At 29.1% G+C, this 144,179-nt stretch overlaps 12 protein-coding genes across 18 annotated transcripts in view; 3 read left to right on the top strand and 9 right to left on the bottom strand.

Moving 5' to 3' along the window:
- The window catches only part of LOC123305357, a 7,768-nt gene extending 7,615 nt beyond the window's left edge, over positions 1-153 (bottom strand). Inside the window, exon 1 of the mRNA XM_044887049.1 lies at positions 109-153. Coding sequence (XP_044742984.1) covers positions 109-136 — 28 coding nt within the window. The 5' untranslated portion in view covers positions 137-153. The remainder of the gene's footprint in view (positions 1-108) is intronic.
- Positions 154-39,451: 39,298 nt separating this feature from the next.
- On the top strand, positions 39,452-41,535 carry LOC123305354 (lethal(2)neighbour of tid protein). Its single transcript, XM_044887045.1, has 2 exons — positions 39,452-39,866; positions 39,938-41,535. The coding sequence occupies exons 1-2, from the start codon at positions 39,593-39,595 to the stop codon at positions 41,089-41,091; spliced, it is 1,428 nt and encodes a 475-aa protein (XP_044742980.1). The 5' UTR covers positions 39,452-39,592; the 3' UTR covers positions 41,092-41,535.
- A 490-nt stretch (positions 41,536-42,025) lies between these two features.
- LOC123301685 (zinc finger protein 711-like) lies at positions 42,026-52,371 on the bottom strand. The gene is made up of 9 exons (XM_044884582.1): positions 52,204-52,371; positions 49,493-49,754; positions 48,218-48,460; positions 47,402-47,631; positions 45,999-46,407; positions 44,628-44,993; positions 43,894-44,241; positions 43,388-43,574; positions 42,026-42,135 (listed from the first exon to the last, which is right to left on the bottom strand). The coding sequence occupies exons 1-9, from the start codon at positions 52,369-52,371 to the stop codon at positions 42,048-42,050; spliced, it is 2,301 nt and encodes a 766-aa protein (XP_044740517.1). The 3' UTR covers positions 42,026-42,047.
- A 2,952-nt stretch (positions 52,372-55,323) lies between these two features.
- LOC123305360 (phosphate carrier protein, mitochondrial-like) lies at positions 55,324-59,498 on the bottom strand. 2 transcript variants are annotated; one of them, XM_044887055.1, is made up of 4 exons: positions 59,343-59,498; positions 57,692-57,920; positions 56,934-57,169; positions 55,324-56,444 (listed from the first exon to the last, which is right to left on the bottom strand). In XM_044887055.1, exons 2-4 carry the CDS (start codon positions 57,897-57,899, stop codon positions 55,749-55,751), a joined length of 1,140 nt encoding a protein of 379 aa, XP_044742990.1. In that variant the 5' UTR covers positions 57,900-57,920; positions 59,343-59,498; the 3' UTR covers positions 55,324-55,748. The 2 variants fall into 2 exon arrangements, with proteins under 2 accessions (XP_044742990.1, XP_044742991.1); XM_044887056.1 differs by lacking the exon at positions 59,343-59,498 and having other exon boundaries at positions 57,692-57,720; positions 57,805-57,920.
- Positions 59,499-59,619: 121 nt separating this feature from the next.
- On the bottom strand, positions 59,620-63,884 carry LOC123301596 (mitochondrial phosphate carrier protein 2-like). Its single transcript, XM_044884462.1, has 5 exons — positions 63,785-63,884; positions 62,855-63,029; positions 62,303-62,562; positions 61,513-62,062; positions 59,620-59,735 (listed from the first exon to the last, which is right to left on the bottom strand). The coding sequence occupies exons 2-5, from the start codon at positions 62,991-62,993 to the stop codon at positions 59,620-59,622; spliced, it is 1,065 nt and encodes a 354-aa protein (XP_044740397.1). The 5' UTR covers positions 62,994-63,029; positions 63,785-63,884.
- Positions 63,885-65,883: 1,999 nt separating this feature from the next.
- LOC123305355 (protein cereblon) lies at positions 65,884-69,921 on the bottom strand. Of its 2 annotated transcripts, none has more exons than XM_044887046.1 (7): positions 69,784-69,921; positions 69,432-69,718; positions 69,171-69,364; positions 68,968-69,108; positions 67,473-67,711; positions 66,722-67,058; positions 65,884-66,472 (listed from the first exon to the last, which is right to left on the bottom strand). In XM_044887046.1, the coding sequence occupies exons 1-7, from the start codon at positions 69,824-69,826 to the stop codon at positions 66,316-66,318; spliced, it is 1,398 nt and encodes a 465-aa protein (XP_044742981.1). In that variant the 5' UTR covers positions 69,827-69,921; the 3' UTR covers positions 65,884-66,315. The 2 variants fall into 2 exon arrangements, with proteins under 2 accessions (XP_044742981.1, XP_044742982.1); XM_044887047.1 differs by having other exon boundaries at positions 69,432-69,715; positions 69,784-69,901.
- Positions 69,922-71,707: 1,786 nt separating this feature from the next.
- Positions 71,708-72,215, top strand: LOC123305380 (dolichol-phosphate mannosyltransferase subunit 3). The gene is made up of 3 exons (XM_044887083.1): positions 71,708-71,892; positions 71,964-72,041; positions 72,120-72,215. The coding sequence occupies exons 1-3, from the start codon at positions 71,743-71,745 to the stop codon at positions 72,174-72,176; spliced, it is 285 nt and encodes a 94-aa protein (XP_044743018.1). The 5' UTR covers positions 71,708-71,742; the 3' UTR covers positions 72,177-72,215.
- Positions 72,216-74,116: 1,901 nt separating this feature from the next.
- On the bottom strand, positions 74,117-76,936 carry LOC123305371 (mesencephalic astrocyte-derived neurotrophic factor homolog). Of its 3 annotated transcripts, none has more exons than XM_044887069.1 (3): positions 76,505-76,523; positions 76,016-76,405; positions 74,117-74,520 (listed from the first exon to the last, which is right to left on the bottom strand). In XM_044887069.1, exons 1-3 carry the CDS (start codon positions 76,506-76,508, stop codon positions 74,351-74,353), a joined length of 564 nt encoding a protein of 187 aa, XP_044743004.1. In that variant the 5' UTR covers positions 76,509-76,523; the 3' UTR covers positions 74,117-74,350. The 3 variants fall into 3 exon arrangements, with proteins under 3 accessions (XP_044743004.1, XP_044743006.1, XP_044743005.1); XM_044887071.1 differs by lacking the exon at positions 76,505-76,523 and adding an exon at positions 76,652-76,666 and having other exon boundaries at positions 74,118-74,520; XM_044887070.1 differs by lacking the exon at positions 76,505-76,523 and adding an exon at positions 76,806-76,936 and having other exon boundaries at positions 74,119-74,520.
- Positions 76,937-78,291: 1,355 nt separating this feature from the next.
- On the bottom strand, positions 78,292-81,215 carry LOC123301526 (gastrula zinc finger protein XlCGF52.1-like). Its single transcript, XM_044884336.1, has 4 exons — positions 80,986-81,215; positions 79,579-80,214; positions 78,628-78,851; positions 78,292-78,538 (listed from the first exon to the last, which is right to left on the bottom strand). The coding sequence occupies exons 1-4, from the start codon at positions 81,079-81,081 to the stop codon at positions 78,292-78,294; spliced, it is 1,203 nt and encodes a 400-aa protein (XP_044740271.1). The 5' UTR covers positions 81,082-81,215.
- A 3,306-nt stretch (positions 81,216-84,521) lies between these two features.
- LOC123305344 (kinesin-like protein KIF17) lies at positions 84,522-125,868 on the bottom strand. Its single transcript, XM_044887035.1, has 14 exons — positions 125,824-125,868; positions 98,108-98,347; positions 95,545-95,635; positions 95,242-95,451; positions 93,461-93,867; positions 91,393-91,530; positions 90,949-91,322; positions 89,618-89,722; positions 89,273-89,560; positions 89,041-89,141; positions 87,104-87,261; positions 85,463-85,583; positions 84,735-84,893; positions 84,522-84,679 (listed from the first exon to the last, which is right to left on the bottom strand). Exons 2-14 carry the CDS (start codon positions 98,330-98,332, stop codon positions 84,573-84,575), a joined length of 2,484 nt encoding a protein of 827 aa, XP_044742970.1. The 5' UTR covers positions 98,333-98,347; positions 125,824-125,868; the 3' UTR covers positions 84,522-84,572.
- Positions 125,869-130,246: 4,378 nt separating this feature from the next.
- Positions 130,247-130,735, bottom strand: LOC123301441 (zinc finger protein Aiolos-like). Its single transcript, XM_044884212.1, has one exon. The coding sequence runs from the start codon at positions 130,733-130,735 to the stop codon at positions 130,247-130,249; it is 489 nt and encodes a 162-aa protein (XP_044740147.1).
- A 1,156-nt stretch (positions 130,736-131,891) lies between these two features.
- LOC123305368 (dnaJ homolog subfamily C member 5) lies at positions 131,892-141,758 on the top strand. Of its 3 annotated transcripts, none has more exons than XM_044887065.1 (7): positions 131,892-132,121; positions 132,392-132,530; positions 133,711-133,863; positions 134,176-134,307; positions 139,320-139,397; positions 140,313-140,496; positions 141,611-141,758. In XM_044887065.1, the coding sequence occupies exons 1-7, from the start codon at positions 132,099-132,101 to the stop codon at positions 141,661-141,663; spliced, it is 762 nt and encodes a 253-aa protein (XP_044743000.1). In that variant the 5' UTR covers positions 131,892-132,098; the 3' UTR covers positions 141,664-141,758. The 3 variants fall into 3 exon arrangements, with proteins under 3 accessions (XP_044743000.1, XP_044742998.1, XP_044743001.1); XM_044887063.1 differs by having other exon boundaries at positions 140,313-140,529; XM_044887066.1 differs by lacking the exon at positions 139,320-139,397 and having other exon boundaries at positions 140,313-140,529.
- Positions 141,759-144,179: the final 2,421 nt, after the last annotated feature.

Genomic DNA, 144,179 nt, shown 5'->3' with positions numbered 1-144,179 from the left:
TAAAAGAATAATAAAAATTACAATTTTTAGACTATAACTGCAGCTAATTAGAAATTTTTACTATAATTTTTAAACTAGAAAATTATTAGAAAGTGAAATTTAACTTACCAATTAGTAAATAAACATGTAATGCCATAATAATTTTGGTCGCAGTGTGATCACCCATTTTTTTTTTTTTCTGTAACAAATTGAGAAAGCAAATCTAATTATAATGAGTAATTAATGTTTATTTAATTAGATTTAAAAAACAAATATTGCATATTATTAAACAAAGGTTTTTTTTGGAAAATTGAAGCTTTAACATATCTTACTTATTATTATCATAAAACTTATAGCAATATCTTGATAAATTATTAAACATTTTATTCAAGATATACCGAGAGACGCAAAACTGCGATTCTTCTTCTTTTTCTCAGGGTTTCTTATGATTTTCACATAAGTTCACATTTGTATGGCCTTGTTTTCATTGTAAATGTTTCTTTTTAACAGGATTCTTTTACTTAAAAATATTCATTCTTTCTTTCAAATGTCTTCAAACGAAATATCGAACGCAATTAATGTAATCGCCATAGATAAAAATAATATAATAAAAATACTTAAAATAGTCATCTCTGTATATTTTCTGTATATATGAAATATATATATCAAGGTATACTAAGTTTAGACCCAAGTTTGTATCGCTTTGAAATATTGATGCTACGAATAAAATTTTGGTATAGGTGCATAAAATCACCAAAGTAATATATTTCCTATCCGTCTGTCAACACGATAACTCAAAAATGAAAAGAGATATCAAGCTGATATTTTTATAGCTTGCTCAAGACGTAAAAAGTGAGGTTGACTTCGTAAATGCGGCAGCATTGGTCAAGGTCTTGGGTCCATAAGACTCATCTTGTAGAGATAGAACAAAAGTTTTAATGTATAAGAGTAAGTAAGTTTAAATGGAAAATGACTACATAGTAATCGAAATGCGTATTTAAATAATGGAAAAATTGATCTAGGAAATTGGGGCAAGTCAAAATTGGTCAAAAATTCCAATTGGCAACAGGTAAGTAATAAATGTTTTCACAACAATTTTCGAATAAGCGTATTCATTCCTATCGTGCGTTCAACTCTACTCTTTTGGACAATGCCAAATCGCATGAATTGTTCGTAATTTTTTTTCATACATATGCAAATTGTTTAGCACATTCAATGGTTGCGTGATAACAGTAAAATCGTCGATTAAGTTTTTATCGCGCCCACTATATATAGTATAATTTTATACTTAGCCTTTCTAACTAACCGACTTGCAATTAATATGATGGTATTCATAAACAAATTGTAATTCTGTGATTTATTGTCGAAAAGATATATGGATGGAATAGAGAACCTGGTAGCGGTTTTTCTATTATATAAATCGTTTAACGTTTAGTGAAAAAATCACTATAAAGTATTATTAATTATCGAAAAAAAAAACCAAATTTCGTAGAGATCTAATGAAAAAATGAGCGCAAAACACAAATGCAATATCTGAAAACATACAACACAGCATTTAGTTTGTCAATTTTGTTGAGATATAAAAATAATTCGCAAAAAAAGATTAATTTTCCAAAGATAGTGATAATAAATAATAATAAAACAAAAGAGGAAGCTAGTGCTAGGTGTTAGTGACCGCAAGTGGGTCACTAGCACCTAGACGAAGAGTTCTCTGTGCCCTCCAAGAGAACGACTTGCCACCCGAAGGCAAGGAGTCTTCGGGTAGGAGATGCCATTAAAATCAGATGAAGCTAAAGGATTCTGTCGAGGCCAGACGCCTCACAGAAAACCCACAGCTTCTCATACGGGATCTCTCCCAGGAAAGATGGTGATTATGAAAGTATTTTTTCATTTGATTTGTTCGTATAGGTTTTTAATGTTTTTTGGCCTTGTCTAAAGTATTAAAGGATATGGAAAAGTCACAAAAATCGTTTTTTAGTTAGGCTCACTCCAATCTTTTAGTTTTTTTTTTGTGAAAATTTTTACTAAATATGTTGTTTTAATCAAGTTTTTCCCGTTCCCTCCACCATTTTTATACCAAATATGTATGAAATATATCAAGCTATACTAAGTTTAGACCCAAGTTTGTAATGCTTAAAAATATTGATGGTATGGACAAAATTTTGGTTTTGGTGTTTATAAAATCACCTAATTTGTCCATTTTCCAGTTGTCTGTGATCACGAAAAGAGATATCTAGCTGAAATTTTTATAGCGTATTCAGGATGTAAATAGTGAGGTTGAATAAATGAGCAACATATGTCAATTGGATCTTGGGTCCGTAGGACGTATCTTGTAAACCGTTAGAGATATATCAAAAGTGTAAATGTTCCTTATAACATAATATCTAACTTTTTTTTGAAACATTTTTTTCGTAAACATCACTGTTTACACCCGAGGGCGCTAATTAGGTTAGAATATTTTATAGTATATATTATATGGGAATATCAGTTATATGTGTGTGACACTACAGTCGTGTTATATATATATGACTGTGGTCATCTAAGAGTGATTATCTTTCTTTACTTACATAACATTCGAGGTATTTCAACAATTAACTCAGTTAATTCTTTGTTTTCACTTGTTACATTTAAAATCCTATGTGAATAATAAATACTACGATAAAAATGGCATATTCCGCGAAAAAACTTGACGAATTTAATAGTACTTCTCGAGGGAAAAATAAAATTTCTTCGGTGAGAGTTTCATATTCAATTTTTTTTAAATCTGCGTTTGCAACTACTCGGTTATTCAATTTTAAACTGAGAAAACGGCAATAAAAGAAAAGTTATAGACAGAAGTCAAACGTACGACTTTTCAGTACTAAGCTATGGTATTTCGGAATGTTTCAATTACTCCAATAATAATTATTACACAAAAACTTTGAAATTCATAACCCAAAAATATTTGCAATAAATCAAACTATAAAATATTATTAATGAAAGGTCATTCGACTTTTATTAACAAATCAAAAAAATGTTATTATTTATAAAACGTAAATCATTATTTTGTAAAATATTTAATAATTATTTTATGAATTCATAACAATAATATGAATAGTTTTAAAAAAAAAATTGTAATATAATCCAATTTTTATTTAGGTATTGTTCATCATTATAGGTTTTGTATTATACAAAGAGGAAGTATTACATCCTGGGTTTATATTATTCACAAAAATAATAAATAATGAAAAAAATAAATAAATACCAGCTAAAGCTAACTAATATATAAGTACTGATGATGGTGGATAATAATGATTGTGATTGATTCAAATAATATAAAAATGTGTTGTAAGGTCACAACGCAAAAACCATACTACCGTAACATTAAATTGTATTTTTTAACAGGTCATTTGCATATTGACCATTTTAACACTGTATATTATAGATGTATAGTTTTAGAATAATGCAGGTGGTAAAATTATACCCTTAAATATTTTAGGGATCGATATGGTTCAACGATACAGTATTCTTGCATGCTTCGATAACTTAACAACAAGATTGAATGTGATTTATATATAGAATCAATAATTTGATAATCTTTACCCATTCATGCAATATGTCACATTAAAGTGTGAATACATACTGTTTGTAGCATTTAAGATGAAGACACCCTCACATTTTCGTATTTAAAAGAATATCGATTTGAAATTTTGCATAGTCATCAGATGGGTGACATTTTTTTAGATACTTAACCGAAATTTGAACTTTAAACTTAGTCTACTACAAATTGACAAATAGGACCGATTCTTATTATTTTGCCAAGCGTCAGAGATGGTTAGAGATATCGAAAAAAAATTATTAGAAAAAGTTGCTTAGAATATTTTTTTATTCCCATTTATTGCTTTTCAAGATAAAATTCAATAATAATTTAAATTAAATAAATTTTCAATTTTATATTATTTTGGTCTAAATTATTACAAATTTTTTTTTCTTCAATTTTATAACCAATATGTTATGGAATGTAAGAACTAAACAATTTGATAATTTAAAAGTGCTATGTATTCAAATATTTCGATAAACTTGTAATAATTTTGAGTAATCCAAAATAATAGAAAAATTAAAAATACGAATTTTGTCATGAAAATCGGTACATGGGTATAAAAAACTATTCTAAGCAACTTTTTCTAATAATTTATTTACGATATCTGTAACCATCTCTAACGCTTGGCAAAATATTAAACGATATTCGTTTAAATAACGAAAATATGAGGGTGGCTTCATCTTAAATGCGACACACTTTATATAATACTGAAAATAATCACTCGTGAGGATTATAGTTCCTAGTCAAAATTAAAGACGGTACTTATCGAAGCCCATTGTATTGATACCCAAAATATGTTGATAGCTCTTCTCCGAGTGCCAAGACTTGCAAAAATAGGCAATAGAAATATATGGACTGGACAGTAGATGAACTGGTTCGGAAAAAATTATTGTTACGTACCCACAAAAAGCCCCTCTGTGAACTTGACAATAAGTACAATAATTCTCAAAAATAAAAAGGAAATCAAAAGTCTTTCGCCCTAAAACGAATCCCCTAGGTTCTTCTAGAACTGAAACAAACCAAAAATTGTTAGAAAAAATGAAAGCTGAGAACTCAGTATACAGAGTATATATACTGGCAAGATTTTTCAATGACATATCCGAACACAAAACTTTGGAATAGATATTTGTTGATAGGCTATCCATTCTAGTATCATTAAAAGTATAACAGACTCATCAGAAGCAAAATCTGGTGGCATCTTCGTTATCCACACAGTTTATTCTTTGTTGTCTACACATTGAACACTTTGTTGTCCACACACTTTACTCGTAACAATTAATTCTTTTACAAATAGCTATTACCAATTATTGACCTTGATAAAACTAATTGTAACGCTAACAATCACGTGGTTTTAATTGTTCTGTTCCTCGTTTAAAAAAATTTGCATTTATTAATTATCTTATTTTTGTTTATTGCAATGTTTTTAAGCAATTTTTAGATAAATCGCTACAATTTTGTGCAGTTCTATACAGAAAATTTTTAAATTGAGATAAAATTAATTTGAAAGAATAGAAAATTTGTAAAGTCGAATAAAATTATCATTATTAAAAAACAATTTTTTATTATATTTTCTAATTTACACAAGTAGAAGACTAGAATCGAATTTTTAATAAACTAAAAACTAATACTATAAGTGATATGAAGACGTTTTTACCCGACTGAGTAACGCAAAAGAGTGGTAATGTGTTTGTCAGTCTATATATGTGTGTTTCTATATGGCACACTAGAGACCAAACGCATGGACCGATTTTGATGATTCAGACGTCAATCGATTTGTCTTAACCTTGCTAGTGCTACTGAAGATATGGCAATAAAGAAAATTCAATATGGTGACCACCAGACGCCATATTGAACTATGCAACTATGCCAAGTGGGTTATCATTGACTAGATATTAAATAGACAAATCGATTAACATAATCATCCAAAATAATGAACAAATTAAAAAAGCGAATTTTGTGATGAAAAACGGTATATGGGTATAAAAAAATTCTCCAAGAAACTTTTTCTCAAATTTTTTTAATATGTGTAACCATCTATGACGCTAGGCAAAATACTAAGAATTGGCCCTATTTGTCAGTTTGTAGTAGACTGAGCTTACAATTCTGATTCCGGTTAAGTATCAAAAAAATGTGACCCATTACCCTGTATGACTGTACAAATTTTGAAATCGATATTATTATAAATAACGAAAATGTGAGAGTGTCTACATCTTAAATGGGACACACTGTATGTAAATCAAATATGGTGGAAGCGAAGGGAAAATCAGGTAATGCTTACCATAAAAATGCATTGTCATTTGATTTACATTCTCATCCAAAATTTCAGTTCAATAGGTTGAAGAAATCTGCTGTAAAATAACTACAGTTAAATTGTACACAATTGCATTATTCTTAATTTTATTTAAAGCAATTTTAGAACTGCATATTAAAAAAAAAAGTTTGGTTTACCGCAATATAAGAGTCAAAGAAAAAAATTTGATTGGTTTTTTACGTTACTACGAGCTTTTTGTGTTTTTTGTGTTTAGTACTGCGGCAAATGGGTATTATTATAATGGATAACAGTAATTTTGGTCATTAAGAAATTTTTATGTCAAGGGCATATAACAATAAAATTATAAAATGTTGGACACACGAATTTTTTTAAATAAATATTTTTTAAATAAATAATATATATTCGTTTGAATATTGGAGCTTTAACAGATAATAACAAGTGGAAACAAACAATTGACTGAGTTAATAGTTGAAATACCATGCATAAATAGTGTTGATTACCTACTCTATCACATTGCACATACATATACACTATACTGTTTATATAATACATACTATACAATTTACGCCTAATTTGCGCCCTAATCTCTAACGGTTTACAAGATGGTCCATAGGTCCAGACCCAATTGACCTATGTTGCTCATTTACGAACACGAACTCACTTTTTACGTCCTGAGTACGCTGTAAAAATTTCACCTTGAATTCTTTTTTCGTTTTTGAGTTATCGTGCCCACAGACGGACGAACGGACAGCCGGAAATGGACTAATTAGGTGATTTTAAGAACACTTATTCCAAAATTTTGTTCATAGCATCAATATTTTTAAGCGTTACAAACTTGGGACTAAACTTAGTATACCTTGCATATTACATATATGCATGGTATAATAAAAATGAGTATTTAATTTTCTAATTAAATGTTACGTTTCATGGATGATATGATGATAGTGTAATTATTAAATTTTTATTAAAAGTTTGTGATTAAAATAAAAGTTTTATATTTATACAGTGGTAATTATCTATTTTTTCAATTTGCATACGTTTATTGGTTGAATTGATCATCTATTATTCAATATGCATACGAAATTGTATAAAAAGCGAAAAAGTAATTCTCGCACGAAATTAAAGTTGAGCATTTAGTAAAGATGTTTCCTTCTTAAAGTTGACTAGTCTTATTTCTACGCGCTGTGACATTAAAGCGACAGTTTTCATGATGAATAAGATTCTGTGTTTGAGGGCTTTAAGCTTTACCATCCATCACTTTTGGTCCGTTGTGCTATTCTAACTTTCATATATTCAAAAAGACTTTGCTATTCCTTTGAATTGAATTTTTAACTTTTTTATCCAAGCTGAGTATCCTTTTATATCTTTACTTTTGTTACTTCCATATTATTCAGAAATCACAGTATCCTATCATAACTTCTTTAACCATGCAAATTAGTCTTTCTGGTGTTTCAGTTTCAAAATTTAGATTTTAACTATTTTAAACATATTATATTCGTGTTATTCGACAGTCCTTTCAGTTATGTTATGTCTTTTTTGATTCAATCAAGATAATTCTCATAAAACAGCCTACGCGTTTGCAAAATACACAGTCGAGCTTGCAGTTTTAAAAATTTTATCAGATAATTAGTACCTACACATATTTGATTTTTTTTATTCGCCATATAATATTTTATATAAATTTTGGTGGAAGTGCTGTGAAATAAATAATAAATAATAACATTTACAAAAAAAGTATTGATGTTACCCCTAAGTAGTTTTCTAGGTATTCAAAATAAGGGTTCATATACTTTCAAATTTGGTGAAATTTACTGAAGGTTTGGAGGCAACAATGCCAAGTATGACAAGTTTTTAGCCTTTTACCTGCAGAATAAAGAATAAATTTTAATATGAGCAGAAAAAAGGGTGATTTCAGAAAACTCAACGATTTTCCTTTTTTTACTAAAATGTTTTACAATTACAATTACAATCGAAATCTATGTCTTTTAGAGTAAAAATAGATCAATCGATAGTTATCGTGCGTAAAATTTTCGATCGATTTGTATATATATATATAAACTTTTTCTTATGATTCATATTTTATGAAAAATTTACCTCAATATACAATTTTCCGTGTTTTTTTGAATTTTTCTTGAACTGTGCATTTTAGGGGAAACATACTTTCGATAAAAGTTGTTGGGCATATTTCCCATCGATGTGTAATTTTGATTGTTCGTAATCTTTCAGAAAAAATCGATATTTAAATATAATTTTCCGCGTAGTTCTGCGGCTTTTTAGAATTTACTCAAAAACTATGCATATATAGTTTTTTCCGGCTTATAAATTTCATCACTAGAAGACGGAAAACAAATATAAGTAGATATGTATGCCTATATTTTTTAATGTAGCAAACTGTTCTGTCAGAGTTGTTTCCTTAGCTGACACCGACTCCAAAAATAATTTTAACTACATTATATTTAGTTTTTTTAATTTTTAGTGCATATTCATTTGTTTTTGGAAAAGTTTTTCTTTTGAAGTCGGTTTTGTTTTTGTTAAAAGTTTTTTTTATTTTGTGATTTTTATAAGATTTTCTAACTGATTATTATTAAAAGAAAATTCTAAAATGCGTATGGAAGTGTACTGCACTATGATATAATCTTTTTGCATGGTTTTAATATGGATATATATATCTCTGTGTAATACCAGTAATAGATAAAGAGTTTTCCTAGATTTATTATAATAAGCTGACATCCGTTGCTATTGAATTATTCATGTATGTTTGATTCGAAAATGTATAATGTCTTTAACCTTTTCCTGATAAATACTATACCGATATGATTGCTATACCATTATACTGTTAACTTATATAGTACTATCAGCAGTATAGGTCGTTGCCTGTAAACCGTTGTCCTACACGATATGGTTATAGTGTTCGACGGTCAAGTATATTAATACCCACGTAACGTAAATATATATACCTATTATAATAAAAATTTTCTTACAATAAAAAATTACCCTTATTATCATAAAATTAAGAATTTATTTTTGTTGAAAATTAAATAACAAAAATTTTATTACTATAGTGTTATTTTGGTGATTACGAGTAGGTATATTGTTATATGGGTAGTTCTACAAGCCAAAGAATTTTCGGCGTCTAATCTAAAATATCATGAAAAATGTGTTAGAACCTAATTTATTTGTATAAAATACTGTTATTTTCACCTATTTCTAGTTGGTCCCTTAAAATAGTTAAATTATTTTCTTGACGTAATTACCCTTCAAAGTGTTAAAATCTCGAAAGCTACATTTCCACTCGAACAAATTCTAATAAAAAATGTAATGCAATTTATTGACTACGACATTAAGGTAGTACGAGCACCAAGGCAATTTTAAATTTAGGGTTGAAATTATTTGTACCTTATTTTTAACTTTGATGATGAATTTTGTTATAACTTGATTATAGACGAAGAATACGAATACAATTTTTTGAAATTTGCCTTTGACTTACGAAATATCGAAAGCTAAATAATTAAACATTTTCATTTTTCGATATTTTTCAAATTATTCCATGTATCGAAAAATTGAATTCTTACTTTTCGTCTTATATTCGAATTATTCGAATTATGTTATATCAAGTTATAACATAATTCACCATCAAAATTATAAAAATATATTTATTTTTAATTTGTGTCTCCTCCCTAATTATTCGGGCAAAACGATTTGTTTTTTGTTATCAATAATTTATTAAGGTTTTAACTTTAAATAGTTTCTTTTTTAATTTCCACCGACTAGTTTTGGAAAAATCCCATATGACCAATACTTGCCTACTAAGTCATTTATTTATTTAAATAATCCAGGAACCTCCATTAAAACTTTCAGAGTTGATTTAGGCCAACTTCACATAAAAAAATTAAGCCTTTTATCCAAAATTGCCCTGGCGCTTCTACATCCTTAAGTCTATAATATAAACCAAAATAATGATTTTTATTATTTTCTCTTGCCGAGGAGACATATTATTATCAATTCTTTTTCTAAAAATATATTAAAAATTTCTTCCCAGAATTTGTCCCTAAGGTTTTATATCCTGAGAAGTTTGTATTAAAATACTGTTTTGTCTGTCCTCAATTATTCGCAACGATTGAATGGATTGGGATTACACTAATTATAATCCCAGATTTATAAGCTAGATTAACACATATAATTTTTATTTTATGTGTTATTATTGATTAATTATTGATATAATTGATTAAATAGTTATTCTTGGACCCGATTCTTGAGTTCATGCAGACAGACACTCAGTTTCTTGCCGCTTGATTTGTTTTAACTGGCCAAAAATGTATTAACTACTTTAAAATATTTTGACTGATCCATTTAACATAGGCTAAAAGACGTTTTATTCTTAATTAGTCTGAAGAGAATGTACTGCTTGTCTGCCGAAATAACTTTGGATCGATTTTTAACCCTTTTCCCGTGATCCAATCAAGCCATAACTTTGCAAGTAGACTCGTGGCGACGATAAAATTAAAAAAAAAATATTCTCATAAAAAATTTAAACAAAGAAACACATTATAATAAAAACTTAATTTTTATGGGTTAGTTTGTAGAATAAACCATATAAATTAATTATGGTTTTTATAACTTATAGGTATATAGTTAATATTATGTGTAAAACAGTAGATCTTCGATAACTTGAATTTCAAGGAGAAATACAAAAACAATCAATTTCGAAGCATAGAAGTATCAAGTAATTAATTAATCTGCATCGTACCGTACATTGCCAGTAGTAGGAGAACTCTTCGGGAAATTCTTTTCATGTAGAAAAATTTCGAGTTATAAAGGTACGATAATATCAAAACATAAACTTAAAAGTATAAAAAGTTATAGGCTAAAATATTATAGGTATTTTTGTTATTAACATTATTATAGTATTTAAAGTTCTACTCTAGCTTTAACAGATTGTAAGAGATAAAATTGTAAAAGAAGTGTTGAAGAAATTGAAAAACTGGTTCCAAATGTAAAAAACCGTTAGATAATAAAGCAGCAACTTTAAATAGTAAAAATGTTTCTTATAAAAATACCATCAACTTTTAGTCGAAATATCTTTCCGAAATCCCAACGAATTCAACAAAAATTATACATGGTATGCAAAATTTCTAACATATCTGCAACTCTGAAGGGGAATGTTTCTGGAGGATCCAGTACCAAAATGCTTGTTTTGATGTATCTTATCATTCCTAGATTATTTACCAATTATTCTGGATGTACCCGATAGATATATCGGGTATAAGACATAGGTCACTGATTTTGTCTCATTTTTTTATTTCCTAAATTAAATGATATCGATTTTAACGACATAGGCTGTATCAAGACGGTGTTACTTGTCACACATCGTATGCAGCATACGATTTTTCTCAAGACGGCGTTGTTTGCAAGTTTGATTTATGTGTTTGAGTATTAGAAAATTGAACACTGTTAGATTTTATTTCCTGTAAAATGAAATCGAATCGTCTCTATGAAAAAAAAAAAATTATATTCACATTCACATACAATTTTATGTATATTTAAAGATCAAACGCTTGTAATGGAAAACGATATAGTTTGAGATAACGGTAGAATTTTAAACTATCCTAGATATGGAGTTTTGGACAAAAATAATATAATGAAAAAAATCGATTTCCTATCATTTTCATCTAAAATAATCAAATCCAAATATTTCATGATTCAAATATACTTTATAAAATCTAATTTTCCAAAATTTAACAAAGACACATTGTAATATGTGCTGCAGAAAACGGAATGAGAGTAAATTGGGGAATGGCCTTTTGTCAAATAAGTGATATGGGATATAATAACTACGTTTAAGGCCTGCCTTGATTTATTAAACCTGACAAACACTGGTAGAAGAATTCATATACCTACAAAGTCAAATACAATAAAAAAGAAGGAAAGTTTTGTTATAATTAATTTTGAATATCGTAATTTTTTTTTACACAATATCAGTTTGTTACAAAATACTTGAAGCAATTGAAATCAAAATTAGGTAGATGTTTTATATTAAATTACCCAAATTCATAATTTTATACAATAATAGATAGGTAAATATGTATTTAATTATTGTTTATAATAATATTTTTTGTATATAAGTAGCTGTATCTATTGTCTTGGTTTGTTAAGAACCGATGCGTATGACTGAATATTTATTCTTCTTTTTCTTCGCTGCGACGATTCTATGATGTATACATTAATGCGAGAATAAGTAATAGATTTAGTTATATAAACAATATTGTGATTGGTGGGAAAATTTTATTATTTTTTGTAAAATCTTATTCAAATAGATAAATCCACGGAAACTGTAAATGGCCAAAACAAACGTATTGGCTCGCTTTAGACTTTGAAAAAATAATTTCTTCAAGAGTATCTCCGAGTATCCCAGAACTTTTTAAGATTGTTTTGTTCACAATGGCTCCGAGCTACTGGAAATCAAAAAATCCTAGCTTTTGACGGAAAAACGCTAAATACAACTTTTTAAGTAAATAAGAAAAAACTGGCGTTTTTAATCATTTTATATCTTTTAGGGTACATATTGGCAGATTGCCTTAAATACAACTCAAACTTTTTTTTGGTTCTAAATTCGTAAAAAATCGAATCCTCGCCTTAAAATGTAGCTCTTTTTTTTTTAAAAATTATAGTACCAATTTTTACTAATATTGAAATAATAAAATTATATTCGTTTTGGTACTCTTTCCCGATGAGATAGCTGAAAATAGTAAATCGTTTACTACTTATGTTAATCTATCAAATAAAAATTTGCAAAAAGGCAAGGTAAATATATCTATATATCAAAAATAGGGGAGAGTGCTACATAATGATCCCTCAGGGCAAAATGATCTCTCGTTGTTTTAAGTGAACTATTAAAGCCATCTACTATATTTATGAATAAATGGCTTCCAGGTGATTAAATTAATCGTCGAACAAAGACTTATGGCGATGTATGAACTATTTGGTGTTTCGTAGCAAAAATATTAATTTTACTGCTTTTGATCTACGGTAAGACAAATTTCAACGTAAAATTTCCTTTTTTGTGTTAGTTTTCGTCAACTGTTTATTTTGCTCTTGACTTCGGTTGACTTTTGATAATATTATTATAACACATTTTAATAGGCGTATGACAAATTTTATGGTCAGTTGACGATATTCAAAGGAGTAATGGGTAAAATGATCCCCTTTATATAGGTTAAAATGGTTCTTATTTTGTGTGTTAAATTATAATAGGTAAAATGTGGCGAATCTTGAATGTGTATGGATTAAGATGATTTCACCAATGATTTTTGTGTTCATACTAATCTTTGATGCAATTGTAATAGAACAATTTACCTAAGTTATTATGTGAACTGTTTAGTAAAAAACCCCAATGGGATAATTTTATCCACTATTCTTACAAGGTCGGTAAAACGATGCCTTTTGAGAAATATTAAACAGTTCTAACAATTGGAACAAATCAAAAGAAATGGAATGTCAATATTGTAACATTTGAATAAAGAAACCAAAAATATTTCGACGTTGTAGATATCTTGAATAGTTTGAATTGCTTTTTTTCTTAGGATGTGGATCATTATGGGACACCTGCCTCTACATGATAGGGTTTTATAGATTTCTTCAAAATTAGTCGGTGAAAATCGATGAAAAAAAAATTTTTTTTTATAAAAGTTAAAACCTTAATAAATTATTGAAAAAAAAATCGTTGCGCCCGAATGATTAAGGATATATGAACAGGGTAGTGTTAACACAATTTAAAAAAAAATATTTTTTCAATTTTGACGGTGAATTATGCTATAAATTGACAATATAAGACGAAAAGTAATAATAAAATTTTTCGATATCTGAAGTAATTTTCAAAATATCGAAAATTGAAATTATTTAGCTGTCGATATTTCGAAAACCAAGACAGATATCGAAAAATTTTATTCTTATTTTATGTTTACATTCATGAATTTATAACAAAATTTATCATCAAAGTTGAAAATAAGGAACAAATAATTTCAACCCTAAATTTAAAATTGCCTTGGTGCTCGTACTACCTTAAATATATTTAATAATGTTTGAATATTTTCTATGCCATTTTAGGGACTTTTAAAATGTTGTCCAATTTTTTTTTGTTGCGTACTAGGAATGGCCGGATGATAGGAAATTATGTGAACCGAGAGAGACAAGGCTTTTTTGACGGGGAATATGAAGGTATCGATTAAAAAGGTTATCTAGTCAAAAGCTAGCTTGTATGAAAAATCCCTATAAAATTTTGAGAAATTTAATTCATCATTTTAGAAATTTTACATAAATATGATGACAGCTTTTAAACCATTATATTTAATCGATTTTTTCGGGGGTTATTTGACCTTTAAAATAAAATATATTAAAAATCTTCAAAGTTCATTACATACACGAAAATGTTATAACAAATTAATGTCTATTAAAAAATTCTCAAATAGCTATAATTTCCGACATTTTACATATAACGTATATATATTTAAATGAAATGAAAGTGTTATTCGTTCATTTTCAAGGTGATTGAATTAAAATATATGTAAATTAGAGTAGAGTCAAAAAATTATTTATTTTAACAATTCGAAGAAAGAGTTCGAAGAAATTAACCTTGGAGTACATGGTCATTTTTCATCATAGATAAGAATTAAATAAACTATATAACATGTTAAAAGTGGCGTTACAGGGGTGTTTCACCCTTTTCTATATAATATAATCGTGATAAAACATTTAAACAAAATTTTTATTTCATATATCAGCGATTTAATCGGTTATTCGTTTTAGTGTGAAGGTTTTCTCATGCAAATATATTAATAATTTTATATTTAAATATTCCGTACCTTAAATATTATTTATTATACAAGTTCACTTACCTTCGATTTTTGATTATAAAAATTCGACCATAGCAACAATAAGAAATTCAAAGTCAAAAGTAAGAAATTCAAAATGAGTTTTTTAATTTTTTTGTACGTGTGACAATTGTATGGTTATTGAGATATTAGCTTCTTCGTAGAAAAGAATTTAGGTATACAGAGTGTTCCTTCAGTGGTGGCCCAAACACAAACCCTAGATTCAAGTGATCATTGTCTATCAAAATATCACCCTTCTTGATAATTTCCAGAAAAACCACACTTATTTTGAGTAAAAGTAAGTTCTGGACAAGTTTTTCCAGGTTGTAAACACCTCCTGAGTATAACTTCATTGAGCAGAAATACGATGAAAATATTTGATGAAAAAAATTTATAGACATGTCTCCCCGAATGAACGCTATCATACTGTTTTATCTCAACTCTAAAACACACAAAGCGATATCAGTTGGTACGTAAATTTTGTGCTCTGTTTTTCCGGAAATTAACAAGAAGGGTGATATCTTACAAACGAAGCACAATCGGATAAGGCTATATGGGTTTATTTGACAATGCTCTCTTGAATCTAAGATTTGCATTTAGGCTATTATTTTAGGGCACTCTGTATAAAAATTTATCACTTAAAATCCTAATGTTACCCTCCCTAATCCCAGTTTTATTCATATCAAAAAGCAAAATAATAATTTATAAAAATGCATCCTCTGTTCTATATGCCCTAAGGAATTTTTGTGCTAAACGCTACGTTTTTTATTCAACAGTTTAAGCTATGCAATCTCTCAATTAGCCATTATCTCCAACTATAAGCTAACATAAAATAGCTGTATTGCCTAATAATATTTGTAGATATTACCTTAGATAAATTCCAGCCTTACAAACCTAAATTTTTAGAAGTAATATAAGTACTCCAAGAATTACTTGCAAAGCCTTGCTATTGAGATATGAATTAGGAACAGTAAAATAAGTTTTGTTGAATAATTCCAAAACTATTAGAAGCTATTAGAACTATTGAATAATTCCAAAACTATTACTTATCACAAATTTTTAATATTAACAATAATAAAGAAGGTTATGATTTGATGTATTTGTTCATCTGTGCGTGTCTCAAGGGGATGACTCAGTCAGTAAAATTAGCTCTTATTTACTTGATGAGTAGAGATTTGATGAATATTAGAAATAAATGGAAGAATATATTAAATGGAAGAAGATATACAATTTAAAATAAAATAAAATTTTAACACCGGAAGTAAAAATATGACACTTCGCAAAGTTTCGCTGTTTTACGTTGAATTTGTATTGACACACGAAATCTTATGACATTTAAAATGAAGAAAAGAATGATAAATTCAGGTGCAGATCGTGAATTTGTGGGGTGCTATATAAATTATAAAGCAACCTTTCTGGTTGCTTTAAATTCTGTGCTGCAAATTCCTTTATTTGCTCATCACATTGTCTAACTCTTTTGTTAAATTTCAATTTATGCGGAAAGAACTGGGAAATGAAGAAATTCCGGAAGAAAGAGAGCTTCGCTTTTCAGCTAGAAACATCAACAAGTTTCTCTTCATTACGACAAGACGATTGATCGAACATTGATCTCAGGTTTACTAACCTTACGATCGGTTTTTTTTTTTTAAATTTTAACTTGTTTTCACAATGCCGTCTATTCTTTTCAATGGAAGTCGGGAGCCTTTTGTATCTATGGGGCCCTACAAAATGCTCATATGTAGATCTGCCACTAAATAAGTCTCTATGTCTTTTTTGTGACTTACTATCCTTTCATGGTTTTTGAAATAAAATACTTGGATCCTTGGATTCCATTCATTAAGGAGGTTTTTTAGAACTGAATTTGGATAAACAAATCGGTAAGTGCAGGTACAAAAAACATTTTACGTTTTTATATAATTTTACTAATTTTTTATTAAAATAACTGTATTTATACAGAAACAGACCAAATAATTTCTTTTAAAATGTTATGTTTAAAATACCTAGTGGTTAATTTAATTATTGAAATATATAATTAATTGTAGAGTATATTCACGCCATAGTTTTACTTTCTCAAGTAATTTGTAACGAAAATTTATATTAAGAGAAACGACATACAGAAAATTAAAAAAAACAGTAAAAATTCCACTTTCCAATTCTAAAATGATTTTCTCTAAACACATTTGAAAATCACAATAAACGAAATTAAAAAAGACAAGTGAAATCAAACAATTGACTGAGTTAATTGTTGAAATACCCTGTATAGACAGTGTTGACTATCAGTGTTTGCATTATTTTTTTATAAATTAGAAGAGTTTTTCACGAGAATATTTCACAAGACTACTACTTGAAGCCACCTGCAAATTTTCAATTCCCTATTTTTTATAGTTTTGGAAAAAATGGACACCAAAATTTTGTCCAAATTTGCACCCTCAAAGATAAACAGTAACGTTTATGAAATAAAGTTTCAAACCAGTTCTTTATTTTTTAATAAGAAAATATTTTACGTTTAAATTTTTGTTCTATCTCTAACGGTTTAGATTATAGGTCCTATGGACCCCAGATCCAATTGGCCTATGCTGCTTACTTACAAACTTAGCCTCACTTTTTAAGTTCTGAGCACGCTTTAAAAATTTCAGCTTGATAGACAGGCAGACAGACAACCGGAAATGGAATCTGTAAGGGTTTTTTGGAACACCAATACCAAAATTTTATTCGTAACATTAATATTTTTAAGCGTAACAAACTTAGGACTAAACTTACTATACCTTAATATATATTACATATATGCAGGGTATAAAAAGGCTTAAGTAAGGAAGACTAAATTTTAAAATTATTTTTAAGAGAGAGAGTCTCCCATATATCTTTTTTGTATTTTTCAACATTAAAATTAAAAAACTCAAAAAGTTTAAATCAAAAAATTTTATAATCAATACCGTAACAAATCGAAAAATCTTAACATTAAAAACTGGTAATTTTTCGATATTTTATATGTAGGCTCAAAAATAAGTGAAGCCTAATTGCGAAAATTCTTTTTTATACAAATTTCGAAACTTTTGCTTTGCGAAAGTTTTGATTATACAAAGAAATATCACAATTTGTGTATGAACCCTAAGTGTTCATGTTTTATCTCATACTTAATCATCAAATTTTTTATTAGACTAAACTCATTAAAAATAAAAAATCTTATCATTTAATAATAAAAATTTTCTATTCTTTTAAAAAATATAAAATATTAAAAATCATTTATTATTGTTATTTCTTTTTAAAATTTTTTATTTGATTTTAGTCTTAATTGTTTTAATAATTAATGAGAATTGTGTTTATTATTCATTTATAATAATTTTTTTAAATAAAAATATATGTATTTTTTTATTAAAAGTAATGTGCACAATGACATACATGTACTTATACAATCGATAATTCAAAAGAAAACTTATACAATAATTATATTTACTGTTATTTGTGAAGGGTTGATTTGTAGAATTATTAATTGATTAGAACATTATAAAATAAGGGTTGGAAAATAATATAATATTTATTGTTACATTACTAATGTAAAGAAATAGATAATAATCTAAATTTTTAATATCTGTTAGAATATAATTTAATTTTTAACATGATTTGACATATAATTTTTTAATCAATTTTTAATATTCAAGATACTCATCGAATTTTAAATATGACGTAGATGAGTATAAATAATTCATTATCTCAGTTAAGCTACGAAACAAATATATTAAAGACATAATAACAGGTTTTCTATTATAAAATTGAACTTTAAACTTAAACAAGTGAAAACAATTGACTGAGCTAATTGTTAAAATACCCTGTATAGAAAGTGTTGAATGTCTGTGCTTGCATTATTTATAATAAATTAGAAGGGTTTTATTAACGAGAACTTTTCTTCGTTTTTCCAGAATCTTTCACAATACCACTAATTGAATGAAGCTATAACTGCAAATTTTCAACTCTCTATCATTTATAGTTTTGGAGAAAATGGTCACTAAAGTTTTGTCCTAATTTGCGCTCTCACTAGTAAACCATTGTTTACGAAAAAATGTTTCTAACAAAATTTTTTTTACATTTAAACTTTTGTTCTATCTCTAATGACTTACAAGATGGGCTCTAGGGATCCAAAAGAGTCAATTAACCTATGTAGCTCGTCATTTAAGAATCAAACTCAGTTTGTACATCTTGAGCACGCAGCAAACATCTTGAGCACTTCAGCTTGATATCTCTTTTCGTTTTTGAATTATCGTGATCACGGACGGACGGGCAAACGAAAATGAACTTATTAGGTGATTTTACGAACACCTATAATAAAATTTCGCGTAGCATTAATATTTCTAAGCAATACAAACTTAGGACTAAAATAGTAGTAGGTATAAAAAACTTGATATATATTTCATATACGCAGGGTATAACAATAATCGCGGTTTTCAACATTCGATTCGTTAGAGCGTCAGGAAATTTTGTGACCTAAATTGATTTATAAGAAATTAAAAAAATGCATTTTGCATAGATAATATGCATTTTATAATTGCATTTTAAATTAACCGTAAATATACTACTTATTCACAATTCGGTTAGTAGTGATGAAAATGATTACAAATTTGTTACTCGGGGGGTCTTTGATCGTTTTTAGTTTTCGTTTCTGCAACTACAACTTGTGTACGAGATATAATTAAAACTATTTTGGGATTTTTTATGATTACTTTTAAAGGCACTCAATCAAACCTCACGTTTTGATGATTTTCGCATATTTTTTTGAATTTTTGAGTAGGCATAATGATTTGTCCAATATTTAATATATCGCATCGTCCTGCGAAATTGTGGGTAATATTTGGATGGTATTATATATATCACATCACATTACCATGAAAAAGTCTTTTAATTAAAATGATATTACATACAAGGTAGAATGTACATAAAACCCCATTTTTACAGAATGAAAGAAAATTTTGAGTAGACGTTAGGAATAACCCTCCCCTTAATAATTTAATAATTCGTACCTTAATTTATAACGAGTTTTTTTGTACTAAGAAAGCGATTCTTTTCTGTTTTGCTAAAACGATAAGCAAAAAATAATTTAAAAATATGCAGCTGTGTGCGTATAATCTGTATATGTATACATACAATGTATAAGTATTTTGTACAGTTAAACGCATTGCGCGTTTAACGAGTTTGTTTTTTCCTTAACCCTCTTACAACCTCTAAGCCCAACGAATTGAATCTACTATCCTCCTTGCCTCAAAAGAAGCTCTTCTTATTTTTACGTAAATTTTAGCGTGTTATTGTTATTTTAGCGTTAATTTTATAAATGAAGTTTAATTCCTTATAAATGTAGATATCGTCCGATTAGGTGTATATTTTTTGCAGGTGAGTCTTGAAGTTATTCACCATATGCCACAGTATTACCAGATAATTTTAACTATTTCTTGTTGGATCGGGTCCTTCAGTTCTTCAAAATTTTTGATTGATAAAACGCGTTCGAATTGTAAGCAATGCTAATGATATAGTATCTTGTGCTTCATTGGATCTGAATTAATGGTAGGACAAACGCAAACGACGTCGTACTTAATTTGCCTTAATGATTTTTTATATAGTCTAAAGTGAAAAAAAGATAATGTGTCAAAATTGGTGAGATTTATTTTTACAGCGTTTTCAAAATCACACAATTCACGGCCCTCCTTTTATTTTAAATTTTATCATTTTGTCAAACATTATCCAAGTTTTAAATTAATGCGAGATATAAAACATGGTAAAATCCACTCAATCAGATTTATTTGGATGCAATCGACTCAATGAGATATATTTGAAAAATTCACTTGTTAGAGAGGAAAATCTATTCAAAGTGTTTATAAAATATTTTTAAGAAACATTTTAACAGAAAATTTCAATATTGGATTCTACGAGAGCAAAATATTTCACGACATTTTTTTATTCTTCAAATATTCACAGTTATTTTAAAATATATTGTTTTAAAAATTAATGTAAAATTTTTGAACTTAAACTAATATTTCGAAAAATAAACACCACATCGAAAATTTACATTCTTCATACCTTTTTTTGACTGTTAAGTTTTAATAATTCCTTATTTCGAATTTTGTCGTCCAAGAAATAACAATATTGCAATTTTGTTAAATAAAAAATAATATTGTAATTTTTAATATTAAATTTTTAAGCACACAATAAATTGAATTGTAATAAAAATACTTCTTCATTTAATCGAATAAATTAATATTTATTGCCCATGATAATTAAACGATTTAAAAACAGTATCGAAAAAATTCAACGCTTAAGGAAAATTTTGAAGTGAAAATTATAAAATCAGATATTTGGTATTATATCTATAGGTAATTTAGTCTTAAAATTCCAAAATAAAAAATGTAACATAATGATAATTTCAAAATTATAAGAATTTTTTAATTTATAAACGATGATTTTACTGAATTTTTTAAATGCTATTTTAATGAAAAGTGGTGAATTTAGAAGAACCTTAATTTTTATTTGACAGATTTTTGTGAATTTTTTTTCACTAGAAACTTTTACATTCAACTTAGACAAGTTATTACAGTTTTTCGCTAGTAAAACTTCTTGCATTGGTTTCAGGTATTCTAACCGCATTAGGAAATTCGAAAATACGTTTCGAAATAAAATTATAACAATTATAGTGGGACCGAATTCAAGAAGGCATTAAATATGATACAAAAACTTAAACAAAATTCAATTTGTTACCCTATATATGCTCTAAAAAGTAAAAAGGGAATCTTACAATAAATATCAATGAAATTCTCTTTTTAAAGTTGACTTGATTGTAAAATCAGTTTTGATTTTCAGTGCACTTTTTGAAGTCGGTTTTGAAACAAAGTTTTTTATGAATAAGTAAGTTTGTTTTATAAATTAAATTGAATAATTAACATAATTAAACATATTTATGATTGTAAATTTTAAAAGACCGGAACATTATTTACACATATAACATATTCAACAATGCATTTGTGAAAACAAACATTTCCCTTATAATATAATCATATTTTAAACAACAATATAGAAAATAATTCTTACCAAAAACAAAATATAGTAAACCGAATGAAATTATAAAATTATATATAGTAAAATCCGTTTAATTGTTCATATTTCTGTTCAAAATATATTTTTTTATTATAAACAGCACACAAAAATGATGAAGTCAAAAACTCACTATAACGTGAAATATTTACATTGACTGGACACGACAAACAACAAACGGTCTATGAAGTTTAGGAAATCTCATAGAACACCACGGTATATACTACGATCACGATGCGATATGGTAGTTGAATGATTCACTTTCAACTGAACCATGAGGAATATAATTGTTATACTTTAAACATATAAATCTGGTTTTAAATCTTCATAACATTCTCTATATACAAATAATTAGTGAAATTTTAAAATATTAACGAAAAAATGAAAATATCTAATCTTTTAATAGTCAGTCTATTCTAGGATCGCCCCCGGTAGCCGGTGCAGGGAATACCAGCATTTTCGTTAGGGTTTCTCATTTCTCGATTTTTTTTAATTCCCAATGTACGAGAATTCTCGGGCCGAATTTCTCGTGTATCTTGAGGAAATTTTGAAATTTTTAATTAAATACGAGGTTTTTTCTCAAATTTTTGCCATATTACAAAATTAGACTGATTGTTGAGATCAATTAAATCAAATGGTAAGGCTTTAAGCTACCATAAATTGCTCTTATTAATTAACAAATCAAAAATATTCAATAAATTAAATAAACTTTACTCAATTATTATGTCTTTAATTAAATAAAAATTATTAGTAAAATTAAATGAACAAAATGATTTCCATTAAGCAAATCATAATTTAAAAAAAAAAAATTACTAAAATTAAATAAACAAAATTACTACATCTACTACTACATCTTCAGATAATTATTTGGAGAAAATCACAGTATTTCGATTAAACAAAAATTATTAAAGAATCAACTAATTCAATAATCAACAAAGAAATCAAATCTTTTTCAAAGCTCTTTTTCATATAATAGGCTTTCAGAAATATAAGCACATTAACAGCATCATCTGATAGGCGGATTCTCATTCTCCGTTGATGTTGGCTTAATTGTCGTTGCAATTTTGTTTATTTTTGCAAGGGTAGGCGTTTGTTGCCCAGTAAACTCAAATAACTGAAATTTTTGTTTTTTTATTTAATTTTTAGTAGTATGGTTGTGATTAATTTTTTTAGTAGCTTCAGCTGGCTCTATGACTTCTTTTAATTGAAGTTCAAATGCTTTATTGTCATGTTTCAGATTTTCTTCATGTTGTTTGCGAAGGAAACTTCGGTGGAATCAAAATAAATTATACAGAACTTTTCTGAAAATGAAGTTTTGACCATGATACTCGCTGACATTGTAACTTTTTATAGGTTCAATCATTAAATTAACCCGATTTTTATACTTTTTGGATCAAAATTACCCCATCCACTGAGTTTCATCAAATTCCAAAACAAAAATTTTTATTTGAGATTTTCTCGATTTTATCAAAGGGAAAAAAAATTCAAAAAATCGAGAAATTTTTTGTATTCCCAATTTCGATAATACTTAGTATATAAAGTAATTTTGACCCATAAAGTGCAAAAATCGGGTGCATTTGACGGCTGGTCGAATAGTTTTTGAGATACGGACTAAAATCGATCCAATTATTAAGATATCTCAGAAACTCTGTATCCAATCATTATGATTTTTATACTTTTTGGATCAAAATTACTCCATCCACCGAGTTTCATCAAATTCCATAACTTATTATAGGTGAAATAACTTTTAAAATCGGTTAAGTAGTTAATTCAAAAATGACGAATTTTCATACAAACTCTATCAACCCCTTTTCGCCACCAAAATTACATTAGTTTCATACAAACTTTTATCCCCAATTTTACCCTCTCAAATAATGAATTTTTATGTAAAAAGTAAAATAAACTTTTGTCTCAAACCATGATATAAAGTTTTTCAACTTCAAAAATGTAAAGTTTCATATAAAATTTCCCCTTATACTACAGATCGACCTTATAACAATCTCTTCTCTCTCCTCCCTGAATAAAAAAAAAATTGGATTAATTGATTTTCCTTTTTTGATTAGAGTGTATTTATTTTTATGAACAAAATACCAATACCAATTTCAATACTTAAAATATGAATAGCAACATAGTGTTCATGAGAGGAAAGAATAAATTTAGCAGATAATTTATTGAAACTTTACGCTATTAATAGTTCTGTATTAAATATTATTTCTAAGATTTTGATTTATTTACAAAATAAATCTATTATACTGTTTTTCCCTTTAAAAATAATTGAAATTTCTATCTCCAATGGTTTTGTCCTCGACTTTTCTTCCGGTTAAAACCTTAAATATACAGAAATATAATCATCGTTTCAAATATTTCGTACGACGATAAATAAAGTTTCAGGCTTTGAGTTTATAAATAATGGTTCCAAACAAACCGCTTGTATAAGAACAAAAATTAAAATTCTCTGTAAAATACTATAAACCACATGAATTAAAAAAAAAAAAACCATAGTAACATGACAAACATGCATACGTTGATCTATATTTGTCTATAAAATTGGTTTTCCATATACAAAATTCGCATCTTCCTTTTACCCCCTTAGGGGGTGAATTTTGGAAAATCCTTTCTTATCGGATGCCAAAGGCATACAAAGAACATACTCTCCAAGTTTCAGGTCTCTACGATTAAGTGGTTTAGGCTGTGCAATGATCCGTCAGTCATTCAGGACAAAGAATTTTATAGATATAGATAATAATAAGATACTCTAAAAATCTTGGTTTTGTAAGCTAGTTATAGGTAATAGCTTCTATTTTGCTTTTTTTAAGAGGTATAGTTAATAACTCAAAACTTTTATTTTGAGTGTTAAGTGATTCAAATAGGACTGAATTGCTTCGCTTTGCCTGTACTGGTAATAGAGATTTATTGACAAATTAAAACTCAATTTCACGGGCGAAAGGAGTAAAATATTTTTTAATACGGTAGAGTATAGTACCGGGATCAAAAGTACAATACAAATCTGGTTTACAGTTAACATTTTCATGTTAGGTACTCAGTGCGTGACAGTTTGTACACGGAGGTTAACATTTGTGTACTATATAGTCATATATTAAAATAAGCGGTTTTATTTTATTCATTTTTCATAGTACATTAATGGTCTCACCCCCGCATTCGAAAATTTACATAGAATACACTTACTACAACACATGTGTGGGGTGAGTAGATGTACGTACATACACTGACTTATTGATAGTTAATACATATTAATATTTAAGCTCAAGGTATAGGGTGCAAACGATCATTTAAAAAATTATGGTTTTTTTATGTTTTGGTTTTGTATATAAATAAGATCCCCAGGAAAAATACACTAGTCAATATAATCAAAAAATATATTTAAATACTTTTCGAAAGGTAATTGGTGTGCTCAATATCAATCTAAACGCAAAATTGCTCCAGTATGTCACGTTTTCGATAAATTCAACACTTAATATGAAAAAAACTCGTTTTTCCCTGAATTCGAAGTAATTTACGTCATACGCAGTAAATAAAATAAATAGTGTCCAACCGAACCTTCGGCTTCGGCTTCGGAAAACTTCTGCCAAACCTTCGGCTTCAGTCTGAATTTTGGGCCGAAGCCGAAGGTTTGACCGAAGATTCCTAGCAAACGTGGGAATTGAACGAATTGTTACGAACGAATGCCTCAAGATAAGTTCGTACGCTTACCTATGAAGTCAATCTTTAGATTGACTTCTAGATTAACTTCTAGATCAACTTTAATATTAAAGTTTTAAAATCATGTTTTTAAACCTTCGACTTCGGCCGAAGATTGTGGCGATAGCCGATTAATCGGCTTCGGCCAAAAAGCGGCCTTTAGTCGGCCACTAAAAATAAATAATATAATTATAGTACCTATAATTAATAACATTAATTCTACCTAAATATTTATTATAGTTATTAGTAATAGAATGTGTATTTTAAAAAATATTTAAAAAATTCAAAAAAAGATTTTGCAGGCAGAGGGAGGCTTCCGACTTCTATGTGGGAACAAAATTACATAGGTAGTAATGTCACAAAATTTCAAATATAACCTTTTTTATGTAAACATATTTCAAAAACCATATATAATAATGAAATTTTGAATTTGATTTCAGCATCTCAAAATTATTTATAAATGTTGTATCGCATGGGTGTGGTTAAACAAGTCAAATTTTGTCAACTAGCGATATCATCGAAAATTTTATCTAAGGCCAACTTCTTATCAAAATTCTTTTGTGTAATTTTTCTAAATATGTTAAAATTTGATCGGGACTTTTTGTACAGTGAAAAAAATTATACAAAGGTGAGGTGAAGTACACAACTAGATACTAAAACAGTCTTAGATTCAAATCAACGCTGTAAGATTTAGGTATCGCTTGTGTGTCGCTAGCCTAAAATATTTGAATTTCTTCTATGTTTTTTTTTCTGATTTGATTTTTTTTGTTGGAATAATATTTTGCAACTCTTAAAATTTCTTGAAACTCTATTGAAACTTATAATTTCTTAAACCGAGTTCTGTATTTCTATACGAAACTAAATAGCCTTTTACTTGTTTTTGGCTATTGGAGTAGGTAACTCTCAAATGAATCTATAATTATTAAACATTAAATGTCTAAAGTTATATATATTTAGCAGCTATGTAGTATAATCTAAGAAACTACGTTTTTGGCTATTTTAACTTTTGATCAAAATGATAATATCTTCCTGTATCAAATGTTTCAAGAAATTTTAATCAAAAGCCAAATAAAGTTTTGAATATACGGGGTCTTTTGCTTACTTCGCCATAATAGTAGATATTTATAATATTTAAAGCTGAGAGATTTCTCGGAAAACATTTTTGAGTGAGAGGATATTAAAATTTAAAATACCCATACGGTTATTTTAACGATTAGTTAATTGTTTCTAGACGCCTTTTAAACGATTTGTTTTAGGTACAACACTCAATTTAGAGTAAGCGCTGAATTATGGTGGAAACGTCGTGAAAATACATAAAATATAATGCGCATATTAGTTTTAAATTATTAATATTAAAGCTTTACCATAATAAACCATAATAATCATAATAAACAAAAGTACAAAGCAGAAAATTCTAAGTATTTGAATTCATTTTTACCAAGTCTCAGTAAAAAACTACAAGGTTTTTCTGAAAATTGCCTAACCAGATTCATACATTAATTTAACTGAGGAAATTTAAATAAAGTTTTTTAATACCTACTTTTTTATGTATTTTAATAAATTACAAAATTAAAGAATCAAAATACATAAATAACAATATTTATGACCTGTAAAATGTAAACCATATTATTATAATCTTAAAAAAAATAATCAACCTTCAAATAAAAATGTCTACTATTTCTTTCACCTATGACTTATTGAGTTTTCCATTAATTTTACTTAATGATACATAAATTAGTAAAAACAAATATAAACTAAATATGACGTAATCTGAAGTCGTTTTGCTTCGTTTCATTTATTTGTATTTATTATTATTATTTTTTGCAATCATTATTTTAACTATAGATATGTTTATAGGATGTCCCATAAAGACCACATTCGACCAATACAGTCATATGATATATAAAATTCTAAGTAGAAAACTATTTTGTTGAATATTTATAATCAATATTCAAGAATTAAATTTATTATTTATAGTTATTATAAATTTTATGTTAACAAAATATATTTTAAAATCATAAATCATATTTATTAAAATAATGCAAGAAGTAGAGGAGCGTGGGGCACCATCTAAGGAATATTGTTAATAAAGCTCATAATTTCTATAAATTAAATTAATATTTGGCATGAACGTAAGTTGTACTTATCTAATTACCAGAAAATCATAGAAAAATCTTAAGCATAAGTAACATTTGGCTAAAATAAAAAAAATTCTGGATTGTGTCTTTCGCTCTAATTACCCGAACGTTCGGGAAATAGGAGCCAATAAATGTCCCATTAGTCGAATAGGAGCTATTAAAATATTAATCAGTAGTCTTATCTTTGATTTCAGTCAGTGTCAAATAAATCTAATCTAATAAATCAAAGAATTAAATAACAAAAGGAACATTTGGTGACAAAATGGTCTCGTTTGTCCAACCATTATGAGAGCATGTGTAGAAGGCCCTCGGTGGTCCATCTTTTTCAAGCTGAGGCTAGTGGTGTTGGCGTGGAAAAATAATAGGAAGTGGGATGAACATTCCTGGAGCACTCATGGCACATATTACCATCATATTTTTTCCTATTTCCCACGAAACTTCAAATTATTATTGGTACGAGGAATAAAAATCCTGCAATGGATTATATCCTTCAATCGAACAAATAAAATTTCAAAATTACATCTCGAAAACAAACAAAATTTCAATAGTCATATCTTAAATTAAATAGATTTAGTGTGCAACTAAGTCATTGTGCGCTTAAGGCTAGCTCTATCAAACATAAACAAAGAAAATCGAACTTAATTTACGTAATTACGGGCATTAGGGACGTCCATTTTAGACTCGCTCCCATTATTCGCAGGCTCTCATTATCCCATGTTCCCTTACACATAGATATAGACATTTTAAATTTACAGGAAAATATTATAAAATGTTCATTATCACTTATTAAACCCGTTTAAGTAATTTTGAAAATATATTTTAAAGAAAGGCATCAATCGGTTGCATTTTAAAAGGGTATCATAAAATAGCCAATTTTATCAAACTTTTATTTCAATTAAAATTTCCACATCATTTCTCAATATAAAAAAATTTCAATCCGATATATACTATTACTATTGGGAAAATTTAATTCTTTATAATCAGCAAAGCTGTAGGAAATAAATTGTAGGTACTACAATTGCATATTGCAACCTGCAATTGTCACCTCCATTATTTTCCCTAAATTAAATATTTACAAAAATGTGAATTTATTTCGAAAATTTTAAAATAAGCATTGAAAAGAGGGGAAAGTGGTCTATAACGATCCCTCACGGTAAAATGATTTTAAGGTCAGTTTTTATGACGAAATTCAAATATGTCGTTACGGATAAAATGATCCTCTTTATATAGGCTAAAATGATTCCTTTTTTGAGTGTAAAATTATAATAGATAAAATGATCCCCCATCATGTAACGGGTCTTGCATGTGTTGATTTAGATGAATTTACCAGTGATTTTTGTTTTCATACTAATGGTGGATGCAATGTAAAAGAACAGTTAATATTTTATGTGAACTGTTTGATAAAAAATGCAATGGGATCATTTTACCCACTATTCTTACAAGGTCGGTCAAAACGATCCCATTTGAGAAATATTGAATTGTTCTAAAAATTTAAACAGATCAAATGAAATTTACATACCAATATTATAAAATTTGAATAAAAAACTCGAAAATATTTCGATGTTGTACATATGTCGAATAGTTTGGCTATAAATAACATTTTTTCTTAGGTGGATCATTTTAGACCACCTTCCCCCATACCTGCAATTAATGAGATTTAAAATAACAAGAGAAAAATAATTAGATTTAAAATTAATTTTCTGCAACTTTACTTAAGTTGTTACAACAATTGTTCAAAAATTTCAAATTTACTAATATTAACCGAGAAATTCTTAAAATGTAATAGTAAACGGAATATGTTTCGTTAATGGTATATCATATCGTAAAACCCTTAAGGACTTTCGTATTTAAAATTTTTCTCTCTAATCTCTTCTTAAATATATTATTCGAATGGCGGACAATACGAGCGTGATTATATATCATTTAAATAGCATTAAAAAATATAATATAAAATAGAATTTTACTTAACATACGCCATTAAAAAACATTGGATGAATTATTTAAATATGATGTAATCTATAGGCAATTTTGTAGCTTCTTCAGCTGATTAAATGGCTGTCTTTTATTTAATTTAATCTTAAAATGTTGATTTTCAAATGAATTTATTACTTAATTAAAGATAATTGAAAATACACTCGAACCAGGACTCGAACCCAGACTTCTTGGATTCTTGTCAAGCGCCCTACTAATTCTCTTTAATTAAGATTACTAGACAAGATATTTGTCAATTCGCTCCGAGCGTGAATTTCGTTTCCATGACAACGATACACTACTTTAATTATAGAATTAATGGATGCATATATAATTGTGTGGATTGCATTGAAAACTTACATTTAAAATTTAATATTCTTGTTTCACAAATTTAAATAAATAATTACGATAATTAACATTTGAAAAATAATATTTGTACAATTTGATTTCTTATTTTCACAATTTTTAATGCATTAAGTTTAATTAATTAGTGTTTTTCAATCATTTTAATTTGACAGTTTCTATATCATTAACATGTAAATAATTGCAAATTAGTCATAACAGCCCACTTTATCTCCAAAATTTTTCACTTAAAGCGCTGGCATCGATTTTATTATCCCTACCATGACTACGCACACAACGAATATTTAGTTTACGCCTGTATGTAACATATTATATCAAAATATAGTCGAATAGACCATGATGTAAATATCGTGTGCATTATTATAAGTAAACAACAACAATAAGTGAATTTATTACTGTTTAAAAATTTGAATATTTCATTAACATTGAGCTTTGAAAATTTTTGTTTGATATATAGTATATTTTGTTTGATAATATACATAAATTTTTTAAGTCGCTTCGCCACGTTTGCATTGACGTAGGTACATATTTGAGACAAAGTTAGGTAACAATATATAATGTATATTGTTGAATTGTTTTGTATTTATATGTTTCATGTCATATTACTGAGAATTTGCACGTGCTAAATACTATTATTTACAACTGTTTTAAGTTATAAATCATGTTTGATAATACAGACTGATAAAATTTGATGAAGCTTTCAAGTTTTCGTAACATTTCATGTAAGGCTAATAACAGTATCACTATATACGCTAAATAACTACTGTACTATATATACCGGTTGTTTAAAGAGTTCAAAACCCCCACACCCTTGAGCTTTATAACTGAAAAAAAAATGACTAAAACAAAAGTTGCAGGATTTCATTAACAACCATTAGATTATATAAGCAAAATCCTACAACTGTTGACTTGTGTTGTACATAAATGTCCTGATATAGAATCACTTCCCAGATCATACCATTAAAGTTAAAAACATGAGATTTTAAAAGAAATCTTCTTTTAGGCGTCATTTAAGAAAATAATTTCCGAAATTCCACCCCTAAGGATGCAAAATAGGATATGCAATTTTTTACATGGAGACACTTTGTACATAATTTTCTGTGGTACATTATGATATTGTGCCATGGTTCACACATCATGCACTATAGTTCACACGTTTTTATCGTTTTTTATCGATAGGTATTTAAATTCTTTAAAAAAATGAATAATGTTGAGAAATTACAGTGCTATAAACAGAAACGAATTCTATTGTGCTATTACTAATGCAAGGTTTTAAAGAACGCATAAATTTTAATTCTATTTACTACACCTTCCCCTATTGTCAGTATTATAGCATAGTTTCATCTTTCTCCTTACCTTCCTTCGGTTACCTGAGGGTCTGATGGTTATTGGCTTAAAAAATATATATAATTTAATACAATCATAAATGGGAAAGTAAGGAAGTTTGTTTGTTTGTTACGGTTTCACGGAAAAACTACTGAATGGATTTGAATGAAACTGAACAATAAAATAGCTCATACATCAGAATAACACATGAGCTATAATTTATAATGATAAATTAAAAAATTTTAATTTAGTATATGACAATTCGTTACGCCATCTATGAGCATCATTTTGAATCATAAATTAAAGATTTCTGTACAAATGGTTAACGAGATACATTTAATGGCTACCTGTTCTAATACACTCAATGAATCAAGACTATATGACATTGAAATCTGTTCATATACTTTACCTGTGTAAAACAATCCCTATCGCTATTTCGAGTGTTATGGAAGGAGGATAAGTGAGAGCAAGAGAGGTGGAAGTGTTTTTTAAATGGTACTTTAATGTACATAGAGTCTTATATTGTTTTTAATTATAAAAATTTGTAACATAAAGTAAACAGAATATTATAGCCGCAGAAACGAAGCAATGAAGTTCGAAAATTTGAACAGTAAGTTGGATTTGAATGCGGCTTTCGAAATTCGATTAGTTAGAGGGTCAGGAAATTTTGTGACCCAAATTGATTCATAATTCATTTTATAATTGCATTTTAAATTAACCGTAAATATACTAAATTCACAATTCGGTTAATACTGATGAAAATGTTTCCAAACTTGTTACTCGGGGTCTATTATTTATTCAAATTGTATATTTTTAATTTCTTATAATCAATTTATATCACAAAATTTCCTGACGCTCAAACGAATCAATTGCCAAAAACCGCATTTAAATCCGCTTGGCTGTTCAAATTTTTCGAACTTCGACCGTTTTTAGCGTTTTTTTTCTGCGATTATTATAGGTACTCCAAAATAATTTAAGAGCGCGATTTGTAGCCCTCGGGATTTCAGTTTTTTAACTTTTATATCAAATTTTTCGAACTTCGACGGGGTTTCAGTTTTTGAACTTTTATATTTGTTTTCTGAATAAAAATAGTTTGACAAAAATGAATTCCAAGGTTGTAAAACCCTTATAGATCATTTTTATGCCGGAAAACGATGTATATTCAACGATGGATAGAATCAATACATATTATAATTATTTAAAACCAAATCAATTCATATTCAAATAGATGTCACATATTTCTCATTAATTATTAAGTATATTTTCACGTTTATTTTACAACATAAACATGTCAGTATTAATAGTAAAAAAAATAATAATCAAGAAATTAAAATCGAATAATCTTGACCTATATAAACAATGCGTTTCGTTTTCCTATGAAACGAAAGGTATTTGAAATTTACATTTATCGAAGATTAAAAAGTAATTATAACGTAAGTTTCAATGTGTCGTTATTTATTTAAGAAAATACGTGTATTCAACTGCAAATATTTGAAATATTATACAAACACTCCAATCCGATCATGATATTATGTGATTAATAGAATATGGGGTGTATCTTTAGGAAATAAAACAAGAAGGCACAATCTCGAAAGATCCCGTCTTATCCTACTAGCCCTATTAATTGATCGAATTTTCGATTTTTTGCTTTTTAAATAAGTTGCAAGAAAATTTTACGTGATAGAAGGAACTAAATAGAAGAAACTAATAAACATATAATTATTCAAAAATATCCCATGTACCTGAAAAAAAATGTTTTACCACATCTGATGAAAATTTTTTGCTGTGAATTAGTTCCTTGAACAGCATTTTGTGCTTTAGAGCTTTACGCTTCTCTATTGGACGTTTTATTATGAATTAAAAATAAATGGTGCAATTAAACTATGTAATATATAAATTCTTAATGTTCACTTTCTATGTACTTGCGCTTCCACCTTTTTTTTTAAACCGACTTTTTTTTAGAGAAAAAAAGAAAAAAATTAATAATGAATAACTGTATTTAATTTTTAACAAATTTTCCGAAAACCTAGTAGGAAAATTTATTAAAATATAAATTAAAGAGTACAAAATAATTTTTAAATAAAATGTTTTATTTAAATTCGCAACTAAACTGTCATTTTAAGGATGTATGAGCACGGTAGTGGGGGCACAAATTTAAAAAATTGATATTTTCAATTTTGATTGCGAATTATGTTATAACTTGACAATCATATAAGACGAAAAGTCAGAATATAATTTTTCGATATCTGGCGTATTTCTCAAAATATCGAAAATTGAAAATTTTGTTTAATTATTCAGCTTTCGACATTTGGTAAACCAAGGCAGGTATCAAAAAATTGTATTCTTATTTTTCGTCTACATTTATAAAGATATACTAAAATTTATCATCAAAGTTTAAAATAAGATAAAAATAATTTCAACCCTAAATCTACCCTGCTCTTACATCCATCCCTTATAGGACGGAGACACTTGGTTTTTTTCTTTTCTATGTCATTGCTAATACATTTTTTTAACTTGTTTTCATTCATTCCAAGTGAAAATTATCAAAAACTTTCAAAATATGTCGTTTTTTGATGTTTTTCCATAAGAGTAATGTATTTTATATCAATTTTCAATGATATTTTTCTTAAAAATTTGCATGGATACCTAAGATGAAATTTTAACCACATATTATTTAAGTAAAAGTCTAGCTTTATGAAAAGTTGAACCTTTAAGTCAATTATTGTTGCCATGCTCATACATCTTTAAAACAACTTTAACCAACAAAATTTTAAATAGGTCCATAATTTAAAAAACCGTAAATTAAAAGTATAAAAGAGTCGATTTTTAAGTGGCTAACAAACCGCGGATTGCTGAATGCCCAAAAGTCTAAAAAACTTGTAATCAAGACTTTATATATGTGTCCGTTATATCCAAGCAGACAACTTTCTACAAACGAAAATACTATCTTTGGCGGCTCTTTCTTCACTGTCGCAAGGGCCGGAAAATTTTGGATTGAGCCTAAGCTTGAAATTGATAAGTGTCCGGTTGTTTTTTTTTTTTATTCTAACCGGAAGAAAAAATGGAAAAATCATTTTGCCCAACATCCATTGTCCTGTCTGGATAATAAAAATAGAATAACTTAAACCTTATGCGATCAAAAATTTTGGAAGAATTTGGCCAGCAAGGCATAAAGAACACATATACAAAAGTAAAAAGTTGTGTCATTAGGTTGAAACGCCGAATGCCCATCCGCTTTGTAAAGACCGAAAATTTTCATGAAATTGACATAGCATTAGCAAATAATAATCATGTTTTCCAAAATAAAACTATAAATCTGAATACTGTACAAAACTCTAATAATTCGAAATTTATCTTTAATTAAAAATTTGTTATCTTCAACATTGAACTTTATAATCACAAATTCATAATTAATCGAAAAAAGGTTCAATATAGAAAAAAGGGTTTGTTTACCCTTTATAAGAAAACAAAAATTTACATATTTGTTCTCACTACCATGTAAAATATTTATGATATTGTTCGTTCTAAATAAAATCTAAAGAAAATAATGAACTAATCAATGTTAATGTTTTCAAAGAGAGTGGGGGCGAATGAAACTTTGAGTGAAAAAACATGCAGGAAGAAAATTGACCACCACCTGCTTATTCACTCACTTATTCATACATTCAAGACATATTTATAATAAAATGTCCAGTAAGGATATTGATTAAATAATTTGCATGCAACTATTATTATGTTTAAAAAAAAAAAAAATTAACTAATATTTTCTTAAAAATAAATATTTGTTTGTATGCTGTAAAAATTACATTAAAATTAATAATAGAAAATAATATAATTATAGCTCATTTTCTTTCAGAAAATGTAGCTCTTGGTTTTGTAACGATGATGAAATTTCACGTTTTAAAGGCCATGCTTATTGACAGGCAAAATCGGAGCTTTTACTGAAGCTGTTACGACAGGAGATATAACATAGTTTTAAGAATTATTCGATAACTTTAATAATTATGTAAATATTTACCATTCAGAGCTCTACTTCCATATTTAAACCTTGAATTTTTATTACCCCACTAACCCAATAAGAATACCTAATTTTGAAATTTTATTTGTTCGATCGAAGGTTGAGCGGGTAATGAGAGCCATCGCAGGATTTTTTATTCCTCGTACCTATAATATTTTGAAGTTTCGTGGGAAATAGGAAAAAATATGACGATAATATGTGCCATGAGTTCTCCAAGAATGTTCATCCCACTTCTTTTTATTTTTCCACGCCAACGACACTTGCTTCAGCTTGAAAAAGATGGACCACCGGGAGCTATCTACACTTAATGGGTGGATGGACAAACGAGACCATTTTGTCACCAAATGTTCCTTTTGTTATTTAATTCTTTGATGTATAAGATTACATTTATTTGACACTGAGTAAAACCAAAGATGAGACTACTTTAGGCTGATTAAAATTTTAATGGCTCCCATTCGACTAATGGGACAGTTATTGGCTCCTATTTCCCGAACGTTGGGGTAATTGGAGCGAAAGACACAATCCAGAATTTTTTTAATTTTCGCCAAATGTTACTTATGCTAAAGATTTTTCTATGATTTTCTGGTAACCAAATAAGTACAACATACGTTCATGCCAGATAAAAATTGAAATTATAGAAATTATGAGTTTTATTAACAATATTCCTCAGATGGTGCTAATTACCCCACGCTCCCCTACATCTCGTAAACTATCAAAATTTTAATAGTCATACCTTAAATTAGATACATTTTGAGATATAATTAACGTAAATACAATATTAAACTTATTTATTTTAATTCTGCCCTGGGACGTTATTCTTTTGCAATTTTATAAAAGTGCAGCAAAAAACAAACAATCGTCTTGTACAACTGAACGAGTGCAACTAAGTCATTGTGCGCTTTACGTGGGTAATGGGAGCGAGTCCAAAATGGACTTCCCTTATGCCCGAAATTATGTAAATGAAGTTGAAGTATCTTTGTTTATGTTTAATAGAGCTAGCGTTGAACTTCATTTACATAATTACGCCCTGGTGGAAAAAATATTTGAAGAAAGAATAAGAAATTCTGAAAAAGTCTTAGGAACTTTGAATTTCTCAACGTTTTCGGGCTAGTCTAATTTAGAGTTATTCAGAGTTCTTAATACTTTTTTAAAGTTTCTAAGACTTTTTCAGAGTTTCCTAAGACTTATTAAGACTTATTCTTTTTTCAAATATTTTTTCCACCAGGGCGGGCATTAGGGAAGTCTATTTTGGACTCGCTCTCATTACCCGCGGGCTCTTAATACCCCATTTTCTCCTATAAGCTGTATTGTGCAAGTAATATCAAAATACAAGAATGGAAAGTGCATCCAGAAACACGAACGAACTACTAAGTGAGAGCCGCCAAAGTTAGCCGAAGTGAAGCACTCACGATCACACTCTCGCCTTAGTTCGAAAAGTATCTTACTGCTATTAGTGATGAGCAAAATTAATCTCGATCTTGTAGTCCTGATCTTGCAAATTTTTCAAGACCAAGACCAATAAAGAACCACTTCGACAAGATCAATACCAAGGCCCTATCTATATGAATTAAAACCAAGACCAAGACCCAACTCTGCAAGATTATACCTAACTCCGTAAGACCAAGAAGACCTTTATTCATCAAGACCTTTTATTCATCTTAATTTCTTGCTTAGTTTATACCTGATTAAGCATTCGTCCTAGTTTTAGAGAGACGTGATTTTTAGATCCGTAATTTTGCGAAATTCGAGGTTTTCGTTTATTAACGAGGCAATTTCACCATCCTGACCGTTTAGCACTTAAAAAGCACCTAATTGTTTCCTTAACATTCATTATTTCATTATTATTTTCATTGCGTTGCTAATTCTTTATGTTACTATCATGACATAATGCATAACGCCATTTTGAGTTTTGGTGTAAGTTACAGAGCATCTAATTTCTGACTTTGGTACCTAATTAGCACCTAAAAATTACCTAATTTTGGCAATTTTTAAATGCGATTTCCGTACTTTGCGTCGCTGGCGACTCCAAAAATAACAATAATTTTAACTACATTATATTATCGTTATTTTTTTACTTTTTAGTGCAAATTAATTTGTTTTGGAAAAGTTTTTCTTTTGAAGTCAGTTTTCTTTTTGTTAAAAGTTTTTTTTTTTTTTTTTTGTGATTTTTAGTGAATCTGAAGTACACTAACTAATTTATCACTAAAAACCATCGAATCGGTTAGCGTGATATTGATTTATTCGTCCTCTTGTCGTGCATACTTAATGCAAATTTAAGACTTTTATGGTTTTCTCATGGATGCCGTTGTCAGAACTGAACCAAAATGAAATGGGACCACACGGGAAGCACCAGCTTTGTGGAATGGGACCACCAGATGAGGTAACACATATAAAATACAGTCGTATTGATAACCTCCTCCTTTGTTTGTTTGAAGTCGGTTAAAAAAGGGGAAAAAGCAAATTTGTACGGATGGGCACCAAGTTGATTTCAAAAACTTATAAAAAAAACAGAACGCATATTGGCTCCGAAATCTTGAAAAACTCAAAGCTCCTGGGGCTAGAACATTGAAAATTTGCATGTATATTATTTTGACAATGTAGGTGAGTATCAACGATGGAATTTCCGGATGGATTCTTAAATGGGGAAAAATCCATCATCATTCTATCCATTGTGGGCTAATTTGGTATAGATGTTTCTTATGGAACATTATTGGATAATAAGGAATAACATAGACTACTTTTATTTTCGAAAAGCAATTAGGGTTTCGTACCAAAAACTTAATACCCATGAAATTATGAACCAAAGGAAGTAGTATATAAATCTTTATATATACACAAATATTTCATAAGTATACCTAAAAAATTTAAGAGTATAATCTTGAGCCAATTTTATGAAGAAAAATTCATCTTAACACATGTCAACGCTTCATTTGCAAGATAAAGGATTGTAAAGTTTTAAGAAAAATATGTTTTTTTATAATTTCTGTGATATTACTAAAGATCTTCACCTACTTTATATTATTTTTATTTATTATAGAACAAAAATGGCAAAATATGTGTACTGTAATTATGTGCGTCTGGGAACACTGCTTACTTGACGCTAACCAAATAATCGATTACTATTATATTAGGTGTCAAACGAACATCAATTTATAAACGATAATTATTTAATTAATTATTTATAATTAATTAAGTAGTTTATAACTTTATTTAGGTGGGAAATCAAAAACAGATTACTTATATGTATTTATTTAAAGTTTTAATTTGTTTTTGTACAGCTTCGTAAAAAATTTCGTTCCTAACGGGAGTCCCACGACCGCACTCTTTTTTTAACATTTTTTCAGTACCTGAATCAGCTAGAAACGGTTTTCATATCCGTTTCAATAAGCTCCTTCCGAGTCGAGAATATTTTATAATATAACAATAACAATAAATATTTTTATGGCATAAGTTTTTATAAAAAGATAATATCAGAAGCAATTAGAAAAAGTGGTTAAATAATGATGATGACCTCGAAGGAAATGTTAGGTACACCAATATGCATTAAAATAAACAAAATCCGATTGTTTTAAAATGTTTTAAATAAGAATTATAGTTTAATGCTGGCATACTATATTCAATTTCTTTTGAGATTTCAGGCAACTATAAACTCTAATTTAATGCCGAAAAAGTCCTGTCTCGAATTATGCCTGGAATTTTTCAATTTCAAAAATTACCACCGTTGATATGTAACATAATATATGTAACGCTTGTTTGATACATTTAGTATCAACACTAACATTGGAATGTTTTTTACATGGTATATATATTATTTTTTTAATTTTCCAATGAATCACAGAAAAAACCTACATTTTTTTCTCTGAATAAGGTAATTTTTATTTAAAAGTAGAACGGAAGTAAAATATTGACCAGTTGTATAAACTTTTGTGAAGGTTTTTTATTACATTTAAAACCTCTGTTGAAACTGCGTGAGCTTAAATAAAATTAATGACATCGAATGGTCGAACACTTTCTTTTATTTAATCTTAGAATAAAATCAAAACAAACAGGTGATTAGATAAATATGTCTACAATAGTCTACAGTTATGTCTACACACTGAAATTATACCTACAATAATTAATAGCGTTTGATATCTAGCATGTTTATATACAACAATACAAAATTAGGTCAAGACAAATGTCGTAAAATGCCTATCAATTTAATTTAGCTATTATTAGTCCCATTTCTATAATTATTGCTTTCCTAGATTTGTAATCATTTGAACTGATTTTCAAATATTTAAAATTAGTAGAGAATACTTTTTTTAAATGGCGCCGCACACGACACATCCAAAAACCAAAACTAACCTAAAATTTATATCGAAAATTCGAAAAAAAATCGAACAATGTATCGATTTCGGTATAAATTTATTAATAAATCCCGAACAATTATACATTGTTACAATATTTATTCTAATAGCTGAACTTTTTATTAATATTTTTGTTATTGAAAGCGTTAAATATACCGAAATTGACTGGAAGGCTTACATGCAAGAATGTGAAGGATTTCTAAATGGAACGTTGGATTATTCCCAACTGAAAGGTTTGAATCTATTATTGGCATTGTTGCATTTAACGTTAAATTTTTGTATAATTGATTAATTTTGGTTATAGGGGATACCGGTCCATTAGTGTATCCAGCTGGTTTTGTTTACTTATATTCTTTGCTGTATTTTGTTACATCGAAAGGAGAAAATATTTATTTGGCTCAATATATATTCTTAGTAATATATTTACTTCAAATTTTTCTAGTTTTGAATGTTTATCGAAGAACTAGAAAGGTGCCACCATATGCGTTAATAATAACAATACTAACATCATACCGGGTACATTCAATTTATGTTTTACGATTATTTAATGATACTGTAGCAGTTTTACTATTCTATATAAGTTTAAACTTGTTTATTTATACAAAATGGAGTCTAGCTAGTTTTTTCTATAGTTTAGCCGTTTCTGTGAAAATGAATATCTTATTATATGCGCCTGCGCTCTTCTTTACTTACCTTGCGAATTTGGGTATCAAAGGAACCATCAAACAATTATTTATATGTGGAATTGTCCAACTAATATTAGGTGCACCATTTTTATATGGAAATTGGTGGAACTATATAAAAGGGTCTTTTGATTTACAACGCATTTTTGAACATAAATGGACCGTTAATTATCGATTTTTACCGATTGAACTATTTGAAAATCGATACTTTCATTTGGGTTTATTAGCATTACATATATTACTTTTGGGTATCTTCTTAATATTTAAGTTAAGAAGTTACTTCGAAAGTTATCCAAAATTAAAAGAAGTACAGTCACAAATTCAACCTCAAATTGTTAAAGAGAACAGTCGTATTAAAAAACAACAGAAAAAAGAGAAATTAACAAATGAACAAAAGAAATTCTTGAATAGCTTTGAAACAATGTTAAAATCTCAATCGCTTAATGCAAAAACGGAAGAAGTAAAATCAACTAAACCAAATTTATATTCAATAAATTTCGATTCAACGAATCAGTTATTAGTTTTACCATTTTTTGTTGCAAATTTTATAGGTATTGTTTGTGCCCGATCATTACATTATCAATTTTATGTATGGTATTTTCATAGTTTACCATACTTGTTGTTTTTTACAAATTTTCAGAAGCCTACAATTTTTCTGATACTAGCATTAATTGAATTTTGTTGGAATACATATCCGAGTACGAATTATTCGTCAGCGCTTTTACATTGTTGTCATTTTGTTATTTTGTACGGAATTTATCGACAGTTGAAATAAAATTATTCGTAACTAATAAGAAACCTAATTGTAAACTTATATAAAATCGTTTATCTTTAATTGGATTAAAATTGTTTAATTAATAATCAATTCCAATATTATATTTGGCATTATTCAGTTTTCTATAATCTTCGTAGAACAATCGTAACATTGAAAAGATTTTGATAAACTAGTTTTAAGATATTTCTCCACATATGAGAGAGAGCTTGGATTACTAAAGTACCAATTTGAAACTGCACACCCGCTTTTATTTAAAATCTCATGAGCACAATATGAAAATAACCTTTAAACCCAGCAGAAATCTTATAAGAAATGGCTATAAAAAATTCTTTAATTCTTAAGTTTTTGACATGTTTCGCGTCAAAACCCTTGCTTCGTAAGAACCAGATTCAAGCATTTTCAAGTTTCATTGCTTAATTTCTGCATATAAAGTGAAAAGACTGACCTTTATTAAATAAATATTATAAATTACCAACCTTTATTTATAAGTTAGATTCAATATGAGTTCTAATAATACGCGTCAAAGTTCTGGAGTAGTACCTATTCCAGATGTATACTTTTGTTTCTTTATTTTTATCGTCTGCAATAACACAGACAGGTAATTAATTCCAAAATGCCTATTTCAATGCAAAAAGTTCTTTCTAATTTAATGTATAATCTATCCACTCTCATTAGATGCCTTATAAAGAACGAAGTTGTATATATTAAGCTCACGCATATTTATTCAACCACCATCGTGTCTTAAAATTAAAATCTTTCTCAACATAGAAACTGAAATAAATATATTTCGATCTAATTAAAAGTGAAAGTGTCAAATGAAAAATAAATGTATAAAATATCAAATGAAATATTCTTTATATTTAATATAAATAAAACAAAATCTGTAAATTTTTTTAATAAACAAAAAATTGAAATTTAATTATCATGTCTATCATTTAAAATCTCATTTTTAAAATTTATGAAACATGCTCTTTCATATGATGATTCACTATATGTCTAGTTAACGAACTCATAAAATTATATGAACACCCACAAATATCACATCTGAAAAAAACATGACCTTCATTAGTATATTAAAAAATTTGTTTACATCAAGAACATATTTCCCAAGAAAGAAATCTGTCGTTCTTTGAGTTTCGAGTATGGATGGAGAAGGTACTTCTACCATCGAGCCAACAGTTTATTAACTGAGCAACAAAAATAAATATGTATACTTCTTCACCATCAGATGCAATAGAAATAATTGAGTATTTGCATGAAATTTATTTTTTTAATTTCTTAACAAAATATGAAAAAAGCCGTAAGCGTGATGACAAAAAGTGAAATTAAAATTAAAATCGGCCAAGAAATAAGGATGATATAAGCATTTTAAAGACAGGTATTAAACAGAGAGATCCGATAAGAACAATGACGTCAGTGTGTCTATCAGCCATATCCTATAGCTACTCCATGTTAAATTCTATTTTGCTAGAATGAGATATAAGCAAAACATTGATGGCTTTTGTCTTGTTTTTATAGTTATACGAAAAAAAAAATTTCTAAACTGTTTGTTACATGAATAAGTTTTTAATAAAGCAAAAAAAATCATCCAAATACCCAATTAGCCTTGAATAAAAGTTTTTAAACAAACAATAAGTTATATAAAAGATTGTAATAAGTGATCAGATAGTAAAAAAATGTACACATTTGCTAATAAGAACGTCAACGTCATGGGTTTCAACAAGTACTGTTTTCAAAATTAGACTGTCAGATACTGACAGAAAAAAATAACCATTCCTTTACAGTCTGTCAATGATAAGGAAATATACAATTTGGCAGGTTCTTATAGACGCCCTTATGTATAAAACAAAGAAAGAGAGACAGATATGTAGTGTGTGTAATGCGCGGTAGAGATACCTCTACTCTCCTTAAAACAAATGTTAATGTTTATATGCATTAATGCGTTACGCATGTTATTTACTACATTTTTCTGTTGCTTGTAGCTGTATAGATGTCCCCTCTCATTGACAGATTGTACAAAATTAGTTATTTTCTTAAGACCATAACTTTGAGACCATTTTTTTTCGAATTTTCGCTAATAACTTCTTAACCGTGCGGGTGTGGAAAATTGTTATTATTATCTTTAGTAAAGTAGATTTATCTCGAGTTTCTAATTCAAATAGTCATAGAAATATGACTTTTAAAATATCGGAATTTTTTTCAAAAAAATAAAAATGTAAAAATTTGTTTCCTATTTCATAAATACCAACTTGGGCTAATTAGACGATTTTGAGATGTTATGTATACTTTTACTTACTTAAAAATATTTCCATTATCCTTGTGTATATCTAAATGCCGCAACAGATTACTGTGACGATTGAATTCTTTGCCACACGTTTCACAAGTATACTGTTTACTGGGATCATGAATTTTTCGATGAAAATTTAAATCACCACATTGAGCAAATCGTTTGAAGCATACATCACACTGATATGGTTTAAAGCCTTAAAGCATGCGAAAATTCGATGAGAATAAGAAATAGAATCAGCGCTTTAAAAATACAGGGTGAACCATGAATAGCTAACAGGTAGATAAGAAACGAAGTTGTAAAATGGAAACTCTTTTAAAGTTTTTCGATCTGAACAAAAATTTATTTTTTACCAATATTAATAAAGAAATTCTCTAAATTAAAAACGGTAAGTAACGAAGATCTTTCTCATTAAGCGTGTGCCAAAAGTTTGTCCCAAAATTTCATCTATTATCTACTTTTTTCCTGCTATTCATGACTTTTAAAACATCCCATATAAAAGTATAAAAATTTACCAGTATGTAGTAACATATGTTTTTTTAAGCTAGATCGATCTGTAAATCGTTGCGTACACTGCATACATTGTAATGGACGTAAACTTGGTATATGTATTGTAATATGTCGTTTTAATGATTCCGATGTATTAAACGCTTTACAACATATATTACACTGATAGTTTTTATCACCATTGTGTATACGTCGATGTCGAGTCAATGTAAATGGATCCTTAAACTTTTTATTACATAAATCACATGTATTCGTTTTATCTTCATTTGATGCATGCGCAGTGCGCATATGTCGTTTATATAATTGTGCATTTCGATAGAGTTTATTACAAATTGTACAAAAGCGTGTAATATTATCTACAAAAAATATCATAATAGATTATCAAAAAATACCTTCACATTATTTATAATAAAAATTCAAACTAAAATGTTTTCAACCATGAACCACGGTGGCACATACAGCATTTATTTTAAGAAAGAGAATAGTGCAGAAATTTTTCCCGATATCCTCTCAAGAATTTTAGTCTAGCGGCATCATATGGTATAAGCTCAATGGTTTAACGAAAAATATGTTCTTTTTGTACATAAATGGATACAATATTTACACATAATGCATGGAGAAAAGGATAATCATATAACACAAGAGCAAACTTTATGTGTTTATTTCCGACACTTTTCTAACTGAGTGGTTATTGTTATATAGAATTAATTTCATTTTGGATCTCTATTTGTAATAAACTTACATAATTTTGGAATGACAACTTTAGTTTTTTTCTTTCCATGTTCATCCTCAATAATAATGACATGAACACCAACCGTCTCAGGTGGAACATCTTTAGATTCACGTTTGACCATAAATTTATTAATTAAAACATTCTCATCGCCATTATCGGAAGTTTCAGATACTGCAGTAACTGTATCTTTATTTAAATCGATTTGTTGTGTATCTGCTTCATTGATATTTAAATCAATATTTGAATTATCATTAGACTGTTCATCTTCATCATTTTGATCTTTAGCGCTATTATCCAACATAATATTTTGATCAAATGTCCAATGTTCGTATACACCATTAAAATCGTTTAATGAATGTGTTTTTCGCATAGTACCTAAAAATTATATGAACAAATACCCATAAACTAGTAAGCGCCAACTGTTAATATTTAAAAAAACTTATATATCAAAAAATTGCTCCTTCAGAATATACAATTGCTCCACTTAAATAATTAATTATTAATTAGTTATTCATAATTTAAAAAATTAGAATTTTCAATTATTTACATTTTCATTTACATATTTTAATCGTTAATATTTAAAAATTTATTTACTACAGGTAATATAGAAACTCATAATGCACTAAACTCCATAATGCACTAAATTACAAGAGTTATTTTATTATTTAAATTGGTTTAGTATCACGTATTGCCTGCATTTTAAGGAAAACCGTTTTAGGCTATATCTCCATAACCGTGCACTTTAGACCAAAAATGGTAATATGCCAGCCAGTCTGAGGTAATTATATATCAAAAATTGTTCCTGAAATGCTCCTTCAGAAAATACTATTGTTCCACTAAAATAATTAACAGTTAATTAGTTATTCATATTTTTAATAATGAATAAATAATTAACTATTATTTAACTGGAGCAGTTATATATTCTGAAGGAGCATTTCAGAAGTAATTTTTTTATATATAATTTTTTTTTTAAATGTTAACGATTAGAATTTGTAAATGTAAGAGCTTTGTTTGTAAATGTAAGAGCTTTATTTTGCCGTAGCTTTAAGAGCTACAGCAACACAAACATAGAATATTTTAACCATTTACCATAGTTGTTAGTTAGCAATCACGTAAAGATAAACTTATAGAGACAGGACTGGCCTTAGTTTTTAGGCACACCTAGGGCGAATAATGATTTTGCGCCCTTTTAGGTAAACTTATTTGATTATACTTATTGAGGTATACTTATTGTAAAAGTTAACACGCTGAATATAGTTTTCCTTTAGATCGATAGAAATAGCTGAGCTATCACGCGTGATGCCCTGTAGAACCTGGCGTCCTGGTCAACCCCCCCCACTCTAAAGCTGGGATTGTAAAGAGATGTAGATGTAGACTTACCTTTAAAATAAGTAACAGTCTTATAAACACATTGATCTGTTTCACTATTGACTCGCTTATAAGTATTCTTAATAATTAAATTTTTATTTATTAAATGCTTTGAAAATGATTCCATATCCATAAGACCACATAATGTTTTCACAACTAAATCATCCATTGGTTCCGTACTATAAGTATATTCTGCAAATTTATCTTCAAATGGAATAGTATGCGATGATTCCACATGAAAATTTGAATCATTATCAGTCTCAATTTCTCCCGAGGGTTGAATTATTGCATGAATTGTTTGACTTTTTATTTCTTTTGAGCTACTGGTAATTGAAAACGAAGTTGATGGAGCATTACTACTATTTGTATCATTATCTAATTTATTTGAAAAGCTATTCATGCTTTCACCAGGTCGTTTAATCTACAAAATTATGTAAAATTTTAAAACAAAGATGAAAATTATAAATTAAAAATGTCAAAAGTATGGAGTAGGTGCTCCGCATCAAATTTAATCGGAGCAGGATAATCATTTAAAGATTGCCGATTAACTAATCCAACTGTAATAGATTAAAGATAAGTATCTGTTTTGTATTTTAGTACAATCAGAGATTTAGGGAATTAAAACTATAATTAGAAAACAAAAATTGATTCGATTAATGTTAAAAAAGATTGACATTTCTTATTAAATCAGAAATTCTTGTCAGCGTAACTACTTAAATTTATTTTTCATAATAATCTACGGCCACAATAGGGAATATTCATGTATTTTTTATATTTTTAATTCATTGTTTACACCGTTATAACAAAGTAAAAAATATAAATACTGCTTAAAAATGCTGTATTTGCGTGTAAAAAAATATTTAAAATACAATATAATTTTAAGATATTTAAACGCAGTTTTTTGGCGCTCTCTGTTGATGACGTGTATGTACATGATCTGTCAATTGGTGACAGTTCAATGTATAATTTATACTTTATAAAAATGAATTTACAACATAGAATTTATACTCGTTATTATTAAGTTTTCTAATAAAAAGCCGTAGAATAGTATAATTTAATGAAATACCATATAAAATGTAAGTATTTAATATCATACAATATGCCAACAAATTTGACAAACCCGTACTATGATGTCACGTCCGTATAAACATTTGAATTTCCGTTTTAGAAATTTTTAAATGCCCTCACTGAATTTGTACTTATATTAATTAATTTTAAGTAATTAAAAAGATATTAATTACCATAAAATATTGGTTTAGTTGAAATGTCCAGTCATTAAAGCTACGGAAGAAAAATATTTGAACCAAATTTAAATTTCATGAATATTTCCTATTTATCAGGTGAATTTTTTTTTAAGTTGAATCTCGAAATCAAATAAGTAAGAAATTAAAATATATGAAAGAATAAACTTTTACCGCTAATATTTTGCAGGTAAGTCTTTTTGGTTTTTTATCACTAGATTTACCAAATACGCCTGAAAAGTTTAGATTCGATTTCGATTCTGTACTTTTCATCGCAGGATTAAGTTTTTTCGAACTAAACTTCGAAATAAATCCGTCCAAAGATATCGTTTGTCCTGTAATTAAATTTCTGCCAGCAATACCAAGATTTTCTAATGGATCTTCATCATCTAACGAAGTCGAATCTGTAAGAAAATATGTAAATCAAAAGTAAATATCAGTTTTTACATCCTGTATATAACATTTTCGATTTATGCATTCGATTTCTAAAATGATCAAAGCCAATTCATTAATTGTGTATTCGGTGTCTGCCAAACGCCCGCGCTCCCAGTGGATAATTATGGCGTTAAAAGTGGCTATTATAATTAATTTTCAATTTTTTACATGGAAATGGTATAGTAAATGTCAAATTAATATTATTGAAAATAATAATTAATTATAATTGCTGCATCAGAAATTGTGAAAATAAGAGACGAAATAACATAAATAATATTTTTTAAATGTAAATTAACGTAATTACTTAAATTTGTTAGAAATAGTACTAAATTTTCCCATCTATACAATTACATTGATAAAGTAGTGTATCGTTACTATGGTAACTCCCTCAAATAAAACTCATGTACGGAGCAATATTTTATCAATTTTATAAATTACGAAAATCACGAGTGGTCAGTAAGTTTTTACAAAACAAAACTAGCTAATACGAAGGATGTTTCGATCGAAATCAATGAATTCATTTTATTTGCACAGTTAATAATACTTTTAACTTACCACCGTTATTAATTTCATTACTAAAGGTTGTATCATTATAATCAGCGCCCTCTTCCGTGCTATACAATTCATCTTCTTGTAATTCACCTTCTTGTATAAATAATTGACCATCTCGTAAAATTGCGTATTGCTTTCGTTTGAGTGGAGTGTCTTTAATACCACTTTCATCTTCATCAAATTCTTGGAGAACTAAAGGAAAATTTTTTGTATCCCGTTCTTCTAAGTCAGTTTCATCCACTACAACTATAAAATTGTTTAAAAACCTTTTGTCTATAAAATCGTATATAATGGTAAAAATTATAAAAATCATAATCTTACACTAGAGACCCAAGCACCTAGGGGACCAACGGGTCTTCTGTGCCTCCCCCCCTTGAGAACAATCTTTCACCCGAAGGCGAGACAGATGAAGCCATAGGATTCTGTCGAGACCAGGTGCCACGCAGAAATCCCACAGCTTTTCCGCCAGGATCTCTCCCGGGATTGATTCTCAACTGCACTCTAGAAATTTTCAGGCGAGCACAGTCAAATAGTCAAAGTCCCAAGAATCAAGATGAGCTCATCGTAACCATTCCTTGATTTGGTAAATTACGGAACATTTTGCTATGGGAATGATAGTTTTGTAAACTTTAGAACAAACTCAAAAAATGAGATTCTCTATTATTGCTTAATGAGTCATAACAATCAACGTTTAATATAGCGTCGTGGAAAGCCGAAAGAGGTAGTGGCAATTAAATTCTTCGCGAACAGGTAGGGTTTAAAGGTATATTGCATTAGAAATAAATTGTATCAGTTTTTCACCATATTTTAAAGACTAATCGATTTTTATTTAATGAACAAATATTTCAAGGGAAAAAATTTTCTGGCTTTTGGGTTTCCTGCAAATTGAATGTGAAAATTATAATAGTTCTTGAATACATAGCCCAATTTTTTCATAGACAAAAGTATGAGCATTTTCAAGAAACTATCTTATTGTAAATAAGAAATAAAAAAATTTTTGATCCTAATAAAAAACGTTCAAAAAAGTTGTTATAACACATACAATACACAAGCATTACTTTTTTACTTTTTGACAATTTCGTATAATTCACTGACAGATGGCGGAACTATAGTTCGCAATATACCTTCAATCAAAAATGTTAAAAGAAAGAGGTGTTAACTAAAATAGAATTGAAAATTAATATCTATTTCAAACAATTTTGACTTAATACCTGTCTACCTGAAAGCGAATAATTTATTTTGTAGACGAATTGTAACCGAGATACAAAAAATATAAACCTTGATAGCTTTGAGTAACATCCACTTCATTATTTTCATTAGATTCATCTTCAGCATACGATTCTTCTTGCATAACAAAAGTTTCTTCATTTGTTTCATCGGACAAAATATAATTATCCAAACAATTGTCAGAATTCAAAATAATTTCACCTTTTTCATTTATCTGATCGTTTGAAAATATAAACTGTTTTCCTTCATGTACCACAATCATATGTTTATTTAATTCAGAATTTTCTTCGTTATTGTCTAGTAAATATTGAATCTAAAAAAACGAATAATTTGTAAGTTAACTATAAATCAGTTATTTCATCGGTTAATTGAAACAAATTGATTTTGATACAAAGTATCGAATGTATTTCGAATAAGATTGAATAATTTTCCTATTGGCCAACAGTATTTATAGCTGTTGGCCAATGTAGCTATTTTGACTTATTGTAGAATAATGTTTTGGATAGAAGTTCGTACAAAAATTTTGGTTTTTTAACATAAAAAATATTTTAGCTTTTTTTAAACAATTTTTATTCATTTTTCACTTAAGGTAGTTCCTCCGCGACCGTCCAGTCAAAAAGTTTTGGACTAATACTATCATTCAGTGCGTTAACTGTGCTATGACTATTATACATATACCATATATTATTTTCAAAAGACTGTAGTTCCTTACTACTGTTTCTAGTATACATATAAATACACACACTACGACATATGCCTTTAACATTAGTCTTCATATCTTTTCCACAAAAATCATCGCTAAAACGAGTTATTTATTTAAGTTTTTTATCGAAACTATATGGTAAATAATTTTTATTTTTATTTATATATTTTCCAAATATAGTATTCTACATTATATTAGTTTTTCATAGAGATGGTGGACGTCATTCATTGGTAAATAAATATAATATTTGTAAATTTGTGTATTTTTATACACTTCTCCCATGTACACGTACAAATTGCGTCACTTTTAATTGCTAATATCTCATGTATGGCATGGTAAATCATCTTCTAATTTTAACAGCAAGTGTATTATGAATTAAATATTTTATATTCTGAGTTTTGAGAAATTCTTGGAATATCACTTTCGTGTAGGTACTACCTTAACTTAAAATTTTCTAAATAAAAATGCATAGAATTCGAATTTTCACATTTTTAAGCTGGAATAACTTTTTATTGAAATTTTAATTTTCAATCCTACTGGCGAAGATTTAAAGTTCAGAGTAAAATTAACTGCAATTTTTAAATTTACTTTTCTTGTGATTTCTTTGCGCTATAAACAAACAGCATTTGGGAACCTTTACCATTTTTATACCGAAAATGAATCATTAGGCGAAAAAATGTAAAAAAAAAATCAAAAAAATGTATATATTTTGAATAAAGTATTTTTAAATTGCTCATTTTCCTTGGAAAGAAAAGAAAAATTTCCTAAACTTGCTGTGAAAAATTGTGAGTGTCACCTCCGACGCACGACTGGAGTTTAATCCTTAAATATTTTTATTGTGCTGTGTCCGTCAGGATATTGTCATTTTCAGACAATAGACGCTTTGTCTGTTATACGAACTATATATGTATAGTATAATTTATATTTGGTAACCCGAAAAAATCCGAAGACGTACGATACGTACGTTGCCTGAATAGCAATGTAGTCATTCTGTATCGGTGGGTAACATAAATACACTGTGTGCTGTGTTCGTCAGGTTATTGTCAGGTTCAAACAATAGATGCTTTATCGACAGCACAAAAGTTTACAAGTTATACACGTGCATTACTAAAAGTGAAAGGTGCACACGATAGGTTTGGCATCAAACTACTTCATATTTTTTTCATACCAACCGCCTAGTATGTGCAAATCGATTCTTATAAGGAGTAAACTCCTAATATTTTTTTTTTTATTTTAAACAAGTGAATACCCGTGTGATTTTGCCACCTAATTTTCAAGTAATCCAATGCCATTTGTTTATAGCCCAAAAAAAGTAACAGAAATAAAGCAAATTTTTCGCAATTATGCATTTGATTTTAGAATTGCATATCTCAATTTGAACTTTAAAATTTCGCCAGTATAATTAAATACTAAATTTTTGGGTGAAGCTATTCATACATAAGCGGCTCTTAAGCGTGGTAGAATATTTCCGTTTTCTGTAATAGTGTCCCATTTTTTAACGCAAGGACTAAAAACTTCAGTACAAACTCCTCTTTAGTCGACAAACTAAATCCAACCATACTCGTAATGATAATAACCACCTTTTCAGATAATTTATCTTAAAAAGTATTCACGCTATAGAGAAGCGCTTGTATACAAATAGCCTTATTCAAATTTTTATTTTTATTGAAATTCATTTGGCGGATTTGGATTTTTCCAATTATTTTCAACCTGATATTTTAGCAATGGCTAGCCATAATTATACATACAGCCATTTTTTTGGTACCCCTGATTTTGGATATACCATGTAATGCAGTGCAGACTTATTCAATGGACCTGCTGAAATGGTTTGAATCAAATCTTTATGCTTTGTGATCTCCTGTATGATGTATACAAACTTTCTCAAAAATCGGGAAGTGTCAATTGTCGATTATAAAAAAAAGTTAATGCTCTTTCTCTTATTGAGCTTACTCAAACACATACAAGAGAGATATTTTTATCATCAGCATTCATCAGTAGCCTCGTTCTAGTAACAAAATTAGTAGGCCATAACTACAATTTTTTTTAAATTTTATCTTACCTCTTGAGGTTTCGATTGCTGATTATGATCATCACTTTCTTCAATAATAATATGTTCGCCAGAATTATTAATAATCTGCCCATTTTCACCCGTTATATTGAGAAATGGTAAATTAATAAATTCAACAAATTGTATAGGATTTTCACTCGCATCATTACTATTCGACATAACTTTGAAAAATTTTGTAATTTAAATTATAAAACCGCCAAAATACTTAGGATCACAGAAGATTAGCACATTAAAATTTTATTGAACCATTAAATTTTTAACACACGAAATTTTTAGAATTTATTAAAAATTTGATTATATTTTCACACAAGTCAAAATTATTTAGAAATAAGTAATTAATGCATTTAAATTTTAAATATAAATTTAATTTATTTATCTATCGGTATGCAGAAAGTTATATTTACCTACTAGGAAAAGCAATTGTCAAATTTTAAATTCAATATGGCGTTGAATTTATCGACTCTTTTGTTATTACAGAATACCGATAATACGATTCGACGCGTATCATAGCATATTGAATAGTTCCGACATAATTTAAAACTTTATATAGATGTCTCACTCAGAAAATGAGAAAATATAATAAAAATGAAAATCTAGTAACTTTCTAATTTCGTTCGAACTGTAAAAATTAATAAATTTCTGGTATCTAAATTATTTGAACAAACCGACATTAATACCATTTCCTCATAAAATTATCAATAACTATCTGTGAAAATTTAATTCAGAAGCTAAAACAATTTACATATAAAAGTATTTTTAAATTAATTAAAGCATTCATTTTGATGAACTCATCAAAATCAAACTTCAATGTAGTATTTTCCGTTCTCGAGATATTAGTTGAAAATTCATAGGCGTAATTCTAGTAAGTTGTAAGTTCGAATCCCATTAAAATAGAATTTTTTCTCACTGCGTGTTAAAAAAGAGCGAACAGTCAATAACCTTTTTTTTTCTGCGATTGGCAAATAATGGATAGTTTTTTATCATGAGCTAAATATTCAGTAGCGCTCTTCTATCTTATTGAATATTCCTTCTTTTAGAAGGACACTATACAACTTTATAAGCAGATAAAGTAGTGACCGAAAGAATTTTTTTTTAAATAAAACGAAAAAGTATCATTTATTCAATACAACGGTCTACGAAACAAAAAGTTTGGGATCCACTGCTCCAGAAATTTCGTTTCTTATAATTTATAAGAAATTTGCTTTTTAATTTGCTGATTAACAATTAGGAACTTTAAACGCGACTTTTGACTTTGTAATACAACAAAATTATCTTAAAAATCTATTTAAACTTTTATTTTATACGAATATTATTTTTTTGCAAATAACAAATTTGGATAAAGGCTATTATTTAACCGTGTGGAACACTCATGTTTCGATACTTACCCCTAGCTAGAGGTGAGGTAGAGAAGTGTGCGATTTTGAAAACGCTGTACAAAGAAATCACATTAATTTTTCCAAATTACTACTACTTACATATCTTTATATTATCTTTATGCTTTCTTAAAAAGGTGTGAACAAATAATTTGGAAAAATTTATAGGATTTCTTTACATCGCTTGGAATACAATATCTTCGCTTCAAATCTGAACAATGAAAAAAATGTATAGTATGCGTTTACTGCATATATTTAAAATACTATATTGACAGCAAAGTGGGAAGTACGGGCGAAAACATCACGGTGCAGACATATTCCACTCAGTCTATCGAGCGCAGAATCGTGAGTGTTTTGCGCATGCATCACTTCATATTCGTGGCATATATATATAATATTCCAGTGCATGCGCATAACGTACTAAATACTTTTGCTGTCTCACTTGTTTTCGTCGGTCCATCACGTAGAGGAACATAGGACGCTGGAAATATAGTATTTTAACAAGTAAAAAACAAACAATTGACTGAGTTAATTGTCGAAATACCATGTATAGTCAGTGTTGATTTCTTTATCACATAACACATACAAACATGTGACGCATACATAACTGATAATCAAGTATAGTACATATTATAAAATTTCCGCCTAATTGGCGCCCGCACGGGTAAACAGTGATGTTTACGAAAAAATGTTTCAAACAAAAGTTGTTCAATTTTTGATAAGGAATTTTTTACATTTAAACTTTTGTTCTATCTCTAACGGTTTACAAGATGGGTCCTACGGACCCTAGACCCAATTGACCTATGATGCTCTTTACGAACTCGACCTCACTTTTTACGTCCTGAGTACGCTGTAAAAATTTCAGCTCGATATATTTTTTCGTTTTTGAGTTATCGTGCCCACAGACGGACGAACGGACGGACAACCGGAAATGGACTAATTAGGTGATTTTATGAACACCTATGACAAAATTTTTTTCCTAGCATCATTATTTGTAAGCGTTACAAACTTGGGACTAAACTTAATATACTATGTATATTTCATATATACATGGTATAAATATATGGTTTACGGATATGTTTTCTATTTATATTCTTTGCGACATAGAATCCAAAAATGTACCAATTTCAATTCTAATTATGAGCTGATATATTTTTAAGTCGTATTTTCTCCGAAAGCTCATGTTTTTCGACAAAAAGTGTTAAACAAAATTGTTATTATTTTAACTGTGTTATTCTATCTATTACGGCTTAGATCTAAATTGGCTATTAAAGAAACCCGAACAACTAGATTCAATCAGATGTCAGAACATGATGCCCCTATCAAACTCACAACTTTTGTTATTGAGTTATTTTTTGATTGGTTAACTGCAAAACGAGAAATTTAGAAGTATAGATGAAAATGACTCAGCCTGTATATGTAAGCATACACTCAATTTTATGCAATTAAAGTATTTAAACTTTAACTCGGAAATAAAAAGTAAACCACATTAAAGCAAGCACGCATCTTTCAAAAACATATAATCAGACTAGACCTAAGTGAAATTTTTATATCTGATAACTTTTATGCAGTTTGAATTTTAAAAAGTAGAGAAAAAAAAACTATTAACAAAGCTTGGGTTAGAATCTTTCCTCCTTTAACCAAAACTTATCGCATACCTTAATACTTAAATTTTCTTTTAATAGAAGTTATTTATTTGAGTAGGATTAGAGGTGTTTTTGAATAAAAATCTCATAAATAGTTGAAAATACCAAGATTTTCATCTAACTCTTCTTTATTCACAAATAAACTTATCTTCTTCGATAACACGGTACAATAAAAATAAAATTTTTTTTAAAATATCAATAATTGGTGTGAAGATAATAAATACTTTGTTAGTTTTGACAATTTTCTTTGATTTTGCCCTTAACTCTCGAAATACTTACAGTACGTTTATGATTAAATTAAAATTTTTTAACGAGAGTGAAGAGGAATGATAATTAATAATCTAAGGAACAGAAAACGTATATCGTTTGTTCCGATGACGAGATTTTCTTTTAAAATCAGATATTTTAAAAAGAATATGTTCATTTTTAAATTTAAAAAAATGAACATATTTTAAAATTGAACTATTTTATGTAAATGGCGCTACACGTTTTTTTCAGGTTATATTTAAACCCGTATTTAATGACCACCTTGTTGCTCTAATTTTTTCTTTAAACTTTCTGGCATTTCTGCTGGTGGTGGTCGAGGAATTCTTAAAGCTACTTTCACACCATCATAAATGAACCATTGTAATGCAGTTAATGTACCAATCATAATGATCCTAGTTCCTAAACCGCCCCACAATCCCATAAAACCAATTTTCTTAACAATATCGCCAACAGTTGCACCCTTTGATTGATTCAATTTTGAAACAAGTGTGTCAGCTGGATGTGAAACAATAGCACAAAATACACCAGCAATATAACCAGCTGCGAATGTAACAACCAATTGTTCACCCTTCGTGCAATCGGCACGTGGTTTTGGTACGACATATGCATACAAAAGTTCCAATGTTTTTTCGAAACAGGCGAATTTCATCATTGTATATGGAATTTGTCGACACCATAATGGTACAACACCTTTGTAGAATGCATTAAGACCCTCTTCTTTCATCATTTTTGGGAAAGCTTCACGTAATGTATTGGCAAAACCTGGTGTGGTTTGGATCTTTACTTTAGCTGCTTCCATAGGACTTAAAGCAATATCTGCGAAGAATTCAGCTGATGCTGAGGCAGCCAAGTATAATCCCGCTCTGTAGACGTACGCATTTTCTTCTCCAATTAATTTTCCGTATTCTACTTTGAATAATTCATACAAACCGAATTTGAACGCACCCTATGAAAAAAGTAACTCGTTTATAATCGAATATAAAAAAAAAAACTAGTTTTGTTTTAATAAAAATTATTTTCAGATTAAAGAAATCGTCATAAATTCTTTCGGATGGGAAAAGAAGACATTATTTAAAAATTTCATCATTTTATAAGGAAAAATAAATTATTTAAATTTATCAATTTTATGACATATATACAATTGAACCTTGAAGATAATAATAGTAAACGGGCTATGAGATATTAACGCTAAGATGTCAGGGGCACAAGTAAAAAAAATGTAACCATATTTTGATGGCTGCTTTGCCATTTTTTTGTAAGCATTAGACCAAGATCCACCTATGGAAAATTTATTAATCTCAGAGACTACACATTGTAATTAGATATTTAACCATGTACTTAAAATTGGAGGACACCTCATCAATAGCCGAACCCTCCCTCCCACCATATAAAAAAAAAAGCCGTATTCATAAATACATGATGAGCTAATACTTACTTGCATTGAATATCCAAAGAATGTTGGTGCCCAACCTTTAGCTAAACCTTTTGCACCATCTTCTGCTAAGGTAACTCTGAATCCCTGGAATAGATTCTTATATTTGGCGGGATCGACTTGCATACGACATTTAACTAAATCAAGGGGCACCACGGCAGTATGAGTTGTTCCGCAGGAAATAATACCTCCAACGCAGCATAATGCGTAGTATTTAGTTGATGCAAATTCACAGGAATCTATTACAAATACAAGAATACAAATTTGTTACATAATGAACAAAATATTAATAAAATATAAAATTTAATAGAAAAATTTTCAGATTTTCATTTATCAGCATCTTTTTCAGACGGGAAAAGAAGACAATTTTAATGAAATTTCATCATACAAAACCAAACTTTCAATTAAAGTTCATACATAGATTGAGGAATTATTTAACTGTTTTTTTTTTTGCCACGTTGAAGTTTGGCTAGATTTACGTCATCTTAAATGTTAGGACGAAGACGCAAAAAAAAAAATTGAAAATTTTATTTACAAATGAAATTCTCATTTCAATTACGATTCATTATTATTTCGGACAGACAATAATAAGTTGAACAAAGATACAATATATTTGTTATTTATTTTATCACATTAGTTTTTTAACAAACTGTCCGAAACAAAAGTAATCACTTTTTAAAATGAAAAGGTCTATGAATATTAACATTTCTAGCACAAAAGTTGGCGGATTACATTATATATAAAAATGAATTGTATATTACCTCCTTCAGCTGCAGCTGCTGCAATTCCTACCGAATATTGCGACGCGGCTGACGCTAATTCGGCATATTTTGGATCGAATGTTTTTCTTTCTACAACTGATTTATCAGTGACTGATGGTGTGGATGTTTCTTTACATTGAACTGATGTTAATGGGCCTTTGAATGGATTGTTCCATGAGTGATCAAATACAGCTGACAATAAAGGCATGGTTGATGAGTTCTGTGTGTTCTATAATTCAAAAAATAAAATAATAAACTTACTTTGGAAATTTCTAACATCTTGAAGAAGATAAATTCAAATTTTAGTATTCTTATAGTTAATAAATTACCATAGAAACACCTTGACCTAGATTTTCTAAAGCTGCACGATATTCATCAGTGACAGACAGTGTCAAGGCTAGGTTATTTTTCATGAATTTATTAGACACTTTTTATGAAAATCTAAGAAAATTAATTAGATAAGGTATTATTTATTAACACATCCACTTGTGATTTTTTTTATCAGAAAAATTATCTATGGAAATTCTTTGGTTTGAACTAAGTAACTGGAAATTGTGAAGTATTCATTTAAATGTAAAATGTCCAAGAAATATATTACTTAGTGTGTGTAATTTTTTTATCGTCTCTAGATTTTAACTTCTAGAGATGATTTCAATTGCCCGTCTATATTATACAGTTGATATAAACCTCCAATATTAAAGAATTAATATCATTTATATTATTAATTGTAGCTTGCAGCTAATCTTAGAGCTTTTAAGACTTTCGCTACGGTCGATTATGACGATAATCCATTAATCGGCTTCGGCCAGAAATCGACCTTAGGTCGGACACTACATTATTACTGCATATTAGGGAAGGTAGAGGTAAAGAAGGCTATCTAATATGGTTGTTTAAATAAAAAAAGTTAAAAATCCTAAATTTTGTCTTATTCAACAGAATAAAAGTGTTTCTATTTTTGTTCGAAAGTGATTTTTCAGATTTTCATTTATCAGCATCTTTTTCAGACGGGAAAAGAAGACAATTTTAATGAAATTTCATCATACAAAACCAAACTTTCAAATTAATATTCATAGATTGAGGAGTTAAATTTAACTTTTGATGGAGATATTTCGAGAAAAAAAAAGAAAAATACTTTTTATTTAATAATTAATTTATATACAAATCTTATAGCGTAGTAGAAGATTCCTTTGCTCGCGGGAGTGGAGCAAAATTATATAACAAGATTCAACTTTGGAACAGCAAAAATCATTTGATTTTATAATGCGAAATTAAAAAGATAAAAAAATTATAATACAAAATTTTCCTTTTTCCAAGATACTTTTCTACAAATATTATTTTTATTTTTTTTTGGAAATTCCCACTTAAATATTAATAGAAAATGGCCTCGAGAAAAATACTTCGAAAAATTTTTTAGCGCTATTATCTTAGGTACAATTATCGAACCCTTGTACCTTGTGAAAATTATTATCTGATTCGAAGGTCACATGTTATCCCATTTAATTCTTATTATATAATACGTTTACATTGATCTACTAACCCAATTAAAATTATTCTTTTCAGTATATAGAACAAATTTAATTCGAATAATAATAAGTTTTATATAATTAACATTAAATAAAAAATTTTTGAATAAAAAACCAAAAATGCTTACCTTAATATGGTAAAACCATGCAATCACTAAAAATCACTACCCGTCAATTCGGCCGCTTAACTGAATAGGACTAGTGTGACGTTAACGCCGACGCAGCAATTTAATCAATGCTGCGCCGACGTATTCAATTGTTAATTTATTTGGCAAAAAATCAAAAATTATTTATTGATGCAATAATTGTACAAAAAAATAAATAAAACAATGAGTTTTGCAATATATTTTATTAAAATTATCTCAATTGATTTCAAAATATATCATAAGTACATGATCGAAATAATTAAACTAATACAACGTTCTTATTTCTTGCAATTTTAAAATTATTGTAAATCCAAAATTGTAATCCGTTTACTGTACCCAACATTAACATACGTGCAAGTAAAGATAATATTTGCCCTAAAATTTTTTAAGGAAATATGTTTTCATCAATACTCAAAAAATAAACAGCCTAGATTAATTTAAACATTATTAAAAAATTCTTTAACGGATATCCTTTTTTATTTTTTACTAAAAAAATGCGGGAATTTTAAAAATAAACGACAGAATATAATTTGTTTATTTTCCGACATAAATCCATCCAAATCGTTTATTATACCATGTATCAAAGTATACTTCAGTTCCAAATTTGTAACGCTTAAAAATATTGATCCTCCAAACAAAATTTTGCGTTCATAAAATAAACCAATTAGTCCATTTTCGGCTGTCCGTCTGTCTGTAGACACGATAATTAATTCAAAAACGAAACAAGATATCAAGTTGAAATTTGTATAGCGTCCTCAGGACGTAAAAAGTGAGTAAATCACCTATCTTGAAAACTACTATGGATAAAACTAAAGTTTAAATGTAAAGAATTTTCCCTATAAAAAAATAAACAACTTCTGTTTGAAACATTTTTTCGTAAAAACCCGTGAGGGCTCAAAGTTAGAGCATTATGCATGTATTGTATTGTGTCAAGAATACACTTTGTTTATGGCTACTGAGGAAGTGAGAAGAAAGATACTCCTATTACTTATTTGTTAATCAGAATGATTATCTTTCTTTACTTAGATGATGTAAAAAGCAAACAATTACGTTATCAACACTGTCTACATACACTGTCTATAAATATTCAGTCAATTGTTTGTTTTCACTTGTTTTTTAATAATTTTTTTTAAATTCTAAAATACATTTATACGAATATGTCATTTAATCCCGGCAAAATCCGTCATTGAGCAGGATTAATTTTGCCAAAGAAATTTTTGATTTCGGTTTAAACATGCTCCTGAACGTAAAAGTGGGTATTCCGGCAACCGATATTTCGTAAGATTTAAGTAAAAGTGCAAGTTGCCGGTGCATGGGTAACCCGGCAACCGATATTTCGTAAGATTTAAGATATTGCGTAAACTAAATTTTAATAAATAAAAGTAAAGTAATATTGACCGAACCGCATCGGAAAAAATACTAATTGGGGTGAAAATTAACAAAAAATTTTCTTAGACATTTTTCTCTAAACCCTCCAGTTTTCGAGTAAAAATTCGCAAAATGCGAAAAATGCGATTTTTACCCTTAAAAATTTTATGAAAAAATCAGATTTTTAATATGTATACAATTTTTATTTATAGTTTTTAAGCTTACTCACACAATATCCCGCTAAAATTTTTGGCCTAATTGAATTTTAAGTGCTTGATTGTTAATTGTTAAAAGAGCGCGCGAAAAACCATCCAACAATAAAGATTTTCTGTTCTATACATACTGAAAGATCGGATTTTCGCCAATAGACTCGAAATAAAGAAAAATTAACAGAAAAGTTCGAAAATTTTCCTCTTCCTCAACGCAACTCTCTGAAAAATTGGAAAAACGGTTTTTGGGTTTCCCCGGGAGGTTACGTTGTGGAAAAGACCTTTCCTTCGCAGGCAAGGTGGATGCAGAATTTTTTAATAAACTATTCGTCTCAATCCGATCAATAGAAGCAGAGATATTGAAGAAAACTTCACCAAAGAAAAGAATGTTGAAATAAAATCGCGTGTAGAAGTTCGCGCGGATCGTTTCTGTATTTATATATCTCCTTTTCTGTATTCTTTACAACAAAAGAATCCTTTAAAAAAAATTAGCCATTTACAAAAATTTATCGAATTCTTTTTCAAAATCTGGTAGATTTATTTATTCAACTATAAAATTTGATTTGAATATTTACCATTATTACCACCAAGTATGAGTCGTTTAGACGTTACAGGATATTTACTATGGTACAATCTTGCAACGAATGTGTCTGCTGGATGTGTAACAACAGCTCCAAACACGCCCGATAAAAAACCCACACTAAACGATATTATGCTCTGTACGAATGAATCACAATTATGTTGGGAAACACCAAGCCATTGTCTATATATATAATCCGTTAACCCATCGTATGCGGTTAATTTTATCACTGAATATGGAATTTGCCGCAGCCACATTAGATGTACACCTTTGTAAAAGCCACTAGCAGCTCCTTCATAAGCTAAGATATTATGTTTTGCTTCATTATAATGTTTTAGACTATTATTTGTTTGAAATTTAACTTTTATAGCTTCAAATGGGCATAGTATTAATGTTGCAAGAATTTCAGATGTAGCTGCAGCCAATGCTACCACTTTAAATTTACTATTAGAGACTGGCGTCGTATCATTTACCCTACGTTTTGGCGAATACCATTTTGAATATTTATCTTTATAATATTCGTATAGACCAAGTTGGAAAAAACCCTAAGAATAAAAAATAAATTGAAATGTTGGGTCACGTTTGATATACAAATAAAGTGGGTAGAGGGGGCAGAATATATTTTTAAATTTATTTAAACAAAATCGCATACTGTTTACGCGGCATTTACAGTTAATTATTTTGGATACGCCATTGGGAAAATATTTTCTGTCATATAAAATTGGAATCATATTGCAAATTAGTAAATTTATGTAGACTACCCGGTATATTCAACATTTACGTACATGCAACGAATATCCCAAACAAATTGGTTTCCATCCTCGGTATATGCCTTCTGATCCAACTTCAGTACTAATTTCTTTAAAAGCTGTTGCTAAATTTTTGTACAAGTTTGGATATACTTGTAATTGTGTTTTAACTATATCCAAAGGTGTTACAAGTGTATGCGTTATTCCAGATGATACTAGTCCTGCTAAACTGACTTTTGAAAGATATCTTATTTTATTTTTCTTTTCTGGTGAAACATGTTGATTTAATGTTGTTCCTAAAAATTAATATTACATACTTAATACGCAATTCAGTCGACAGTCAATAATGTTTTATTTTTCTCAACTTTTTTCGAAAATAGTGAAGAAGTCTATGGTTATAAATCTTAGGTTCAGGCTCTAAAGACTAAATCACCAATTGGTAAGAATTTTGGAATCAAAAAAATTTAGAAATATATAGATAGTTATTTGGAAAGGTTCCACTATCCGGATTTATTCTTGATTTTGGTCATTTAACTCAGAGTAAGAATTCCAAAACCATTTTCATAATTATCAATTAATTAAATATACCTTGCGGGACTTCAGCTGCAGATTGTAATAACTTAGGATTTTTTACATTTTCAACATCTAAACTGTTGGACTTTGGATTTTGCGATAAACTTCTTATTAATGGTAATGAAAGAGAATTCGAATTTTTTCCATCTGACATTTCATACTAGAATTTGAATATAGCTGCAAAAATTATCTATTTATAAAATGGAAAAAATTAATTGAATATAATTTCCATTTAAGTTTTACTAAATATAAAAACTACTTGGGTTTAAATCATTAACTCTTAATTGGGCACATGGAGTCACTGCAACTTCACTGCAAAACGAATAAAACAATAAATTAAAATTGAAGGCAGTTTGCCCGCGTCTTTGCTAGTTTTCCCATTCTTTCAGAGCCAGGTCCATTTTTGTTTCTCGATTAAAGATTATTTTTTTGTTACTTAATGATAATAATAATTAATTATGTGATCCAAATATATTACTTAAAATTTTAATTACAAACATAAACCAGTTAGATTTTATATTCAAGTTATCTTGGGTCATGCTAGACTTCATGCAACTACATATGTAATTTTCTTAATATGACTAATTAAGCATTTTGTTATGCACATTACCCCCTTCATTATCCACATTAAAATCATTTATTTAGATTTATAAAATTATTATCAATTAGCTAATTGATATTAATAATATTTTTATTGTGGGTCCTGAAGGGGAAATATTTTAACAAAATGCATAATACAGCCACAGAAATGCTCATCTTAATTTGAATGCCTAATTAAGGTTTCAAGTTCACTACACATATAAAGAGGTATAAAAAAACCAAATTTCAAGAAAATAAGTGACTAGGGGTTGAGCCGGGGTTGTAGTTAAAATTTTAACTTCATAGGCGAATGGTTAGAACAATATAACGTTAATCGCGTATCATAGCTCCTAAATGAAATTATACCTTAAGTTATTCAATCTTACTGCATTCCACATTCCACTGGAAATGACAAAAACATTATATTATTTTGATCATGTACGTATTAAATGAGATTAGGTTCCATGCTCAAAGAAAACCACTAAATTTGACACTCAAATTTATTCGAAAATAAATTTTTGTTTATTTATTGTATGATTTCTATATTGACAATAAAATATCAGAGGCATCTTTTCTATCAAAAATCATATATAATCCATATAAATATTACATAAATTATTTTTCATTTTTAAAAGCTCAAAATCTCTTGTTAGCCCAATCGATAGGTAACAAAATAAAGATCCAGATTGCATTAAAAGGAACTGTTTTAAAAAATGTCTTGCATTAAGGGAATCTTCAGCGTATGTTTCATAATCAAAAATTTGTGTACTTTGCAATTCACTTCGTAATTCAAAAATTCCTTTCGTATTATCATTTGGTGTAAAGTAAATTATTCAAAGGAATGATAATACTTAACACTTTAATAGCTTATGCCATGGACAGTTATTTTGTGCTATTTATAAAAATGACGCCAAAAATGACGCGTTCGTAAATTATGAAATATGCTTGTAAGAACCAAAATACAAACTGTCTCCATATTTCTAAAACTATACCATTTAATGTAATCGGAAAATACCTATCGATTTGACTATCTATATAAATATAATATATACGTATTAAAAATTTTGTGTAATATGCATATGTTTACAAATGCACCTTACTTAATATCATCTCTATTAAACATTTCAGTGATGTTTTAAGAAAAAACGGCAGCTTCTTTCACCAGAAATTATGATAAGATTTATCATTAAACATAAAAATAAGAATATCTAGTTAGTATACTTCGTTTTAAAACAAACGCTTCTGATAGTAGATAGATAGTAGAGTAGAAATTTTAATATAATTAGATAGCTATAACTACCTCAATTAACTATATTAAAATAATAGTTCTATATTAACATAAAGTGGGAGTTAATATATTCGTAAAGTAGGAGTTATTAATATTAACGTAAAGTAGGAGTTAACATATACTCCTACACACACTATCGAAAACGAATTGTTTTTTGTAGATTGTTTTGAAACGGAATATAATTTCAGCCTGAACGCTTATACACAAACGTTATTATTCGTTCCGCGATTTTAGAAGTGAGAAGTATTTCAGTAGAAATTGAAAAGTCTTTAACTAGTTATTACGCTAACTACTTAATTATCAAACTTACAAAAGTCGAAGTTTTGACAACTGATATAAATTCTAAATTTAATATACTATTCATAAATTTAATGGTTCGAATTTAAATTATAATTAACTGTTTATAAAGAAACTAACCAGTTATAAAAATTAGTATTGCAATCCTTCTTTTAAGTAATATCAAATACGGGAAATTTATAAATCCGTCTTATTTTAATGTATATAATTAAAAGATGGAAATATATGTACAGCTGCAACACTCATTCTTGTAACGGGTTAGTCTCTAATTTTTAAGTAAATTGGAAACAATACGTGTTTATTTTAAGAAATAAATAGATTAATAATATATATTCTAAAACTTATTAAGAATTTCTTGATTAATATTTAGAAAACTTAAATTTTTATAATAAGCAAAGTTATAAGAAATAAAAGTATACTAGAATTTATTATCAGGCCATTTTTTCGTTCAGTTCAATATTTCCAGAGAAATTTCCGTTCAGACTTCTTAAAAAAATTTTAGAAGTCATCAAAAAATATAAAGAAGAAACTTCATATTTTAGAACTCAACACAAATTTCTCTGTATAAGTATTAAACCGAAAAAAATGACCTTATGATAAATTATAGTAAATTTTATTTACAATAACTTTGTAATTACAAAAATTTAAGTTTCTAATATTAGTCCAATATGAAAACAATATTTAATGAAGTCTCAATCGCTAACGGTGCGATTCATAAAAATTACATCATACACCCTATAATTTTTCACAAGCTTCCGAAACTTAAAAAAAAAGTAAAAGAAGCTTAAAAAACTGAATTTAAGTAAATTGAACAATCTTTAGAATCACATAGATTTTCTATTAAGCAATCGATCATAATTTTCTGATGAAGTAGGTTACGTTTTCAAAGATGGTAATAATAAAACCGAGTTTTGGCGTTAGCTGGTTGATAGCGTTGTGCTTATACGTTAAAATTAAATAAAAAAATTCATAGTGACTTTACTTCTTAGTAATTTAGCCATTTAATGTTAAAAAATGAAACGTGTAAACCAAAAAGTCGGGACACCGGCTCGGCTATTTAGATGGAAAATTTACTGTTTCAATTAAATGTTTATTTGTACTTAATTTAGACTAAACATAGCCTGAAATCAACCACTTACTTCTATTAGTATTTGATTATTAGATGGTTTTAGTCTACTACAGACAGAAGGGATTCAATCTTTGATTCAAAATCATCCTAACACCAAAACTGGTCAATGGTTGTGTGATAGTTTGGGACAAAGCCAATAACAGTCGATAAAAAATAAATATATAATTTTTTTCTTAAATATTATTAAACACTTTTATCATTTTTGATTGTTTTTATCATAACAGATGAGCGAGTTAATCCATAAAATTTTTGTGGTAATAAATCAGGTGTTGTTGCTGTAAAACGCCAACCAATATGATGATTTGTACAAACACTACATTGTGCAATAGTCCATGCATAACTGAAAAATTAAAAAAGACCAATGAGTGTAGCAAACGACTTTTGTCAATTATTTTTATATTCATATCATGGTTTCTCAAACTGTATTTTTCTATCATATATTGCAAAATAATTATTAAGTATTGTTTTAGAATATCAAAGAGCCGCAAAATTCTCTCGAAACATGCCAAAATCGGTTAATAATTAACAGTTAACTCTAAATAAAGTAAAGTTTTCAGTTAATATAAAATTATGTAAATATTGTACATACCCTGGAAACCAGCTGTAAACTACTTGAGGCTGACCAATTAAACTGATTCTGTGTGCTCGCAACACTGTAATAGTTTCATGAACTACTCCACCTGGATTAACAAAATTATTTTGTAATCCATCTTTTGACATAGGAAATAGATCTTCTTGACCAGCAAATTCACTTTGACATTGCGAACAGCTTATATATCGTGGATTGCGCATGTTATTTAATACAAAACGTAATCGTTGTACGGAGCTATTAAATTTCAATGCTTCTATTCGTTCAGCGGTACTTAGTAAAAAATTTTGTATTACCCAATAGGATAGTTTTAATGGATCTCTTGGTAAAATTTCCTCTGTAAATTGACAATAATAAATTATCAAATATGTTTACAACAGTATTAGGATTTTATAAAATAGAAACAAATTAATATACAGTGGCCACAAAAATCATTCTTAAAATTTTCTTATGGTTTCCAATTTTTCAGTCAAGTTTATCATACTTTTTCGACATATTTCATGCATTATCTCAAAACTGTACATTAAATGGTTAAATGATCGTATTTTTAGTCAGTCAACCATATTCCCTGATATTTCCCTATTTTTCCCGGTTTATAATCACTATGTAATATTATTTTGAGCCAATTTCGACATCAATATTTGATAGGAAGAGATAAACATATCTGACAATATATTTTCATCCCACAACAGGATGTGTGGCTTGGATGTAAAATGTTTCTGAAAATTAATAATAAATTTCTGAAACTTACTGAAATTTTTTAAAAGATCAAAAATTTCTGTAACAAGATAATCTTCATCATAGGAAGTAAAAACCCATAATGGCCAACGTGTTTGAATAGCATCCCTACATCGAAAAAATTGATTATGCTTGAATGTAGATTTATCTTGTTGAACATGTAATCGAAATTTATTTAGCGAGTCAAATTGTATTGCATTTAACGGATGTGGTAAATCCACTTCAGGTAATATTTGCACTCTGTGTTCAAAACTGTAAAATAATTCATTTGATTAGAATAATAATAATAATATATGAAGAAACTTAAAATCACGTATAGAGCTATTGAATTGGTTTCATGAAATCCTTTAAATTTTCCCTGATTATTCTATGATAGGGCAAAAATTCACTATTTTTGATGTTTAATAATTTTTCTAAAAATACAGAAATACTCGAATTTTCTTAGATTCCGATCAAAATCTTTTACTAAAGTAAATCGAATCTAAAAGCAAATACTTTGTAGTGTTTTTGAAGTTACATCTCAGAGTCTCAAAAAATATGAGGTATAAATGGTAAGTAACCTAGTAGTCTAAATTGAAACTACTGAAAAAGTGGCCCACTCCCTGTTTTAATTAGTACGAATTTTTATAGCCAGTTGGCGGTATTTATCTTATTTGAATTAGGAGAATATTTTTATTGCTCTTTAAAAATGGTAAGTACAGGTATTGCCATCTGGTAATATCGAATCTAAATTGGAACTACTGAAATCGGACACACTTCTTGTTTTAATTAGTACGAATTATTATCGCCAGTTGGGCGTTGGCGAGTTACAACTCCCAGTTATCAATACCATGGAAATAGATGTTTGTATTCTCTTCAACCAGAACAGTATTGAAATTCAAAAGAGAATAATGAATGCGTGGAGAAAATTTTGGTCTCTGAAAGAAATCTTTAAAAGTAAACTGCACATTTCTTTAAAACAAAGGCCTGGAATACGTGTATTCTACCGATTTTAACGTACGGTACCCAAACCTCAGCGCTAACCATCTCCAATTATAAAAAACTCAGGACATGCCAAAGGAGTATGGAAAGGTCTATGCTAAATTACAGACTTGCTAATAGGGTTAGATCTAATACTATTAGATCAATAACAAATGTCAAGGACGTAACTGTCTGTATCAAAAAATTGAAGTGGAAATGGGCTGGGCATGTTTCAAGGCTAAACGATGATCGATGGACGACTAGATGTACATCATGGGTACCATTAAATCTAGCACGTAAAAGAGGTCGGCCACCAACTAGGTGGAGAGATGAAATTACAAGGTATGCAGGAGGTCTGTGGACCAGAACGGCTAAAAATAGAAAAGCGTGGAATGTACTAGGGGAGGCCTTTGCCCAAGGGAGCTAAATCAAGCTATTTATTATTATTATTTATTATATTTTCTTTAACCGCCATTAAAGTACTTCCTACAGTTTCTTGGAGTCGCGAATAGGTTAATTTTAATAGGACTATTTTATTTTAGACTTACGGTGAGGATTTTGGATCAATATCTAAAACTCTAAACCTTTGTCGCCCTTTTGCTTTAATTTTAATTTCATGAGGAGTTTCTGCGTATTCAAAAATTTCCATAGTTACTCCAATTAAATTCATAATATTATATCGACTTCCACTAAAAAATAGTAAAAATTTTGTAATTAAATTGTAAAATGCGGAAAATTGAATAATTCTTACAGAGAATAAGTTAATCCAAATGTTTTATCTTTTTGTAAAATCTGTTGTATTACGGATCGATACTGATAAAAAGTAAATGGTAACGTGTAACCTGGACAAACAATTGCATCCCCTGGTAAAATTTGTAATCGTACTATCTGATAATCTTCAAACAAAACTCGTCCTCTTAAATACTCTAAATCATTTCCCAAATACTGAAATTAATACAAAAACAATTTTTAATGTAAATTTACAATTAATTTACGGAAAAGAAATACAAACAGCGTGTTCCGTAGGTAAAGAGGTATCAAATGTTCGTACGACTTCTTGTTGTTCTTCGTGAGAATTATCATCATCGCTTAAATTGATTTCTTCGCGCATTTCTACAAATCCATTTAAATAATAATTATCGTCTTCAACATTTTCGTCATCGTCGTCAGTCTCATTCTCTTGTACTCCTTCTTCAGCCGCCTGTTCATTATTTAATCCATAAACAGCATTTTCTGCTTCACTAAGAGCATTTAAAATTACTATCGGTACTAAGCCGCGTTCAGCATTCGTTCTGTCTGCTAAAAATTATTATATATTTATTTAAAATAACACATTATTGCATTATAATTTATGTATTAAATACTTGGTTCGACATCGTCCGATGGTTCATTATTTGAATTTTCCATTATGAATTGTTTATTTTACATTCAGACTGCTTTAACAGCTTTAAACTTGAATAAAAAACCACACGTTTTATGTTTATTTTGGTATCTGATTCAGAAATGTCATTTTTTTGTTGTCAAAATATTATGAATTGTTTCTTTTATTAATAACATTGACTATGCTTGCACTATTATGCGTACTGGTACAAACTCATTAAGGCTGAAACATTATTAGAATTTCGTAGAAGAAAATTTAAGAAAAGTTCCTAAACTGAACTGTTACCCTTTTTTTAAGGTAGTTCCGTCAAGAATAAGTGTTTGAGAATATTTGAGATTACTTAAACTTGAATATTCAACTCAAACTTAAAAATATTACACTTAAAACAACATTTTAAGTACATATTGGGTCCACCATTTTGATTTTCCCAGTTGAATCTTCATTTAAGTGTTAAAAAAACCAAATAAAATTTGTTCTATTTCGAGAGGTTTACCTTACAAAGACTTCGACATTCAGGAGCGTTTAAAATTCAGCTCATGTTCATAATTCATGAAAGTCAATCTAAGTTCTATTCTGCAAAACAGAACCCTTTCATTACATAGGTCTGCAAAAAAAATTTTTGGTCAGCTGCATGAGATATTTTTACTAAATTATATGTTTTAGAATGCGCTGATTTCAGAAATGATGGCCACTTTTTTCTATCACGTAAGTTTTTTTTTTGCAAATTCAAAAAGAAAAAATTTTTAAAAGCACTCGTTTATTAAAAATTATACAGTAGCCTGCAAGCATAGTGACATCCCATCTTTCTTGGTACCGTCTCTCGATATCGCGGACATCCTGGTGAAACCGCTCCCCCTGTTCTTCACTTTAGGCTCCCAGGTTTTCAGGAAAAAAGTCTATGTAGGAGTGCAAAAAATGGTGGAGGGTGCCGGTTAATTAAAAGCCTTCTGATGTCGAGGCCAGTGAAAACTTCCTCTTTCAACTTTGCTTCTGACAAATTCGGGAATTTTGTGCATAGATATTTAAAATAGTATCCACTCTCTTGCAGGGGTTTTACAAATTGTTTCATCAACCCCAAATTGATATGGAGAGGTGGTAACAAAACTTTTTCTGGCGGCACCAAAGTAGTATTGATAACATTTTTCTCTCCAGGTTTTAAAGTTTCTCGGGGTGGCCAATCACTTTTAGAGCAATGTTCTTCTCTGGCTCTGCTATCCCATAAGCATAAGAAGAAAGGGTATTTAGTATAGCCTGCCTGCTGATCCAAAAGCATCGTCATCTGCCTGCTGACTCAAAGATCCCCACAAACCATCCATTAATGGTCTTGATATTTGATTCTTTCCAGGATAATGGCCAAATTATTACAGTTAGTTTTCTTCCATATGCACAAAATACCTCATTGGAAGCGAAGCTAATTTATTTTCATTGTGCAATAATAATGCTTTAAGATTAGTTTAATATAATATTACTATAAAATACTATATAATACTACTTAAAGACTAGTTTATGTTGTTACTAATATCTATAAAAACCTATGTGATAGAATGTTTTGAATATTTTTCCTGTTTTTGGGAGGTCAAAATCTATAAGAAAATGTAAAAAAATTCTATGCAGTTTTTCAGTCGCAGATCTGTGAATTATTTGTAGGCGAATGGTGCACATTCATTTATTGTAATTTTTCTTTAAGCTTGCTAAGCCGGTGGTCGGACGCATGCGGACTAATATAATTTTAACTTGGCTGATTGCACGTGTGTATGGAGGTCGTATGAGTAATTTAGTTTTAACACTTGATAAAAATAAATCTATTTATTTAAATAGAATTTATCTCAAAAAAGAGAAGATAATATACTCTTCCGAAAGGTATAAACGCAGTCTTTTTTACAAAACGACTACGTTTTTTTTTTGGTGTTGAATCATTTAAAAATAAAATACAAAAACAAAAATGACAAAATTAATGGAATGGCTGTTTGGATTTTCAATATTAAGTGCAATTTGGTTAACACTTGTTACAAAGAAAATAGAAAATGATTTTACTAGAAATAATCCTGAACTAATATTAATATCACCAATAATTTTAATAGGATTATTTGGAGTATGTAACCACATTTTTTAAATTTCCAGCTTAAGTGATAAATCTAATTTTTGAAAAAATATTTTTTATAGATATATGCAGTTACAGTTGTCTTATATCGTGTATTTACGTTTAATAATTGTGAAAAAGCTGCTGAAGAATTACAGAAAGTGAGTTGAGATTTTTATTAGATTCTTTGAAAATTATCTATTCACTTAATCTGTAATCTCTGTTTTACTTTTTTTTAGCAAATTGCCGAAGCAAGAAAGGATTTACTTAGTAAAGGAATTGCACTTACTCAATAATTAATAGTGATGCTAATAAAATTAAATTTTATATTTTAATTGTTACCGAGTTAAATTTTTATTGAATGTTACCTTATCATTATAGTTATTACACAGGTACAAAAAGCGAAAACGATGTTAAAAGCTATCAACATATGGTAATTAACAAGACCTTATCCCAGAGGATAACACTAACTAGAAAATTGTATCCGTAAAGATATTAGCAGAAATTCGTTCTTCAATAAGAATAAAGAAAAGTTCTCGAATGCAAGGTGTCACTACACAATTTGAAAAGCACAAAAGAGGCTATCTCGATGTAGGAACAGGAACACGGTTGAGCTGTGAGCAATGAAACGTTCGATGAGCTTAACCATGAAAAAAGTCACACTTCCGTGACAGAGATCGGAACCATGTAAGGGAATTACCAGATGACAAATCACCTTTACTTTCAATGAAAGTGTGTCAGAGCTCTCTGCCATCGTACATCTAAAAATCGTAAAAGGGTTCTGTTTTGTAGAATAGACATTAGATTGACTTTCATCGAACTTATTAGGTTTACAAAAAAAAGTTTCCAACAAAACTTGTTTGTTGTTTTATATTTAATTGATTTACTACTGCTTATCAACATCAGCAAACAAAATAGTTCCTAAATAAAAAAGGAATATCAAAATATAAGAGTGGTAATATTAAATATACAGGATACAAAAATAATACAAAATATTTTCTATACTGATTCATGAGCTTAGACTAACGGCTTTTTTTTTCCAAAATACATTTCAGATACATAACCACAGTTGGTAAATCACTCTCATTATGTGTATTTAGTATGGCTATGGCATTATTCAGTTCCATGTTTGTTGAGATTTTCTCGTTCAATACCTTCGGTGCCATGGCAGTTCTCTAATAAATATCGTACACTTTCACTCAGCCCACACCGCCTATGAATACCTATAACATATCCAAATTTCAAATCGATGGAGTAAAGGGTATAACCGCATTGCTTGAAATTCAATTGTAACTTTAACCATTCTTATCTGGAAAACCACTTTTCTTTATGATTTTTTTTCCACCAATGAATATTTAACAGGATTTAAAAAAAAAAATATTAAGTTTCACGCCAATCAAAAATGTGTACAGAACGGTCTTAATTACGGCACTATATTTTGAAGTTTCAGTTGAATGTTTAAGTTTAAGTAATTTCAAATACTTATTCTTGGCGGAACTACCATAAAAAATATTTTTGTATACAAAAATCTAATGTGTTTGAGTTTTTCGTATAATAGAATGAACAGGAAACCAAAAGATAGCAAGCTAAATGAATGACAGGGTAGTACATTGCAGCAATTTCAACCTGGCTCGTTTGTAAATACAGAAAGTTTCATAAACCTCCTAGTTGAAATGTTTTTCGGTTATTGTAGTTTCAAAAACAATGATATATATCTCATGGTGCTGAATGATACCTAAATGACTATGTTAAAATTGATATTGCGTAGTGGCCATAATTTTAGTAAGATCGAAGATTCGAGGGTTAAGAACGGAGGTAAGGCACACTTTCCGCAATTTTACGATTAATATTAGAAAAATTAAAATTTGTATAAAGTTGAAGGCAGAAGACTAAAATTTTCTATAATTTATCATCAATTAAGTTTTAATCAAATGAATTTCCGTTAATTCTAATTTTTAGAGTTTTAATAATTTTAAGAGGTAGTGAGCTTAGTTTACCCAGCTGCTAACTAAAAAGCTCATACACAAAATTAATTTCCAAATAATAAAAAGCGTAAGCAAAAAAAGATCATAACAGTAATTTCTTTGACTTTATTCACAATTTTCTTTTTCAAGGTACATTCATTACAAAAAAAATGTGCGTTTACAAAGTAAATAAAAACAACAACAAAATATTGTAATTTCTAGATATTTTATTTAGAAAATGAGATACCTTATTAATAATTAAAAAAATACAAGATAATCATAAATAAATTAATAATTTATGCGGGGGTATGACTAATTTTTTTGTCTTTCAAAATCAAACGATGCCACAATTTCTTGCACTCAAACTTCCAACAATAATTTTCTATTTAATAAAAATATCGATGGATGTGAAAAATATAATTTAGAAACGATTATTATTTTATTATACATTTTGGAGTTAAATCAGTCTGATTTTAATCAATTGAACTAATTATTTAGTATACGCTTCAAAGTTCATTATGCGCAACATGCTGTGGTTTTAATTCTTCAATTCGTTTGATGAAATCGGTCTTTTCAATACATCCATCACAACTTTCATCCCAATCGTTGAGAATCTTCTTTAAGTCTCGTACTTTCAATTTTTTCAAATCTACAGTTTTCAAATCAATTTGCTTATCTGAAAACAAAGAAATTTTTGTTTATAGTGATTTCATTTCTCTGATTTATTTAAATCAGTTTATTTTGAAATTCTAAAAAGTTATCAACAATAAAAATCTCGATCGCAAAACTATTCTCAGTAATTCTATACCCCTCAGGGCCGAATTAACAAGTAGGCAGAATAGGAAGTTGCCTGGGGCCTCCGAAAAATGAAAAAAACTTCGCCTATCGTTGGGGCGTATTAAAAAATCAAATAAACAATGAGAAAACTTTGAAGACATTGTCAACTACACACTGGGAAGCACATTCGAATACGACGAAGGCAGTTTACGATTTATTTGATATCATATTAGAGGCTCTAGAAATCATTGCTGATGATGAATCACAAAATACTGATACTCGTTATGAGGCGACGTGTATCGCGAATAAAATGCAAAAATTCGAATTTGGTTTTATGGAACTCTATTTTGACTATTATGCGTTCAGTGAGTAAGTCATTGCAAAGTGAAAAAGTAGATATGCAAACGTGTGCTTTTTTGTACGGATCGTTAGAAGAGAGTTTAGTTTCATTCCGTGAAAAGTTCAATGATTTCGAGGAAAAAACAAAACAATTATTACCTGATGTAGGTTATACAGAAATCGTAAAACGTACTCGTCGTAGAAAAAAACAACCTAATGACGAAAATGCTCCAGAAGTAGAATTTTCGCCTCGCGATGATTTTAGGACAAAAGGTTTCCTCGAAATCATCGACAATCTTCACAGTGAAATCAAACGACGTGCGAAAGTGTATATGGAAGTTTCAGAGAGATTTGCATTTCTCATCAATTTTTCTCTAAGTGATGGAGACCTCTACGAAGATATAAATAACTTAGTTCGTTTTTATTCTAGAGATTTGGAAGAATTTTTCATTGAAATGAAACAATTCCAAAGTTACGTTAACTCCAGATACACTGATGCACGAAAAACTCATAGTCATTTGTATATGATTCTAATGGAAGATCAATTAGCCGATGTATTTCCTAACACAGAAATAGCTCTTCGGATTTTTTTAACATTAATAATCACAAATTGTTCTGCCGAACGATCCTTCTCGCAATTAAAAAGAATCAAAGCTACTGAAAGAGCTACAACACGACAAGAGCGACTCGAGATGTTAGGTATACTTTGCATTAAGTCAGATTTATTGAACAAAGTCGATTTTGATGATATAATTGATGTATTTGCCGAAAACAAATGTAGAAAACGACATGTTTAAAATGTAGATAGTAATTTTATTGATATTATTACATTGTGACAATAAAATTTTTATGAAAGATATAAGTTTGTATTTTTTAATCGAAAAAAGAAGGGAACGGACATGAAAAAAAAGGACCTCCAAATTGATGGTTGCCTAGGGCCCCGTTGAGGGTTAATCCGGCCCTGATACCCCTCCAAGCACATAAAATTACAATAATGAAGTTACAATGCCCTTATATTACTTATATTTAGTGAAGGAAGAACACTATAAACTTACCATAACGTAAATCACATATTTGAGCATCTTTTTTCTTCAATTTTTCACAAATTTTATCCGATGGTAAACTCCATGAGAGTGGTTTAGACAATTCACCTAAAATACCTGTAGCCGATTCTTCTAAACCACCTAAATAATAGCAAAACCTATTTTCTTTACTTTTAGTTGCCTTACAAAACTTTTTAAACTCTGTTTCTATTTTCTTCGGATCTTTTTTGATGTCATCTGTTAAAGTTGCACTAAATTTATCTACTGTTTTAACACATACTTCACATTCACCCTCTCTTAAAGCTAGCGATAACGACGACAATGATAATATTGTCATTAATAATGCGTACAAAATATTATGAAATTCCATTTTTTTTTTTCTTATAAATACTTTATAAAAACCTGAAAAATTAAATAATTCAATTCAAATTAGTTGTATTTTTATAGCCAAAAAATAATTAATTCTCTTATAAACTCTCTGGAAAAATTTATGTAACGTACACATAAAATTTTTATAACGTGTTAAGTTTCAAATGCTAAGCTCGATGAAGCTTGAAAAATTTAGTGATGATTTCCAATTTGTTAAAAATTGAATTTTTAGCATTTCCCGTTATACAATGTGGAGAATATTCTCAAAAAATATTTTACCTCGAATGTAATGACTTTGTATTTTGATATTTAAAAAAATCTTTACACAAACTTAACACGATAATTATTTTAGAAAATTCTAGGTTAATATTCGAGTTTATTTTAATAGTTTCACAGTTATAATAAATAATTAAATAAATTAAATTATATTTACCGGCTATTAATAATTTTAATATAAAAACTTCATTTGATAATCTTGCCTACTCTTTTCGAATAATAGTTACTTTTTATTTAAAACTCACACGTTGACATTTGAAGAAGTAGCTGGCGTTCGATGATTGGTCCACGCAATGTTTAATTTTTATGACGTAGCTCATGGCAGCAAATATAAAATTGTTGCTTAAAATAAAGCAATGTGGAATATTATGCTTATTTGTAAAATTGTTAATGGCCTTAAGTTTTTATGACAGGCTTATGCTTTTATGTTGTAATTTACATCTTGCTGGATTATTAGAATATTTGTTTAAGCTTTATTTAACATAAGACATCCACGTTCGAGAATTTTCTTAAAAGGATGTGATACGGTCACAGCTTAGAGCATGAAGGTTATTTAGAGCTATATTAGGTCTGGAGGTCGCGGTCTAATAAATGAAACTGTGAGGTAAGAATACGGTTTCTGCGATTGAATACAATAACTGTTCGATTAGATTGGTAAACGTGGATGCGAAAATTTTTTTATACGGGGTCATATGAACTTTTTACAAGCGATTTTTAAGTAGTTATAATAATTTTATTAAATTTTCTCCTAATTTCATTCTTACCCCATCTGAATTTATTAAGAGGGTTATTTTCTTAAGTTTAGTTTCCAAAGGTTATTTTTACAAAACTAAAAAGAATAGAAAGTAGAAAATTTGTGCGAAATTTCGAATATAATAGGTTTATTGATTTTAATATACAACACTATAAAATAAAAAAGGTGGAGGTCAAAATTTTTGATGACAAAAGTTGTTTATTTTTTTATAAGGAACATTTTTTTACATATTTTGTTCGTAGCATCAATTTTTTTAAGCGTTACAAACTTGGGACTAAACTTAGTATACCTTGATATATATATATATATATATATATATATATATATATATATATATCATATATACATGGTATAATCAAGATGTGATAAGGAACATTTGTTTCGTTTTAAACAAGTCCGAAATTTTATTGTAAAATGCCAAATGTAAAAATTACTATTTTATTATTGCGTTCAGTCGATAAAAGCGCCTGTAAGCAATGTCGCTTTACAAATCGAAATAGGTGAATTCACCTTTTTGGTACATACGTCACCCTGTAAGAATTATCAAGAAAACACGTACTTCAGAAATTTTAGCTAAATATTTAAATTAAAACTTTTTTAAATCCTTACTAAAATTGGTTATTTTGTCCGCTCTGTTTTCGTTTAATTGGAATTGTCTTCATAAGACGTACAGAGAAAGACGTACGTAATTCTACTTCAAACGGACTCGAAAGCTGCAGATTTTTAATTAAAATGAAAACTTTATTGTTTATTTTGTCAGTTAAGATATTTTGTTTAGGCATAGATATAGATTGAGTGAAAAAACAGTATACCTACAGTTAAAATTCGGGATTTGGAAACATATTCGAAAAAAAAAAATCATTATATAACAATTTATTAATAACAATAATTAATGAGCATAAAAGTTTTTTGTAACATGATGTACTTGCTTTAAATGTTTTGTAACTTGATTGGTTCGTGCAAACAGTTTACCACAAATAGGGCATGGCCTTTCTTTAATTTGTGAATGTGATATCATATGATATTTTAACTCCGTACTATGTATAAAAGCACGTCCACATATCTCACATTTAAAATCACGTTGGTCTAAATGTACCTTTATATGATATTTTAAGTGTGTTGATGTTGTGAATCGTCTGCGAAAAAGTGATTAAATTAAATAAAAATATTATATTTTTCCATTTCACGACTAACCTGCAAATATCTTTCGATTGAAAATACTTACTTTTCGCACATTGTACATGAATATGGTCGCTCGCCTGTATGCAATTTTAAATGCGTATCTAAATGCCCAGGATGTCGAAATGCACGCCGACAAATATTACAAACGTATGGTCTAGTTTCAGAATGTGTACGAACATGCGCCTCCAACGCCGGTCGCATACTAAATGCTCGATCACATTCGGGGCATGGAAATGGTAAAATACTGGCATGTTGTTTTTTATGCACCTAAAAAATTAATTATTGCACAATAAAATTAAATTATTAAAAGTAATTGGAAATTTTCAATTTTTAAGAACGATTGGAGTTTTTGAGTATTTGGAGCAATGAAACCTTTCCAGAAATTGAGCAAATCATAAAATTAATCGTATAATTTGTTTCCCAATTTCAATTTGATTTGCTTGTACATGGCAAAGTTCATGGGCGTTTGAAATTGTAGCAATAAAGTAGGCAAGTAATACAGGAAAGTGTAAATACCACAGTCTAAACTTAGTGAAAGCGCGGAGCTCATCACTTTTATCGTTCGGTGGGTTCAAGAAGATCATAGAAACAAATATTTCGACAAAATGAAAGGCAGAAAGCATAGCAGAACTACATAAATAAAAGCACTGAAGTAATAAAAATAGATGATTGCAAATGACAATTGCTACAAGAAGTGCAACAATGAGGAGGAAACAACTAAGCAGTGATACGGCCGCTATATATACAAACCTTCATTATCAATGATGGGTGGAGTTTTCTGAAAGCCGTAGAGGAAAAGCAACGTAAAAAATGAACTTTACATGAAGCAGGAAATGCTTCAAGCCAAAAGACTTGAATTATATAGAGATTGCGAGAGTGAAAATGAGAACTATAATTTAATAATAAGACGCCTTTAATTGATAAAAACCTTAAAGCTTGAATTATCCTAAAAGTATTTAGTCGTTAATATAAAAATGGACTATTATATACTTACTTTCAAAGTAGTAGCTCGTAAAAACCATTTATTGCAAACATCACATTGAAACTTTTTCTGTGTTTCATGTTTAATTACATGTAAGCGTAATTTCTTTTTCTTATCAAAAACTTCCCCACATTGTTCACATTGAAATGCAACACGTTCTAAATGTGATTCTCTATGGCGTTCCAACAATCCTTTACGTGCGAATCCACGACCACACATCTCACATTTATATTGACGTATTGGTTCCGATGTTTTTGGCAAATGTTTATCTTTGATATGTCTATGTAAATTATTTTTTGCGTTATATGATCTATCACAGAGTTTACAGGAATATTTTATTTTTCTCTCGCCATTTTCATTGATAACTTCAATTTCATTTTCACTTGTTACGAGTTTGGCATTCATATCGTCGTCATAGTCGATGTCTTCAGTAGAGAGATCATTTTTCTCAACTAGATCATCATTTTCATCAATAATATGTGATATTTTTATATGATCTTTTAAGCCGGTTAACGAAGTAAATATATTTTCACATAATTGACATTTATACTCAACTCCTTCTTCTTCCTCGATTATTTTTTCTGACTGTGTTGCATTTTTAGCTACTACTGCAATTTTGTTAAATAAACTTTCCTCAACAATAAATACCTACAGCATGGAGAAATGTTACTTTAAAAGAAATCGTATTTGCGTATTCAAAAACTCTAATTAAAACGTTAAATTTAAAATCGAAAGAATATTGCTCAATATAATTTAAATATTCTATATTTCGCTCATCACCCTAATTATCAAATCGTCAGGTCGACTATAAGCACACTCAGCCGTATGCGTTAAGAATTTCTTTATGCGAAAATAAATTTTTCTCACACATTTCAACAATTAAAAAAAAAAAGAGTTATCACGGAGGTATAAAGTAGTAAAGTGGAACCAAGTGGTATCACAAAAGTTGAACCAAGTGGTATTCCATTTTAAATTGATAGGAAATGAACGTTTAAGGTGTCTGATTTTAATATGATCTTGAAAATTTGCAGTTTACGACCCCACTGTTCTGCAGATTAATTAATTTCAAATTTCTGCCTATTCGTCATCGTGGATAATTTAAAAAATTTAGAACTTTTTACCAAATCATTTGGAAAAGATTAATAGTCAGGTCGTCGGTCCATCCACGGGTTCATAAAATAGCCTAAGCCCAACTAAAAGCAATGTACTATTAATTTTGTCTCCCATCCGTGGTTGTGGTAGAAAATAATTATTGGTCAAAAAGGATTTGGAAGCGAACGATGGCTTTACGTGGGTGAAAGAAAGTGGCGAAAACGTGTGATATTAGGAAATCTTTACTAAGAATTTTATATTCTAAGTGAAGACTCATATCCTTAGTAATAATTGTCAATTGTAATCATAATATAAATTAATAATTACAGTTTGATTGTCATCCTGAAACATTTGGACGTTGTCATGTTCTTTTAAAATACTATCAACACTTCCCAGAAATATTTCATTACTTATATCTAACATATTTTTATTTTCAACTGTTTCGTTATCAGGTTTAACTTCAAAATTTTCTTTATTTTTGATTTCAGCCTCGTTTTGTAAATTAAGTTGAATATTTTGTCTGCTAGATACCGTAGTAAATTCATCATCAGAAATATTTATATCACCAAAAATACCTATAAAATATTTAAATTATAAAATAAAACGGGTTTGATCATTTTCACAATTAATTTCAATAAAATCCGCTTGGGTATTGATGGTTTAACAAATTGACAAAGACCGATTAAAATCTCCGAGCGAATTTTAAGCACTATTGAAAGAAATCGGAGATAAAAATTATTGAGTGCGCCTTGTTTATCCTTTAGGGTGGGAATTTTTAGCTTTAAACTCATAGAAAATTAATGTTGATACGTTAATTTTTGTAAGGTCGTGCTGGCCGCGATAAGAAGAAGAAGATCTATAAAATACAATATTTTAAAATTCTTACCTTTCTCTTGTTTTGTATTTTCATGAATATTTTCAATAAATATGTTAATTTGTGAGGTACAGCATTTTTTTCCTTTTACAGTTTTAAAACATTTTTGTGTAATGTTATGATGTATTACACGTAAATGCCGAATTAAAGCATTACGAAAAGAAAATATTTTTCGACAAATACAGCAACGTAAATCACGAGAACCTGTAATTTTATTTTAATTTAATTTTTATGCGACTACATTTTATTTTTTAATGTGTAGTATTTTTATGCTCCAAATCGAACATTTATGTGAAAAAACAAGTATAGTTCGCTTCATTCTCCTAAGTTCGGAGTGGAAGTTAATTTGTTTTTTTGTATAATTTTTTTAATAAATTGAATTATAATTTTTAATAATTGAGAATGTGTTGCATTCTTAGTAGGTACCCTAAATTAAAGAGTTCATCTACACTAATAAGCATAGAATATTATACACTAATAAGGCAAAGTAGGCACGCGCCAACTCTGTCTAATTATAGACAGAGTTGGGGTTGAACTTAAAGAGGCGAGAATCGTACAGCAATGTTTTCAGTAAATTTTCGTTTTTAATCAATTTGAACAATGAAGAAGTTCAAGATAGAGCAAGTATGTTTGTCATGATGTATTCTAGTGATTTAAAAAAGTGCTTTTTTGATTAATGTATCCATCTTTGTTCTTATTAAACAACGATAGCTCGAGCCAGAGAACTGTCCCGAACAAACAACGCGATTTTACAGGTTCTGAGTCAAGTTCTTTATTGATGGTATGTGTAGGAGAAATATTAATCAATCAGACAGTCCCCTCGCTAAGTATTAACTTCGATGTTTTTATTTGTTGTATGATTAATTTAAACGTAACCACCATATTGTATACCGCCATTTTTGGACAAGTAAACAAATCAAAAGTCAAATTCAAGTATGGCGCCGTTTTTTCGGTCGTTTACCTGTATAGGTCTATGCGTTTACGCGTTGACGTTAGAGTTACATAGACTGAGTGTCAAACGATTGTAAGCGTGCCAACATCTGAGGTAATTGCTTAGGTAAAATCCATTGTAGATTCGTAAGAAAAAAATGTAAAGTGATACGTGATAAGTATTTTTTTTAAGTCAAAAAACGAAAAAGTTCAGTGAAACCACAATATTTTATGTAAGACATTTTATGATATGAAAATTTAACATTCAATGTATGTTTTTTTAAATAAATGTCTCTATAGTCAATGTATACTTTTTTGATAAATGTCCTTATATTCTTTTGATAAATATCCCTAGCTGACCTAAGCAATTACCTCAGATGTTGGCACGCTTATATATCCTATACGGAAAGATAGGCGATGCTTAGTATATGTATAACTATAAAGTCAATGGAGTTGACACTATGTGTATATAACCTAATAGAACGCTCCCTAATATATAACAATAAAAAAAAAATAGTTTGGAAAAATTTTAAGACTTTTGCCCACTTTTTGCTTAAAATCGTATACGTATATTGCAATAATGTTTTATTATATTAAAGTTTAAGCTTAAAATTTTCATAAAACTTTAGTTCTTATAAAAGATTTGCGATACATTGTTTGCATTATGTTGAAAGCATTTTTTTTTTAAATCTTCGTGTTTGATTTTTTAAGGTACCAATTTTGAATTTTTTAATGGAATTAGAAACGCAATTTTGTTGAAATAAAATTACCAGTTTGTGACTTTCGTATCATGCCGTTATGATGCTCTTTAATATGCCGCTTTAAATTTCGAGGATGTGAATATGCTCTTTTACACTGATTACAAGAATGTTTTTTTATTACTAATCGGTTTTCTTCACTTTTCTCTAAATTTTCCTCTTTAAATTCAGTCGTAGAATCATCTACGAGACTACTATCCTCATTAGTTTCATTCGATTGAATAACATTATGTGATGTTTGGCATGTTTCGCTTAGATTATTTATAATAAGAGGATTGTTCGAATTATTTATTAGAGGAATTTGTTCTCCAGATTTTATTGCCACCGTTGTATGGATTGTTTCAATTGTTTCATCTGTTTCAGGATTATGAACATATTGCACTGTAGTTTCAACTAAAAAACATTTCCATTGTTAAGCGCTGCTCCAAATTCCATTTTTTTTTTAAATTAAATACTTACTGCCATGGTCTAGTAAATATTTTTTAAATTTTATCTCAGATGTTATACATTTTGTACGAAAAGTGAATGCAGTCTTTAATTCTAAGCCACAATCTTCGCATAATTTTGTTGGTAAACCATTTTCTTCGCAAACCTAAATTTTTGTATATTGGAAGAAATAAAATGAATTATTTATGAGAATAATTCAATTTTTTTATCGAATTACCTCAATTGGAGTGCATGCCATTAACATTTCACATAAAGATGGAATATCCTCATTAAATACTGTACGTAAATTATCGCTTTTCCAACAAATTCGACATATTTGATCAAAATTTATCAGTTCCATTATTTTAAAATAATCCGCTCGAATATTTGATTTTATTAATATGTAAAAAACATAAGCGACTATTTTGTTACAAACTTACTTGGATCTCAGAATATTCACGGATGACATTTCAAGTTTTTTAACCCATATTAACTAGAGAGAATGCGTACTAAGTGTATTTTGGCTCTTTCTCTATGACAAGATAACAAGAGACGTTGCATATAGGTATAATGTGAATGACAAGGATAATAGTAATGTATAAAGAGACAAAGAAACATTTTTTAATTTATTTCATAAAAGTTTTTTTCAAACTATTTTATTTATAAAATCTGTATTATAGAAATAGTTTTATTCAAAAATATAAGTTTATATACAAATTATTTTTCAAAAAATATTTAAATTTGTCAAACATATCACACTATATTGAAGATATTTTATTTAGAATTTATGCAATTCAAATTATCACCGTTATTGATTGGCGCTATTGAATTATATAAAACCTTTTTTTTTTAAATAACATTGTTTTGTTGCGAAATTGTTATTGTTTTGGCTTTACAATAAATTTAAACGCATATAAAATGTATTGTTAAATTAAGTCTAATGTATTCAATTTATTTTTATGGCGTTTTTCAATTGTCGGTAAAGCATCCAGTCTTAGAGGCCTTCGTAATTCGGGGGATGATACACCATTACCTACAATTAAATAAGATATGAATTTGTGTAATTAGCGTATTTATCTTAGCCTTACCATTTATCCATAGATTTGTTAAATTTGAGTTTTTGCTTGGCGGATGCGTAAAACCATTCCAACTATTATTTAAACTTCCAATTGCTCCAGATGGCGAGGTCGTTAAGTATCCAATGTCTGTGGTAGTTGATGAATGCGCTCGACTTTTTTGAGCAAAATCTATGTAAAATTGTTCCAATTAACAATATTCGCTAAATTTATTATTTTTATTCTTTAGAAATATTGTTTTCTATGATGTGGGCGCAAGTAAAACCGTTTACTTTGTTGTAATACATGCAATAACTTAAAGGTAAAGGCGAATATGTGTTACGCGTCTACGCTATTAGATATAATTAACGATGCGTTTAATTAATTAAATCGCCTTTGCATGGAATAGAACGAAGTAATTGGCTATGTTTGCGTTTGGAGGTTTTCTACAATTCCTTTTTATTTATCCCCCTTCTTCACCTACATCATGAAAAGATCTAGGTCATAACAATTAAAAGAAGGTTTAAAATTATGAAGTGGATGCTTCTGTTGGCGGAATAAAGATGGAATGAAAATCCATTTTTAATTTTATTTAAATAGCCCCATTAAATACATCTTAAACAATCACTTGAATTATTACAAAGAAAACAAGAAAAATTGCATCTCGATAACTTCGGCAGATTTTGCATAATAGGCACACAGACACGAAGCATACTTAAGATTTTATTTATACAAATTATTGAAATACATACTTTTCATACCTCGCCAAATATTGAATGCTTTTGCTGGATCTGCATTATTTGAATTATTCAATAGTTGTGTAGCTCGTCGAGGTTTAAAATAATTTCCAGCAATATTTTCCTTTTCTGATTTTTCCAACTTCTTGTTGAATTGACATAAAATTAGAATATTTTCACATTAGTGTATATGCAAGTATTATTAGGTATATTTCAGTTGAAATGAATTCCTAAGTTTTAATATTTAAGTAAAAAAAAAAAATTAATAAAAATCGTTTCAGAAAAAAATAAAAATCAACACTTACATGATTTAAATAAAATTTCAATTTGCCTCAATTTCATAGTTAAATATTTGGTGTCCAAATATTCAATTTAAGGAAGTAATTTTGTAATGTTGTAATGTAGGTTTTGCCTAACCGTTTGCGAAGACTAAGGGATGAAAATTGTTAATTCAGTTTATTACAAACATACATAAATAATGTACATAAATTTTAAGTATTCTGGAACAGCATTCTAACTAAGAAACGAAATTATTACAACAGACAAGAAAATAGGGTTGCCACCTTTGAAAAATTACAAAACCGGAAATTAGGAAAATCATGATAGAAAAAAAGATTTTTGAATTTTCCAGTCCAAAACCGGCGAGGTGGCAATCCTACAAGAAAAAGATAAATATCTTAATTAGACCCCCAGGCGTTTACAGCGCTGGCTCTACCTCCAAATCAAGGTAGAGCGAAATAGGCTTTCGGCGCCTTTTTTTTCCCATTTAACCCTTGGTCCGGCGCTGGGTGTTTGTTTCCCTTTTTAGCAAATGATAATATTTTTAATTTTTAACCACCTATACCCTTACATTTATGTAATAAAAACTGACAAAGAAGATCACTACATGTTATTAGATTTGCTGAGTAAAATAAATAAATGAATTCTTGGCATCTAAAAAAGAGCCATAAAAGAAAGATGTTTGTACGTTAGTGTGTTTGTATACTGGTCTTATCTCTATACTATCTCTGTCTCTGTTTTATCGAAGAGAAATATACGCGCCTCTAAAATCTGGCCTCTGACTACAGCGATCACCTGTTTGGGCGGCCACTTAACGGCTCTATGTTATTATCTCTGTGGTAATATTTCACCAGACTTCTTTTTAATCCGATGGCCTGTAAAACTACGCGGGTACTCAAATAATTAACTTTGTTAATTATTATGTTTTTAGTTACATTATTTGATTATTGTTTAACGTAACTGATGCATAGAGAGTCTTCTTCATCTAAAAACCTTGGTTATATAGAAATTGGGGTAAAATGAAATTTTATTTGAACTCTTGGTAGTTCCTTGTTCTTTTTCATTGATTATTTTTTATAATCTTTATACTCACATGACTAATAGTAAGTAAAATATTGCTGTTATGAGAATGATATTCTGGTGAAGGCGGAGTGCTGGGATCACTGTTTGATGTGCCACTGCTACTTGAACAACTACTTGATGACCATCCTTTACCTAGTTTGAAAGCACACAGAAAACACACTGTGCAAAAGTGATTTATCAAAACACACAACACACGTGAAATGCTTTTAATGTAAAAATAGTGGATATATTGATATTTATCAGCCTAACGATAAATTTAACTTTATGAAAAGGTCTCATCAAGCGAGATGTAATTACAATCACCTTTAATAAAATTTCTTCAACTGTATTCGAGTCTGATTGATTATCAAGATTATTTAAATCCTGCATATATATTTCTTGGCCATTTGATTCGTGACCTGATTCACCATCTGAATCACTCTCTAATCTACCTGGTGCTGTTTGGCTTGTATTTATTCTTCCTAGGTTTAGAATAATTTTAAAAATTGCGTTAGTTTATCGGTTATTTGTTAGCAATTTGGTTATTTCGAATTGAGATAATTTCAGTTTTATATCTTTGTTATTATTTTAAAATTTTGGAATCAATTACCGGAAGGTATGTAATTTTTTTTACTTCGCCATTCTTTCTAAAAATGTTATGATTTCGTGTTGCCTTTGCAAAGCAGACTTAAGACTAAAGTTTAAAGTTTTAGACTTTACTATTTCTAGCTACCCGGGAAAAACTGGATTATATATCAGGATATCTCCGATAATTTCTTTTGATAAAAAAAATGGTAAAACTGAGATCATAATAGATCTAGTTATACAGAGAGTCCCAAAAAAATGTATATACACTTTAATACGTCATTTTTCTAATTTATTTTTCTAAGTATAACTCAATTAACATAATGGCTGATATTAGACTAGACTTTGAAATACGTAAATTTATTTTAAAGTGTTACCATAAGTGCGAGAACGTTGCGAAAGTGCAACGACAGTTTAGAAGGGAGTTTCAGATACATGCACCGATAGATCACTATCGGGTCGATCAATCGCCACAATTTCAGCTACTGCGGGCATCAGAGAATCCTCATGTTATAGAAAAACATCATTTAAATTTAAACCAGGCGTTACAGTGTGGTGTGGATTGTCAGCACAGGATTTGATTGGAGCATTCTTTTTTGATAACACTGTGACTGATGCTGTTTACTTGAATTTTTTGCTGGAAAATATCATGCCAAGTATTCGTAAGCAGTTTGGGAATGAAGAGGACTATTTTTGTCAGAAAGATGGAGCACCTCTTCTTTATCCTTGTAATGTGAGAGCTTGTCACAATGAAAATCTGCCGAACAGATGGATTAGGCGCAGAGATGAGTGGCCTCCGTTCTCTTCAGACCTCACGCCACTGAATTTTTTTATGGCGACTCATCAAAGATAAGGTTTACTTGTCGAAATCGGAAACAGTCGATCAATTGAAGCGGGCAATTCATAGAGAATGCAACCAAATTCCTAATGAAATCGTTCACCAAGTTTGCGATTCCATTACTTTGCGTTTTCACCAATGTTTTGATCAAAATGGGCATCGTTTTGAACCTTTGCGCTGACTAATCAAATTCTACATCTGTCTTCTTTAATTTGTATTTTTAATCTATAATGCACCTAAATAAAAATATCCTTTTTTTATATATTATATATATATATTACACTTGTTCACCTGGGTAGATCTACTTAAATCACAATTGATATACAGTAGTTCATCTGTGTACATTAGTGTTGGTGTAGTATAGTACATATAAATCTGTTGATATAAATGTAGACCAACACTGATGTACGCTGATGTATGTTGATGTACTCTGATATACACAGATGAACAACTGTACATCAATTTTGATGTAAGTAGATCTACAAGGACTAACAAGTGTACATCTATTAAGATATAATTAGATCTATTATGATCTCAGTTTGACCATTTTTTTAATCAAAAGAAATCATCAGAGATATCCTGATATAAGTATAATCCAGTTTTCCCCGGGTATTTTTTTATATACTGGCGTAAGATAATGTTATTGTTATACTAATGAAAGCCGGAGGTCCGTACTTTGATTATCAACAGAAGAACATATTTGCTTTTATTTTTAAATATTTTATTTTCAATTTAAAGATTTGATGGCCTGTAAAACTAGCTTGACTTGGTTCTAGAATAAAAATGGTTCTTTTGCAACAAGATTTTAATATCAATTTATTAGACAAATTTAAAGTACCTGCAGGCGGTAAAGTTGTCCTAGTGAATATAACTTCAGGTAATTTCCATTTCCGAACTTCTTCATTCCATACAGCTTGAGATTTTATTGTTTCTATATCACTGTAAATAAATTGAAGAAAAAAATTTGATTAAACTCGTTTTGAAAATTTTTTCGACTTATATTTGCACAATTATTGCAAGACTGTAAGAAATGATAAGATACAGGTCCTGAGGTACCTAAGTATATTTACCTATAATTGCAGTCTTTTTTTAATAAGGGTACCATTTTATGTATAATCTGCGATAATAATTTGATAGTGCGTTCATGTTTACGTATTGTTTCTAAATAATCTGTTCGCTCCGTTTCAAATTCGCCTTGAATATCGTGTATTTCACGTTCAAGTGCTTTCACTTTATGCCTATATTTTCGTAAGCCTTCTGTTTTTAAATTCAACTCTTGAGTTATGTCTTTATATTGATCTTGAAGTAGTTCACGATCTTCATCTTGTTCAACCCGTGCTAATACTTGAGCTAGGGCACTAAAAAATAAGGTTAATTAAATTTTAATTACATAATCAATAATATTTGATACTTACTGCAACTTCTTTTCTGCAGCTAATTTTTTTCTTTTGCGCTTTTCTTTTAATTTTTCATCATTTGCTTTCTCACCACCGATAATAGATGCTTTTATTGCTTGTAATCTGAAATAATCAAATAAAAAATCAATCTGGTAGAATTGGACATTATCTCATGTTAAAAGAAGTTTATAGTTTTCATGTAATGTTATTTTCTTGAACAATACAGGGGCGGTAAAGATTGTAATATGCCTCTGGCTATTTATTACGTCTTTGAAATAGAAAAAAATTAATTATAGCAGATCGTTACTAGGATGTAGTAAAGAAATATTGACTTCTCTAGTTGGTTCAAAGTTTTTCTACGGATTAGACTATAGTTTTACTCAGAAGTTCATAGGTAGAAAGTGAAATGCACAAATAAGTAGTATCTGCGAAGTATTTTTCAGGATTTTAAGCAAAGATTCAGGTTAAGACATCGTTGCAATTTTAATTTTAAGACTCGTGTAAATTAAAAGAATACCTGCTTTAAAAAGTAAGAGCTAATTATCTCGCAAAAGATAAATAGGGGACTTTGAATTCTATAATAACTCAAAACAGCAGAAAAGTGATTACCAAAATGAATGAAATGATGAAATTATTCAATTCTTTTAGGTTTCGAATTGCTTTGCTTATCCCTCAAAATTTATCAAACAAATTTAACAAATTTATTTCGCAAATATGCCATCTGAATTTAATCTTATGTGTTGAATGTTATCAAAGGAAGGCGAGCGATAACTCTTCAAAATTGGGTACCCCCGAATTTCAATAATTTTGCAAACGAAAGTTCGTTCGATGTGACCATATTGATTAATGTAACGGAGTAATTTTAAAATAATTCTGAACCAAAAGACGCATACAATTAACATAACAACCCTGTGCGCAGTAACCATCCAAGGGGGAGGGGTTTCAAACTTTTGTACATCATGTTAGGTCATAAAGTTAATAAAAAAAGAAACTCTTTACTCGAGTAAGACATCATGTTTTATTATGTCAAAATGTGATATTCAGTCACTATTTTAAAAAGTTAATTCTGCGAGATACAAAACAAAGTTTTCCAAAACTCATGGGCGGTTTATATTCAGCGAAACTAAACCGCTTAGCCGATCTTCAAATATTGCCGATCTAAGGTATGTTTTGAGACGTTATGTTAAGTGGTATAATGTGTTAATATAACAAAAGTTATTAAAAGTATCATGTATGAGAGACTTTGACTTATAAAGTGCACAAAAAATTATTAATGAAATAAATGCAAAAAGTTTAGTTTTATTATAAAAATATATAATTTCTGATATTCATTTTTTAGAGAATCATACCTTTTCATAATTTCTTCTTTTGGAACAATTTTCACTTCGTTCTCTTTCATTTCTTGATTAACTTTTGCTAAATTATTTTCATATTGCGTTTTTAAATCAAGCATCTCTTGCATTAAATGCTCTTTTTCATTTTTCTCTGATTCGTGTTCATTTTTCAATCGATTCATTTCATCTTGATATTCCGAAATGATTTTATGTTTTTCCATTTCTAATTTTAATTTATATTCTTCAGATACTGGACGTGTTATTTCAATATCGTTGTTATTTACTTCCTTATTTTCAATAGAATTTATTGATGGGGCGGAACTTTGTAACATTTCCTTTAATTTTTGAATTTCTTCTTGGTATTTACGTAGCATTGCATCTTTTGGATCCTAAAATACAATCGTAATTCAGTTTGAGTTTCCAAACAAATGGAAATATTAAAAAAAAAAAATACGATACCTCATTCACTATTGGTTGATTTGAAATATTCTTTGCACGATTTGCATATCGAAGCGTTGACAATGTTTCATCATAATTATTGTCAGCAGGTGAGATACAAGCAATCATAAGAGTTCTTGTATTTCCTCCAAGCGAATCCTATAAAATTATTAAAGGGATTAATTCCCTAGGATTAAAAAAATACAGTTTAAAAAAGTAATTTTACTTAGTAGAATAGTATGAATATCCTTTCCGGAAAGAGCTGAAAATGCACTTTCCAAATTCGAGTAAATTTTGTTCACTAACAAACACCGCTTTTTCAAAAATCAAAAGGACATCAGATATCAAATTTCATGCCGATCTAACTAAATTTTATCATTTCCAATTTCTACTGGGTAAAAGCGTTGAACATTGTCTTCAGAGGAAATCAGATAGAAATTAAACATTAAAATTTCTTGGCTTATTCTTAGAATCGTGATAAAAGCTAATGGAATCAGGATTCACTTTTTTTTTATTAAACCGTCGAAATTTTAAAGACAATAAAGGTAAAATTAAACACTGAAGTCTGTAAGTTAAATTTATAGTCACGAATTCTGAGTAAAAATGAAAAAGTCGAAGTATATGGGCATACAGGGAATTCAGCAAGGAATAGGGCAAAGACATATCTATCTTTAGCTGTGATGCATAGACGGAATAACTAAATAATAATCCTGGTGGAAATAATAACCCTGGTGGAAAAAACATTCAAAGAAAGAATAAGTCTTAATAAGTTTTCGAAACTTTGAAAGAGTCTTAGGAACTCTGAACAACTCTGAATTTCTCAACGTTTTTGGACTGTCTAATTAGACTAAATAAGTCTGGATAACTCTTCTAAGTTCTAAGACTTTTACAGATTAAGGCCTATTATTTTTTCAAACATTTTTTCCACCAGGGCTGTTTAGTGGCGTAGCTAACACAGGGCAAGTTGGTGCAGTGCACCAGATCCCCGAAGTGCAGAGGGCCCCTTAAACTTTGAAGAGAAAGGAGGAGGTTTATTGTTTCCGGAAGTACTTATTGAAGTTATAGACGAATTTGCAAAAATTACAGCGTGCAATAGATAGATTGTGAATTTGACTGGGAATTTTCTTAAAAATCTTTTTACTGCTATCGATCTTATCTTTTTAATAAATATTTCATATATGTCGTTGTTCACTATTCCTATTTTCTTTCATTATAAACACATAGCCTATTCTACCCCTCATAAAGACGATGTATAGACTTGACTTATCCTACTAGGAATAAGTGCAAGTCATTGTATTCTTTTCTTGTCTCTATCTATAAGTTTGAGAGCCAATCGGTCTATATAAGTTCAAGCTACAGGGAAAGAGGTGTAAGGACCTCCCTTTCTCTTTGAACCGGGGCTCTTGTCCATCTAGCTACGCCCCTGAACCAGTTAGCATCAGAACTAACCATAGGAATATTTAGGAGACTATTCCTGAAACTTTATCGTGTTTTAGCGGAGACACGAAACACACGAATAATTGTAAAATATCTTCTTCTAATGGATAGGCGAGCAAAGTCATTCTTGGATTTGCAGTCCTTGTATCGATATTGCCGAAAGTCTACGACACCGTGCATACAGTGCTGGATTACCCATTAGGCCGGGCTAGGCCATGGCCTAGGGCCCCCGACGGGCAGGGGCCCCCACGAAAATCTGATATGATTATTTTTGAACAAAAATTTTCAATTTCAAGTTATTTTTTTTTTCAAATTTCGAAAAAATTTAACAGAAAAAATTATTTTGTTCATTTTATTTCGTTTATAACCTTGGAATGATATGAATAGGCTGTACGAATGCTATGAATACACAAATAACGATTAATTTTACAATTATTCAAAAAAGGGGTGCTCCCGATGGTCTTAATCCGGCACTGCGTGCACAATTCTAGATGTACAAGACCAAGACTAAGAACTGCAAAATTTTAAAAGACTAACATATCTAGATTCATTTCAGATCTTATAGTTCCTAAAGGAAACTAGGATGAATGGATAATGTTGCGAAATACTCCGCATATGAGGAATGATGAATTAGAAAGACATTGATACATACCTGTAGTAATCTTGTTAATTTTGAATCTCTATATGGTATATGTTTAGATTTTCCATCAACTAATGCTGATATCACATTCCCTAATGCACTTAAGGATAAATTAATTTTAGTGGCTTCCTTCAAACGATCCCCAGTTGCACCAGTTTTTGTTTGTCGTTCTGAACCAGCTAAATCCACTAAATTTAATTTTCCTTTTTTAATATGCTGTTGATCATCCATTTTACATTCTAAACTATTTTGACTAATACAATTATTTTTACTAATTTGTTCCACACTTATTGTAAATATACTATGCGATCTGGATGAATTTTGATTCATTAATGTTGTACCAATTATACGATTTTTTGATCCAATTCGTAGTAAATTTTCACATTCTTGTATGTTATGGACTGGATGCGTTGATAAACCTATAATTAAAAATAATTTATACATACCATTCTAAATTTTTTAATTTCGGTTTGAACCATTTGGTCCAATTCAACCAGTAAGAGAGTAAATTGACGAGAACATTCGAGAGCTGGGTAAATGTATAGATCAATGTATGAGGATAGTCTACAAGCTGAAGATTTAAAATGTGGCAGTAATCACAAAAGGGATTAAATTTTGAATTTGATGAAAATTATTGTGGTATTGTAAGAAAAGGAGACTGTAAAAGACATTGTAACTGAAAAGTTTTATACTATTGAATATGGACTCTAAAGTTCTAAAAAAAGGTGAATAGTTTCATGAAAGTGCAGTTGGGTGAGTATTGATGTATTTTTGTGAAGGAAAAACCACAAAAATGATGTTTACTTGAAGCTCATTGAAGAAAAGTGCGAGGAGTATAATAGACTACAAGCCCATGCTATAAATTTTCGGATGAAATGATCCCCCAGCATCATGTAGAAAAAGATGCTCCTATATGTAAAAGTAAGTTTAATCACCATGGCGTCAGTTTTGCGCGGTACAGGTGAGAATATGAATGTCCCACTTCTTGGTGTCTCACTCCGGCACCAGCAAATATGTAAAGCGTTGCTGGATACTGACTCGACAGTATAAGTATTCAAAACTAAGTACATAAATGCCGTACAGAAATAAAACCGGTAACTTCGGTACCAGAATATAAAAAAAATTTTTGATCTCCCGTCATTTTTGGAAGCCCTTGTATCCAGCAACGATCCAGGAGTCCTTGTATCCAGCAGTGAAGAGCTAGTAGCTAGTATCCAACAATTCCGTACATATTAGAGCATCCTTTTCAACATGAATACTAGTGGGTCATTTCACAAGAAAAATTTGAGCATGAGACTAAAAAAATTAGACTAAGTAAAGTCAAATCCGTTCGTGTATTTATGAGAAAACACGGTTTTACCGCGAAATATTCAGGTTTTTCGACTTTTATTTTCTGGGCTTGTATGAATCGTAAGAAATCCGCTCGAGACTCAAATTTTTGTTGCAAAATAATAAAAAGATTCCACACAATTTGGGAAAATAAAAAAGAGATGTTTAAAAGTGGAAACAGCCTACCCTGATTTTCCTGAGCATGCCCTGATTACACAGCCTAGCTTCGTCCCTGCCCCAGTTCTTATACCTTTATATTAAGTCAACACCACCCATAAAAATAAAATAACTCGTATTTTATACATTTTTTGTACATCAGAAGATGAATTGTCCTGCGATGCTTAATATCCTTAATATCCTGTCTAATTATCTCGTCGAAAGGTGTTGATTGACTGAAGTATTTTGTGCCGCTTCTACTGCACTATTAGAAGCGGCGGTAAAAATAGTGTGGTGAAAATACATACCTTGTACAACAACACCTTCATTTGGAATCTCTTTTAATGGTAAACCAGACATTGAAGAATTTAATTTTTCTGATGGCATTAGTAAATCACGAATTTGTTCATTATAAATTTCTAAATAACTAACTAATGCTAAAAATTTGACATCGCTGGCAACTGAAATTGCTTCAAATATATGTTCTAATGCACGTGGGATAATACCACGTGTTGAACCATTCATTTGTGAATCATCCAAACGATTCACTTCAACACTTTTAATTGTTACATTATTATTTATTGAATTTGGTACTTGATCAATTTTTACAATTGGTGTACTTGAACCTTCCATTGTAAATGATTTACCACATCCAGTTTGTCCATATGCAAATACTGTGGAATTGTATCCTTCTAAAACACTCTACAATTAAAATAAATTAAATTAATGTTTAATTTGGAAATTATGATGTTCTTGGAAACAGTAGTGTAATTATTTTCATATTTCCTCTATATAAAAATTGTAAGTATGAATGTCTATTTTTATCTGTTCAGTACTTTCCTTGAAGATTTCGAAGAAGTATTATCGTTTTGTTAAGCCTTAATCCTACTAAGAATGGTATTTGCAGTTCCTATGCCAAAGCTTTTTTTTTGACAGAATTTAATGATCAATTAAATTTAAGAACTTACTAGGGCTTACTATTAAATCTCAAAGTTTCATACATACTATACTTTGATAGTTTAAAACACGATAATGCCTTCGTTCCCAATTTAGACCAATTTACGTCAAATATCTCAAAAAAGAAAATTAATATCTAAAATTTTTTTATATTTTATTCTAAAAATTTTTCTTTCAATTCTGTCGAAATAAATTTTCAATATCGTAAAAATTGCTGGAAGGACACTGAGTTTCACCTGCTTTGACCCTCAAAATCGCGAACTTTGCAGCTGATTATTCCGCGATCTAAACTACCAAAACTCTGCAATTTTGGAATCTCACAGCTAACATTATTTTAAATCCGTGAAACAAAAATAGGTCAAACTGTCTACAAGTGCGTTCATGCTAGAAATACCTTAAGGAAAGTTTTCATTTAAAATTTTGAAAAAATCAATTTTTTTTGCATACAAACGTTCATTAGTCTTATAAAAATACGTTTGAGCCATATAAATGAACCGGTTAGGTACTATACAAAACGATGCATTGTAAAAAACTTTAAACGAAATCTCGAAACTACGTTATTCAACCTGCTACGATTATTTTCTCATAGTCTACGCGGCCGATCTTTAAAATCCAAAAAGGTTTGATTTGTTATAATAAAAAATAGACAATAAAACTATAAAAAGTTAGAACATTGTCCCTGCTTTCTTGTTTGTGAATTCACCCCCAAAAAGTGATATGTTTTTGAAATTCTTAGAAAAACGTGTATATTAATAGTGTATTAATAGTGTTTTAAAAGCCCCAAAAAAATAAAAGGTTTATTTTCTAGTTGTAGTAGAAAAGTAGTTGTAGTACAGGAGGTCAGAAAAGTATCGCACCACCTAAAATGCAAGTTTAGAAAAGTTCAAGACACTTTCTCCAACGGTCAAAATGAACCAAAAATGTCACAAAAAAATAAAATCCAAATTTTTTATAACCGTTAAGATATGTACATTAACATCCGAAAGGATTTATATTAATAAATACAACGGCGTTTTTGTTGTTTTGAATGCCTAAAAATTTAAAAAATGTGTTTTTTGCTATTATAAATGATAAAGTTCCCTTAATAAATAAATGATGGAAGCGCAATTAAGTTATGTAATATATCAATCTTTACTATGTACTATACATTTATTTGCGTTTCCACCATATTTATTAAATTGACTTGGTTAAGAGTGACAAAAATTTAATGTTAAATTTGCTTGAATAGACAAGAAAACAGGCAGAGTAATTTTACTGAATTTTTTTGAGATAATAACAGGAGTTTTGAGTTTCTTATTTAGAGTTTCATATAAAAAATAAAATTTATTAAAATTTTTCGTCCAACGTGGAGAAGTTATTTTCGTGTAAACTAACTTATCCTAAAGTTACGATTTTTAATACCTTTTTTTTTTTGAATTGGTGTAAATCTGAAATTATTTCTGAATTAAATTAACGAGAGCTCCATAGAAGAATAGTTGATAAACTAGGTATTAGGCTGTAAATATTATCATTTTTAAGCCCTAGTCGGTAATCCACGAAAGTGAAACATTAATATCTCCCATTTAATCTTAAAATAATTTCTTACGAATTGAAAATTTAGATAGAAAGAATGACAGTCAAAGAAATACGGTTTTTTGTAAATATCTCGAAAATGATTGTATATTTCAAATCAGGATGCTTGAACTTTGACAACGTATAGCGGATATGGCGTAAAATTTTGATTAGTAAATATTTTTGGACAAACCATTATGTCAATGAATATTGTTACACTTAGCTGCTTTACTAAATTATATTCCACGTTGTGGATTTAACTGGCATGGGTTGTTAATAATTAATTTTTATTTTTAAAGATTTGTTTTCTATTTTGGAAGACATAGAGATGAACCACAAAAACATATGATTTCAACACGAAAGGTTTGCGTGCCATACGCGCCATACAGCGCAAGAAATCATGAATTTAATGTTAAACCCGATTTATGCGATCAGATTATTGAAAATTATCTCTCTCCTTTGCCACTCAGCAAAACCACGGTTGTTATTCGAGCACTAAGGTGATATTAAATTCAATGCAAGATGGCATTGAACACGCTTACAAAAAGTAAGTACGGGCGCTTAATGGAAAACCTTATATAAAGAAATAAATTTTTTTGGTTAGAAGGGCCTTGATTAATATAATTTACAAATAATTACACCACTTGTTCCAAAATTTATTCTTACTTCAACTAATGGATAACAAATATCATTATATAAATTTTCTGTCGCTGATTTCATATCATACACTGAATCAAATGTGAATTGTTTTGTCGGACAGTTCTTATCATTTGGATTTGTTAATTTCACTTCACAACCATTCATTTGTACAATAGCACGACAATTTAAGTCCAATTCCCGTTTGTTCATTGGACGACATCGTACAATTACTTTTACATTTTCTTCAGCCATTTTTATTTTGTTTATCTGAAATAAAGAAAAAAAAGAATCGGGTTAAAATTTGTAAATTTTATTGTATCACATGATGACTCATAAATTAATAAACAATTCATAGAAAATTATAGCGAAAAATGCAAATTAAATTAGAAAATCGATGTATATAATATTGTATGTATAAAAGTTGTTATTAGAAACTTCTGAATCATTTGTATTTTATTCTTTAGTATTTTTAATTCTATGTAAAAACTACCATGTAAATAGTATATAGTAAATTGTTTTCGAGGTCAAATTTTGATATAGAGGTTTTGATCATATTGGGTTTTGATATTTTCTGGTTCTTTTTGACTTTAATTGATATAATATCTTTAAGCACAGCATGTGTTCGAAAAACTAAATACGAAATTAAAACGTGGAGTAAAATCTCTTTGCCATTTGCAAAATAAAATTATTAATTTAGTAGGTGAATCTGTTTATCTCAAATTTAAGCAAAAGTAAAACTCTTTTGTGATGATAGTATACTATTGTTGTTTTTAAGGAAATGATAATTTCTATTGTCTTTTACGTATTTTACAGAGCTTTATAAAGTCAATAGAATCAACGAAACGTTGCAAATTGATTGAATGTTTGATTTGTCAATACTCGTTATCTTGTATTTCCGCGATTCATCTATACCTACTAAATTAATAAATTGGAAACGATCATTTCTCAAAAAGAATTAAGAACTTCAAAAATTCACAAGCAGAATTAAATAATATTTTCTCAACAAAAAGTTAAAGTCAAGGTCAAATATTAAAAAATTTAAAAATTTGATTTTTCCTGTTTTTATCAATTTCAATTTCTGTTTCTCGAAATCCAAGATTGTAGCTTAAAAATCACAAGAGAATTTTTTTGTTTAAATTTTATAATAATTTATTTTAGTCAGAGAAAATAAAAATATTAGCGCAAAAGTCAGGCTCGTGCGCAGCAATTATTCAAGAGAGGAGTTCAAACATTTGTTCGCGTTAATAGCGGTTATAAAGTCCATAAAAATAAGAAATTGTTTTTTCGATTAAGAGAATATTTCATTGGGTCAAAATATGATACTCAGTCACTGTTTTTTAAAAAAATATTTCTTCGAGGAACAGAAAAAAACTTTTCCAAAACTCTGTGTTCATCGACCTCTACACCGTCGTATATTGAGCGGCGTTTAAACCGTTTAGCCGATCTTCAGATATTGTCGATATAAGGTATGTTTTGAGACGACGCAAGGTTGAAAAGGATTGTTCATTCGTCGCTGTTGTTATAGGCAAAACTGCCAGAACGCGATGTATTTAGTAGACATTCGGAAATACATTTTTATTGCAAATATCGAGTGAATTTTCGGTATGACATCCGACAATGCGTTTTCGCCAAAGTTGAACTTCGTCGACCCAGATGTCGACTAGTTCAAACAGTCGAGCAAGCAGTATTCATCAAAATTTTTCATTTTATTGGTGATTCAAAATACGATTTATATTCTTCAACTGAATCAGTCTGTATATTCGAGCGTTGAGTCTGTTAAAACGCGAACCTTAGCACCCGCACTTCTATATCGTATTCATCGCAGATATCGCTCATAGTTTCGAAAATTTTCCTGAACTCATCCCCAATTAAAATATTTTCAATCAAAATATGTTTTGCAGCCTCAGCTAGTTCGATAGCCTTGCCAAGATCCGGGTTTTCTGTTTGAAGTACTCAACTCAAAGACAAAGTCAAAGAATATACTGAGCTCAAAATATGCAAGGATATCTGATTTGTTAGTCGAAATGCGTCTCATGAGTATATTGTTAGCTCAAAATTTATGTGGACAGATTCTCGATGGAAGGGGTTTTGACCCCCAAAACCACTCCCTTGCGCACGGGCCTGGCAAAAGTATTTGTTGAATTTTGTTGAACTAAAATTAAGCTCAAATAAAATTATTTTAAAAAAGTTTTGTTTAAGGTAGGCTGCAATATACTTAAATAGGCTACAATATATTTAAAAAACTCGGGTAAATCCTCTAAAAAAATGTTGGGCATTCGGAAGCTGAAGCATTAAGATATATTTATTGCCTTGCGATGAATTATACAGGAAACGAACTTTTATGTACTACATCTCCAATATAATCTATATTTTTAATTTATCTACACATGGAGGTTAAATGAGTGCATGTTTTGTTGTATTTTGTTTTAATAAACGCATGTAACAATTTAATTATTTTATTATGAGCAGTCATAACGTTTTATCGTAAATAATTTCGAAACATGTTATCAAAATATGTGGGCGAAAAGAAATTGTATATTCAAAGAACTTAATCATGATTACTATCGTCCAAGGTTTTTTTATTGGACTAATAAAATTATAATTAATTAATCATGTTAATATTTTGTAAATAATACTTTTTATTAGATCATTCGTATATCTTTCAAGGAAATTTTTTCTTTAGTTTTCTTCGAAAAAACAACATTTTACAAAAGTTTCTGATAAAAATATGATCAAAAACAGTTTGGCTTAAAACTTAGCTCTATATTAACTAACTTTGGGAAACTAACAAAGCGTATATTTGCGTATGTTCCAAGTTTTTCTGGAATAGACGCGCCAAGTAAATAATACTTTTATAGTTCTTCGAAAATATATCATTAAAAAAAATCCACCTCGTGTGATTTGTGTAACCTAAACTTTTCATCATTTGAAGGTTTGACCAACGCAATGTATTTCGTATGAGTTTCTAACTGGTGGCTAATAGCAGACAAAAGTAATTTATTTGCTCATTTTTTAATGGTAGGCCGTTTTAACGACGTTCCCAAAAAATGAGTTCATGCAAATATTTGACACTTACAGTTAAAATTTTGAGGGTGGATTCTCTTTGATTTGAGAAAATTAAACGAAAATTAACAGTAAAATTGTTCGATATATGCTTACCCTAGTTTTTGAAATATTTATGCCTAAAAATTTAGAAAGAATCTCTTACATAGAAGAAATAAGAGACAAATGCCATTCATTTCATCACTTTAAAATGAATTTTATGGAAAAACGAGTTCTGCTTGTAATAATTTTTTTCATAGGAAAATATTTGTCATGTTTTTAACTAATGAATATTAATTAGTTTTTCAAGTTAATCTTAAGAAAAATAGGCTTGTTACATTATAAAGCATACCTTTAAAATCTCTTCAAAATAGGATTTATATGTTAAAAACGTAAACTTTAACAGCTCAAATCTATAAATTAAACACATTAAGGGGTACCAGAAAATTAACTTGCTTATAAAAGGCATTAATAAGAATTCATATACATGATTTATAAATGATCTTATAAGAAAACGGTATTTTTTTGGGAACGTCTTTAAGAGATAAAAAAAAAACTAGAAAAAGTTAAAAAATGTAACAGTTAGAGAACCGTTTCTTTTCTACTCACAGTGTAATAACCAATAATAAATATAATCGTTTTTTTAACTTCCCGCTAAGAAAATAGGGAAGTTATTGTTTTCACCCCGTTTTGCCAAAATCGAGTTTTCATCAGATCTCGACGTTTTAAGGTGTCAGGAAGCTTCCCTGACTACTTCCGCGAGGGTGTCTGTATGGCTGTATGTATGTATGAGTGTGTGTGTGTGTGTGTGTGTGTGTGTGTGTGTGTGTTTTTTTTTTTTTTTTTTTTTTTTTTTTTTTTTTTTTATATAGCGAAGGAAATTCATTTATGAATCTCTGGCTTAGATGTTTTGCCTGGTATGTCGGACTCGGACATTAACTTAAGATGACGTGTTAATGCTAATACCGACTAAAACCTCCGCTATCCTCTGAACTCTGGTCCTCCACGGTATCCGCCGTTAGGCATTACTTCGTGGGGGGAGAATTTAGCTACTGCTTTTTCTTCTGCTAGCTAAGATGTTATTCCTTCTTTCTTCTAGCTGTTGTCCTGTGCCCTTCTTCTTTCGATGGAACGCAAGCCTATGAGGACTTCTGTTGCAAATGTGCTGATGGCGTTCCAAGAGGCTCTCGATGACAACATTGCTTCTACTAGTGTCTCTGGTTGAATACTCTGGTGTAAGTTACTTTCGAGTTGATCACGCAGTGTAGAAAATCGCGGACACTCGAAGAAAACATGCTTCGCATTTTCAAGTACTCCTGGGCAGGACGGGCACTCCGGAGAATTATCGTGCTTGAAGCGGTGTAAATACTCTCGAAAGCAGCCATGTCCTGATAGCATCTGTGTTAGATAGTAGTTGACCTCACCGTGGTTACGATTCAGCCAAACATCAATTCGTGGTATGAGGTGGTGAGTCCACCTGCCTTTCTCTGCAGCATTCCATTGACGCTGCCAACGTGCGATGCTCTTCTGTCGTTCTTCTGCCTTGAGTTCTTCAGCACTCAGTGTGGTTGACGCCTTTCGTTGATAAAGGTTCTGTCTTTCCTCAGCTAGAACTCTAAGAGGTAGAGTTCCGGAAATGACACACACCGCTTCCTCCGATATTGTGCGAAAAGCGCTTGCGACTCGTAGTGCGCTCATCCGATATATTGGTCCAGCCTTTCTCCAGGAATCTTGCGTCTTTAGTGCGTCAGCCCAAATGGATATTCCGTAAGTGAGTACCGATGTGACTACTGATGACAATAGTAGCCTACTGCTCTGCTTTGGGCCTCCGACGTTCGGCATCAATCGTGCGACACTAGCTCTCACTACTGACGCTTTCGTGCAGACGTGTTCGACTTGCTGCTTAAAGTTGAGTCGGGCATCAAGCATCACTCCCAGATACCGTATATGAGGTTGTGATGTGATTTCTTGGTCTCCGACTTTCAGCTTAATTGTTTCAACTTCTTTACGGCTGGTAATAAGCACTGCTTCGGTCTTCTGCTTTGCCAGTTGTAGATTCACTGTGTCCATCCACTGGTTGATCTTCTCAAAAGTGATGTCAAACAGGTGTTGTATCTCGTCAAGGTGTTTGGCGACGATCACTGCAGCAACATCATCGGCATATGCTACCAGTTTGACACATCTTGGAAGATTCAATCTCAGAAGGCCATCGTACATGATATTCCACAGGAGTGGACCAAGAACAGAGCCCTGTGGAACTCCACCGGTTACATCATATGCTCTTGGACCATGCTTCGTGTCGTATTTCAGCACTCTATCTGTGAAATAACTAATCACTAGTCTGCGCAGATATGCTGGTACGTTTTTTTCTTCAAGGGCTTGCATGATGCAGTCCCAGTTAGCGGAATTAAAAGCATTTTTGATGTCCAAGGCGGCCACCAGGCAGTACTTCTTCGTTCCACCCTTCCATCTAGTTCCTGCGATTGCTTCCTTGGCCGTATTAACAACCAGATTGATCGCGTCAAGAGTTGATCGTCCTTTCCGGAATCCATACTGGTTGTCTGCCAGGAGTGGATCGACTACTGTATCTATTCGTTGATGGATGTGTGTGTGTGTGTGTGTGTGTGTGTGTGTGTGTGGATGTATGTAAACCTCTCATAACTTTTGAACGGCTTGTCCGATTTGATCGCGGTTGGTGCCATTCGAAAGGACTTGACCAAACATAGATTTTGAAGCCTATTTGGACCGATTCGAACCGATAGATTTCGAGAAATCTCAAAAAAACTGAAAAATTTTTTTAAGTGGTTTTTTTTGAATAACTTTTAAACGGCTGTATCGATCAATTCCAAAAACTAATCAGCTCTCAACATTAAAAACCCACGTCGATCACCACCAGTCCGGTCAAAATCGGTTGATTCGTTCGTGAGTTATCGTTGACGAAAGAAAACCCAAAAAAGCGTTTTTTCGGAATAACCTCAAAATTTTTTGTTCTATCAATTGAAACTTAAAGATTCTTCATGAAGCTTGAAAAACTGCCTCGAATGTCACCAACCGCGTGAAAATCGGTTTATTCATTCTAAAGTTATCGCGATTTGAAAATTTAAAAAATAGTAAAAACTTGTTACACTTAATTATTGTATATTATTTTTTTGTAATATAATTTAATAAAACAGTAATCTATCACATTTCTACACAAGTTTTATTATCTTATTCCCTCTATTTCCAATACTCCGTTCAAAAATTTTAGTATGATTGTAAAAATTTAATCAGATTTTAGTCTAAGATCACATCTAATTACAATAAAATGCGAGTGGATATAACATCAGAATAGATAAAATTTTTTACACGTTATGAGTCAATACTTAGCGGGAAGTTTCAGGGATGACCTGCAGGGTCAACCGTTTTCCAAATTTTTTTTAATGTTTTAAAAATGTTATTTTTGCAATTATAAATGATAAAGTTCCCTTAATAAATAAATGGTTGAAGCGCAATTAAGTTATGTAATATATCAAGTCTTATTATGTACTATACATTTATTTGCGTTTCCACCATATTTATTAAATTGACTTGGTTTAACCGACAAAATTTTAATGTTTAATTTTTTTTAATTTCAACTAATTTTTGATCAATGATTTTGGGATTCAGATTTGCCAATCAGTTTCCAATTATATTTAATTTCGTGTACAAAAATCAAATTTGATATACTTTTCGCCAAACGTTAATGGAAAAGTTATTTTCATGTAAACTAGTGAAATAACCAATAAGTCATACTATAACTCTCCTCAAACATATAATTATTTATCATTTATTTACGTCATAGGACAGGAAAAATAAGTCACAACGAATCACTGGAGAATAAACTCGTGAAGCCGAAATACATCGAGAAGTTCTAAGAAATTTTTCGATCTACCATTAACGAGTTAGGGCTTCGTTAATTATCGTTTATAATTTTGAGAAAAACTCTATTAATATTATTTAAAAAAATTTTGTACAGAGTAGAAAATTTGTCGATTTAAAATTGTGTTTATATTTGTCCATTTAAAATCTTGAACGCTAACATCTCTATTAATGTTAAACTTAGAGAATAAATAATGTTCAAATATAGTAAAACTTAGTTTCTATTCCATTGCTTATTATGAACATTTCAATAATTATTCGAGTAATTCTAAAAATTAAAAAACTATAGAAAGTTATAACTTGTTAATGGTGCATCGAAACAAAAAATTTTAATTCGCAATATTCGACTTATTTTGATTTGACATATTCATTTTCCAGAGATTCATCGTGATTTAAATATTATCAATAGATAGTATAAAACAAAAGGGACTGTCCCTAATCCCTGTGCATGCTTAAATGTTAAAAACTATGAAACGGATTTTGATGCGGGTTTTTAAATAGATAGAGTGACTCAAGAGAAAGGTTTTATGTATAATGTAATATTTTCGATATTGTAAAAAGTACAGGTACATTTTACGACAAACCATGTGGAAAAATGACCAGTCGTACAGAAAAATTATCGTTATTTAAAGGAAATAATAAGGACGTTGGCATAAAAAAGTATTATGTAAGCAAAGTACCTAAATGCAATCTATTTACATTATTTTTTACATAATAATTATTGTTTTACTTGTATAAATTAGATACTGCAACTACAAAAAAAAGTGATATACGGAGACAAATATTTTTCTTAAGTTATGATAACAAACCAGTTTTAATTAATGTAAAAATTATTAAATAAAAATTAAGTAATTATTTTGTAATTACTTCAACTATTATATTGTTTATGTAATTGACGAAAAATAGTTATATTAAACTCAAAAAAATCGCTAATCGTTAGGGCTACACTAGAGGTTACAGTTGTCACAAAGCTGGGCTGAAATGCTGCAATTTCTGCAGTAGAAAGTTCTATAAAAATGTGATTACATCCTTGACAACATGTATGAAATATATAAATTATGAAAAAATAAAAGTAAAACACTAATTATTATGAAAAAAAAAGATTTATAAAAATTGTATTTCCATTCTGCTTACTTAATACTTTTTTCTGCCAAGAGCCGCGTCCCCAAAACTATTTGACTTAGAAAAACAGCACTGATCTTATTTTATAGCCAATTTAATTTAATTTAAAAAAGGTTAAGGTAAAAATTTTGGAAACCCGCACATTTAAGTAGTTATGGGTGAAAATTCGCAAAAAATTAGCCAAAATCGCAGTTTTCTCAAAAGTTAGTAATACTCCATTTAGTGTAAGTTCAATGTAAGTTTTGCCTGGGCTATTATTTGAATTACGTAGATGCTCACGTCAGACAAGCAATGTAACATAGATTATTTTTTCAAAATTTACAATAATGATATTCAAAATGGAGAATATAGATATGTAAAAAAAAGGTTAATGCCTTGGAAATTTTATAACTGAAAGTTTTTTTACTTCCTTGTGTTATTCGAGCTATCAAACGTAGGCTGAACACAAGCATGATTATTCTATGATTAAGTACCTAACAATCAAATACATTTTCACTTATATTATTATAATTATTCAGAATTTTTTTTTTTTGAAAATACAGGTAAAATTAAAAAAAATTAATAGTACTATTAAATATTTAAGCGAACTTTATAAGCCTTTAGTTTTGCGTGATCGTTTATATTAAAATTATGCTTTGTGTGAACCATTGCATGATGTAAGAAAAAATTTTCAAAACATTTTTTCACATGTGGTGTATAGTGAACTCATGAAATAAAATATATTTATCTTTCTCTCATTTTATTTCATATATAAAATTAATGTAATAGATAAAGATGAGATGAGAATATATTCTGTAAGGGTAGTTCAATAGCATTATTTAATATATTTAATATTATACTTGAATTATAAATATAAAGGTACCTAGAGTTAGTAGTAAGGTTATCAGTGTTTTTCATAAGAAATAAAACTTTTAAATATTAAATAATATGACCATCGGTTATTGTTGTATACATGTTAAGTGAGGTCATTCGTATTCAAAATACTTTGACCTTGAACTTATACAACCAATCATATTGTTTATTATCAAAACACAAGGATTTTTGGAAAAATATTTACAAATCAATTGTGTTATCGAGTTTCTTGGTATACACAATAATATTATTATGAATGCTATCCCACGAAAACGGAGAGTTATATAGCTACGCTCAAAAATACAAATTCGCTTAGCAAAGTTTATCGCTAAAAAGCTAAAATGGAACTGGACAGGACACATTCTAAGATTAAAAACCGATCGATGGTCAAACCGAATAATATTCTGGACACCAAGAATGAATAGTAGAAATTGTGGGAGACAACGTAAGAGATGGTCGGATGAGTTCAGAAACTACGGTGGAATGGAAATACATGGTCGAGAATTGCTACGCGAACAGACAAGCGAGTAGAAACGCATTAGACATTCTACCCTTATTGTAATAACATTCACATTTGTGAAAGGAGAGGCCGTTGCCCATTTACTGGGATCAAGGCTTATTATTATAATTATTATTTAGCTACCGTTATTTACAGTTACGGTTTCGGTTTTAAGAGTAGAGCTATATAGGAATTGATATATTCAAAAAGCATTGTTAGTTAAAAAACAGTAATTGCATGCATATAACTTTGTAGTACTTTGACTCTTTTACGCTTTGCCATAGTGCTACTTTTGAAGATAGGAAGGAATTTGAAGATGCTTTTGGATCAATATCCATTTTAAATGTCATCGAAACAAGCGAAGGTTCACAGCCATAAAAGAAACTCATTCTGAAATAATATTCATATGAAAGCTTTATTTTTTTTTCGTCAAATTTAATAAGTATTTTATAATCGTGCGATTTTCCTTCTCGAGAAAAATTGATAAAAACTTACACACAAAACTTATACAACCAAAAACATATAGGAACATTAATTCACTTTAAATTTCTCAGAATTATACATTATAATTAATAACATACCTGTGATAAAAACTGATCAACAGTTATTTTAGTAGCAATGAAAATGCGTTCATGTCTTCTATGTCCAAAGGGTCATCGTTATACTTAAGATAACACTCTCCTTAAGCTTAAACAATATCACCGTGATCGTATCTTATATATTGGTAAAAGTTAAGAAGCAGTTAATTTCTGCCAAACATGGCACATTCTGTCAGTATATGTTAAGGAAGAAAAAAGCGAAGCATGGTGAATCCAATACAATCTGCGCTAGGACATAAACCGTTCGTGTATTCTGAAGTCTGAAAAGGGTAGCAAACGGCTAAATTTCCCGTAATTTCAGAATAAGCCGTAGCGATGTAGGTTGGATAAAAGAGAAGCTTATAATTCCATGTTTTTCAAATTTTGTGTTAAATTTTACGGGGGTTGTAATTAGTCAATTTAGATTATAAAAGGTAAGAGATAGAATAACACTTTAATAATAACACTTTCGGAGAAAATGTGATTAAAAACTATGTCATTATGGCATTTAATCGTATAGTACATATCGTAGCTTCAGAAAAATTTTTTTGAAAAAAGTTATCAAGGAAAATAAAGGTTATTTATCTGTGTTAATAATACCTTTAAAGTCCAGGTAAATTTTCAAGGTTATTTGAAGAACAAGATCAAATAACTAAAATTGCAGGTCAAAGTCATGGACAGAGGCGAATATCCTCTGTTGCCCTTGAGAACTTTTGGCTAAAGCATTTTTCTATAGCTAGCGTGTTTTCCATCGATTAAATGCAATAGCGACATATTTTTCCTAAAACTTACGATTTTCGAAAAAATATTTTTTTAGGGGCCTCCACCAAATTTTTACCCAAGGGCCTTCGAATTCTAAACACGGCCTTGATTAAAGCTACCCGAAGAACTAGGTCCAATCTGATATCGGAACATGATATCTTTCAACTCTGCAATATTTGTTTCAGTTATTTTTTGATTGATTAACTCGTGAATGAAACTCGTAAAAAATTCAATTTTTGTATTTGGTGCTGTACTTTTCTGTACTTCAAAAAAGTCGATTTTGTTGCATCATACGATAATTTCGTAAAATTTTAATAAGATTCAATTACCAATCTACTAAATTAAGGACATAAGTATGTTTCAAATTTTACGTTGGTAAAAAATGTATAATATTTACCTACAATATTTAATTCTAATTTTTAAAACGAGCTAAACTTTATATTCAATTAGTTAATAAAAAGAAGAAATGTATAATGACTAAGCTCTTTTTTTAATATTAATTTGATAAGGACTTATTTCCAGAATTGTGTTAATAGACCAAAAAAAAAAATCAATTAGAAAAGAAGGGCTTTCAATTCAATTTAGAATCAATTAATAATAATAAAAGAATTTCGATCCATTAAGAATTAAATAGCACGAAGTTGAAACAGTTTTTGTTTTTTTTTCCTATTTTTTCGTCATATAATGAATAATGACAATAAGTTGTTATAAATTACACTGACATAGTGACATGACATGATGTTTAGGTACATAAAAATTAAAGTATTTTTCATAATATTTATATATTGAAAACGCAACCAAGCAATAATGTTTTGGTTCTTGTTGCCAATGACGACAGATTGCGCTAATGATGGAAGCATTTATTTTATTACCTATATATTATATGACGTAGTTTAAGTCTATCATTTTTATTATTTTTATTAATAATATTTACCTATAAAATGCATTTCAAGTGTACAAAAGGTAATAATATAACAGTTAAATGATTTTAAAATTAATTGACTAATCATCGTTTGATATTTAGTAAAACTACAATTGTCTATTAAGCAATTATATTTGTCAATGTTAAATATGTGACCTTTATTGATTGATTGAAAACCCCTCAAATATAATTATAATTGCATTTGATAATCTATGTTCACTATGAAATGGAAAAATCCTTTATAGTTTTAGAAACTTCAACCTTAAGTTGATCTTTTGTCTTTGTCAAACAAAACAGTTTTACAATGGTGGGAACGCAAATAAATACATTATGAATATTAAATGGCATTTGTCAGTTTCAATGAACCATAAAGAGATATTAATTTACTCACTTACAGAAGAGACGTGTACTTTAAAAATATAATGGTATAGTTATATATTATTATATATGTTGTTATATTTTATAATAAAATATAACTATAATATGTTTTAAAGTACAATATAATCTAATAGTACAAGATCCGATTTAAGGTCGACCTTCACCCATCTGTTTACCGAATGAAAGTTATTTTTTATGAAATATTTAAAAATATTTACAAATATCGCTGTAGTGCGTTGCCTAAAACATATGGTCAAGACAACTTTTAATTAAAATATCAAAACTTGGAAAGCTTGTACACTTTATTTTTTGACTGATGTTTTGTGGGCAATCATATAGCACCACATTTGCAATAAAATTATCTTTATTTAGATATGCGAGTCAATGAATTAACAGATGAACGTGATTACTATTCACAACCTGTATAAATGCGATAATAATGCGAACGAAAAGAGGCAGACAACATAGCTGCTATAAATTTCGATTTTTGCCCCAATTTCCTAGATCAGTTTTTTGTATTTTATAAATACGTATTTCGACTACCATGTAGTCATCATCAGTAAGAATTAGCTAGTCGTGATTACTCTTATTATGAATGTTACTCTTTGCTAATTTGGTGGCGGACTGCCACCAAATTAGCTTAGAAATATTGATATAATGCTTAGAAATATTGATACTACAAACAAAATTTTGGTATAGATATTCTTAACGATGTTCCAGCATGGTATTTGCAGTTTCTATGTTAAAGCAATGGTACAATTTTTTTTTTCGACAGAATTTAACGAAAAATTAAATTTAAGAATTTAATAATGCTTACTATTAATTCCCAAAGTTTCAGAAATTTTGACCGTTTAAAATGGGAAATAATTATGCCAACGTCCAAATTTCGATCAATTTACGTCAAAATTAATATCTCGAAAGTGAAAATTAATTTCTAAATTTTTTTTTTAGAATTGTATTGTATAAACATTTTTTTCTACTTTTTCTTCAATATATAATAATATCATAAAAAATAGTTGGAGAGACCGGACATTTTACATGCTTTAAATGGGACATGACCCTCAAAATCGCGAACTTTGTCTTTAAATATCTCGCGATCTAAACGGTCAAAAATTATGAAATTTTAGGAATTCATAAATAAAGCTATTATAAACCCGAGAAAAAAAATTCGGCCAAATCTGTCGAAAAGTGATTTCATGCTGGTACTACCTTAAAGCTACATAATTAGTTTGTGAGCCCGTATGTCCTTCCGCCATCATAATAACTTAAAAACGAAAAGAGACATATCATACATAGAGTAAAATCCATCTTTTAAACAGTATCAGACAGAATAAAAGTTAAAATACAAAAAAAATTTTTTAAGTAAAAATAAACATCTTTTATTTGAAACATTTTTTCGTAAACATTACATTTTTCCTGCAAGAGGCAAATTAGGGGAAAACTTTGGTTTCCATTTTCTCCAAAACTAGACAGAAAGTTGAAAATTTGTAGGTAGCTTCAAAAAGTGAGATTATTGATTCTAATTTCGCACTAAACCTATCGGATACTATTAAAGAAGACAAATAGAAAAATCTTCGAAATATTGGAAGAAAGGTGTCAATATATTCAACACGGCCTATACAGGGTTGAGCGATTTGAGCGAACGTTAATTGATTGCCTAGATTTTACGATTTAATGTCTGTTGGCTTTTTTTTTTTCTTTGGAAATAGTTTGAAGATGGTTTGATGTTATCCATTCAAGAAGTAAGTGTGGAAATGTGTCAAAATTTTATCCCAAATTTTGGTATTGAAAACGTTGTTATTTTTTAATTGAAAACACACACGTTCATTGCTTGAATATTTTGAAATTTCATTTTACCAGGGATGTTTCACTTCACTTTAATCAAAATGACGGCACATTTCAAAATAACATCGAAAATAGAATACTCTTTATTTTTTATTGCGATTTGTTTGCGTACATTTCCTATATGGTCTAAAAGGCGGTATAAGGTGGATCTTCACCCATCTGATAATCATATCTTTTATCAAATTTTATTGATTTCATTTGTAAACACTCCTATCATAGTTTTTAAATCCTAAAGTTTTCATGACAAATTTTAATAAAGTTAATTTTGATCATTGTTTTCCGTGAACGGTTTCCGTGAACGGTAATTCAATAATCTTTCTTCCGGTACCAATTTCGATTGGTTAACAGAACGATGTAGTTACCTATATTGATTTACCTATTTATATGGATTGTATAGATCTACACCGATTTGTTAACCAATCGAATAGTTTTTTAGTTTTCATCTTTACTTGCCTGTTAGCCGCAGTGGATATTTTCTCTGTTAGTCGTACTGGATATTTTCGTTTACGAGTAATTTGATCAAACATTTCCGCATATGAAGAAGCAGAGGAAGATTGAAAAAGAATTTCGAATGGAAAATATTATTTCGAAATTACTATAACGTAATAACAATATAAACTATTAGCTGCCAAGAATAGGGAAGTTATTTTTATAATGGGTACGAAAATCCATTTCGAAATTTTCAATATATTTGTACATTACATAGTCAGGACAATGTATTAACACCACTTTTAGATTTATGTCTGTGTGTGCGTATGTCCGATCATTGATATTTTTTCATTTTCGATTTGACGTAAATCAAAATGCTAACGATCTCGGCTTTGCACCTATCGTTGTGTAAAGCCCTATGTGGTGATCATTTTTTCTGTAATATTAATTATTATTTACGGGAAGATTTAGTATAATTGATTTTATGAATTTTACTAATATTAACAAAAATATTTTTGCCGTTTATTGACTCCAGTGCCTACTTCATTCATAGCGTGTGTTTAGAATCTAGGTTAGTTTAAGTTAGAGTAGTTGTCCTGTGATGGGACACACTTAAACCATAGAGTCCGTCGTGCTACCGGAAAAAAGCTTAGTCTATCCCTGACTACTACTCCATGAATCATTTCGAGCAGTTTAAGAACAGCAGGACTGCGTTGATGTCAACGAACTTCAGGTTGGAGGAGTCGTCAAAGAAAGGTTGGGTCAATCTCCTCATGATAAGAGCTGGACAGTGGCAGAGAAGATTAGACATCGTTATCTCCTCCTCCCACTGTGACAAGTCTTTTAATAATCGCGATTCACAAGGTGGCTCAATCAGTGTCCTGTAATAGCCAGAATCCATTCTGCTTATAGATGCCCTTTGAAGCGATATAAGATCTTTCTAACGCCTACGATTGTACTCTGTCTTTTAGTACCACAAGTGCGTTCCGCCCTCCATATACGATTGTCCTTTCTTAAGATATCCTTATTCAAGAGCAGATTGCAGTTCGAAAATGGAGCCCCCTAATGTCACTTGATGCTTGTGTCTGTCAGCCTTGTGAAAGTTCATAGACTTCACGATTTCTTGGATTCCTTGGAATGTTCCTGCGTTCCAGTATCCATAACAGGTTTACATTTACTTGTTCCGCCAACTCATTTAAGGACGTTCGGAAGGTAGCACAGGACCTTTGAGGTGAGGTAGACAGAGCTTAAAGATTTTAGCGCTATTTGGCTGTCGGTAACTCAGCACATGAACGTGTTTAATCTTATTCATTTACATACCTCGTAAATAGCTATCACTTTCACTTGATACACACTACAGTCATCCGGCAATCTGAATTTCCTAAGTAAACTTCACAACTTTTCTTTGTAACTTAGATCTGTCGATATAAAATACCCCGCCCTTTGGCTTGACCAAGTTCATTTTGTTAGATTATTAAAATTGTAGTGTTTAAGGCAGTTATGGAAAGTTATTTTTATCATCTGCGGAAAGGTAATTTTAAAAAAAATATACTTAATATTTTTGTTTTATGGGAAGTTTCTATCTGGGTTTCTAGAGAAAGTATTTGTAATAAGAAAATAAATAAATTTAAAAATATCTTTCACATATCTGATAAATTTGCAATTGGACAAAACTTACTTTACAAAGTGTTATAATATTTATAATACATTTGCATGTTTAAATGTGAAATACGATAATTAGTTAATTGAAAAATTGCATTTTAACAGAAAAAATAAACATAAAAAATAGTTTAAAAAAATCAATATAATAAAAATAACTGGAATATTTCATTACAATTAAAATAGGTTGGTCGAATACATACCTAACTATAATAATATTATTGTCCTGTTCGTTCCCCCCATGCATATAGAATTTGTTGTAAAGGTACCTTTTATATTCATTAGGACACTATAATAGTACATATAAGAAACTGGGTTAAGTTCTATAAACTGTGATAATAATGTATAGGTTAATGAGGCCAAGGCACATTAGTAATACAGTATAGTAGTCTTGGGCATAGTCGGTCACCACTGAGAGCGCTCAATTTAGTTCATTATCCAATGGCGAACTAGTTCGTTCTATTAGTTCATTAGTTCTTTTTTTGAAATAATTTAGTAAAAACAATAAATGAAAAAAAAAATATATTTATGATTATTGCAAATTCTTTTATTTTATTTAAAAAGTACAAAGCTAATATAGGACGAACAATATTTACATTTTGCTTTTTTACTCGCAGTTTCTTCAGTAAAATGCATCCATAAAGAACTGTGTTTTCTTTTTGACGTCATTATTCTTATTCTGAAACTAATAAATTATATTAATTGAATTATAATTTTAATTAATAGAACTTTCATTATGTTTATAGCACGTTTATAGATATTAATAAAAATAAAACATAATTTGTACTAGATATTTTCTTAAGGAAATATAATATTGAATAGATAAATAAATAATCAAAATTAAGATGAGTTGAATAAATGTCATTCAACGATTTATTTTTTATGAAACTAAGTATTGAAGACTATTTGACGATATGGAAATTGAAATAAAATATCATAAAGAAAATTAATTTTAATTAAACTTACCGTCACCCCGCACGCAGACACTTTAAAAATAACTTATTTCAATTTGAAATATTTGACATTTGTAAAAAAGAACTAACGAACTAAAAACGGAAATATTGGCGAACTAGTTCGCGTAGTTCACCAAAAGGAGCGCTCTTTCGAACTAGGTCGTTCGCGAACTACCCAAGACTACAGTATAGTAGTAGCCTAGCCTTACTATACGACCGTGTACTACGTTTTATTAACTTTCTAATAGTTGTTTTCTCTCCGAAAATCAAAATCGAAAAGGTTTTTAATATTCTCACATTTTAAGATGTCAATAATGTTTAAGTATCCTATAAAAATGCATGCGAGTATGTGTGCGTACTCGTCTAACTGTCTGCTTGCCTTTATTCATGTGTATTTGCCTGTATTCAAGTCTTATGTATATTTAATATTTGCAAAAAATTTGTTCTGATACTTCAGTTCTGTAGATTTTCAATCAAATTAGGAAGTAGAAAAAGATGGTTTAGAACAGAGGTTGATAATCTTTAACCATGGCAGGTACAATAAAAATATCGATTTGATGAATTTCCATAAGTGGCTGCAGAAAATTTTCGAGAAGGAAGTATACACTGATGACCAATTAGGTATTATTACACACTTGCCATATTAATATATACCGGGTGTACCCGAATAAATGTACTATACTAATATACCATGTACTACAAATGTACCATGGAGCCAAATATTATAGAATGGCGTATTATAGAAGTGCGTTGTTCGTATGTTTGTCCGCATTTCGTATAATAAATATATGCCCGGAAACTGAATACCTCGTAGCTTACGGACCTCAGAACTTTGATATTTTTTTTAGATTTGAACCAAATATTTTTTCGAAAAAAATATTTTGAATACTGGCCATTTATTCTGATACAAGCGGTATATAATTTGCAAGTTTTAGTCTTTTCAATAGCTTCTATAATTCTGGATCCTATATTTTGGTATGATGTTTGGATTCTTAGCATGCTCAGAAGAAGGCTGACTGACATTTATTCGTAATAACCGTCAGCTCAAGATACTGTTTTTTTTTTTGATTCGGGAAAATCTTTCAGTATGCTTTCACTAAGATTTTCATCAGAGTTTAGATTTTGAAGAGCTGTATGCGACTGTTGTGTTAGCAGTTCTTCCCTAATTTAGACAAAGAGGAAAAAGAAAAATTAAAAATTTCTCGGTTAATATTAAACATGGAAATAGTTATTATAAGAAAAGATTTACAAAATAAATTTTACCATATTTTGTTATCTGATCATGTTTTTCGTAAATAACATAATTTTGAATTTATTGATAAAGTAGTATTAGTAACAGAAATTTTTATCTTAGGTAGATCGATAGTTTGAAGGGCAGGGGTTCGACAGTTCCGGTACTCACTCGGAACCCAGATGCCCCATGTGACCCAAGGGAATTAACACCTTTTTTCGCTGATAATTTCAATTCTTTTTAAAGGAAGAGTACACCTCCTTCATATGCATATACCATATGCACTACACCAGTCTATCCCTGGACATACCGTTTACGGAATTGGTTAGTTTTAAATGAGTGAGCTACTTGTGAGTGCTTGCCCTAAATTTTGTTATAATTTATCAATGTAATGAATAAAATAATTTAGATAGCCAGCAAGTTATTGGTTTGAATTCTTAAAGTCATATATATGACGACTTGTTTCGGTTTATCAATAAAAGGTTTGCTTATTCAATACAATTTCTATTGAATTTTTCATAATCACTTTTTAATAACATAGTATTTAAGTAAGTCTTTTTTTGTTCTATTATATATTTATCCATATGTTTGATATTAAAATCATATCAGTGTAAACTGATTTTAAATTTTACATAAATAATAATAAACAGCTTGTATATTCATGTTTAGTAAAATTACGGTTTTCATAAGCTATTGACAATATTAGTTGACTCTCTCATCACAGCCTGCGGATTATGCTTATTCCACAATTGTCACTTTGTGTAATGTGCGCTAAATTTCCGACAAGTTGGCTGGCTAAGGTCTGGTCTCACTAAATCTAAGAAAGAGAAAAAGCTCGTTAAGTCGGGTACTCAAAAAAAAAAAATGTCAGGAAAATTTGCATTATATTAACAATATGACGCGATTGTCATACAGACGTTTTCTTTTATAATACAAAAAGAAGCTTTAATTTGAAGCCATTCAAAAAGAAATGTACAGAAATATGCCACATACCCGAAGCCAAAATTAACGCAAAAAATTATTTTCAAAATTTCAGTCAACTTCAAATAATTTATAATTTTGCAAAAATCTATCGTATTTCTAAATATTTATATTTGTTTTTAATCCTGAAGTCTCTAGTTTGAGAAAGATTTAAAATCTTGTAACTTTCACAATAATAAAAACTCTTTCCTACAGATATAATTTTATGGCGCGGTTACTATCCATTTAACTCACTTCTTCACAGTTTGTTATTTTACTAATGTGTCTTGTATATAATTATCCTATGTTATACTATCCACTTATTTGCGCTCCCACCAATTATTATATGCAATTTAATTCATTCTTGAAACTGAATAAAGTTAAATTGACGTTTGTATCTTCCACATGTAGTAAAATATATAGAGATAATGACACATCCGAAAATTCAACGAAAAGGTTTCAACGGCTTATTATGCTTTACAATTAACCAATTCCAAAAATACCATTTCTACTCATTAGTCTTATAATCATGTATATAAAATTGTGTAGGTTTTTATTAAATTCATCGTTCACTATTCCAAATAAATTCGAATATTGCATTCAATTAATTATATGATATAATTCTATAAAGAATGACGTAATATAAATAACCTAAATCGATTATAACCATAATAAAAAACAGTAATTTATCGTATTTTTACCTTTACTGTTATTCTGTTATTATGTAGAGCGACGAAAACGTAATTCGCAAACTGAAAAAATGCCTTACTTCATAAAATTCAGGCATAAAAATCGATAAAATTATCAATGTATATTCAGAACCTCAAAAATAGACTAGAAGATGTTAATACATAGTTATATTAAAAAATTCTTAACGTAGTGATAGGTATTCCTGTTAGATCTTAAACAAAATTTATTGTAGCCTAAATCATGTATAATATTTTGTAACTACAAATAAAGGTCAAATTTTTATAACTATAAACTAAGATTTTTCGACAGTCGGGCTTTAAAGATTTAGTTACATAATTGAGGCAAACTGACTCATTAGGGATCAAAATGAGTAATGAAGCTAGTCGATCAGGCAGCGTTCTGAATCTCTTCATCCTTGTCGTCAAGAATAAAGAAAGGAATTATGTGGACATCCACGACACTGCATATCAACCGATTTTTGGTTGATTTTGAATACAAGCACCCAAACGCAGTGTCTTTTAAGGGCTTTTTAATATGCTTTTATTTCAAAACCAATTTCTGGTATCGTCTTTTCAGCTTTCTTCTTCTCAAGTTATTTATTCCCCGCTTTTCCTTTGCCTGTCTTATTATTTATCTTATTTTTAAGAATACAAAGAATACAGGCAGACTTAATCTGCCTTGGAAAATCTAGAGCCTACTCCAGCCGATAGCCAGTGTTTGCTAAGGATTTATAATAATAATAAATCGATATGCCCGTTAATATGATAAACATTCTGAAATCAATATATAAATGTACTTCCCGTTGTGTCCGTATGGAAAATGGCAGTGTTTCTGAAGGTTTTCGAATCTATCAAGGGTAACGTCAGGGTTGTCATTTGTCAACAATATTATTCAGTTTATACATTCATGATTGGGGTAAGTGGATGGACGAAATTAGTACCACCTTGTATAAAGGGAAAGAAATTAAAATATTATTATTTGCAGAGGACGTGGTAATATTGTCCAGTGCAATTGGCGGTAGGAGAAGGGCTCTGATAGAATGACAGGAAATTTGTGATAGGTGGAAACTGGAAATAAATGTGAAAAAAAATAACAAAAAAGATGGTAGTTAGTAATGGGTTATAAGTTGTCTAAAAGAGAAGTATGGATATATAAGGATAATGAGATCGGAAATGTAAAAAATTTAAATATTCGGAAGTTTATTTAAGCCATAATGGAAAATGGAATGCACATATAGACAATATACAAGAAAAAGCAAAAAAAATACTATGGAGTATGCGAAAATATATATACAAACACTCCAACTTCCCAATTATAGTTACTCTAAATATGTTCAAGACTTTAGAACTGCCAGTTCTCACCTACACGGATGTGAGATTTGGTTTTTAAATAACTAATCAAAGCAGTGTATACGAAACTTAAATGCGGTAGGATATAACTTCTATAAAGAGTTGCTGGGTGTCTCAAAGATGATACATCGAAATGGGCAATAAATTTAGAAATGTTAGTGAAATCCGACGAATTTTTCTGCGCACAAAAAACAATAAACTTCCATCTCAAAACGAAGAACTATGTTTGTGTGAGATTTGGAATGAGCGATTTACTGAGATACTGAACGCAATGAATTTGACTGACTTAAATGATAGTAGCAGCAAACTTTTTGTAAAAAGAAAGATAGAGGAACATTCATTGTTTTTATCAATGAATGATGCAAGATAAAGGAATTGCTTCTGTCTGTTCAGTAGATTGCGTCATTACCAACACGGGGCACAATATTTAAATATGGCTGACAGGAATAAACGGCATATTATTGCAAAATTTCGTATGTATGGGTTTAAATGGCAATCTAGGGTTGATAATGTAAGAGTGTGTGTACTGTGAAAGTGTTCTCTGAAAGTGTTGAACATCTGATTGAATATTGCCATGGAACAGAAGGGGAATATAAAACCAAACTGAAACAGAACAACATTGGGTTATTCCCTAGCGTCAAAGTACTGAATAACGTTTTGTGGCGTATCAAATGCTTAAATGTGCAAAAACAAAAATATCGTAAGATCGTTATCGACAAATTTTCAGAAATTAATATTAATGGATTAATTCCTCTTTTTTTGAAGAATTTCAAAATAAATTTAAACTTTTTTGTCTCTACTCAAAACTCATATAATCTTACTTGCACGATATTTTTACACAAGCGGCGATAACAAGCTTATTATATTTTTGTTTTTGCACATTTAGGCATTTGACACGCCATACAACGGAAGTACAACAAAGAGCATACTATAGACGAGTATATTATCTACCCATAATACCAAGATAGGTTTTCCAACACATGTGTATTCTCTCAACCTAATTAAAATTATTAGCATATCATTTTTTTTCAATGTTAAGCATTATACATAACATTCATGTAAAAATAAAAGCGTATGTTTTATATTCTTACAAAACGTAGGTAATTGTTAAAAATCGGATACAAAACTAAAATTAAAAGGAATAGGTACCCGAAGGTTTGCATTATTTAACATGTAAGAAGCAAGGTCAATAAATGTGATTATTTTCTTTCAATAAAAACGATTATACCTAACATAATTTTATTTGATTATTATACATTATTTTAAAAGCTATAATTGGTATCAATTCTCTTATATGTATATTCTTCAAATAATATTTATGTTTAGAATCGATATTCAAATATCCTGCCTGTAATTTATTGGGTGAAATGCATAATTCATCAGTTTATATATAGTGACGTGTAATGTATGTTGTATGTACGTATCCTTGAAAGGACAAAATGTAAATAAACATATTAAAATTTTAAGCAAGTAATGAGTTTATAATTATATATTTGTTTTTTGAAAAAAAAAAATAAGTTATTAGTATTTTTTAATAATATTTTGAAAAGAGAATAACGTTTTAAGTCTATTTTGAACAAAAAAAAATCAATCAAAATATAACTTTAACAAAAGTTTGATAGGGACCAACGAAAGCCTTGGTTTTTAACCTTGTGTTCATAATACGGCCCTGATGGCCCAAATTTTATTTTTTTCAATACGAGCCCCAGTTTTTATACCATGTATATATGAAATATATCATAGTATATTAAAGTTTAGACCCAAGTTTGTAACGCTTAAGAATATTGATTCTACCAACAAAATTTTAGTATAGGTGTTAAAATAAAATAAAATCACCTAATTAGTCCATTTTCGGTTCTCTGTCTGTCAACACGATAGCTCAAAAACGAAAAAAGATATAAAGCTGAAATTATTATCGCGGGCTTAGGACATACAAAGTGAGATCGAGTTCGTAAATGAGAAACATAGGTCAATTGGGGCCCATCTTGTAAACCATTAGAGATAGAACAAAAGTTTAGGAGTAAAAAATGTTTGCAACAAAAAAATAAACAACTTTTGTTTGAAACATTTTTTTTGTAAACATCACTGTTTTGCCCACGAGGACGCAAATTAGATGCAAATTTTATGGTATGTATTATATGGGAATATCAGTTATGAATGTGTGGCTCTCTAAGAGTGACTATCTTTCTATAGTTACATGACGTCAAAAAACAAACAATTGCGTAATCAACACTGTCTATACATGGTATTTCAACAATTAACTCAGTCAATTTTTTTCACTTGTTTATATTAAATGCTTACTCTACGGGAAAAAGTTGATTGAAAAATAATTTTTTAAATTGAAAAATAAGCTTAGGCGAACGATTACAAAGTCAATATAATCAGAATAAAAACGTACAAAACAATAAGAACCATCTAAAATTTCCTAAAAAATGTAAGTTTAATTATTAAAGCGATTATTTAAAATATTCGATGCTTGTGAGTGAGAGCAAACTTCTGGAGTACCTCATAAATATTCATGTAAATAATTCCAAAATTTCATGAAAGCTTTAAAAATATGGTGGAAGGTATGGTTAGAAAATGGTCAACCATACATTCATTGGCAAGCATTTTCGAGCTTATAATGTTCACGTGAAAATTTGTCCTATTTGGATGGGTTCTGCACAGAAGTGTTAGTGGACGTGTAAAATCTGCAGATAGTATACGATATACGAATAGTAAGAAACCTTAAAAATAAATCGAGAGGAGGGTATAACGGTAATCTTCAATGAAGTATATTGAAAGCTTTCAGATTTAACCACAATAATTTCGACATATATCTATGAATGCTTCGAGGAGCTGAATCATCTGGCACTGAACAACATAGTCAGGTTAATTTGGGTTCCAGGTCACTCGGGCGTTAAAGGAAATGAAACAGCAAACTCGTTGGCACGAGAGGGGTCGTCTCAAATGCCCCTATCACCCGAGCTTGTCGTCTCCCTATGTCACCCTATGTCATTCTCATAGCAAGATGCTCTGTAATTTACCGAATCAAAGACTGGATACGACAAGCCCATCTTGATTACTGGAACTTTTCGCAGGGTATGCGACAGACCAAACTGTGTATAACCACAGCTAGGCCATTAGAATGTGCTCGCCTGAAACTACATAGAGCACAGTTGAGAAGGGTGGTGAAACTCGTTGACAGGACACTGTCGATTGAACTATTACCTTCACAATATGGGGGGAGGATCTTAATGATCTCACTTTTAGAGCCTGTATGGAAGATGACGAACTTCCACGCATGTTATTTGCACCTGCAGAGATCTGTAGGGCGTTAGATTCAGAATGTTCGGGTTCGAAACCTTGGGTCAATCTATGTGGCGTCTGGCCTCAACGGAATCCTTTAGCTTCATCTGATTTTAATAGCACCTCCTACCCGAAGACACCTCGTCTTCGGGTGGTAGGTCGTTCTCAAGGAGGCTACAGAGAACTATTGGTCTAGGTACTAGGGGTCCACTTGCGGTACCCCTCTTTTGTCTTATTTTATCCACTACAGTCCTGATTCTATCACATTTTAATAACACTAGTTGTATCAAACAGGCAATATTAGTGTTAAGATCTAGAAAATTATAAATATCACAAAACCATGAAAATTTTAATACAGGCTGAGAATTTAGATGCAGCGCTTAGCATTAGTGTTTTTAGAAGCGGAATACAAATCATTTATGCAAGCAATTTTATGATATTACGATAATTTATACAAACTCTGTCAAACGATTTGTGCAATTACTGTTTTTATGCAAATCCTTTATTCAAATTTGTATACAATTGTAAAAACTATTGTACAACAACTTGAATCCATGCCATCACAATCAAATAATTTCACAAACAATGTTTGTTAAAAGTATTTACCAAAATAATTGATTTGCATCTTGCACGTTTATGTGACATTTTAGATATTTAATAAAATTAGAACATTTTTTATGTACTTCATTAGGGATTTTATCAATTTTCGAATGATTTTAATCGGTATATACAAAACGATGTTTAAAGCTTTGTATATTCATATATAATCGTGTCTTATCTTCTATTGCACTCAACAAACTTTAGCAAATAATAGTCATTTTGTACCAAGAAAATATTGGAATGCGAAAATCTTCATACCTACATAGAACCGTTATTTGTGCTTTTATTAAAGCATTCCTTATTAAGAAAGAATAAACGTGACTTATCTCTATAAATCGTAGATATAACACAATAACTATGCAAGGTGGATCAAAAAGTGTCCCAGAAGTAGAAACACATTAAGAATTAACTATCATCTTTTTATAAATATTCGTTTAATAAATTTAACAAAATATATTCTTAGTATCAAAGTAAATTTTTGGTCACATTTGACTGATTCAATATACTTATTAAAAGAGGCAAGTCTCGTATAATATTTTATATCTTTTATATATATTATTATTGCACAACCATTTGCTGTAAGACCTCTCAACTTTTTGCTGATTTTTTATGTGCAAATAAGCTTACATATATGTTTTCCCTTTCCTATTCAAGCGATGAATATAAGTATATCATTCTTCATCAATGTGACACTTACACTTAAAATTTTGTCTAAATTAGGTAATAATATCTGGATGACCGAACTTCGCTCGGTTTCTTAAAAAGACACAAATTTTATCACTAATAGAAGACCGTTTTAAATGTCTCCTCACAAATACCAATTTGAATCATTAACTACGATATACACCAATAGATGTCAGGAAGAGTTATAATTTGCATTGTATTTCATTAACTACGATATACACCAATAGATGTCAGGAAGAGTTATAATTTGCATTGCCGGTTTCAGTTTTTCATGAAAAAACGAATAAAACGACGTTTTTTTAAAATGAAACCTTGTTAGATCGACTTATCGCCCCAAAAAACTCCTACATATTCATTTTCATGAAAATCGTTGGAGCCATTTCCAAGATCGTAAATATATATATACAAGAATTGCTCGTTTAAATATATAAAATTATCGTACCGTATATTAGCTATGTGTAGAACCGAATTCAGTGGCGCTAGCGGAAATACTTATTATAACGTATATATACTTTCATTATTTTATGAATTTAAGTTTTCACACAATGTTTGTATCATTAATGTAATAATATTGCCTGTATTTTTAAACAATGATATTATTTATTTATAAATACAGGCAATATTATAACATAAATGATCAAAAAATTGTGTGAAAATAAAAATATCAAAATAATAATATAATGAAACGATATAGAAGTTATAAGCATTTCTGCGCTAAAAACCGATAGAAATACAACGAATAGAAAATATGGTAATAAATCCCGTCAACCATAAAAACACTTTTAATTTTAATAGCAAAAAAACCCAAAATCTGGGATGTTATGGATGTAAGCTTCTGACTAATTGGACATTTATTATTTGTAAATTAATAAACGCATAGAAAGTATTGAGGCAAAATCGTTTATGTCTCTCAAAAAAAAGTCATCATAACACTTAATGAATTCGACAGCAATAGCAAAAAGTAAAAATTTGTTTATTTTACCAAATTTTAAAAATTAATACAAGAAAATGGAATTTTTGAATACAAGTATTTAGTAACATTATACTCATATGATCGCCACACAATCATAAGAACGAACAAAAACATTTCAACAATAAGGGCCGTTAAACTTCCTTGAGAACATAACTTTACAGTAATGTTTTGTATTGTATATATATCGTTTTGTATCTATAATTCTCAGTGTTCAATTATTGCACTTTTGTTTATGCGCGCCAAAATGAGCAGATTCTATTCTAAAGGGTGTCCCAAAATTAACGCAAGAAGCAATTTTGATAGGAAACACAGTCTTTTTAAATTAAAAGTTGTAAATTTTTTATTAATTCGTTAACTTTGCAGTATATAGAGTTAAGCATAGAATAGCATATCCTGAAAAATTTATAGCATATCAAGATCTTGATGACACAATTTTCTGTCGAAATTTTCATTGACCATTTTGCATAAATATAGCAACATGGCTGAATAGTGGTGATACTGATCTGAATTTTCTCCCTCAAGGTGTCAGTTGCCACAGATTTGTTTGTCAGAAGCCTCAGACTTTAAAAAACTCCATGGAAAAAATCTAATAATGTTAAACCCTGTTTATACAAAAATCGCGACCTGTGGCTACTTAAACTTTATTATTTTCAAAACCTTGCCCAACAGCGAAATCGTTTTCTTTTTTCATCGACCCTCCTATTAAAAAATCCTAAACTGCCAGCTGTCACGCTAACTATGCTTTATCATTGTCAATACTGACTTTATCATGTCAATGGGCAAACATTCAAATCTTACGTTACTTTTGGAACACTCTTTATAAAGTAAAAACGAATCAAAATGACATAAAATAAATATTGAACAGGGGACGAAAGAAATAAATTACTTCATGTACTTGTACGTAAATTTTTCAAAAATTATTAACGATTGACCATCGATGATTAGTAAAAATGCGGGAATTTCAAAATATCTTCAAATAGAATGGTATTAAATATAAAATATATAAAAAAAATTTTTATTAAAAACTTACATTGAAAATATATACACTATATATAAAAGAAAATTAAATTTTAACAATACATAAGCTTATAACAAAATTTCATAACTTCTACACTCAATAACACAACAATTCAAACTGAGAAGGAAAAACTTTTAACAACAGGTGAACGAATAATATTAGGTATTAGAAAATTATATATTTATATGAAAAGCCACTCACATACGGAGTGAGAAATATACATGTAATATATTCAAACCATTCGATTCAAACCTACACATTAGTGTTGGACTGAGCAATTCTGATTCTGGAATTGATTCATTTGATGCCACAAAATTTGTCCTTAAAAATTTTCTAAATACTCCAATCATCTTAGGGTTCCAACTCGGAATCTAACGAAATAAGCTGAATTTTTGTACAGACCTTTATTTTGTTAGTACAAATGTTGTCTCAAATTCGCATATTGCGCGTCCTTTGATATTCATGATCAAAGGTTGCTAAAATCAGTTTTTTTTGGCAATATCTCGCTTTCTTTACCTTCAATCGTAATAACATTTAAGTATTATAAAAGTTGTAGAAGATAAAATTCTTTACAAATTTTGTCTGAAACTTTTTTTGTACGTAGAACTGTTTTTGAAATAGAGAGCGCAGAAAATGGAGCACTTAGCTTAACGTACTTCAGTGCTGGGTCAATATTTATAAATATAAGGTATTAAATTATTATTTAAGTAATATTTAATGAATAATTATTTAATAGCTTATATTTATAAATATTGATCCTGCACTAAGATACGTATAGCTGAGCGCTCCATCTTCTGCGCCCTTTACTTCAAAAACGGCCCAACGTATAAAAAAAGGTTTCAGACAAAATTTGTAGATAATTTTATGTTCTACAACTGCTAATAGGATTGAAAGCAAAAGAAACGAGATATTCTCAAAAAACTAATTTTCGTGATCTTTGAATACCTAAGGACGCGCACACGTGACCATTTGTGACTTTTAAGACAACATTTGTAAAGTTTCACATCTAGCCGACGATGCCACGTTTGCATCTGTTCCAAAATAATTGTTCATCATACTTGTAGATAGTGGGAAATGTTTTAGCAGGTTTATTACATGTTCAGTGAGATTGGAGCAATAAAATTCATTATTTATAATTAGCAAGGAATATTCCACTATGACAATTTTCATAGACATTTAAATTTTGAATAAATCTTTTAAAAATCTAATTTGATAACGGAGCAAATTGTGAGGATCAAAATAGGTTTTTAGATTTGCAAGCATTCAATTTGATATTTGCCATATTTTGAATTTGGTTATGCATTTAATATTTATGTACACATCATTTATAGCATTCAATTTTTTCATTTACTTTGAAATATTGTAAATATAAATCAATAAAATCATTACGAGACAAAAATCTTTACATGCCTGAGTTGTACACATAAAATGAATTCAACTATTGAATCGGAATTGTTCAGTCCTAAACTATACTACATTTTAGATCGAACTATTTTATTGAATTGTACTAAATAAGGAACACAATACATAATATTTTCGAGTAATAATAAAATTGAATTTTTTAAACAAAGATAATAAATAATACACGAATTGTAATACGATCTAGCATGTTTTCTTTACTCATTCCGAAAATTCCATATGCAAAGGTATTCAAAAACACTGTCCCATTTTTGAACACAATTAAAAACTTCAGAACTCAACCAATTCCTCTATGGTCGAAAAATTTTGCTATAGGTGTTTATAAAATCACTTTCTTAGTCCGTCCGTCCGACTGTGAACACGATAGCTCAAAAACGAAAAAAAGATATCAAGCTGAAATTTTTACAGCGTACTCAGGACGTAAAAAGTCAGATCGAATTCGAAAATGAGCAACATAGGTTAATTGAGTCTTGGGTCCATCTTCTGGGTCTTCTTAGGATCCATCTTGTAAACCGTTAGAAATAGAACAACAGTTTAAATATAAAAAATGTTCCTTATAAAAAAATAAACAACTTTTGTTTGAAACACTTTTTCGTAAACAACATTGTTTAACCGTAAGGGCGCAAATTAGACATGTATGTGTGTGTAATGTGATAGAGTAATCAACACTGTCTATACATGGTATTTCAATAACTACCTCAGTCAATTGTTTGTTTTCAGTTATTTCAATGCGATTTTACGTCCGTATTTTACATCGTTGGCGTAACAAAGCTGTTTCAGCATATCATTAAAACGTATATGTAATGCTTCCTATATAATTTTTAAATATTCCTGTATAGCTGAATGTAATTCAGTAAATGTTATTTTATATAAATTTCCTAAGGCAGGGCAAAAAGTACTAAGGAATGGGAAATAAATGAACCGAAAGAAAATTTGGATGGCTAAACTGGGAATTTCGGCAACAATACTCACATCAAGAATGAAAGTCTCTTAAATCTATTTTACAAGAGAAAGATAATACAAAAAAGTACAAAATTTACAAGAAAAGTACTCAAAAAAAATTACAAATGACAACAAATTGCGGTTGTCTGTTTGTCTGTCCGTCTATGATCCGTAGGACCCATCTTGTAAACGCTAGAAACATAACAAAAGTTTAACTGTTAAAAATGTCCCTTATAAAAAATAAACAACTTTTATTCGAAACATTTTTTCGTAAACATCACTGTTTACCCGCGGGGGCGCAAATTAGGACAAAACTTTGGAGTCCATTTTCTCCGAAACTATAAAAGATAGGAAGTTGAAAGGAAGCAGTTAGCTTCAACTAATGGTCTTATGAATAAAACATAACAAGCTAGAAAATACTTTCAAAAGTTTTGGAAAACCAAAACAAATGCCGACCGAAAAACAGCCATAATTGAGTTATTTTTTTAAATTCTTCTATTTTATAAAAAATAATGCTGACATTCTACAGTTTCTATACAGGGTATTTCAACAATTAACTCAGTCAATTGTTTGTTTTGTTATACATAGGTTATCTATATATACAATTTATTTGCAAATAAGGTTATCTATCTAAAAAATAATTGTTTATTATTAAAAGTTTCGTGTTTTTTACATAGACATAGAGAATAACCGAAGAAATATCCTCATAAATTTAATCACCCTATAGAAAGAGAGAAAATGACCGTACGGCCAATAACTGTCTATTTTTCGTAGGTCTGTAGCATAGACAGGAAAAGATTAACTGGTCACCCCTTGGATCATCTCATATTCAAAGAGTCACCCGATACTTTGTATCTCTCACACATTTCTGTCCGTATTTACTGTAAGGCATAGAGATAATATCATGGAGCTGCAGTGAGACAGGTAGAAAGAGACAGAAATTGTAGACGTACAAGACAGGCGTATAAGGAAACGAGGGCAGCTATACGCGTCTACTTTACCTGCCCCTCTACAGCTATACGCACCTACTTAATTTGTCTCTTTTTACTACGATCAACCATTTGGGCGAGAACTTTGCAGGTCTATGGTATTATCTTTATACGCGTCTTTTTTTCTTGTCTCCCTACAGCTATACGCTCCTACTTTATTTGTCTCCTTTTACTACGATCAACCATTTGGGCCAGAACTTTGCAGGTCTATGGTATTAGCTTTATGATGAAAAGTTATTTAAAAAAAAAAAAAAAGAAAAAAAAATAACATTTTACGTATAAAGGTAAGGATACGCTCTTTCCATTCCCTATATCTATGGTTTTTTACATATAAAAAAAAATTATACACTAATTCTTGCATCGATACACTAGTATTGTATTATTTTCTTTTTCAAGTACATGGTAAATTTACAAATTTTTCTGGCAGTGTAATTTTCATTTTGATATAACTTTTTAAAAACCTTGTAATGGTATTGATTCCTCAAAAAAACAACAAATTCTGATAATGATTTCAACTAACTCGTTAGGCAGTTATGTGTCATTTGTCAATAACTTAACTAATTATCACGTTAAATTTCGTGTAGGATGAGGTCTTTGAAGGTCAAGTTTAACATATTATTGTCTAAATGATAATTATTTCGTGTATATTTTGAACTATCAACTTTTTTTCGAAGTTTCATTTTAACATCTTACATATACTAAGCATATTACATATTCCGAAAATATATACCCTCCCCCACAATTTTTTGAAAGTTTTTATGGAATTTATAAAATCTAAGTATTCTAACAATAACATTATATTTGAATATAACATGTAGGTAATGTTATACTAATGACACTTAGAATGGTTTAAGTTTTGTGTTTATTTTGATTTAGAGATACATTACGTTAGTACGTATTGATTTAACACAGGTTGACCTTTTTAACTAGCTTACGTTCGAACAGTGATATACATCATGCTTGGTCAAAATCTATCGATTCCAAATAATACTTAAAAACATTCCGGGTAAGAGTGTTTAATTTCGAAAAAGAAGCCTTTTATTTAACCCTTATAAAAAATTATTATGAATTTCATATTTTGAATATTAATCTTTTTCATTGACTTTATCACTTTTATTATCAACATCCGAATTTTTAACTTGCAGCATCGAACATTTTGCAACATGTCGAACACATTGACTACGTTGCAACAATGTTTTCCCACAATGTTCGCAAATATAAGGCAATACATTTTCGTGTATTGGTAAATGATTTTTTAAATTATCTTTTGTAACAAATCCTACCGAACAAATATTGCAAATAAAATCACGTTTTCCGGTGTGCCGTTTTATATGTCGACGTAAATGTCCCGTTTGTCGAAAACTCATTGGACAAAAATTGCAGCTAAATGGTTTTACATTTGAGTGAATTAAACGATGTTTGCGTAAATCTGATTTTGAAACACAACCGAAATTGCATACTTTTTGTCCATCCGAATTTGTGATCACATATTGTAAACTTGGAGCATTTGTATTAATTGTGATTGGTTCATTATCGTCGAATATATGTCCACAAATATATTTACGATTCTCCATTGAATCGTGAATTTTTTCGTGTATGGTCAAAATTCGTTTAGATGCAAATCCTTTTTTACATATTTCGCAAATGTAATTTTTTATATTTTCATGCATTAGTAAATGTTCGTGGTACTGGCTAACGTAATTAAAAATTTTGCCACATAGGTGACACAACGATTTTTTAGTTCGTTTTTCATCATTTCTTAATTTGTCTAAATGTTCTGTATTTGAATGAGAATTAAGTTTATTTAATGATTCAAATTGTAAATTACATTCCATACAATTAAAACTTTTGAGATCATTTGAAATATTTGTACTTTTTTGCGTTAAATAACACTTTTTCGTCTTACGCTTTTTTCTTTTAAACTTTGTTTGAGTCCTTGATTTTATTTCATTCTTAATTGTTTGTGATTCACTTATGTTTACTTCAATTTTTTCTTCTGGTATTTCCGAAATAAAAGTTTTTTGTTCAGAATTAAAAGAAAAACTATTATTTTCTGGGTGATACGTATCCGGAATATTTAACGGATCATCAGCTTCAGTTTCGGCAATATCATTTTCCCTCTGTAACGTATGAAAATTTTTTGAGTATAGGATCCCTTGATTTCAGCTATATGTTGCTAATACATTAGTTATCACATATCATTGTCCTTGTCTTAAGAACTTTGAAATTTGAAAATACTTTTTGTAAAAAAATGTACTCACTAATAAAGATAAGGATATATCTATAAATTTATTTTTATTTTTAGCCATTTTCTTTCATTAACAAATATGTTTTAATAAATAAATATGTTAGGATTCCATTTATAATGCATAGGGTGCGTTCTACATATACATGAAAATTATAAAAATGTTAATAGATTTAAATTTCATTTAAAATTTAATACTTCGTATTTTATAATATGAAATGCTATTATCAGCAATTACATTTAAATGTATTAAAAAGATAATCAAATAAAAAGTTTCTTAATAAAATTTATGAACAAAAAATTTTCCCCGTTTATATAATTGTAATTATTTTATCCTTTTTTGTTATGTATGAAGCATACTGTCCGATCTTTTTTTATCAATTGTATAATTTCAATAATACTGAATTTTACATTCATATTGACGTGTGTTCGGTAGTGCTATCTAGAGTTGACAATTAATATTAAATTATTGAGTGCGGATTGCCAGCAAGGAAATACAAGAAGTCAAATTTTACTACTCCATTTAATAATATTAACGGACGACATATACGACAAGAATATTAATAACCGGAAAATAATATATCTTAAAGCCATGTATTTTTAATTTAAAAATTAGTATTTTTTATACGTAATTCTTAATTATTTTTTTTGAAAGTGTGTATTATATTTAGTGATTTAGCTATTTTCACAAGATGGAACAGCGACGAAAATTATCGTAAGTTAAAATTTCTAATAATATTTATTGTTAATCTATTTAAAAAACTTTCATTGAAATTTTCCATATTTTAACAAACTTGTTTAATATTATTTACCTGTATGAGTCATCAATATTGTAAATTGTTTATATAAAAATGCATTTACCTGTACAATTGTGATGAATATTCTTAGAACCTAATCACTTAATTCTAGACACTCCTTTTTATAATTAGACGTAATATGTAAATATTATGTATATTTCTTATGTATTTATTTTTTTAATATTTAGAACCTCTGGAGATTCACTATATCAAATACTATCATTACCGAAAACAGCAACACCGGACGATATTAAGAAAACTTATCGCAAATTAGCTTTAAAATATCATCCAGATAAAAATCCAAACAATCCTGATGCTGCTGAAAAAGTAAGTCATGATTTCTTAAATTTCATATGGAAAGTTTACTGTTAAAATAATCACGTTCCTTTGATTGTGACTAATTTTACGTATTTAGAAAATACATCCGATTCTTTCATATTATGTAGAATCTTAAAATTATTTGAGGATTATAAATTTATCGTTATCGTTCTTTTGTAACACGGTAAAGGCTCCCATGCTCTAAAGTTGTACAATTATTGGTGGATGATTCCGATCGTCACGCCGAAATTTCGTTTTAAATTCTACGCCAAATTATTGGCGTCTAAATGATTTTATCTTTACTGCTTCTATATTAATTGACTTTAACACAAGCACTGAAAACCGATGAACATAAGATTTAAATGATTCAAAATTTGTTTCATATTTAACACCTGTAGATCTTATGCTTATCGGTTTACGCTGCTTGTTTTTTTAAGAATTCAATTAATACAATTCGTTTAGACGTCCATATTTTGGAGTAAAAATTAGAAACAAAGTTTTTAACATGATGATCATGCGGTGGTCTCTTATAATTACCGCCAAAAATAGTTGTTTTTACAAATCTTTGGGTATTCTCGAATTAATAAGCGAATAAATAGCTGAATAAAATTATTTGCCAATATTATTTTATAATGTTACAATAAATTTAAAATAAAATAGAAACAAGTTAACGAGTTTAATTGAGGCGTTTTTATCTCTGATATTTGTTTTTAATTGTTTTTGAATATTTTTTATTTAATTTTTAAAGTGAATATGATAAATTTGACTAAGAAATATTGCTAGGGACCCCTCTTACTTTTTTTAAATAAGGAAGAATACTCCTTTTCTAAAGCTTCCCAAGTTGTTATTTTTTAGAATTAACTCATTTGTTTTCTACTTACAAAACTCAAAAATAGAATCTTCGAAAATTTTATTAAAAGCTCATATTACATAATTAATCTTGCCATGGTTTATAAATCTATATAGTATATAACTGTCAATAATAATAATTGTCAATTAAATTGCACTCTTATTGCCCATAAATGGTAATTTGGTGTACGCAGTGGACAATTAGATTTGTCATGTATGGAAAACTGTGCGGAGAGATTGTACTACATGAGTTAAAGAAAATCAATACCATAGTTTAAAGATATTTATTTTCAGATTCGAACTACTGTGAATTTATAAAATAATTTCGTATATTTTTTAGTTCAAAGAAGTAAATAGAGCTCACACGATTTTGAGTGATTTAACTAAAAGAAATATTTATGACAATTATGGTTCGTTGGGTTTATATATTGCCGAACAATTTGGTGAAGAGAGCGTTAATGCTTATTTCGTAGTTACCTCCACTTGGTGTAAAGTAAGTTTATTATTTCTATATCTATTTTCCAAGAGCTGTTATGTGTTTGTTTCTAAATTAGGTTTCGCTTTCAATTGCGTGGCCTGTAGAATCTCTACCTTTCTTTTAAATGTTACAAGCTGATATGTTAAACCTATTTATATCTTAAATAGGTCTATTAGTATATAGCTTGTGACATAAAAGACAGCGGCGTAATTTTGACAGGCTAAGCAAAATAAAATTTAAAAGAAGTACCACAGCAGTTTTTGGAAAGGAGAGGTATTAAATTTGTATTCATGAACTAACAACATTATTTTTTCCGTATGTTTTTAGGCTCTATTTCTATTTTGTGCTGTAGTTACCGGTTGTTATTGTTGCTGTTGTCTATGCTGTTGTTGCAACTTCTGTTGTGGAAAATGTAAACCACGTGCACCAGAGGAAACTGGAGATTACCATACATTGAATGTAAGAAAAAACTGATAATTGAATTAATTTTTCTTGAAAGAAAACAGTTACATACACTGTCAATATTAATATTCAGGGCGAATATCTGTCGTTTATAATACACTCTTATTAAAAACTGACTCGACTGTAAACAAATTGAGTTCTACTATCTCTAAATTGTATTGATTTAAAATATTTAGGTAATCTTTAGGTGGTATTTCAAAATACGAATGGGATAATAAAAATAAATTTGAGGCTAGAATTAGATATTAGCTGTTAAATACAAGCTTTGCGGAGCAATTTCAATTTTAAATACAAAAATTATTTGGTTATAACCTTCATCTTCTTTTCCGTCACTTATCCTCCTTTTGTTTACAATTTTTTCGATCTTATTTTTTTTGGTACGGAACCCTATTTTTTTTTTTAAACAGCCCATATCACTTGCTGATAATGAAGCTTTCTATACGTTAAATAATTTTTCAAATCGGCTAAGTACCTAGTACCTACTTTGTTACTTTCACCTTTCTAAATGAACACCTATTTCATTACGTTAATTTCAGTTTTGTAATGACTCCATAATTATCTGTTTTTATTCTATATTTTTATTTCCTGTGCCGTAAGCTTTTATTTTTTGCAGACGTCATCACACAAAAACTTTGAACCTCTATTTTTACTCCCCTTTAGGATAAAATTTTTACAAACTTTGAATGTCGTATTTATTTATATTTTCTCCTGCTCATCAAAATTAATTCAATGAAGATAAACCTGAATATTATTATATTGATAATGGTAATTAAACTGTTTGTAAATAGATGTACAAAACTATATTTTTAGTAATCGTAAAAAAATAGTAAGTTTATTCATAAACAAATCGTTGATACTTGACCTAAACCAAAACCATACTTTCTTTTAACATCAAATGGTAAGTTTGCGAATAAAATTGCCTGAGTAGAAATAATAAAAATCCTAGCTTGTTTAATTTTCAATGAAAACAAAACATTTATTGGACATTATTAATTAATTTATTCTGCATGCTTTAAAGTAAATTTGTTATATATTTTTTTGTATAATATTCATTTCAATTATTGTTGGACTGATCAAATCTGATTTAGGATCTTACAATGGAAAAAAAATTATTTATTTATGGTGATACACCGCTATCATTTTGAACGGCGTTTTTTATTTTTATTATATGAAATTAATTCACCAAAGGTTAGATACAAAATTAAGAAAATCGCTAAATTATGACATAACATTTTTACACGACTACACTACTATTTCAAATACCTGTAAAGACAAACCGGAGCGTGTGTGCTAGCCGCTGTAGGCTAAACTGTACAGGCGTAGTGACCAGGGCAGGTGACCGAAGAAGTATCGAACTTCAATTATTTTTACATGCGCAGTGTGTTGGAGTCACTCTCGCACGCCTGTGCAGTTTTAAGTTTAGTTGGAGCACTCTTTTATGGAGGAAAATAGTTCTCATAACTGTATTTTTTCTTTTGTACTAGAAGAGTATTTTAAGTATTAGAGGAGTGGACAGTGAACAGACTTCTTCTTTCATCCGTAAAAAATTATGGTAATCTGTAGGATCTGAACTTAATTTTTTATTTCTCTTTGTGAGCCAATCTTTACACCAGGCTTTACGTTTTCGATTCTTTTTACACTTCATGGCCACTAACAAAGCGATTAAAGCAATCATCTCTCAACTGAGTTAAAATCTACCGGTTTACCATAGCGTGAATATGCTTTATCCTACACAGGTGTATCTCTCCGGTTTACCTGTATAAAAATAAAAATTAAATACCCATCGATATCTTTCATATCTTTACAATCATAAAGCTATTAAAATAATTCATATCGTGGCAGTACACAACGTTTGGATCGGAAATTAAATTTAAAAAAATTTATTTTTACTCAAATTATAAATTTTGTTTTAGTTGTTGGAAAACTAACATAATATGCGATTTTTTTTTAACACAATTTAAAAAATAGTGATAGAACTGTCTTTAATTTAAATGTGCCAACTGGCTATCTGTAAATTCAAAATTTGAAATTTTCCTATAATTCATGTGTTTATTTCTTAAAATAAATACGCATTGATTTTAATTTAACTATAATAAAGAAACGAATCTGTTACAAAATGCACATCTATATATTTCCATCTTTTAAATGAAAAGAATGTACAATTTTTTTGTTTAGAATAAATTCAGAAACAATTTGAATCAGATTTGTTCAATCTTAACATTAATTTTAATAGATTTAATAATTGGCTAAATGTTTTAAATTAAGTTAATTACTTATGAAATGGATATTAAACAAGGTATTTAATTTTGCACACGCCTATAAGTATACAATTGGGACAGAACTATTTATTAAATAACAAACTTCGAAACAAAAATTGTATCTGGCTTGCTTATTTTTAACCTAACAAGGTAAAAGGTAAGTTATTATTAACAGAGGATTGCCACATATTCTCTCAGAAATTTTAAAGAAATTTATGCAAAATTAATAGACTTAATATGATTCATTCCAAATTGTGTAGTAATTTTCAAATGAATCAATGGGGGGAAAAAATGTCCATGCAATTTATTTAAACGATTTTCTAAAATAGAAGCTACATTTTGTTATGAAAAACATGTGAATATAAATGGCAATTAAAATTTTTCAAAATTTGATAGTAGGAACCAATCTTAAGACAAAATTTTCTGACCTTATTTTTCAATTATTTATAAAAAAAATTAAAATTCTTACCGACCCAATTGAATTTTGTTTAATGGGAGCTAAGGATAAATATTTGTTAATAATACCTTTGAATTTTAAATCGGTAGATAGAAGTGCAACGGTCTTAATGAAAGACTTTTTTGAAAAGGAAAGTAGCACTTCTATCATACCTGAGAATTTTTTCTAAAAATTGCGGACTTAACAAAAAACAAACTAAAAAAATATTGTTCTTATTTCAAATGACTATAGAATTGAAACTAATGGGGTTAAGAACTGAAAGTGACAAATCTACTAGAAGGCATAATTAAGTAGATCGGACAAGTATATTATGCTAGGCGATGCCTACCGATACAAAAGTGATTATATACTTAGAAAAACCCGTTCGAAGTTTCTTTTGATAATAATTATCAAGAAATATCAAATTTTATTCTGTTATAAACATCGTATTAACTATTATACGTTGGATCATAGAGTTACCCAGAAGCTTGATTTGGAATTTCTTCTAGCAATCTGGCTCTATTTCATCCTCGTTTATCTCCTCACCTAGTTCATAGAGTTGCTGACTCTTTGATTATGCTAGAAATTTGTGTGTCAGAAAAATTAATAAAAATTTTAGTCGAAAAATTATAAAAAACATCGCTTTAAATATTTAAAAAAAAATTGTCGCGATATTTATATTCAAGCTTGATTTTATTACACAAAAAATTGGGATATTAAAAAAATTCAATTTAATGTTTAAAAATATAATTCCATCTTTTCATTAATTTTAACTTCGCTAATTAAAAAAAATCTTAAGTATCGAGCGTTTTCTCTTTTGGCATGAATAACAACCTAAAAACTTCTTTGTGTCTCTGTTGCAACTTCTTGATTCATATCCAATACCGCGTTTAAACTGTTTTAGAGCGATAGACGTGTATATCAAGCTCGATCCACAATTTCTATTTAAAAAAAAATCCAGGCTACAAAGTCTAAATTACACATTTTCACAAGTGGTTAAATTTTCACCAATAATTAATTTTCAAATATAAATGGAATTACATATTGGAGAATTTGCCTCGCATGGTATTTTGGCTTTGAAAGAATGCTTTTAGTTAACTCTCATACATCTTTCTGAAATATAAAGAACAGAACTTAGATTCTTTCATTTTCAGTTCACATGAGGTAATCTTCAGCTAATTCTTAATAAACTTTACGTTATTCTATGACATAGTGTCAACTTTTGGAAGATTTTTAACAAATTCAGCAAGTATTTTCTCATAGTTGCTACATTTATTGCAACACTTCGAGCTGTAAGAAGACGTTAATCAGTTTTAAGTAACACTTAAAAACCTATTCTTGAATGTAAGAATATATTGTAATTTGTTGATACCATTTGGACAGAAAGCTTATTCTAATTTTTTGTATTTCTTTATTTCTTATAACTATTATTTTAGGGAAACGTAATGTGTGGCAATCCTATTTTGGTCAATCTGGTGTCTGGTTGCGAAAGTTATTTTTTTTATTTTGAATGTATGTTTTTTATTCTAAATTAATGTAGGGCATTCTTCATTTGTAGTACATCTTACTTTAACAAAATCAAAATAAGCTTAAAAATTACTTTCGCCATATTTTTATCTCAAATCATTTTATTATTTTTACGTAGCAAATTTTTACCATTTGATGTTAAAAAAGATCTCATATTTTGAAATGAATTTTTGGGTAAAAATATCAAGTTAAGGTTATACGGGCACTACCATCATATTCATCAACTAAAATATTACAAAAAGTAGCAAAATTTTTGAGGTTGTATATTGTCTGTAGAATGATATTCGGATAGTACAAATAGAAATAAAGTTGAAGTTAAAATTTTTATTTTAAAATTAAACATGGGAATTTTTAAGAACTTATATCATAATACCTTTCAAACTACATGTCAGAGAAGACATTGTTTATAATTTCCGATAGTTAGTAAACAAATTTAATTTTTTAAATATTCAATTTTAATTAATAAAACTAATAATGCATGTTAGACCTCTAAAAAAATTAAATTTTACTCAATGAAAATATTATAATGACAGAAGAGCTCGTATAACCTTAGTGATACAAATTGATTCAAAAGTCAAATATATAGGATCAGGATCATCCACTAGACTTATTTTTATTACAAAACATTCTATTTTTTCATTTACTTATCATCCATAGACATCGTCAATATCATCCTACTATTTTTTTATTTAACTTTAAAAGAAAAAAGAAATAGTAAGTTGATTTTTTAGTTGTCTAAATGTTTTTTGAGTGCTTGGTTGAGGAGTTTTGTTGTGTTTGTTTGGTAGAGAGACGCTCCAGAAGGTGGTGCAGGATCTAGCAGTTCAACAGGACCAATATCCAGTCAACCAACAACACGAAATAAGGTAATTTTGTTTGATTTTTTTATTGGAGAAGTTGTTCTTATTAAATGTATGTGTATTTTAATATAAGTATATTTTTGATAAATGTTATATATACTTCTGATAAAAAAACGTTTAACAGGTAACAAATCGTTAGTTTTAAGCCTTTTTTTAAAGTATACACTTCTCAAAACAAACAGTCAGTTCATAATTTTTTGGCTAAACTTATTTCAATATGTTTCAGATTTTCCTATATTTATCATACTCATTGATTATAAATAATGAGTAGTAAACTAAAAATAGAAAGCATGGTTAAAAATAATTTGAAAATTTAATTTTTTTGAGCAGTGTATTTTTAATAAATACAGCAGATTTTGTAACTCGACTCGATATTTAACGAACTTATTTATTTACTTCATGAATAACATAGACCTTTTCTTCTTTTCGGGTACATGATTTGTTTATCTTGTTGTAATGGGTTCGAAATTTTTTGCACTCTTCCCAACAGTCTAAAATAAATCAATAGTCAATACATTTAATATATTAATATCCAGCCTCAAAAAGAGTCATAGGCTATGAATCATACGCCACAAATGTTACATTGGTAGGATTCAAAGATTGATAATCTCCACTCCAGTTTTTTGTGAGCGAAAATTTTGATCAGATCGAATTTATTTTGACCCTTCTCTTTTTCTAGCCTGTCGAATTTTTTTCAATCCATCTTTGATTTTTACTTGATCTAAAATGGTAATTATTTGGTAGAGATCGTATTCACAATCTTTTGCATATCGAGCATATCCTCTTATCTCTGAGCTTTCAAATGAAGTGACTTTGCGTAAATTTATTCTTTAAAAAAATTAAGTAGATAAATAAATTCTTTGTATTTAATACTTTCTGTATTTTAATTCCATTATTTTTAACAAATTTTATGTTATGTAGGATGATTTATCAGATGTTGATGAACTTGGTGGCCCAGTTACATCTCAGCCAGGACCAACTGGTGGTATAAATCCAGCTCCATATGAAGGTAGCAATACCACTGGAATATCAATTCCACTGCCAATGCCAGCACCCAATGAGAATACTTTGCTAAATGCGCAAGGTCAACCCACTTACACTCCAGGTACTACCAACACCGCCGCAGACTATGGAGGAGGTGCGACCGATTAACCAAACCATTTAAGCTCCTTCATTAATGGATTAAATTTCATTTATCCTGTTTATTTTACATTTATTTTTTACTGTAAATATTCACATTATCCTTTGTTAAAGTTTCTTTTATCCTAATTCATTTTTTTACGAAATCCAAATTGTTCATTTAGACGCACTAACCAAGTTTGTTTTACCATATTATGTTATAAACAATGAAATTTTTAAGCTTGTGTTGCATGCCAAATTCATAATGTTTGCTATGCGGGCTTTATTTACAAAAATGCGCACGATTTTTACACGGAATTTCTTAGATTACGAATATTGAAAACTTTTCCAATTTTCATTGCATGCAAGAGATCATTATATAAAGAAAACTTTGTCTGGTAAAATAAAATAAAACTAGAAGTGGTACTACGCTAGAGACAATTTAAAAATTTGATTAGATTAAGATAATGACCTATGATCTTTTAATTCTTGGTAAACAATCAAGAAATCTAATTCAAACCAATCGATCTAATCGACTCCACTTCGCCGGTGCGTTATCAATTTTTATTAGACAAGTTTTCTTATTGATCCCTGTGAGCTCCTGTCAATTAATTATTTGCAATAATGCCCCTTGTCTTACTCAGCCAATGTATTTATATTGGCGTTTGCGAATTTAAGTTTCTAAAAATTTTCATTAAAAATAGCATTTATTAATTGTTTTGATTCTTAATTTGTGAAAATCCATTTTTTTGTTGGAATATTTAAATAAATAAATTTAATAAAAAAAAATCTAAATTTATTTATTTAAATATTTCAACAAAAAAATAGCACTCTATCAAATTCTTATAATTTGACCAACACAACGCTTGATAAATAGGCTACGAGTCAATTTTTTTTTATAACCAGATTTCACACTCATTATGGAAATCTTACTTAATTAACTGTTGTAGCTGCAATCTAATTATGGAATTTTTATTTTTAATAATTTCTATTTTATATCCTCTAGTTGAAAAAATTAGTAATCTACGAAATTCGTACTACACAAAATTTTAAAATAACAAAACTATTTTCAAACCTAAATTTGTGCTATTAATTTATAGGAATGGTTCAGTCAAGTGCTTCACCTAAACATGCGATTCCACAACAATGGTAAAACATAAAAAACAAGTAAAAAAATGTATTGTCTTAAACACAATCATTCGAATAAATATTTAGCTTATATTATAAATAAACATTACTACCATTTTACGTCGAGTTAATTCTGTTGAATGTAAATAATTTAATAATATAATATTAACAATATATATTGCATATATATTATATCTTCGACATCAAATAAAAATAGATTTCACTCTTATACCCAAAAAAAAAATTCTTACAACAAAAAAAAAAATGTCCTGTTCAATTCAACGAATAAAATTTTACTCCAAAGTATGAATACGGTTAAAATTATACGAAAGAATCAAAATGAAATACCGTGATATTACATTATGAGAATTATGATTCCAATGGTAATACTTGAACAATTATAAATATTTATATCAATTAATTTTAATGTTGTGTATGGCAGTTTGACGATCTTAAACGATATGAATGCCATTTATTATAAATTAGGGAGAAAATTGTAAATTACAGAGTCTTATATTTAAATAGGAATGATTTTAATTATAAGACTTGCTAAATTTAGTCGAATTTCGATCAAAAGTATTGTATCACATCTTTGTTGTTTACTATATAATATTGAATTTACCGCAACGTAAAGTATCATTTTGAAAGAGTTAGCTTTACCGTCTTGCTGTCGTTTGATATCGCAAATTACGTGTATAAAAGAAAGTTATTGTACTCATTTTGTTAAAATAATCCATACGGATTTTTTAACTTAATTTAATACAGACTGTATAAGTAACTTCAATATTCTTACTCAAGATGGAGCTTTTAAAATACACTAGAAAAGCGACTACTTTGTCGACCTCTCTTTTACACACATTGTTTTAATATAAGATTTAATTTAAAAAACATCGTTTTATATATCTTTTTAGAAAAGAAAGCTTATCATATTTTTGATATAATGGCTATCATTATTTCAATGTCAGCCATTTAATTTACTGACAATGTCAGCCATTTATTCGGTTATTGTAATTGAGTTTATTAACACAACACATTTAAAAATGTGTTACTTCAAAACCCTAAATTTAACTAAGGAACCAAACACCTAACCGAAAGGATACGTTAAACGAGTCAAAACAGCTGGATCAGATTTTGACTCTCTCATTTTATTTTTATCTTAATGTCGTTTAATTTTTAAACTATTATCGATTATTTTAAAGGAATGAGTACGACAATTTATTAAAAGAGTACTGGAATTTGATATTTTGGTAAAAAAAAATTCCAAGTAAAATATGCTTCCGTGGTTAAATCGCGGAACTATGTTAAATATGGACCAAAATTAAATAGCATATTCTAAGGAATAGTATAAGATTATGAGTAGGTGGTTAGATTGCCATATATTTTTAACATAGATAAAATATAATATATTGATAGAGGATCTATATGGCGTAAAATAAAATTTATGGCTTAAAACAGCGCCTCGTAAGAGTGGCTGGGAACTAAATAAAACCATTCAACTCATATGTTATATGTTCTAGTAAGCCATTTGGTGGCGCTAGTATACATCACAAATTCAACTTCAAATTCAGACCAATACATGGGATCCTCTATCTATATGTTATATATATCTACGATTTTTAATATACATAAATGAATACGGTGGAGGGTGTCTCGTGACTCGATGGACATAGCTTAAGAGCGTATTCTTTTGACAATTTTAAGTCGTAAGTGTCTTTTATTATTTTGTGCAAAACCCAATAGTTAAGGAGTTATGCGTACTATTATATCCCCAAAGATAATAGCCAAGAGGAGGAAACCATATTGTTATGGTAACATTTGATTGTTGATGTTCGTGTTTTTTAAGTCGTAGTTTTAAGATTAATTTAATGGCTATGTTTATAAATCAAGATATTCGTGTATATCGTGACCAAAATACAAGAACAAGAACTTCCCGACGAAGTCCCGTTAGTAGTGTAAGAAGAAAAATTTTTAATTAATGAGACATTAAACTACTTTACTCAACTATCTCTTTATTGGTTAAATTCAATAGTGCCCATAACTCTATAACTATTGGAGCTTTGGACAAGTGTATATAAGACACTTTCGACTTAAAATTGTCCAAAGAATACGCTCTTAAACTATGTCCATGGAGTCACGGAACACTCTGTATAAGAAAGATAGACTTCTTTACATAAAAAATACAGTAAATTATAATTGACAGGACAGCATGTATTAATGGTCTATGTTTAACATAAGTTTGGATTAAATACTATGTGAGTGATTATAATTTAATTTGTAACGTAACATAATAATCACTAAACACACCACACATGTTAAATGAATTGCTTATAATCGCAAACTTTAGAAATGCGAATGAACGTGAAATACATATGCATTTTGGCGGTAAATTTAAACAACGAGTACAAAAACAAACTAGTGTGTTGAATGTATATGAGCAGCACATCAAAACAGTTTGTTTCTTAACTTTTTTTTTGTAATTAGCACTTGGACAAAACAATTTGCCATAAAGTTCCATGTTTGTTGTTACAAAGAAAAAAGTAT

Source organism: Chrysoperla carnea, chromosome 1, assembly GCF_905475395.1.
Source record: "Chrysoperla carnea chromosome 1, inChrCarn1.1, whole genome shotgun sequence".
NCBI lineage: Eukaryota > Metazoa > Arthropoda > Insecta > Neuroptera > Chrysopidae > Chrysoperla > Chrysoperla carnea.
Note: the sequence above shows the minus strand (reverse complement) of the source record. Positions and strands in the feature narration are given on the sequence as shown.

Bases quoted from the DNA above. Each gene is read 5' to 3' on its own strand.
- LOC123305354 (XM_044887045.1), top strand. From the start codon at position 39,593: ATGGCGCCGCACACGACACATCCAAAAACCAAAACTAACCTAAAATTT. The intron at 39,867-39,937 runs GTTTGAATCTAT...TTTTGGTTATAG, and splicing joins GGATTATTCCCAACTGAAAG to GGGATACCGGTCCATTAGTG.
- LOC123301685 (XM_044884582.1), bottom strand. From the start codon at position 52,371: ATGTCGAATAGTAATGATGCGAGTGAAAATCCTATACAATTTGTTGAA. The intron at 48,461-49,492 runs GTTTATATTTTT...ACAATTTTATAG, and splicing joins TGTTACTCAAAGCTATCAAG to TTGTAGTGGATGAAACTGAC. The intron at 42,136-43,387 runs GTAAGTAAAAGT...TGTTTTTTTCAG, and splicing joins GATAATGGAAATATTTTTAA to ATGTGATATTTGTGGGTGTT.
- LOC123305360 (XM_044887055.1), bottom strand. From the start codon at position 57,899: ATGCCTTTATTGTCAGCTGTATTTGATCACTCATGGAACAATCCATTC. The intron at 57,170-57,691 runs GTAATATACAAT...TATTTGTAATAG, and splicing joins AGCAGCTGCAGCTGAAGGAG to ATTCCTGTGAATTTGCATCA. The intron at 56,445-56,933 runs GTAAGTATTAGC...CTTTTTTCATAG, and splicing joins TCTTTGGATATTCAATGCAA to GGTGCGTTCAAATTCGGTTT.
- LOC123301596 (XM_044884462.1), bottom strand. From the start codon at position 62,993: ATGTCAGATGGAAAAAATTCGAATTCTCTTTCATTACCATTAATAAGA. The intron at 62,563-62,854 runs GTATATTTAATT...ATTAATTTTTAG, and splicing joins TGCAGCTGAAGTCCCGCAAG to GAACAACATTAAATCAACAT. The intron at 62,063-62,302 runs GTACGTAAATGT...TTTTATTCTTAG, and splicing joins GTTTGGGATATTCGTTGCAT to GGTTTTTTCCAACTTGGTCT.
- LOC123305355 (XM_044887046.1), bottom strand. From the start codon at position 69,826: ATGGAAAATTCAAATAATGAACCATCGGACGATGTCGAACCAA. The intron at 67,712-68,967 runs GTAAGTCTAAAA...ATTATTTTACAG, and splicing joins ATTGATCCAAAATCCTCACC to TTTTGAACACAGAGTGCAAA. The intron at 66,473-66,721 runs GTATGTACAATA...TTAATTTTTCAG, and splicing joins GTTTACAGCTGGTTTCCAGG to TTATGCATGGACTATTGCAC.
- LOC123305380 (XM_044887083.1), top strand. From the start codon at position 71,743: ATGACAAAATTAATGGAATGGCTGTTTGGATTTTCAATATTAAGTGCA. The intron at 71,893-71,963 runs GTATGTAACCAC...TATTTTTTATAG, and splicing joins TTTTAATAGGATTATTTGGA to ATATATGCAGTTACAGTTGT. The intron at 72,042-72,119 runs GTGAGTTGAGAT...ACTTTTTTTTAG, and splicing joins CTGCTGAAGAATTACAGAAA to CAAATTGCCGAAGCAAGAAA.
- LOC123305371 (XM_044887069.1), bottom strand. The intron at 74,521-76,015 runs GTAAGTTTATAG...CTTTGTTTTCAG, and splicing joins AATATGTGATTTACGTTATG to ATAAGCAAATTGATTTGAAA.
- LOC123301526 (XM_044884336.1), bottom strand. From the start codon at position 81,081: ATGTTAGATATAAGTAATGAAATATTTCTGGGAAGTGTTGATAGTATT. The intron at 80,215-80,985 runs GTAATTATTAAT...TCCATGCTGTAG, and splicing joins TTCAGGATGACAATCAAACT to GTATTTATTGTTGAGGAAAG. The intron at 78,539-78,627 runs GTAAGTATTTTC...ACTTTTTCGCAG, and splicing joins TCATGTACAATGTGCGAAAA to ACGATTCACAACATCAACAC.
- LOC123305344 (XM_044887035.1), bottom strand. From the start codon at position 98,332: ATGGCTGAAGAAAATGTAAAAGTAATTGTACGATGTCGTCCAATGAAC. The intron at 91,531-93,460 runs GTATGTATCAAT...ATAATTTTATAG, and splicing joins AATTAACAAGATTACTACAG to GATTCGCTTGGAGGAAATAC. The intron at 91,323-91,392 runs GTATCGTATTTT...ATTGTATTTTAG, and splicing joins ATCAACCAATAGTGAATGAG to GATCCAAAAGATGCAATGCT.
- LOC123301441 (XM_044884212.1), bottom strand. From the start codon at position 130,735: ATGGAGAATCGTAAATATATTTGTGGACATATATTCGACGATAATGAA.
- LOC123305368 (XM_044887063.1), top strand. From the start codon at position 132,099: ATGGAACAGCGACGAAAATTATC. The intron at 133,864-134,175 runs GTAAGTTTATTA...GTATGTTTTTAG, and splicing joins TTACCTCCACTTGGTGTAAA to GCTCTATTTCTATTTTGTGC. The intron at 134,308-139,319 runs GTAAGAAAAAAC...TTTGTTTGGTAG, and splicing joins GAGATTACCATACATTGAAT to AGAGACGCTCCAGAAGGTGG.